General features: G+C 36.3%; 29 protein-coding genes across 42 annotated transcripts; 15 read left to right on the top strand and 14 right to left on the bottom strand.

Moving 5' to 3' along the window:
* Positions 1–5845: 5845 nt before the first annotated feature.
* Positions 5846–11606, top strand: LOC9330553 (protein FLX-like 3). 4 transcript variants are annotated; one of them, XM_021012764.1, is made up of 8 exons: positions 5846–5926; positions 6071–6604; positions 6679–6824; positions 6909–6985; positions 7074–9333; positions 10365–10446; positions 10593–11002; positions 11107–11606. In XM_021012764.1, exons 2-5 carry the CDS (start codon positions 6081–6083, stop codon positions 7146–7148), a joined length of 822 nt encoding a protein of 273 aa, XP_020868423.1. In that variant the 5' UTR covers positions 5846–5926; positions 6071–6080; the 3' UTR covers positions 7149–9333; positions 10365–10446; positions 10593–11002; positions 11107–11606. The 4 variants fall into 4 exon arrangements, with proteins under 4 accessions (XP_020868423.1, XP_020868424.1, XP_002891818.1 ...); XM_021012765.1 differs by having other exon boundaries at positions 10593–10885; XM_002891772.2 differs by having other exon boundaries at positions 5848–5926; positions 7074–7227; positions 11107–11564.
* Positions 8421–10358, top strand: LOC110224928. Its single transcript, XM_021012767.1, is given in 8 exon segments — positions 8421–8527; positions 8701–8798; positions 9258–9333; positions 9612–9638; positions 9640–9686; positions 9846–9904; positions 9906–9938; positions 9940–10358. Coding segments are annotated over 8 exon segments (489 nt in total). The 3' UTR covers positions 9982–10358.
* On the bottom strand, positions 10450–13528 carry LOC9327881 (phospholipase D alpha 4). Its single transcript, XM_002894446.2, has 4 exons — positions 13071–13528; positions 11602–12983; positions 11133–11518; positions 10450–11016 (listed from the first exon to the last, which is right to left on the bottom strand). Exons 1-4 carry the CDS (start codon positions 13161–13163, stop codon positions 10589–10591), a joined length of 2289 nt encoding a protein of 762 aa, XP_002894492.1. The 5' UTR covers positions 13164–13528; the 3' UTR covers positions 10450–10588.
* A 1665-nt stretch (positions 13529–15193) lies between these two features.
* LOC9330555 (PRA1 family protein F2) lies at positions 15194–15951 on the top strand. The gene has a single exon (XM_002891773.2). The coding sequence runs from the start codon at positions 15277–15279 to the stop codon at positions 15844–15846; it is 570 nt and encodes a 189-aa protein (XP_002891819.1). The 5' UTR covers positions 15194–15276; the 3' UTR covers positions 15847–15951.
* A 32-nt stretch (positions 15952–15983) lies between these two features.
* Positions 15984–19848, bottom strand: LOC9327882 (inactive protein kinase SELMODRAFT_444075). 4 transcript variants are annotated; one of them, XM_021013620.1, is made up of 11 exons: positions 19597–19691; positions 19144–19364; positions 18643–18905; positions 18388–18542; positions 18194–18288; positions 17122–18113; positions 16874–17034; positions 16715–16791; positions 16489–16636; positions 16267–16416; positions 15984–16192 (listed from the first exon to the last, which is right to left on the bottom strand). In XM_021013620.1, the coding sequence occupies exons 3-11, from the start codon at positions 18815–18817 to the stop codon at positions 16127–16129; spliced, it is 2019 nt and encodes a 672-aa protein (XP_020869279.1). In that variant the 5' UTR covers positions 18818–18905; positions 19144–19364; positions 19597–19691; the 3' UTR covers positions 15984–16126. The 4 variants fall into 4 exon arrangements, with proteins under 4 accessions (XP_020869279.1, XP_020869280.1, XP_020869278.1 ...); XM_021013621.1 differs by having other exon boundaries at positions 17122–17674; positions 17753–18113; positions 18643–19364; XM_021013619.1 differs by lacking the exon at positions 19597–19691 and adding an exon at positions 19698–19848 and having other exon boundaries at positions 18643–19364.
* Positions 19849–21474: 1626 nt separating this feature from the next.
* On the top strand, positions 21475–22828 carry LOC9330556. Its single transcript, XM_002891774.2, has 3 exons — positions 21475–21735; positions 21824–21942; positions 22535–22828. Exons 1-3 carry the CDS (start codon positions 21581–21583, stop codon positions 22552–22554), a joined length of 294 nt encoding a protein of 97 aa, XP_002891820.1. The 5' UTR covers positions 21475–21580; the 3' UTR covers positions 22555–22828.
* LOC9327883 lies at positions 22820–23549 on the bottom strand. Its single transcript, XM_002894449.2, has one exon. The coding sequence runs from the start codon at positions 23186–23188 to the stop codon at positions 22928–22930; it is 261 nt and encodes an 86-aa protein (XP_002894495.1). The 5' UTR covers positions 23189–23549; the 3' UTR covers positions 22820–22927.
* A 1126-nt stretch (positions 23550–24675) lies between these two features.
* LOC9330557 (dirigent protein 20) lies at positions 24676–25543 on the bottom strand. The gene has a single exon (XM_002894450.2). The coding sequence runs from the start codon at positions 25429–25431 to the stop codon at positions 24868–24870; it is 564 nt and encodes a 187-aa protein (XP_002894496.1). The 5' UTR covers positions 25432–25543; the 3' UTR covers positions 24676–24867.
* Positions 25544–27000: 1457 nt separating this feature from the next.
* On the bottom strand, positions 27001–29480 carry LOC110224578. Its single transcript, XM_021010850.1, is given in 6 exon segments — positions 27001–28035; positions 28038–28172; positions 28223–28357; positions 28360–28395; positions 28874–28937; positions 28939–29480. Coding segments are annotated over 6 exon segments (489 nt in total). The 5' UTR covers positions 28978–29480; the 3' UTR covers positions 27001–27955.
* Positions 29481–30877: 1397 nt separating this feature from the next.
* LOC9327885 (transmembrane protein 45B) lies at positions 30878–32339 on the top strand. Its single transcript, XM_002891777.2, has one exon. It carries the CDS (start codon positions 31245–31247, stop codon positions 32181–32183), a length of 939 nt encoding a protein of 312 aa, XP_002891823.1. The 5' UTR covers positions 30878–31244; the 3' UTR covers positions 32184–32339.
* An 845-nt stretch (positions 32340–33184) lies between these two features.
* Positions 33185–34792, top strand: LOC9327886 (transmembrane protein 45B). Its single transcript, XM_002891778.2, has 2 exons — positions 33185–34052; positions 34290–34792. The coding sequence occupies exons 1-2, from the start codon at positions 33542–33544 to the stop codon at positions 34709–34711; spliced, it is 933 nt and encodes a 310-aa protein (XP_002891824.1). The 5' UTR covers positions 33185–33541; the 3' UTR covers positions 34712–34792.
* A 242-nt stretch (positions 34793–35034) lies between these two features.
* On the top strand, positions 35035–40687 carry LOC9327887 (E3 ubiquitin-protein ligase BRE1-like 2). 2 transcript variants are annotated; one of them, XM_021013168.1, is made up of 19 exons: positions 35035–35401; positions 35557–35718; positions 35842–35929; positions 36016–36246; positions 36322–36489; positions 36659–36849; positions 36944–37027; positions 37141–37260; positions 37347–37533; positions 37614–37774; positions 38231–38302; positions 38503–38579; positions 38663–38857; positions 38935–39007; positions 39119–39205; positions 39352–39489; positions 39575–39777; positions 39858–40020; positions 40193–40687. In XM_021013168.1, the coding sequence occupies exons 1-19, from the start codon at positions 35288–35290 to the stop codon at positions 40322–40324; spliced, it is 2646 nt and encodes an 881-aa protein (XP_020868827.1). In that variant the 5' UTR covers positions 35035–35287; the 3' UTR covers positions 40325–40687. The 2 variants fall into 2 exon arrangements, with proteins under 2 accessions (XP_020868827.1, XP_020868828.1); XM_021013169.1 differs by lacking the exon at positions 35035–35401 and having other exon boundaries at positions 35628–35718; positions 35804–35929.
* Positions 40688–47678: 6991 nt separating this feature from the next.
* LOC9327888 (protein YLS3) lies at positions 47679–49408 on the top strand. The gene is given in 4 exon segments (XM_002891780.2): positions 47679–48119; positions 48798–48902; positions 49039–49120; positions 49122–49408. Coding segments are annotated over 4 exon segments (555 nt in total). The 5' UTR covers positions 47679–47782; the 3' UTR covers positions 49153–49408.
* A 1795-nt stretch (positions 49409–51203) lies between these two features.
* On the top strand, positions 51204–51871 carry LOC9327889. Its single transcript, XM_021013080.1, has one exon. It carries the CDS (start codon positions 51219–51221, stop codon positions 51720–51722), a length of 504 nt encoding a protein of 167 aa, XP_020868739.1. The 5' UTR covers positions 51204–51218; the 3' UTR covers positions 51723–51871.
* On the bottom strand, positions 51844–54076 carry LOC9327890 (F-box/kelch-repeat protein At1g55270). The gene is made up of 2 exons (XM_002894451.2): positions 53787–54076; positions 51844–53474 (listed from the first exon to the last, which is right to left on the bottom strand). Exons 1-2 carry the CDS (start codon positions 53850–53852, stop codon positions 52236–52238), a joined length of 1305 nt encoding a protein of 434 aa, XP_002894497.1. The 5' UTR covers positions 53853–54076; the 3' UTR covers positions 51844–52235.
* A 2417-nt stretch (positions 54077–56493) lies between these two features.
* On the bottom strand, positions 56494–58236 carry LOC9330559. Its single transcript, XM_002894452.2, has 3 exons — positions 57903–58236; positions 57362–57718; positions 56494–57285 (listed from the first exon to the last, which is right to left on the bottom strand). The coding sequence occupies exons 1-3, from the start codon at positions 58225–58227 to the stop codon at positions 56609–56611; spliced, it is 1359 nt and encodes a 452-aa protein (XP_002894498.2). The 5' UTR covers positions 58228–58236; the 3' UTR covers positions 56494–56608.
* LOC9330560 (transcription initiation factor TFIID subunit 7) lies at positions 56494–60457 on the bottom strand. The gene is made up of 7 exons (XM_021013258.1): positions 60200–60457; positions 59661–59794; positions 59441–59560; positions 59157–59222; positions 57903–59067; positions 57362–57718; positions 56494–57285 (listed from the first exon to the last, which is right to left on the bottom strand). The coding sequence occupies exons 1-5, from the start codon at positions 60312–60314 to the stop codon at positions 58894–58896; spliced, it is 609 nt and encodes a 202-aa protein (XP_020868917.1). The 5' UTR covers positions 60315–60457; the 3' UTR covers positions 56494–57285; positions 57362–57718; positions 57903–58893.
* Positions 60458–60500: 43 nt separating this feature from the next.
* Positions 60501–63775, top strand: LOC9330561 (serine/arginine-rich SC35-like splicing factor SCL33). 5 transcript variants are annotated; one of them, XM_021011938.1, is made up of 7 exons: positions 60878–60934; positions 61432–61594; positions 61916–61993; positions 62440–62601; positions 62765–62935; positions 63027–63158; positions 63245–63770. In XM_021011938.1, the coding sequence occupies exons 5-7, from the start codon at positions 62796–62798 to the stop codon at positions 63582–63584; spliced, it is 612 nt and encodes a 203-aa protein (XP_020867597.1). In that variant the 5' UTR covers positions 60878–60934; positions 61432–61594; positions 61916–61993; positions 62440–62601; positions 62765–62795; the 3' UTR covers positions 63585–63770. The 5 variants fall into 5 exon arrangements, with proteins under 5 accessions (XP_020867596.1, XP_020867595.1, XP_002891828.1 ...); XM_021011939.1 differs by having other exon boundaries at positions 63030–63158; XM_021011937.1 differs by lacking the exon at positions 62440–62601 and having other exon boundaries at positions 60501–60934; positions 63030–63158; positions 63245–63775.
* An 86-nt stretch (positions 63776–63861) lies between these two features.
* Positions 63862–67744, top strand: LOC110224786 (probable acyl-activating enzyme 18, peroxisomal). The gene is made up of 15 exons (XM_021011935.1): positions 63862–63948; positions 64117–64611; positions 64718–64847; positions 64926–65176; positions 65269–65470; positions 65568–65608; positions 65697–65822; positions 65897–65973; positions 66048–66268; positions 66357–66451; positions 66526–66742; positions 66820–66945; positions 67039–67137; positions 67221–67430; positions 67522–67744. The coding sequence occupies exons 2-15, from the start codon at positions 64343–64345 to the stop codon at positions 67636–67638; spliced, it is 2181 nt and encodes a 726-aa protein (XP_020867594.1). The 5' UTR covers positions 63862–63948; positions 64117–64342; the 3' UTR covers positions 67639–67744.
* Positions 67745–68235: 491 nt separating this feature from the next.
* On the top strand, positions 68236–78200 carry LOC9327891 (mediator of RNA polymerase II transcription subunit 13). 2 transcript variants are annotated; one of them, XM_021010819.1, is made up of 23 exons: positions 68236–68510; positions 68602–68675; positions 68768–68907; positions 68988–69074; positions 69229–69316; positions 69386–69463; positions 69722–69799; positions 69885–69964; positions 70407–70485; positions 70595–70915; positions 71157–71216; positions 71436–71670; positions 71801–71849; positions 71930–72075; positions 72331–73680; positions 73951–74128; positions 74285–74402; positions 74603–74690; positions 74805–74883; positions 75025–75320; positions 75423–76512; positions 76659–77024; positions 77148–78200. In XM_021010819.1, the coding sequence occupies exons 1-23, from the start codon at positions 68487–68489 to the stop codon at positions 77762–77764; spliced, it is 5721 nt and encodes a 1906-aa protein (XP_020866478.1). In that variant the 5' UTR covers positions 68236–68486; the 3' UTR covers positions 77765–78200. The 2 variants fall into 2 exon arrangements, with proteins under 2 accessions (XP_020866478.1, XP_020866479.1); XM_021010820.1 differs by lacking the exons at positions 68236–68510; positions 68602–68675; positions 68768–68907; ... (2 more) ...; positions 69386–69463; positions 69722–69799 and having other exon boundaries at positions 70387–70485.
* Positions 78201–79264: 1064 nt separating this feature from the next.
* Positions 79265–79705, bottom strand: LOC9327892 (arabinogalactan peptide 21). Its single transcript, XM_002894454.2, has one exon. The coding sequence runs from the start codon at positions 79604–79606 to the stop codon at positions 79430–79432; it is 177 nt and encodes a 58-aa protein (XP_002894500.1). The 5' UTR covers positions 79607–79705; the 3' UTR covers positions 79265–79429.
* A 2888-nt stretch (positions 79706–82593) lies between these two features.
* Positions 82594–84484, top strand: LOC9330562. 2 transcript variants are annotated; one of them, XM_021015054.1, is made up of 6 exons: positions 82594–82873; positions 83054–83100; positions 83363–83609; positions 83698–83968; positions 84041–84118; positions 84208–84484. In XM_021015054.1, exons 3-6 carry the CDS (start codon positions 83392–83394, stop codon positions 84256–84258), a joined length of 618 nt encoding a protein of 205 aa, XP_020870713.1. In that variant the 5' UTR covers positions 82594–82873; positions 83054–83100; positions 83363–83391; the 3' UTR covers positions 84259–84484. The 2 variants fall into 2 exon arrangements, with proteins under 2 accessions (XP_020870713.1, XP_020870714.1); XM_021015055.1 differs by lacking the exon at positions 83054–83100 and having other exon boundaries at positions 82646–82873.
* Positions 84485–84613: 129 nt separating this feature from the next.
* On the bottom strand, positions 84614–95940 carry LOC9327893 (calpain-type cysteine protease DEK1). Its single transcript, XM_002894455.2, has 32 exons — positions 95497–95940; positions 95199–95338; positions 94796–95046; positions 94419–94601; positions 94100–94235; positions 93635–93765; positions 93426–93540; positions 92325–93333; positions 92065–92175; positions 91898–91956; positions 91607–91766; positions 91250–91523; positions 91007–91157; positions 90806–90914; positions 90554–90719; positions 90389–90459; positions 90222–90313; positions 89937–90099; positions 89764–89835; positions 89252–89629; positions 89063–89178; positions 88679–88976; positions 88270–88589; positions 87771–88122; positions 87340–87657; positions 87076–87180; positions 86834–86962; positions 86332–86712; positions 86110–86247; positions 85628–85864; positions 85099–85541; positions 84614–85009 (listed from the first exon to the last, which is right to left on the bottom strand). Exons 2-31 carry the CDS (start codon positions 95321–95323, stop codon positions 85236–85238), a joined length of 6456 nt encoding a protein of 2151 aa, XP_002894501.1. The 5' UTR covers positions 95324–95338; positions 95497–95940; the 3' UTR covers positions 84614–85009; positions 85099–85235.
* A 1091-nt stretch (positions 95941–97031) lies between these two features.
* LOC9330563 lies at positions 97032–99595 on the bottom strand. Its single transcript, XM_021013243.1, has 7 exons — positions 99139–99595; positions 98809–98895; positions 98461–98721; positions 98199–98363; positions 98038–98091; positions 97795–97941; positions 97032–97712 (listed from the first exon to the last, which is right to left on the bottom strand). Exons 1-7 carry the CDS (start codon positions 99313–99315, stop codon positions 97335–97337), a joined length of 1269 nt encoding a protein of 422 aa, XP_020868902.1. The 5' UTR covers positions 99316–99595; the 3' UTR covers positions 97032–97334.
* Positions 99596–106454: 6859 nt separating this feature from the next.
* Positions 106455–108896, top strand: LOC9330565 (protein NDH-DEPENDENT CYCLIC ELECTRON FLOW 5). The gene is made up of 3 exons (XM_002891785.2): positions 106455–107795; positions 107874–108514; positions 108599–108896. The coding sequence occupies exons 1-3, from the start codon at positions 107558–107560 to the stop codon at positions 108791–108793; spliced, it is 1074 nt and encodes a 357-aa protein (XP_002891831.1). The 5' UTR covers positions 106455–107557; the 3' UTR covers positions 108794–108896.
* LOC9330564 lies at positions 106504–107062 on the bottom strand. Its single transcript, XM_021014085.1, has one exon. The coding sequence runs from the start codon at positions 107037–107039 to the stop codon at positions 106653–106655; it is 387 nt and encodes a 128-aa protein (XP_020869744.1). The 5' UTR covers positions 107040–107062; the 3' UTR covers positions 106504–106652.
* A 669-nt stretch (positions 108897–109565) lies between the features above and the next one.
* Positions 109566–111832, bottom strand: LOC110225149. The gene is given in 2 exon segments (XM_021014083.1): positions 109566–111185; positions 111187–111832. Coding segments are annotated over 2 exon segments (1956 nt in total). The 5' UTR covers positions 111697–111832; the 3' UTR covers positions 109566–109739.
* An 11182-nt stretch (positions 111833–123014) lies between these two features.
* On the bottom strand, positions 123015–124729 carry LOC9330566 (putative methyltransferase DDB_G0268948). The gene is made up of 4 exons (XM_002894459.2): positions 124493–124729; positions 123494–124120; positions 123309–123402; positions 123015–123212 (listed from the first exon to the last, which is right to left on the bottom strand). Exons 1-4 carry the CDS (start codon positions 124640–124642, stop codon positions 123148–123150), a joined length of 936 nt encoding a protein of 311 aa, XP_002894505.1. The 5' UTR covers positions 124643–124729; the 3' UTR covers positions 123015–123147.
* A 5220-nt stretch (positions 124730–129949) lies between these two features.
* On the top strand, positions 129950–131036 carry LOC110225387. Its single transcript, XM_021015006.1, has one exon. It carries the CDS (start codon positions 129995–129997, stop codon positions 130934–130936), a length of 942 nt encoding a protein of 313 aa, XP_020870665.1. The 5' UTR covers positions 129950–129994; the 3' UTR covers positions 130937–131036.
* Positions 131037–134635: the final 3599 nt, after the last annotated feature.

Genomic DNA, 134635 nt, shown 5'->3' on the forward strand with positions numbered 1-134635 from the left:
AACGTTTTTACAATAGTTTGATTTCGGGTTTTTCATGGTTGGATGTGGATACTTTGAGGGTAAGAATATCAATGGTCAATTGTAATTTGGTTTCTCTAAGAAATAATCAAGGGAATGAAGGGCATAACCCGACGCACCATGGCACGGTGAAGAGATTAACAGGTGGACGCAACCCACTTAATCGAAAGGTTTATAATAAATGAAAGTTTTAAGTTGGAATTGTCAAGGGTTAGGAAATAAGGCAACAATTGGGTATCTTCGGGATTTGTGGAAGCAACATAGGCCGGATTTTTTATTTCTGTCGGAAACTAAACAATCCTCTTCTTTTATGGAAAAATTTGTAGGTCACTTTGGTTATAAAAATTTTAAAACGGTGGATCCTATTGGTTGTAGTGGCGGTTTAGCCCTTTTTTTTAATAATGATTATCATGTTTCGGTTTTATTTGCAAGTAATCGTGTGATCGATATTGAAGCAAACTATAAGGGTAAAGTAATTTATCTCACTTTTGTTTATGGAGACCCGGTTCCTAGTAAGCGGGAACAAGTGTGGGAGCGGTTAACTAGAACCGGTTTATCTCGGGATTCTCCGTGGTTTTTAATTGGTGATTTTAACGAATTAACTGGAAATCATGAAAAGCGAGGGGGTAAATTAAGACACGCGTCTTCTTTTATTCCGTTTAATCTAATGATTCAAAATTGTGGTCTTCTGGAATTTCCTTTTATTGGCGATTGGTTGTCTTGGCGGGGGTGGCGGGATAAAAAACCAATACGATGTCGTCTAGATCGGGCTCTAGCGAATGAAGATTGGCATGAATTATTCTGCAACACATTTGTAGAATATTTACAAATGGTAGCTTCTGACCATTCACCGGTCTTAGCTACGATTGCGGATAAGATGCCACGCGGGAAACATAGTTTCAGGTTTGACAAAAGGTGGATAGGGAAAGAAGGTTTACTGGAGACAATTGCAGATGGTTGGAATTTTGATTCTGAACCAGGCGACGGGAAATTTGTGGAAAAGTTGACTAATTGTCGGCGAGCTATTTCGCAATGGCGACGAGAGTTGACTCCCTATGGTCGGCAAACGATTGAAGATTTAAAATCGGAACTATATGCGGCGCAAAGAGACGATAGGCGGTCACGGGAAGAAATTACGGATTTAACATTACGGCTGAAGGAGGCCTATCGGGACGAGGAATTGTACTGGCACCAGAAAAGCAGAAGCTCTTTGATGCAATTAGGGGACAATAACTCAAAATATTTTCACGCTTTAACGAAGCAAAGACGGGCGAGGAATCGAATCACGGGTTTACATGATGAGAATGGGACATGGTTAACGGAAGATAAAGAGGTTCAAAATATAGCGGTTTCCTACTTTAAGACTTTATTCACTACAACAAAACCTGAGATTTTTGAGGATGCATTGGAAGAAGTACAAAGTCTGATCACGGATCAGAATAATGATTTTTTAATAGCCCCGGCAACAGAGGGTGAAGTGAGAGCAGCACTTTTTATGATGCACCCGGAGAAGGCACCGGGGCCAGATGGTATGACGGCTTTGTTTTTTCAGAAAGCATGGGCTACCATTAAAGTAGATCTTTTATGTTTGGTTAATTCTTTTTTCGAGGATGGGAATTTTGACAAACGGTTAAATACGACAAATATTTGTCTTATTCCAAAAACGGAAAGACCGACTCGGATGACGGAACTACGACCTATTAGTCTTTGCAATGTTGGTTACAAGATTTTATCAAAGATTCTTTGCCAAAGACTAAAGACAGTACTACCAAAACTGATCTCGGAAACACAATCAGCTTTTGTAGAAGGACGGTTAATTTCGGATAACATTCTTATTGCACAAGAGATGTTCCATGGGTTACGAACTAACCCATCATGTAAAGGAAAATTCATGGCAATTAAAACTGACATGAGTAAGGCTTATGATAGAGTGGAATGGATGTTCGTTGAAAAAGTTTTAACCAAACTGGGGTTTTGTGAAAAATGGATTAGTTGGATAATGTGGTGTATCAGTACTGTCCAATATAGGGTTCTTCTTAATGGACAACCTCGAGGACTAATAGTACCAGAGAGGGGTTTACGGCAAGGAGATCCGCTGTCTCCTTATCTATTTATTCTTTGTACTGAAGTATTAATTGCGAACATACGGAAAGCAGAACGGGATAAATTAATTACGGGTATCAAGGTGGCAACTGCAAGCCCATCGGTTTCTCACCTGCTTTTTGCGGATGATAGTCTATTTTTTTGTAAGGCTAACAAGGATCAGTGTGGGGTAATCTTGGGGATCTTAAAGCAATATGAAGCGGTCTCGGGACAACAAATAAATTATTCCAAATCTTCGATCCAGTTTGGGTATAAGGTAGATGACGGTGTGAAGGAAGATATCAAATCTACCTTAGGTATCTCTAATATTGGTGGTATGGGTTCATATCTTGGGTTGCCAGAAAGTCTCGGTGGTTCAAAAACAAAAATTTTCTCTTTTGTTAGAGACAGGTTACAGACAAGGATTAACGGATGGTCGGCAAAATTTTTATCAAAAGGTGGGAAAGAAGTGATGATTAAATCGGTAGCTGCGGCATTACCAACTTATGTTATGTCGTGCTTCAGACTACCGAAAACAATCACTTCTAAACTCACTAGTGCGGTTGCTAATTTCTGGTGGAGCTCGAATGGTGCCTCCAGAGGTATGCATTGGATGGCTTGGGATAAATTATGTATTAATAAATCGGAAGGAGGGATAGGATTTCGAAACGTCGATGATTTTAATTCGGCCTTACTTGCAAAACAGTTGTGGCGGTTGATCACGGTTCCGGATTCTCTCTTTGCGAGGGTTTTTAAAGGGCGGTATTACAGGAAATCCAATCCTTTGGAAAATATAAAGTCATATTCCCCATCGTATGGGTGGCGGAGTATATGCTCAGCTAGATCTCTGGTAAATAAAGGACTTATTAAAAGAGTCGGATCTAGGAATTCCATCTCAGTTTGGGAGGATCCGTGGATTCCAGCTCAATTCCCGAGACCAGCAAAAAGTAATGGATCTATTAATGACCCATCTTTAAAAGTTAACATGCTTATAGATAGTCGATCTAATTTTTGGGACATTGATCTCCTCAAAGCGGTCTTTGACCAGGAAGATGTCGAGTTAATAAGTGCCCTACCGGTGGGTGCGCCAACCAAGGAGGACACCTTGGGTTGGCATTTTACAAAATCCGGCAAATATTCAGTTAAGTCGGGGTATCATACCGCACGGTTGGATAAGTTGGAAACCAACTCATCTTTCATTGGGCCAGATTTCAATAAGCTAAAGGCTCATACTTGGAAAGTACAGTGTCCACCTAGGATACGTCATTTTTTATGGCAAATCTTAACGGGTTGTGTACCGGTTACAGAGAACTTACGAAAAAGAGGAATTGATTGTGACACTGGTTGTGCTAGATGTGGTGCACTAGAGGAAACAGTCAATCACACACTCTTTCAGTGCCATCCTGCAAGACAGGTTTGGGCACTTTCTCAGATTCCTACGGTTATGGGGACTTTTCCCACATATTCTATTTATGCAAACTTGGATCATTTATTTTGGAGAATACCATCGGAGTTTGATTCTATAGCTTTTCCTTGGATTATTTGGTATATTTGGAAAGCACGGAATGAAAAATTGTTTGAAAATGTGGATAACGATCCGTTAGAGGTTTTACGGTTAGCGGAAAGAGAGGCACAATTGTGGCACTCAGCTCAAGTGGAGCTTCATACTGAAACTCAGGCTTCAGTGGAATTTCCAAATCGGCCTCAAACGAGGGGGGTGTCCCTAGATTCGGATTTTACAGGATACCGTTGTTTTGTGGATGGATCCTGGAAAGACAGCGACAAGTTTTCCGGGATAGGGTGGTTTTGTACACCATCAAACGGTGAGCCATCAACAATGGGAGCTGCCAACCTCCGTAGAAGCCTATCTCCGCTACATGCCGAATTCGAGGCCCTCCTTTGGGCGATGAAGTGTATGATTGGTGCAGATAATCAAGAGGTAGCATTCCTTACAGACTGTTCTGACCTGGTGAAGATGGTGTCTTCCCCAACCGAATGGCCGGCCTTCTCAGTGTATCTGGAGGAATTTCAGAGCGACAAGGAAGAGTTCTCTACCTTCTCTTTATCTTTAATTTCTCGTTGTGCAAATGCAAAAGCGGATAATCTGGCACGAAAAATTCGTACGGAACCGCTTCATATCACTTATGTAAACAACATTCCACAAGAATGGCTCTTTTGAGTAATATTTAATTACAGATGACAAAAAAAAAAAAAAGAACAAATTATTATTTTCCAATTAGTTTTTTATATGATGATATCTATACTATTATCTAATTCACTACAAAAATAGAAAACTAATTTTGTGATACTACTTTAAAGTTTAAAATATCAAAGAAATGTAAATAACTTTTGTACAACACAAATCTTAAAACATAAAATCCCGCACGTAGGTGCGGGTCAGGATCTAGTAGAATTTATTTTGCAATCTTTTTGAAATTCAATTTTTATACTTATAATTAAATTATGATAGAAAGTGAAACCTTAAATGGTTATTCTGTTTTGAACTTTGTCCAACCCTTTTCAACAATTTCTTATTTTGCTTTTCTACTTTGATTTTCTAAGCTTTGTCTATTCCTCAAAACAAATCTTTAAGAGCAGCAACATCAAATTAATCCAGATGCTCATTTTTTTTTTTGTCATTTCATTGAATGATAATCAGAAGGATTTGAGTTATAAGATACAAATGCCGGAAGAAATTGTAGAAATCTTCGGAAGCTAAAGCTCAAAAGAGAGAAACATGAGAAAAAAAAATCTTCCAAAGTTAAATCCCAAAAGAGATAAACATAAGCCATGAGAAAAAAGAAAGAAATTTGCGGAAGCTAAAGCCCTAAAAAGAGAAACATAAGGACAAAAAAAAAATTGCAACAAAACAAAAATGAAAGGTAAGCTAATCCACAAAAATCAAAAATCAAAAGAGGAAAATCGCTCAATCCTGGCTCCTTAAGAGAAAGAAATAAAAAAGTAAAAAAAAAAAAACAATTAATACATAATTAATACTCCCTCCGTTTCGTTTTAGTTGTCGTTTTAGAACTTAAATTTTGTTTCGTAATAGTTGTCATTTTAGGTTTTCAATGCAAATGTTTGGTAAAAATTCCAGTATTATCCATATTAATTTAATGTTTTGGCCAATGAAAAAAATTATAAGATATATTAATAAAAGGTAAAACAAAAAATTTAATGTTTTTCTTAATTTGTGTGAGAAAACTTTAAACGACAACTAAAACGAAACGGAGGGAGTATAAAATTGGAGAAACATTTTCAAGAACTTCCATTATTGCTTTTGAGTTTGAGCACTTGTTGTTTAGGTGGATATGAGGATGCTTTCTCCTTATTGCTAGTATCAATTATTAGGATGTCGGGTGTTTTTTTGTATACTTCTAACGAAATTAGGATTTTAAAAATAAAACCTTAAAAGACTAATTTGTTTTGAGCTTTTTAGGTTTGATTTTCTCAGCTTTTTTTTTTCTCTCAAAACAAATCTTGAAGAGCTTCAACATCATCAAATCAAAACCAAATAGTCGAATACTACTGACAGAAGAGAAAGAAATACAGTGCATATTACAAAATTGCGTTTAATAAGGTTTGAGCATTTGGTGGTGTTTAGGCGAATTTTTTAAGCAACCGTCCAAATAATTGTTCCTAATTGACTTCACATGTACATACTGAGGATAGCCCATTTATTTAAATTTTTAAAGCCCATTTAAGGCCCAAACGGAGGACTCTCAACACGACGTCGTTTCCACGCAGACAACTTAAAGTTAACCTTGTTCATAGCAATTCAAGGTAGAAGACGATATCCGCTCTGTGTAGCAGAACAGAAGAAAAGGTTTTGACTCTTTTTTTTTTTCTTTGTCTATTTCACAATTTCATTATTTATTTGATTCCGTTTCAATTTTCAAATCTGTGAAATCGATCATGAATTGGGTATATATGTTGAATTTTGCTGTTTTTTGTTTTTGGGATTGAGAAGGTAATTCTGAATGTCTGGAAGAAACCGGATTCACCGAGACAGTTATCATGATCGGCGTGAATTACCTCCGGAGAGACCTTTTCTCCGAGGCCCTCCATTGTTACAACCTCCACCACCATCTTTGTTAGAAGATCTTCAGATTCAGGATGCTGAAATTAGAAGGCTTTTGAATGATAATCATAGACTAGCTGACGACCGAATGGTTCTGGAGCGAGAACTCGTTGCTGCTAAAGAAGAGCTTCACCGTATGAATCTGATGATTTCTGATCTTCGTGCTGAGCAAGATCTGCAGTCCATGGAGTTTAGTGAGAAAAGGCATAAACTTGAGGGGGATGTTCGCGCTATGGAGTCGTATAAGAAGGAGGCGTCGCAGTTGCGTGGTGAAGTTCAGAAGCTGAATGAGATTAAACGTGAATTAAGTGGAAATGTTCAGATGCTTAGGAAAGATTTGGCTAAATTGCAATCAGATAACAAGCAGATTCCGGGTATGAGAGCTGAGGTTAAAGACCTGCAGAAGGAGCTTATGCATGCTAGGTTAGTTAGGTATTTTAGTGCTAAACATCTGGTTTCGGTCGTAAATGCTGAAAGGAGTTTTTCTTTTTCTTTAGAGATGCAATTGACTATGAGAAGAAGGAAAAGTTTGAGCTTATGGAGCAGCGGCAGACAATGGAAAAGAACATGGTTTCTATGGCCCGTGAAGTTGAAAAGCTACGAGCAGAACTTGCTACTGTTGATAGTAGGCCTTGGGGTTTTGGTATGATCCTAGATTTTTTTTTGGAAACATTTTGTATTTTCATTCAGCCGCTAACTGCTTTGTTGTGATATGTTATGCGTCCAGGTGGATCGTATGGGATGAATTTCAACAATATGGATGGCACTTTCCGTGGTTCTTATGGTGAAAACGATAGTTATTTGGTAAAGTCATGCTTACATTCTGGTGTAATTTGATCTATATTGTGGACTTGTACTTTGACACGTCTGCATTCTTTTTCTTGTTTCTTAGGGATCTTCGGAAAGGAGTCAATATTACAGCCATGGGTCTGGCTCGCAGAAGAAACCTCGTTTGGATCGTCATTGAAATCTATTAATGATTTGTGGAAAAAGAATGAGGTGACGTCTAAATAGCCCACTTCTCAAAATCCTCTGGTTGTTTGTGGGTATGCATCTACTCTAAATCTAAATGTTAGTTCTTCTGCTTTCTCAATAAAGCGTAATAGTTGTGTAACTTAGATGGCTTTTTATTCTTTTCTTTTTTAGCCAAACCTAGATGGCTGATCTATTTCCTTCTTATTTCAATAATTTGACGATTTGGTTCTTCTTGCTTGCTATTAGTTGTGTTCTATTATCCTTCTTATTCTTATGCTCGTATTTGTTACACCCTGGTTTTGATTATTTGTAAAAGATAATCCCTCGGATAGATACCCCAGAGGACTCTAAGTGCCAGTAAGTTTGAGAAATCATACTGGCACTAATAAGAGGAAAGGATACTCTCCTTTTGCTTCCATCCCAGACTCCTTCCTTCTCATTATTTGAATTTATAAAGATCTGCCGAGCCAACACCTTTTAAAGGGGTTATAGGCTTTAGAAACTTGGTCTAAAAGAGATTTGAGCGAAAGTTGTTTACTGTGGCCATATTTTGGAGGAACTCTCAAGCTGCAATTGCTTGTTGCTAGAAGCAAAAAGAGGTAGCAGTACCACAGACCACTGTTTTTGTGTAGCAGTGTTATGTTTGTTTCGGCTATATTTAAAGGCTATAGGAGAAGCTCAATTAAGAAGAAGTGGAAACACTGGAATGACTTCCATTTCTGGATTGTGTCAGGAGGCAGCGTTTTTTCATTGAATTTTCTCGAGCTTGCTTATTCAAGTTCAGGTTTGTAGTGTCAATGCTGATTCAATTGGTAAAGGGAATGAGGCACAATACACTATTGGAGGAACAGAGACATATTGATCCTCTATGGCCATCTGACCATAGTGAGTAGCTTCTCAGAACTCATTTTGGGATTCACCAGTGACGCCCTGCTGGGATCTGGCTAACAGACTTCCATCGGCAGCAGCTAAGAAAAGGCTTTGAGGGTCATATGGATTAATATGAGCGGGATATTTCATTTCAAAAAACCTTCAACAGGGATTATTTGAGCAGTGTTTGAGTGATCAGCATCTTAGCTGTGACTGCAATAGGACTGAATCTAGGTGCTGTGAGTGATTTTGGACTTGGTCAGGGTCTGGAGTTTCATGACCGTTACTCCTCACGTGCAATCATCTAATGGATTCGAAGAATTTACTCCTTGTTTCCACCATCAAACTCATCTTGTGCCATTAGGCGAACCACTAATTTTCACGGTTGGAACCCATGGATGGACGCTGGTCAGGAGCTGATGCATAGCTAGCAGTAGCAGGTGAATGGGCTGAATCTCTATTCCACAGATTGAATATCGATCCTAAAGAACATAAAATGAGGTCAGAAGTTAGAAGGCCGGGTGAAGATTCCAACTCATTGAGGACAGATGGATCAATAGAAGACAAATCAAAGCGACTTTTCATGGAGTTACTTCATCAAAACACATAGTAATCAGTCTACAGAGTAATCTGAATGTCTCAACAGCTTTTGAGACTTCTGCATTCTCTGATAGACGGGCCAACAGGTTGCCGCGAGCTGGGAATTATCTGCGAAGATCTGAGCTGGGATCATTGAACCATAATAATTCCTTGCTTTCTGCAAATATTGAAGGTGGGCAGACAGCTTATAACTATTCTATTAGAACATCGTTGATGGAGTGCGCAGAATTGCTCGATACTAGTTTGAAACGTCTAGAGTAGATACTCTGATGCAGAATTTTATATCTTAGTTTTGGAGCTTTCACGATGAGCAGAAGAGAAACTCTTCGTTCAGGTGCAGTTTAGCAAATAAGATAGGATTTTACGGTGGTGCATCCTTGATATGTCTTGTTTGAGGTCCTAGGAGTTGCTTGGAGAGATGAACAGTATGTCTCTGAAGGGGCACAAGCTGCATTCGTAAGTGGAATTTGTCAGCAAGGAAGCATTTAGCAGCAACTTTCTTAAGAAGAAATCTATAGTTTCAGAGTACCTTCTCTGTCTCCTTTGAGTTAGTTTGCCTCCAGAGAAAGGAATTTTTCCATACATGAAGAGATTGCCAATGTTCTTGTTGACTATGTTGATACTACATCCATTTTTCGGGTATGCACTTTCTAAAGGATGTTGATGTGCCTTACGGAAAACGATCTTTCTACCGAGTCTGGAGACAGGTATAGCATCTTTCTAACAAAACTTTCCATATGTGGAAGTTTTTATTTTTTATCTGGTTGTATCCTCTAGAGGTTAGCTATCGTTTTCTTTTTGGCATATAGATCTTCATTTATGTCTGTGGTTTTTGCATATAGATACTTAGCTAAACACAGTTTCATCTTCTTCCTAATCTAGGTCCGCATCATTAGTTTTGCCACTTAGACCTTGGATTCTCTGTAGAGCTTGCGACACTGGAGGTTGAAGAGGATTTGTGAGACTTGTCTAGATTTCACATTAGTATCTATAGAAAGAAGATAATGTTGATGATGCTGGACTGATGGAGAAGTAGCTGTTCTTGAAGAGGGTTCACTACGTTGGTTTCTGGAGTAGCACGGAAGCAAAGTTCTTTAGAATTGATGGAAAGGATTATCTTACCCATGGTTAATTAAGGCAAAGGTTTTATAGAAATACATAGAATTAGCTCACTTTATCCTGGAGTTGACTGCGACTAGCCTATTTCTGTGGTTTTAAGTTTTAAGGCTTTAAATTGATCTGAAATTAGGTGTATGTTTTACCAGGATGAAAGGTTGTAGTCGATATAAATCTAGAGGTACTTAGTTTACTTCCCCTCTTACTTTTCTGAAGACTCTGAGAACTTTGCAGCTTAAGAGTGAGTTATAAACGACTTACATTTTCAGAAATGTTTACCCTCATTTGGAACTGTAATCTCTGAGGAAGAACAGAGTTGTTACTCCAGATATGGAATTGGTACCGTGCTGCAAATATGCAAGTTTCCAGTAGTGTGAATCTTCTTGGAACAGTACACGATGCGAAAAAAGAGAGATTTGTTATTTAGCCATTAGATGAGTTTGGACGCAAATAGGAAAAGATTCTTCTGCAAGCTCCATACCGGTTCACCTTTTAGACATTAGATGTAGAGATCCAGTCTGCTAAGTCACGTAGCATTGTATGCTTTGCATTAACGTTAGCTATTAAAAGCTGCTCATTTCATGGTCTATACAGGTTTTGATTATTCTTCTCCTTGTTACAGGCGACAAAGCTTGAAAAAACCATTCATCTACAAGTTGGAACCGACAGAGGGACACGAATGGTTATAATTATAACAAAAACCAGTATGTGTGTTAATCACTAAATACACCCTCTCATAATTAAACATTTATATGCACGTATCATCATAATCAACAGGCTGAATGTTATTTATTCATATGTATTGCAAGTTATGATCTAAGAATGATTCTGATTCGGACATTTTTTTCAGGTGGTTAGAACAGGAGGAAACATCTTGGACCTTTTTCCTTTGACCAAGGTCTTGGTATCAGGAAAGAAACCGTCGCCGACTTCCTCAACTGCACCATCTCTTGTCACACTAATCGGATAGGCGACTAAATGGATACCGAGCATGTCCACGACCTTGTCTCCGCTGTAAATCTCCCACATTTGCTCTCCTATTGTCCGTAACCCTCGGACACATTCAAGACTCTCTGGCTCTGACGATGATAAGTCATCTGCCGTGATCTGGCCACCGGTATGCTCATACCAGAGCGATAACCGGTAAGCTCGGATTTCCTTGGTGTTGTTTGTATTGGTTTGGTAGCAACCTATTGCAATCTCGGTGTCCCGACAACCATCCATTGATCTCTGGTTTATATTGGCCGATCCTATCAAAATGTATGTGTCGTCCACTACAAACATATGACAATCTCTGTGATTTGAATCTTAAGTGCTTATAATTTGTGGAAGGTTAACAAATCTTCAATATTTTTTCATTTCAGATTGTGAATTGCGGATTGTTTGTTACCTATCATGAGCTTGGAGTGGACATAGACCATGAATCTCCGATTCCTCTGCGCATTCCAATAATGCGTTTTCTGATGGGGCGACGAAACTGCTTCAAACTCTCCGTCTCTCTTCTCTTCTCTGTTTGCAAGACAGAAGAAGTTTAGGTAATCCCTAGGATGCGACTTGTCTCCAACTTCCCATATCGCCTCTCCAATGATCTGATACATCATTGACATCGTCTCTCTCGTCCAATGAAGTATCTCTTCAACCGTTTCACTCTCTGGTGGCCCTTCCGGCCACATCGGTATCACTATATACACTGCAAATCTCTCCCTTGTGCGTATCTTAGCAGCAATCTTTAACGCTATTTCGACAGGTATCAAGTTTGTGCATCCGCTGCAGATTCTATATATCAAAAAACGAAATACTAAATCAGATCAGAATCTCGCAATGGATATTTAATAGTTTCGATTAAAAAAAATCCGTACTTATCGTTCTTGCTCCCCCAGTGATCACAGCTTCCCATGAAATACTGATTCTCAATGTAGATAAACCTCTCAGCCTTTCGAATTGCCGTGACGTAGCCATCATGTACACTCTTCTCTACCGGCAAACCTCTTGGCATCTCTGTTGCCGATATGTGATCTATTGATCTCAGAACTTGAACATTCCATTTCCGGTTATTTTCCTCCGTAGGTCCGGTTAGGTTTACTAAGTTTCTGATCCCTGAAGTGTTAACCAACACCGAAGGGTTACACTGTTTCGTCCATCTCTGTTCGAAGTTCTTTAGAACATCCCAAGCCGCTCCTCCGACCACAGACACATGGCAATCGTGCCATGGCTCTCTTGGTCCGCCTTTACTTAGCTTAGCTCCGGCTACACTTGTCTGGTAAAAATCAGCCTCTGTTCCGAGTGTACGAAACAGTGTATGCTCCTCCGTGTCATACCGACCATCGCAAAGATCAAACCCGCCTAGGAAGCTCATAATCTCTCGCTCCTTAGTGCTTGAGTTTGCCACACGTGTATCTAATGTTATTGTCTTTTGGTGGTGCGCAAACGCTGTAGGGAGCTTTTTGTGCGATCTTGGACACAGTCTACAAACAACATTTGTGTTTCTGAAGTAAGCAAGAGCTGTTTCGACGTTTGTTCGCATTACACCTTTGTTCTTGATTATCGGTAAAGATGTCTCGTCGTTCCACAACATTACTCTCACCGCTACACCTTCCTCTGATTTCCGTTTCAGAAGCTCGCCAATCGTTACTCCAACTGCATGTGGAATCTCAGTTTCTTCGTCGCGTACAAGAACAAGATTAGGGTTTAGTGCCCATCCTGCGATGTAAACCAAGTGCCTAGCACTTTCGATCCCTTTGTAAACATCTTCCCATAGATTCCTTGCATTAAAAGGAACATCATGAACCCTGGGATCAAACGTGGCCTTGTGGTGTGCATCTTGATACAGTATGACTCTGCAATTCGATCTTTGAGGGAAGCTTGCGTTCCTAATACCTTGAAAAGAATCTCCTTCAAGCGCTTTGCACCATCCCGGTTCAAGATAAGCCGGTCTGAACCACATCAAACACTTAAGCTTCAAGTTACGTTTCGTTGACCCATTGTCTGCAATTAGAGGGAAGAACCCGTTGATAACTGCTGAATCAGATGTCAAGATCTGTTCTGCAGAGATCCGGACTCTTCCGAGAACAGAACATCGAGTCTTGAGCGTGATGGTGATGGTCGTGTCAGAAACCGGGTGAGCGCAGAGGATCTGAAAAGTCTGATTCCAGACACGGTCGTATTCTGAGCTTGTTTTAGCAACTTTCTTCTTGTTTATCTTGATGGTCACGTAAGCTGCTTTTGGCTTTGTACATATACACTGTAAAAATGATAACAATAGTTCATGAGAATGAACACAACGATAATATCATCAGAGTCATTAATCCATCATATGTTACAGACTTACATTGAAAGGAAATGGAGGAGAAAATGGTGTTGCATCGAAGATTGTAATCTCAAGTGTTCCATGGAAGAACTTCTTCTGTTCTTCAAGCTCCATATTCTCTTTTATTCAAAATGTATCTTAAGAGTTGAGAGAAAAATTTCTGCGAATCTCAAATATGTGCTTGAAGCTGGTCGATAACATTATGCACAAGGTTGTGTCCATCATATATATATTTGTAAATGTTTTTGGTAAAACTTGTAGGATTCTCCATGGACAATCTTAAAGAAAACATTCAACCATGTATATGACAAAAATATGAAGGTGAAGTGTCTTTGACTACAAATCAAGCCTTCGTCTTTGGTTTCAACACTAGAAATTTTAAAAAGCAATGTGTTAATTTTTATTAAAACAAACGTTTGGGACTAAAATGGAGAAACCATGAAAATATCTGGTGGTCTTTGTAAATATTTGTAGGATAAGCCACGTGCAGCAATAAAGCGATGCCAGAGAAACCACTCGGTCGCTGTTTTTTTTTTATGAACGAATAGTGAATTAAAAAAAAAAACTAATCGTTCTTGTTAATAAAATTATGCTGTTTACAAGTAATTAATTAGATTTTTTTTTATTAATTAGATTATATTTTGAAATGACAGAGAATATATGTCGTACATTTTCCTAAGAAAGTTTCTCTATTGTGGATAAAATTTGTAACTCTGAACCTCTTTCTCTCTCTTCTCTCTCTACATCTTTTAGAGAGAAAAAGCAGGTTCAGAGTTTACTTTCCGGCAACGACCGGTTTTATCAGCGGCGTTTGGTCGGCTTATCGTCCGGCATCGCTGGCTTTCTCAGCGGCGTTGGTTGGCTCATCTTCTGGCATCGTCTGTCACTTGTGGCGGCGTTGGCTGGCTTAGCTTCCGGCATCGACCGGCTACTTTTAGCGGCGTTGGCTGGCTTATCTCCCGAGAGCAAGATACTCTCGTTCTTGTCTCGTCGGGCCTTTCCCGACGTCTTTGGCCGGGTTTCTCTCTGGTTTCTTGGCCGGATTTAAGTTCCGTTTAGTGTCCGATTATTAGGATTTTAAATTACCTTTTTCTTCTTGATTGCTTATGTCTATATCTCCTCCATCGTTTGTATAATTCTCTGGTCCTCCTTTCTTTAAAGGGCTTAATCCCTTCTTCAAGCCTATTTGTTTCATCTTTTAAGAGAGGATTTGAGTTACAGATTGAAGTTTCATCGATGGTTGTTTGGTATTGATGTTCTAAGTAACTGAGTTGATTTGGGGATTTTCTTTTCTAATACTATCGGATCGGTTTGGTTTTTTTTCTTTACTTTCCAGATCTGAGCCTTTTCTATTTCGATGAGAAGATTGTAGATTATTGAAGATGAAGTTCCTTCTTGGAGTCCTGATATGAACCTGTTGAATTGAAAATTCTGGTGTGGTTAGGAGCTCCATGAAGTCGGAAAAAAGCAGCCGGCGATGAACGGCGAACAACAGTTCTTCTTCTTCACACGTGTCATGTGCTTTGGTCCTTTATCGACTCGTGTTTTCTACGCTGGATGTCAACCTCCTCTACTCTTCTCGATTAGTTTTTCCTAATTGGGCTTGGTTTGGGCTTTTTGTTAGTTTATATTTTGTGTTTGTTATGTTTGATTCATAAAGCATGCTCGGTGACTCCGAGTTAAAAGTTCGGGAAGTTCGGGACTAGATTGCACTCATGGCTCCGCCGGGTCGCGCGTTAAGTGTAAAGGTTCCTGGGACGAGGGTTAAGTGAGAGATTCAATTTTTCCCTTCTTGGCTTTGATGTTTGATGTTAACTTTTGTAATGGCTCCGTTTTGGCTCAATAAAAATTAACACACTTATGACAAAAAAAAAAAAAGTTTCTCTATTATGCTGACTGTTAAACACATACGATTTTTATATTTCTCAAATAAAATTTACATAATATTAGGTAAATAATTATAATTCCACTTGAAAATACCAATATTACCACAACAAATTAGTGCTAAAACAAAGAAAAAATCGTGTAATATTTGGAATTTATAAATTATATATAGAATTTATTACAGTATACAAGCATTCATGTATTTATTGGTCACCCTTATGTAAACAACTTTTATCCATGTGACATTTTATGAGCACCATTCCATAGGGACACTGAGCAATTTATATATAACAAAAAGGAAAAAAGAAGAAAATTAGCTTCGTTTCTCTCTTCTCTCTCCGAAATGACGAACTACAACGCGATTCCGACGTCGTCTCATCCATCACCGGCGATAGATCTCGAATACATCTCACGCGCCAAACACCGTATAAAATCCGGTCTGGCCACGCGCCGGCCATGGAAATCGATGTTCGATTTCGAATCAATGACTCTCCCACACGGTTTCTTCGACGCGATCTCGAGAATCAAAACGAATCTCGGCTATTTCAGAGCTAATTACGCCATCGGAGTTCTCTTCATCCTCTTCCTAAGCCTTCTCTATCACCCAACGTCGTTAATCGTGTTATCAATCTTGGTCGTCTTCTGGATCTTTCTCTATTTCCTCCGTGACGAGCCTCTTGTGGTTTTCGGTTATCAGATTGATGATCGGACGGTTCTCATTGGTTTATCGGTTTTCACGGTTGTGATGCTTTTGTTGACTCACGCTACGTCGAATATTCTGGGATCTTTGTTAACCGCCGCCGTGTTGGTTCTGATTCATGCGGCGGTTAGAAGAAGTGATAATTTGTTTCTTGATGAAGAAGCTGCGGCGGTTTCTGAATCTTCAGGGCTTATGTCATACCCTTCGTCATAATTACCAAATTTGTTGTGCTTGTTTTTTGTTTGTTACTGATCATTTTGGTGTGATTTGAGAAAACTTGAGTATATGTTTTGTTGGTTAATTTACTCTTTATTACTACATGATTATCAAACCCAAAAGTTTATAACTACAAACACTAATCACTTTTGGATAAAGCCACTAGAAACCATAATTGTCAATTAAGAGAGGACTTTGATTACACAAAATCCTTGTATTGATCCTACAAAAAGAAAGTGATCAATCTCTGCATTAGTTATGACCTCTGAGACCTTTCTCAATCTCCGTTAAACCTGCCTGAGATTTCATTCATTACCATATCTCCTTCCAATAAACGCAACACCTTCAACAAAATAGACCAAAGTTTATTGACTTAAAACATGTTTCATGTTTCAAGAATGGTGATCTTTTCTTTACCTGAGACATACGAGGACGCAAATGTGGGTCTCTACGTATACACAATGAAGCTGTATGAATCATACAAATGACTTCGGTTTCTGAATATCGCTTCTCGAGCCTCGGATCAACCAATTCCTCAACTGCATACTCTTCTAATAAAGACCTTGCCTGCTCACAAAAACAAAATGAGACTCAAAATGAGCTAAGAAACCTTAAAAACGAAGAAACGTTTTGATTTACCCATTCAGTTAAACATTGTTGTCCCTTTGGTCTGTAGATATCCATTGCTTTACGACCCGTGATTAGTTCAACCAATACAACCCCGAATGAGTAAACATCAGCTTTCTCTGTGATTTGTCCACTTTGAGTATATTCTGGAGCTAAATACCTAAAGAAACACAGAAAGTAGTTGAGAAAATTGTACTCTATAGTTAGAGAATGGTGATTTAGTTCTATAATTTGTTACCCGAAAGTTCCTATCACACGCGTGTCTACACCGAGCTCTCCATCAGGCTGCCATCGCGCTAAACCAAAATCTCCAACCTGAAAGAGAAACAAAAACAGAATCAAACTAGTGTAGACACCAAAAAAATGCGTAAACTGTTGTTGAAGAACATATAAATACCAGTGGTTCATAATCATGAGTTATTAGTATATTGTTAGGCCTCATGTCTCTATGAACAATGCAACCCACTCTACACTCTTCATGAAGATACCGAAGACCACGAGCCGCTCCAACCGCTATTTTTTGCCTTGCAGACCATCCCAAAGTGTCTTTATGGCGACCTGAATAGACATTTCATGGAAGTTAGTCAGTCAACTCTAGTTAAGAGTTTCTTAGGTTAACCAACTTGAATTTTACATGAGATTTACCGTATAGATGAGAGTCTAATGATCCATTGCATATGTATTCATAGACCAAGAGTCTTCTGGTATCTTCGATGCAGAAACCGATTAACATAACTACGTTTCGATGCTGAGCACAGCTCAAAACTTCTACTTCAGAGCAAAACTCTACATCTCCTTGTGTACTAGCCAGTTTGTGTTGCTTTACTGCTACAATCTGGCCTTCAGGTAATACACCTCTATGAACAGATCCAAATCCACCTTCTGCCAAGAAATTAGCTCGAGAAAACCCATTTGTTGCAAGCTCTAACTCTTTGTAGGAGAAAAACCTCGGCGGTTTTCCAAATACAGGCGCTTTGTGCTGACAGATAGAACATAGAGGAGGAGAAACAGGAGGAGCATTTCGTGATAAGGAAATTGTTTCTCTTAAGGTTCCACTAAACTCCTCCAAGTCATTCCTTTTACTTGACATTGCTGATTCTTCTCCTTCATCAACCTTAGAAATTTTCTCAAGAAAAGCCTTTTTAGATGATACTTGAGCAGCCTTATCATCAGTTTTCCACAGACTCTCCTCGGATTCCTGCAATGAGAGGCGATGAGTGCCAAGATATTCTGATATCCATGGCTGGAATCTCATACTAGTGGAAGGTAGTGATACATTTTCGCTCTCTGAATCAGAATCAGATTCATTCTCTTTGATGGCCAAAGTTTCATCCTTTTTCACTTCAGCTGTGAAAAAAGGTGATGATGCTCCGAGGTCAGAGCTAGAAACTGATGAAGTCCCAACTTCTGTTCCTGTGAATGATGTCTCAACCTCAGGACTGCTCATTGGAGTTGATGTAACAACCGCTTTAACAGAATCTAACAACTTGTTTTTGTTTTTTTCAGATGCTAATACTGGTTGCTTCGTTGGTGACCCGACCAAGTTCAAGCGCAGAAATTTTGCCTGAGAACGCTTCATTGCCACAATGTTACATTGTAGCTCATCTATGCACCGTTTCTTTTCATGCTCAAGGTGCCTGTAAAAGAATCATTCAACCACACAAGGAGAGTAAAAACTAAAGAACTGAAGAATGAACTCAGATTATTATTTACTTACTTATCCAGAACTACCCAATTTGCTTGTGATTTCTTGGCCTCAGCCGCAACAGCTCCACATGGTGATCCAGAAACAATCTTGATCCTGACATTAACCTTTCAAATAACACACAAAAGAAACAAGCATGAGAAGAACTTTTGATGTTTCAGAATATCATTATTTTGATGATGGCCTAATTAATACTATATAATAACCTTGTTTGGATCATAGACATCATGAAGCTGGAGAATCATTTGGGAACAAGTATCAGTGAGATCACTCTTTATCTCAGGAATTGCATCAGAATGCAGTTTCCGATGACCAGTAGCACAATCTCCAGCGAACCTCGGGAAAGTCCATAGCTTTCGGCCTAACAATTTCATCATAAAAAAACAAACAAACAAGGATAATGAATAAAACAGACCAAAGTAAGTAATCTTCATGATTTAGTAGCAAAGAAGAAAAAGTACCAGCATTATGAGAAGTGACAACAACAATCAGAGTAATGCAATCTCCAGGATGAACAATATGAGTCAAAGCCCAAACCAATGCTGTCTTTGAAATCTCCCTAGATGCTTTAACAGCAACAAGAACCTTCTCAGTCCCATTAGAACCTGATCTCTTCTCCTGTTTCTCTCTGCTCATTTAAGACTGTTGCAAGAACAATTCTCTAGACTCCTCTTGATTTCTAGATGATCCTTAGAGATAATGTAGCTTCCAGGAGAGATAGATTCTGTAGATATGATTGCATTATTATGGCAAGTTGGAAATCAAGACAAAATCAGACCAAACACAGAATGCTTGGTTTTGCACATGCATACAAAACTGATAGACATGACAAGACCTCTCACTCTCACTCACTGAATCACATAAACTTCAAAACACAAAATACAAAACCCTGAACAAAAAAATCCCACTTTTGAGATTCCCAACCAGCTTTTGGAGTAAATCTAATCAAAAAATCCTTGTACCCTTTCAATAAGAACTGAAACTTTAGGCTGAAAATCTCCCAAAGATCCAAAGAGATGCTAATCCTCTCAATCCAATCACTCAAATGTCAAATCTATCCTCTCTTTTTTTTTCAAATCACTGAGTCAAAGTAAACCCTTTCAACAAAAGAAAAGGCAACACAATTCAAATGTCTCTGCTTTGATCTGCTTTCATCAGAATCTACCAATCTTCAAAATCACACCTACAAAAAGAGAATGAGATAAATGAGTTTTTGAAACGGAAACTGCCAAAATAAGTAGTAGTACCCTTTAGACTAGATTTGCAGTAAGAATCTAGCAATGGAAAGAGATTGATACATTAAATTAAATCGTTACTAAAATAAACAAAAAAATACTAGTATTATATTATCATCAATCATGTGTACAACTGCATCGCAAGGACATTATTCAAATAAATATTCTGAAATTTCTCACCAAGATAAGCACTCATATATTTCACCGCCATGAAAATGAGCAAGAGATAAGGAAGAAGGACACAAGTGAAACAGAACGTTTAGTAATTTGTATCATCTTACATAATAACATGAAGCATAGATATGGCTATGTTTTGTCTGAATTGGAAGTTTTCAGCTTTAAACATCAAAAGCACGTTTATAGAGATAGAAACAAGACAGTGTATAAAATCTAGAGAAGAAGCAGCATAAATGCTGACTCAGATACAAACAAGCAGAAAAGCGCGAAAATGTTATAAAAAGCAGCTTTGTAGTGTTCTTGATTTTGTCAACACTGTGATCCAAAAACCCTTAAATCACTCTCTGTATATTAGTAATAAGTTAACATGAACGATCCAATGAGTTCTGTAATAATAATAAACTAATAATACAAATTTATCTTTCTAATTAAAAATAGTTAATCTTGTATCTTCTCATTCTCAATGTTTCTTTGTTTCATGAGGAGTAGTTAAGTGATTAAACCTCTTTTTAGTGCTAATCAAATAACAATATCAGACTGATAACAGAAATAATGTATGATAAGAGCATAGGCAGTGGTATAAGTTGGAAGATACATCTTTAGGCAAATTAAATTAGTAAAATAAGGTTAGAAATTTAATGAAGAGAGAGAAAAAGACTCCGAGAAATTATTTTTTTTTCTTGCTTTCTCACAACTAGCCAATCACAGCCTGCCATGTAATCTCACACCCAAGCCAAATAAGTTGTAAGTTAACATCCGGATACCAACTATTTGAATATATATATTTTTTTTTAATCCTCACACCCGCATAGAAAATACTCCACTGCGTTTGCTCTAACAATATCATCAACCTTTAAATAGTTCAAATTTGTGTATCTTGTTTTTTTTTTTTTTTTTGTGTATCTAGTCTTGTGTGCGTGATTGATAGAGTTTTAGACCTGTCACCATCACAAGGACCATAATACGCTGCGTTTCTCCGACCAGTCAATCACACACACTACGATTGTTAAATATTTACGGCTGTTATCAGTAGTCTCGTCTTGTCACACTTCTTGAGATGCTAAAATTAATGGAATTTAATAATTTTAACGTAAAATCATTTAGAAAAATATAAAATCTTAACAAAAATTAATTAATCGAGTAGATACATAATTAACGTTTTAGTGGCGGCTGTCCGCTTTGGGCGATGTGCTTTACTGCTATGTACGCGACAACGATTAAATTAATGTCTGGTGCTAATCACCCGTTATTATTTCAAATTTCTAAGTAAAAGACAAAAATTTAAGTTTTGCAAGGGTTACAAAACCATGTACTAATTTATAATTAGAGCGATTAGTTTAGTGTATGTGTGTGTGGCATGTTTAGTTCAGAGTATATTAGGGATCAAAGTTGACAAGTTTTATGTGTTCACCATTCAAGGCGGTTCATTGTCTCGGACTCTCGGACCTTGTTTTGTCTTATTTAAAAATTTCAATAGTATCCTTGTTTTGCTAAACACGGTTTAAACAATTAAGAACACATTTAGAAAACAAGTTATAAAATTCTCAGATGTGTTATCTTCATGGGCTCAAAAATTAACTTATGGGCTGAAAATTTAAATTATGGGCTTACTTGATGCAAACTTGGTTCTGTGTGTTTAGCCTCATTTAGTCAATTAGGCTTCAATGGCTTTGTAACATTTCTTTTTTTCTTATATGAGAATGTAAAATTTATTCATTTTAAGAAAGTCGTTTTTATAAATGCATAGAAAGACTTTAGTTATTATTCTAGCTCTTAGAAGATAATAAGAATTCAGTTCTCATAATTTGCAATTAATAATAAATCTAGACGACAAAAAAAAATAATAATAATAAGAACGACGACGTTTTAATTAGTCTCCCCCTTATTGGATAATCCAGCCATCTGTTTGACCCGACCCGTTAAAATCCCCAGAAACACCCTTAAACCCTAAATCGTCCGATCTCATCTCTTTGACTTGAATGTTCCAATGGCGTCTTCTTCTAAAATCTGCAGATTATCATCAAAGATTCATTCTTTAACCCAGAAGCTTAGCAAGACGAATGTTCACGCTTCCTCCTTACCCTCTCCCATTAAATCTTCATCTCCATCCTCAGCAACCACTCGTATCAATCAATCTTTTAGGTCAGTGTCTCTCAGCAAATGAGTAAGCTTTCGGAAATCAGCTGCGATTATGATGTGAATTGCTTCTGATGGGATGGTTAAAAAACAGATTACCAGTGGAGCTAAGTAGCTGTCTATCGATGTTGCCACTACACAGTGCTATAGCATCTGCCAGATTGATATCAAGTTTGTCTGTTGAGTCTAAGAGCTGGACTTTAGTTCCTCAAGGTCACTCTTTTTCCTCTCTTCATATCATTTGTTTGTTTTGAGATGGAAGTTTGAAGAGGACTTGTTACATACCAAGAAGATTCACATTATTATGTTGTTTCTCGGTATTGATTCCTCGTGTCGTGTGCCATTTTTAGACTTTTTGTGGTGCCAATGACTGTTATCATACTCGCTGATATCCCTTCTTGATAGAGAAAGTATGTTTTAGCTAATTAACTTGGCAGTGATATAGGAGCTTGGTAGACTTTTGTTTGCTTTTTTGCTTACTGTTATCGCCTTTTCAATCGGTTTGTAAATTTGATGGATACCTTCTTGATCGATGTGTTCTCTATATCAAGGATAATTCTTGCCTACTTTTACATTCTTGGATTGTTGTTACTTGTGATTGAAATTCTTGTCTTTGTTGGCTTATAGTATACTTGTATTAGCAGCTTTGGTTATATTTAATACATTGGCGTATTCATCATGTTTAGTACTTGATCTGTGACTCAGGCATTGGTCTTTTATCTTATGGAATTCTTATATTTGATATGGACTTGTTGCTTAGCTTTATGCATTTTAAAGTTACCCTTTTTTTTATCTGAAACTGCAGGTATTTCGATGCCTTTATGACAACAAGCTTGGGGTAGGATAAAGACATGAAATGTAAACAAAAACTCGGGTTGTATCGTTCTTGTCATCTCTTATCAAATCCGAAAGGTCCTGAATTTAGAACAGGTCCTAAAACTCACTGCTTAAATTCTTTCATTTTCGAGTTGTCTTTTTGCGTTGTTATAACTTATAAGCAACTGAGTGATCAGTGTAATGTTGCTGGCTAGATTACAGTTGTCAATGTAGTGTCTGATCTTAACCATATGAGTCATAGATCATCAGACCCTTCTTTAAATTGACATGATCCATACATTGTGAAAAGTAAACTTCGAAGATTTTTCTGTGGATAACTCAAGTTTCTGAAAATACAAACCAATGTTCTTGGTAATAGAAATCAATTGAGATTTGAGGAGAGGAGAAAGGAAGCTTCTTCTTCTGCTACTTCTTCTTCGTCAGCTCGAGAGACATCATCGGAGGTTAAAGCGAATAAATGCGAAATGGAACGAGAGAGTTTGAAACCAAAAGATCTCTTCTTCGCCTTCATCTTGATCTTGGAGGAGAATATGTCGGAAGAAGTGAAGATTATCAGAAACGCTAGAGCTTGGATTATCACAAAAATAGCAGCATTTGTCAATATGTCGGTCCAAGGAGCCATTTGAGTTTTTTTTTTTTCTTTTCTTTTAAATGCTTTAGCCGTTTTGCAAATTCACAATGAAGAAAAGAAGAGTAGATCAGTTGTTTTAAAGGTTTTTTGCCCATAATTAATAATAAATTGAGTGTACGTTTTCCCAATTACATAAAACAAGCCTTTGGTCTTTGCTTTTTAGGATAAACGTAGTACGTGTTAATGTGTTATAATGATTTAGACGAATAAATTTGTGTTTTTCTCTTAAAACATGAGAAATAAATTTGCTTTATGGTAAGAAAAGATGGAGGATAGAGGAGGAAAAGGAGAAAAGACGCATGTTTCTTGCAATGTAAAAGTCTTTCCAATAATCAACAAACTCTATTCGAAGATATTTTTTTTTTTTTGCTATTCGAAGATATTTAATCGGTAGCAAATAATACTATTGAGCTTAATGTAACCTAAAATAAAGTGGTCGCATAATTTTTATTATTTTCTTAGAACAATGCAAATTTGTAAGAAGTTGAGAAGTTGTGTTAGAAACGTCATTACGTCAACGTATGAGAGGTTGTTCATCGGAAAACAACGTGTACGCAGGATTGCAAGTCAAAGATGGTTCGGCCACTGTCCACTAGGTAGCAAACTTAACTCGGTTTAACTTAATGTTTAATTAATATGAATCTCTTAGCGTCAATGCACAATTTAACTTAATGTTTAATTTCATTAACCGAGCATTTGAACTCGGTTTTCTCTTGGTCTAGTAACCCGACCAAGCGAGACCCACTCCACTAGTCAAGATTGTTACTTATCGTTGGATAGTATGGTCGTACTACTTTGAGTTTGGGCAGGCCTTCACGTGGCAGAACGATCAAACATGCATCAGTCATCAAGTTACCTTAAACTGTGTGTTCGGTCTTTGACCACTATTAGAGCAAAGTACGTATAACATCCATACTCTTGAGAGTTCCAAGATTTTTATAATAATTCAGATTTTTATATGTGGTTTCATTCTTACTTCTCTTAAGTTGTTAAAGTTATCATGTGTCCTTCTTTCTTTTTTTTTTGTCTAAACTTATAATGGTCCTTAAAATTGTGGTGCCGACCACGTAAGAGCACCCTCAATGGTGGTGATAGATCTAATTTGAGTTTCTAAAAACTAAATTATTAATATTTTTATAAAATTAAATTATTGAATTAAATTTTAGTTTTTAAAACAAGATAAATCACTCATAGAAAGACAAGTACCTTCAAAAGTTTCTTATGAGATTCTAAAAATCCTTAATTAATAAACTATTTCTAGAGTTTCTTACTTCTTTCTCCTATTTTTCTATTTTTTTGAATATTTTTATACTAAGAAACCCATCAAAAGTCTTCCATTGGGGTTGCTCTAAGAATGTCGGTCCAAAAACATAAACAACCCTTTAACAAACCAAACATAAACAACACATCTAAAATGAAATATATTATCAAATCTTTCAAACCACCAAATTATTTTCAAAATCTCCTCATAAGAAAAATAAAAAAAACTAGATAATTATTATAAATTATAAACTACAAACACTTCCCACACAACGTCCACCACACACACCATAGAACCAAATACAAAAAAAAAAGAACTAAGAAAACTCAATAGATTGAAATCCCGTTTTATTCATTATTTATTGCGTAGTCAAATTAAATATAGAAAAACGACAAAAATATTTTTAACCTCAATAATGCAACACGTAACAACTATACTCAACAGTAGCATCACCGTTCTTGAGATTAATCCACTTTGTCCTAGCCTCAACATAGCCTCTAGCAAATCGGAAAAGCCCACTTCCTCCGACGATCGGCATTTCTCTGACTTCTGACATCGCCGTGTTCCTACCAAGAATCGCGATCGTACTTCCGTTATATTTCCCTGTCTTAAAAGCAAAGTTCATCGCCATCAGAAAACCCAACTCCTTTTGTGCCGCTCCGGCGTAAAACCCTTGAGCCTGACCTAACACCGTGGAGTTCATCGGAACTTTGGCCGTCAAAGCGTTGTCGATCATGGAGATGGCTCCAAAGTATGAAGTGTTTGTAACCGGTGGTTGGATCATGATGGAGGTTGGGTTCGGACCGCTTAAGATGTCGTGCCAATAGACTTTGAAATGGGTAAGTTTCTCCTTTTTGTGGAGACCAAGAAGTTTCCGGTCCATGGTTCTAAAGAAGTCTTCGCCATCTCCGGCAGAAGAAACCACGGCGAGGAGGAGGATTTGGACGGCGAGGAAGAAAATGAGCTTAGCCATGTGTTTTGTTGTGGCTTTGGTAACTATGGATGGTTTGTTTATATAAAAGGTGTAGAGAACAAGAAGGTGTGTGATGTTATTAATATAGATGTCGAGTTTTGGACATCTTTCTAGAAAGAAAGATTTTATTACTACTATTTAATTGTGGATTCGTTTATATTTTATTTTTGTGAAGTAGTTAAAGAACATTGACTAGGGAATGGACGAGATTTTTTGTTTTATTTTACAAAAATTTAATTTAAATATGTGTGGGAGGTTGATGTGTATTTCCATGTGTGATGCGTGTGAAGTACTATCATAATCATTGCGTCATCGAGTCGTATGATTTACGGTGAAGTCATTCATACTCACAACTTGTTTTTTCTTTCTTTCATAACAGAAACTGAAAAATAATCATTTTTCAGTTTAATAGCTTTTCTTGAGATTGTGCCCATTATTCTTTGTAAATTAAGCATATTTTGAGAAATTTTGAATCATTATGGTGGTGGACGAGTCCATTAGTAAATTCAAAATGTTGTATCTTTTACTTTTCTGTAGTCGGTATCATAATGGCTGCCATTTTCTATCAAGTATTTATCACGCTTTTGCTTTATTCGCTTTCTCTTGTTTTTTTCGGAATTTTTTTTTCTTTTCATTCCAGTCTCTTTTTGTATAGTGTATGCAACGAAAATGTAACATAAAGACTTTTTTCAACCAATTACGAACCCTTTTATACGTAATTTGACATGTCTTTAAATTAACTATTAGCAAGAAAGCTAATGAATTTGTCGTAGTTTACCTACCAACTTACCAACTACAGTGTATGTATATGTTTATTTGTTAATAGTGCTAGTGTTCTTGACTTTTGGGGCGTGGCCTGACTTCACCAGAAAAGCCCATTGTTCGTGGACCCAGTCTTCCACTTTCCCTTGTCGTGCTCCATTCCGTACGTTCAAACAAAGACTATTTATGATTTTCATTCTTTTTTGTATATATTAGTCCATAAAATTGAAAACGGTAGGTTCTACATTTTGTCACGTTTGCGGGATTAATGTAAAATTACATTTATTAAAGCGAATGGAATATGTTAGAGAGACCTCTTTAATGTCTCTTTTCGTGAAATCAACGTAAGAAAAAAACACTTATTTTATATGATATTATCATTGATAGAGAGATTCGAAACATTATCACCGCAAGACATAAAGCGCAAGCGTTACCGCAACCTAATGCAACTTTGGTTAACTTGATCTCACTCTTTTGTGATTTCCAAATCTTTTGTCTCCTTGTTTTATTTTTTTTTGTCAAGGATTCAAATCCAAACTTTTGTAAAGCCAAAACTTTTTATTTTATATGATATCAACATTTATAGAAAAAAAAAAAACTAATTAGAGACTATTTCTTAGCAACATCAAAAAACACTTAAGGGATCAATCCACATAGAGGATCTGATTTTAGATTGAACTTTTTATTTTTATGATACAAGCTGTCATTTTTATGAAATTTTTTTACCAACCTCAAATATACGTTTGATATCAAAGTTACAATTTTTTTTCTTTCTAGAATGACTAAGTGATCTAGACCTAGGTTCGCAGATCCTCTAAGACTAGAGACCAGAATACTTTTTACGGTGTCCTTCCAAATTATAAATTATTTTTTAATTGCTAACGAATGATGAAAACGCAACTATAGTTCAACAAGCTGGGATTGTTGTAAGTTTAATGTTGACTTTTAAGAATTAGTCTAGAAGCATTGACTTTTGAGGTATAGAACTATAGATGTTGTAATTTATTTTAAAAAATCATAAACAGTTCACACTAAATGTAGACAGTTGAGTAGCTGTATGTTTTGGACCGGTTACACAAATCATATTTTTAACACAATTTTGCAAAGGTGATTTCCAAACGAATATTAATTATATAATATACGAGTTATTTTTGAGATTCTTATACAAAATATTTTTGTTCTCTTTTTCATAGTTAAGATCTTAGGTAGATTTAGAGTTTATGGTCTATTGGAAACACAGGAAATCGACTGAAATCGAATAGTAAAATGACTAACTTAGACCCAATGATCTAGATGTGATTACAAAATAACCAAGAAGGAATATATGGAAGATTGTTGATTATTCTTTAAATCGGAATATCTGAAAAATGACTCTGAATGCTAAAACATTATATATGGAAAGTTCGGAACTTCAACGTTTATTTTTTAAAAAAAAATCCGAAGAAAATAATGAAAACCCTAAGAAAAAAAATCATTTAAGATTGTCACTGTCTCCTGAGTTGTTGACATAGACCTTTGATCTACTTTTAAATTTGATTTGCCATAAAACATGTTGCTCACTTCTTTTGGCTAGACATTTAGTTGGACGTGTAAAATAAATCATGTTGCTCACTTTTGTTATCTTAACGTCGTACGAATAATTTAAATCATTCATATAAGAAAGATTCTAAGTTTCTAACAAAGTTGTAATATTTTATCAACAACAAGAAAAATAAACTTTCTCTATATGACCCTTGTGGACATTTTTAAGTACTCATTGATCTCAACTCTTACTAATTCCAACCAATTCATCAATAGTTCTTGTGATCACAATCAAAGTCCCTAAATCTCTCTTAAGAAACATGGAATCACCTGCGGGACATCTTGGAAGTGGTATAGGTTTATTGGCAGTTGGTGTATGGCATTTATTCAACAACATAAAACTCTTTTGTCTCAACCCAAATACTTATTCTTCATCACCATGGTTCCCATCTCACAAGCTCAGATACTTAGAGCTTTACTTTATCATGATCAGCCTATCAATCATCACAGTTCGACAACTCTTCACTGGACCCAAAAGACACAATCCCTTTGACCCTGATGGAACCATCCCGTCGAGCCATCTCCGTAGCGTTGAACATTCCATCCTCTTTATATCTTTCATAGTCTATGCCGTTTTTGCAATACTCTTCGATCGAGTACGGCCTAGAGCAGCCGCAACCGCTAAGGCATTTGTTGATACAAGAATATGAGCACACAAGCAATTTCACGAGGTTTGGCAACGTGCCTAATCCTCAATAACTTTCAATAGAAATTGTTTAGATAATCTTACACCAAGCTTTGCCTAAATGGAATTACTCGACACTAAGACACCCCTTAGTTCGACACCAATAAATTTCTAATGAACTTGAGACACTTAGATTAACACCTAATCTAAGAATCACTCTCTTTCTTTCAAAAGCTTAACCTCTCTGGTTTTTCTCTCCTTGACGGCTTAACTAAACCTAACGTGACGTCTCTCTTTTTATTCACAAGAGATCACGTTTACACCACATAATAAATGTAAAATATCCTTATTCATAAACTAATGAATATTCTCTTTGATTTGAAGCTATCTCCACGTCATCTTCATTCCTTGCTGGAATCTTTTTGTGTCCAGACATTCCTGTGTAACACAGCTGCGTCCTGTTCCACTCTGTACCTTCAGCATTGACGTTTCTTGCTTTAGCAGCTGCATTCGCGCAGCAATTGTTCGTCTTCCATTTTCACTCTACCGACCACGAGGGCGTTGAGGGACAATACCATTTGCTCTACCAACTTGTTATCTTCGTTTCTCTAATCACCACTCTCATGGGTATTGCCATGCCCAAGAGTTTTTTGGTGAGCTTCGTGAGATCATCAAGCATAGCCTGTCAAGGAGCATGGTTAATAGTCATGGGTTTCATGCTTTTTACACCAAGTTTGCTCCCTAAGGGTTGCTTTTTCTACGTAGAGAAAAAACACCAACTGATTAGTTGTTCTAGTGAAGAGGCTCTTCATAGGGCCAAGTCACTGATCAACATCGAATTCAGCTTGTTATTGGTTGTATTTACAATCTTTATCATGACATTTTATGTGGTTCTTGATGGTGTTTACGGTGAAAAAGCTGAGTACTACTCGATTCTAACCACCAAAGACGACCAAGTAAAAGAGGAGCATAAGAACAGCAAAATATTGAATCGTTGAAGAAGATAAGTTATCCATGTTTTGTTCAAATGTGTAAACCCTATAGTCATCAAGACAAAATGTGAGATGTTAATCTTTGAAATTTCCAGACTTATTCCAACCTGTATCTTCTTTACCCTATGCATTCTTTTACGATTGATGTGAAATGTTACTATTTGAAAGTTCGGACCTATTCAACATGTACCATTTAATTAACCTTTTATTAATATTGTAAATTTGTAATGATAATTTAACATCTAAAAAAAAAAAGTTTAATGGTATATATACTAGTGATGTCAATGTGTTACGACAACACGTGTTTGAACAACCATAACCATATTGCATGTTTTTGACAAAAAGAATAAAATTATGAAAAAAAAATCATTTAAAAATGTCTCCATATTTTGGGCATGGACATTTAATTTAGTGGATGATAGATAGTGATGGCCACTTCTGTGCGCTTAAATGCCGGCCAAAGAAAATCACTGAGTACTACTCTCTCCGTTCTTATATAAATGATATTTTAAGTTTTTGTTTTTGTTTTTAAATAAATGATGTTTTCAGTTTTCAATACAATATTAATTATTCCCTCCGTTTCAGTTTAGTTGTCGTTTTAAGATTTAAATTTTGTTTCATAATAGTTGTCGTTTTAGGTTTTCAATGCAAATGTTTGGTGAAGATTCCAGTTTTATCCCTACTGTTTTAATGTTTTGGCCAATGAAATTTTTTATAAAATATATTAATAAAGGGTAAAACAAAAAATTAAATGATTTTCTTAATTTGTGTGAAAAAACCTTAAACGACAACTAAAACGAAACGGATGGAGTAGTTTTTTATTAGTTTTGATGATTTATATTATGTAAATTATTTTTCTATTGGTTGATTAGATAATAAATGATGTTTTTGTTTAGAAATAAACAAAAATTAAATGATTTCTTAATCTGTGTACACTCTCCTAAAACATCTAATATAAAAGAACGGAGGGAGTAGAGATTAAAAAAAAAAAATCTTTTTGGGTTTAGTGGTTAAATATATTCCAAAAAAATTAACTGTACGTAAATGATTTTTTTTTTTTTTCGTCACGTAAAGGATTGTTTTGACGATGTGTTTAATATTACATGTGTGATAATATGTGTGACGTACGTCTGACGTTTAAAAATAAAAAATAAATAAAATATGTGACGTGTATACAACTATAAGACCGGGGATGTGCCTTTAGTCAAGTAGACTTAATCACTTGACTCCGCATTTTCCACCGGAGTTCGACTCCACTCAGTCGCGTTACCCCGCATAGTAGGGATTGGCTATGGATCGGGTCTTGTCGATCCAAAGATGTCAAAAAAAAAAATACAACTATAAGACCATAGCCTTAATTTTCTAATGAAAATATAAAAAAAATAATTTGTTTAAAGTTTTTATTCAATCAGAATTAAGTCTCCAACTGTGTATTATTCCCAGAGCTAGAAGAAATATTCATATCAAGCGAGCACGAGGGAAATTTTCAAGCTGTTACTTGATTTTTTTATAAATAAGTTAATATCACAGTCAATAATATTTTCTATAAACAATTTTTTTTCAATATATAATCTTATCGATCTCTGAATTGAATAATCATCATTTGGTTAAAAGACTCAAAGCCAAACACAAACTCCGTACTCCCCAAGCCAATTCGTCAGCCCTTACTTCATCAAAGTCAATGACTTGTAGAAATTTCAAAACGAATACTCTAGACGACCCCTTTTCAAATTTAGTTCTTCACTAGCTCTTATTAAACCCATAAGAGCTCTAATCATGATCATCAAATCCCTAAATCCCCCTTTCCCTCTCTATAGGCACAAAAACTAAAGAATAAGGCATAAAGCCACAACATGGGAACACTTGTGGGACATGTTGCACCAGGTTTTGCCTTCTTTACACTTGGTCTATGGCACTTATTTAACAACATAAAACTCTTTTGTCTCCACCCAAACACCTTTACTTCATCACCATGGTTTCCAACTTCCAAGCTTAGATATTTAGAGCTCTACTTAATCATGTTATCTTCATCAGCCTCCATAGCTATGGAGCTCTTCATTGGACCCAAGAGACATCAACCCTTTGACTCTGATGGTACCATCCCTTCAAACCACCTCCACAACTTTGAACACTCCTCTATCTCCATGTCCTTCTTAGTATACGCGGTTTTCGCAGTAGTTCTTGATCAAGCAAGGAGTATATCAACTCATGTTTCGCATGGACTGACTATACTCGTCGCATCTTCTGCCTTTGCTCAACAGCTCTTCCTCTTCAATCTTCACTCTGCTGACCACATGGGCATTGAAGGACAATACCATAAGCTCCTCCAGCTCATTATCTTCGTTTCTCTTCTCACCAGTCTAATCGGAATAGCTTTGCCCAAAAGTTTCTTGGTAAGCTTTGTCAGGTCATCAAGCATAACTTTTCAAGGAGTGTGGTTCGTAGTGATGGGTTACATGCTTTGGACACCTAGATTGATTCCCAAGGGATGTTTTCTTCATGAAGAAGAAGGACACCAAGTGATTAAATGTTCCAGCGATAAAGCTTTACACAGGGCCAAGTCGCTAGTCAACATCGAGTTTAGTTGGTTTTTTGTTGGAATCACAATCTTTGTCATGTCGCTTTACTTGATCCTGAGTGGACTTTACGGTGAAAATGCCGAGTACTCAATTCTTATCACTAAAGACAAAAGTGAAGAAAGTGGTGAAGAGCAACAAGACATAGAGTCGCTAAAGAAAAGTAATCCAAGTTTTGTCCAGATAGGTAAACTCCTTGGAAGTGAAGACGTGTAAAGGTAATAGATTATTCGGTTGTTTTTCATTTTGACATTGCAACTTGTACAAAATATAAGATCGATTAGAAGTAAAAAATGTTTGATTGTATAATACTGTATAAACTTAATATGATAAGAAGTAAGGGCTGGGCAAAATATTCGTTTGATCCGTTTCGATTCGGTATTCGATTTGATTTGATTCGAAAAATCCGAATATCCGTAAGATTTTGGACCAAAGCAAATAGGAAAATGTAGTATTCGTAAAACGCGAAGCAAATAACAAATATTGCTTTTTTAAAAATTGAATATCCGCTTCGATCCGTATCTTTTGATATATATTAGAATATATAGTTATGTCTATATATATATATATATCATAAATAGTTTGTGTATTATTGTTACCTTATGTTTTTATGTTAAGATGTTTGTTTTATCATTTTTCTTTAATGTTATGTTTTGATCAATGACATCTTAATCTATCGGGTTTTGGTTTTTGGAATTAGTGTGATAACATTTTGTTGACCGGTGATAACAACAACAGTTATGTTTGATATTTGGAATTTATTTTGACAGCATGTTAAATAAAAACTTTAAATATCTGATATGGTTATATAGTTTACAGATTTTTTTAATATTTATATTTATCAAAGCGGATATCCGCAAATATCAAAAAAATCTGGATATTCAAATTTCCGGATATCCGGAAATTTTCGAATCAAAGCAAATCACAAAATCAGGTATTCGGTTAAAACGAATCGAATAACAAATATCACAATTTTTCCGGATATCCGGTTCGTGCCCAGGCCTAATAAGAACAAGCGTCAGCAAAATGTAGATCAATTTTTTTTTTTTAAATGTAAATTAATTTCTTTATACACATATACGGAAATGCATCCTCATGAAATCTCCTCATAAACATCACATCTGTTATTCAACGTCCGCTGAATAAGTTCATTGACTAGATGTTAAAAAAAAAATTCCTACGGAAAAAATCAAATAATGAATTCATAATCATGGACAAACTCATTAAAATTAAAATGAAAGTTTTAAATGAATTAAACTTATTTTATGACGCCTGATCTGTCTTTCTCATCATACTTCATGTGTACGCTCAAAGTAAACAAGCAAGATTACACGTGATTAGTGATGAATTTTTTGTGTGTGTCGCAAGTAATGAAAATATTTAATACAGGTTTATAGATACGTATACGTACACGTAAATGCATAATCCCTAAGCCAATATCCTCACCCTCAACTCTTATTAAACCCATCCACTAACCAATCATTGTCGTCACTTGTCCACAATCAAAATCCCTTAATTGTCTCTCTCTAAATAGAAACAAAAGATCATATTAAGACATAATACAAACCCACAACATGGGATCACTTGTGGGACATGTTATACCAGGCTTTGCCTTCTTAGCACTTGGCTTATGGCACTTATTCAACAACATAAAACTCTTCTGTCTCCATCCAAAGACATTCAATTCATCAACATGGTTCCCAATTTCAGAGCTCGGACACTTAGAGCTCTACTTAATCATGCTATCTTCATCAGCCTCCATATCCATGGAGCTCTTCATTGGACCTAGAAGACACAATCCCTTTGACTCTGATGGTACCATCCCATCGAACCACCTCCACAACTTCGAACATTCTTCCATCTCCATGTCTTTTTTAGTCTATGCCGTTTTGGCATTAGTCCTCGATAGAGCACGGCCTAGACCCGCCGCTTCTGAGGGGCTAACCATGCTAGCTGCAGCCGCTGCCTTCAGTCAACAGCTACTTCTCTTCCATTTTCATTCTACCGACCACATGGGCGTTGGGGGACAATACCATTTGATTCTACAAGTCGTTATCTTCGTCTCTCTCGTTACCACTATCCTGTGTATTGTTCTGATGACTCTAATATATCTTAAACTTATATATGTGTATATATATATCATAAATTAATATGATGTTGTTGCTTGTTGGTTTTGCCAAGTCTATAAAGGTCGGTCCAAAAAATCCTGAATTTTGAATTTATGTACTGTTCTAATTTTAGTTTATTTTCTAAAATCAAAATTTTGATTGATATTCATATGGAGTACGTACTAACTAATAACTACTTTCTTGACATCAAAAGGTATTTTCTTGCCGAAGAGTTTTCTGGTGAGCCTTGTGAGATCTTCAAGCATAGCCTTTCAAGGCGTGTGGCTCATTGTGATGGGTTGCATGCTTTACATACCGAGTTTGATCCCCAAGGGATGTTATATTCACGATGAAATAAGACACCTAATGGTTAAATGTTCTACCGAAGAAGCTCTTCACAGAGCTAAGTCGTTGGTCAACCTCGAATTCAGTATTTCAGTTGGCTATTTGTTACAAACATGTACAATATTTGTTGTCACACTATATTTGATTCTCGATCGTGTTTACGGTGAAAACGTAGAGTACTCTATTCTAATCACCAATTATCAAACAGAACAAGATGATGAAGAACAACAACATTTCGAATCAAGTTTTGTCCAAATGGGTAAACTCGTTGGACATAGGCAGAAAATGTGAGAAAGTTTCTAAAGTGGTGATGATTATTGTTATATGGATTGTTTTAATCAAATAATAAAGCAAAATGACCAGTACGTATTATTTTGGTGAGTTTGTGTTTTAGTGCCAAATAAATTCCCTTAACAATTCTATTATTTCAGCATATCTTATGCGTGACGTGTACTTTGTTTCTAATCCAAAAGGTACGCTAGTCACAAGTCATTACTTTGTTCATGCAAATCTATAATTTCTAATTTTATATCTTTTTAGATTAAAGGTTTTGTCTATAATTTCCACGACGACGTTGGGCTTTTATTGTATTTATATTCATGTAGTTTAGGCCCAATAAGCCTTTTATACACTAACGACGTCGTTTAAGGGTTTTCTCTATCTGTTAGATAAAAATAAAAAATCAGTCTTGACTAGAGAAATCTCGGCAGATTCTCCGACGATACCTCCTCCGCCTCTGGACGCCCGTAAAACTCAAATTAGCGATTCTCTGTCAACGAGACAAATATTGTGTTCAAAAAGTTTTCGACTTTTAGAGTTTCTGCCTGAACCAACGATCATCTTGATTTAGGGTTTTCCTTGTATTAAATGGAGAATCAGGAATCGGACGAGCCGATGCAGAAGAAGCCTCATCTTTTAGACTCCGTTTCTCCGACTTCCATGGCCCGTAATTCTTCACCTTCTCACCCTATTGCTAAAAGTGTAAGCTTTTTCGACTGAGACTTCTCTCTTATCTGTTTAAAAGCCCGTTGATTGAATAGTTTGATAGTATCTTTCTTTTATGAAATTGACGTTTGGAATCTATGAATGATGCAAATAAGGACTATGCAAGAGTGAGTTTTTTTTTTTTCTTTCAGGTTGATGCCACTGTTCTACAGTTACAGAATCAGAAACTGGTTCAGCAGTTAGACCTTCAGAAGAAACACCTGTACGATGTTGAAACCAAGATCCAAGAATTGCAAATCAAACAAACGTCTTATGATGATGAACTTATCTCAGTTAACCAGCTTTGGAATCAGGTCTGCAATTACTTGGTTTTTAGGTTTTCATGTTCCTTTTCGGCTTTATAGAACGACTAATTGCATCCTTTGATGTTTAACTCAGAGGGTCTGTGGTTTTATTTGTGCATTTTGACGGTTTAGTTGGTAGATGATCTGATATTGCTTGGAGTTCGTGCTGGGGCTAATCAAGAGGCTCTAAAATACTTGGACATTGCAGATAAACAGCGAGGTATTAATAAGAGTTATCTCTCAGTTCTTCAAGTATTATAGCCGCTTAGATTTGCTTAACAGTTTATCTATGTTGATGTAATTTAGGTTCAGTTCCACCATGCGCTGCTGATGAAATGTTTCTGTGTAGACTTCTGCAAGTTGATTCCTTAGATACTAGTAATAGTGATGAGGTAGTAGGAAAGGTTGAAGAAGCTCTTGCTTTGCGTCATTCCTCTACAATGGAATTGATGGGACTCTTTGAGAACACCATTGCTACACAGAGGGCGAAAGCTGAAAGTATTTCTCAAAATTTACATGCTGTGAAATCGGCAGAAGGTTGGTTGGTGTGCCAATTATCGATTCATTTTAATTTAACGGCTATAGACAATTCACATACCTTTTTTTTTTCAGATGCCACCATCCAGTTATCTAGCATTAATGATTTGATGAAAGAGGAGGCCAAAAACTTGCGTGAGATGATTGATACTTTACATGTGAGGCACAAAGAACACACCGAGCAGATTCATGCATACATAAGCAGCCATTCGACAGATCAATCCGAGCTTAAACACCTCAAAGGTTGTATATTTCATGATTCTAGACAATATGAGAAAATCAGCTGTTTGTTTCTATAAGCGTAGCACATTTTCCATTTTGCACACTATAACCGGGATGTAAGAATTTAAGTATTAGCATGGTGACATTTCATAATTGCTCTCTGAGTATTGAGTATCTTTGGTTATTAAAGGTCAATTGGAAGAGATCAAGGCTGAGCTTGAAGAAAATAGAAGAAAATTGATAACTCTGAAAATGCAGAAGGATGCTGCATGTGAAGGTCATGTAACATCACCAGCAATAGCAAATGGAAGCCTTTCTCCTGAGAAGCCTATAGATAAAACGAAGTTGCGTGAATTGAAGGACTCCATTGATGAAATAAAGGTAACTACATCGTTAATAGTGTGGTTCATGTTTTAATTTTTGTTTTTTCTTCCAAACGTGTAAGCTTAGCACGTGTATTGAATAATTATTCTAGATAATGGCAGAAGGTCGTCTGTCTGAGCTTCAAGCTGCACAAGAGTATAATCTTTCCTTGTCAAGACAATGTCAAGATATTGAGGTATATATATATATATATATATATATATATATATATATAGAATTTAGGGGAAAAGATTTTTCTTAGAGCAATAGTTGCAGTTGACAATGATATGTTTTGCTTAATGGATGTAGAATGAACTAACGGATGACCAGCATATATACTCGTCTAGACTGTATAGTTTGATCAATGATCGAATTCATCACTGGAATGCTGAACTGGACCGGTACAAAATTCTGACTGAGGCCATTCAGGTCAGCTTCTTATTCAATTTGCCGGTGTTTCTCTCCCACATAAGTGAGTAATTTTTTCGTCTATCATTATCTAACCTCTGCTTCAGGCTGAAAGGTCCTTTGTAATGAGACGGGAGAAGGAACTAAATCTAAGGGCAGAATCCCTAGAGGCAGCCAACCATAAGTCTACCACTGTTGGTTCTAGAATTGAAGTTCTGGAAAAGAAGCTGCAGAGTTGTATAGTTGAAAAGAATGGATTAGAGCTTGAAACGGAAGAAGCTATTCAAGATTCTGGTGATTTTCAATCCATTTCAGTACTCATTGCCTTTTTAACGCTTTATACCTGCTCTTAAAATATATCTTCCATGTTTCAGAACGGCAAGATATTAAAAGTGAGTTTATTGCAATGGCATCAACCTTATCTAAAGAGATGGAAATGATGGAAGCACAGTTGAAACGGTGGAAGGACACTGCACATGATGCTCTTTACCTGCGTGAACAAGCTCAATCGCTGAGAGTTTCGTTAAGTAACAAGGTTTGAACGCAACCACAGCTTTAAAGATTATATTCGGTATAATATTTCTCTGTTTTTCCTAAATGCCATCAAATTTGTTTTATTTTGTTGTTGTTTCGATGGACTATTTGGTCACTGCGTGAATTACTAGTAAGGAGCAGGTTACTCAATTAATAGTGTGACATAGGCTGTTATTTTGAGGATTTGATTGCCAATAAGATGAGGAGAAGTGATAAGATTTTGTTGAATTTCAGCTATTCTATGTTGACCGGTTTTGTGCTTTTCTTGTCAATGCAAAGACTTTGACTATTTTACAACTTTTATATGCACAATTAACTCAGTATTTTTTTGAAGTACAAATGTGGAATCTCCCTCCTTTGTATATACAACTTCTTTGCTTCTACTATATTTTTCCTTTGTATTGGACTAATTTAGTAGACTGCTCCCTGAAATATTGATTTTCTCATGCTAACAAAGGCAGACGAACAGAAGGGTTTAGAGGATAAATGTGCTAAACAGATGGCGGAAATTAAATCTCTCAAGGCTCTAGTAAGTTTTCAAAATGTCCCTAAAACCATCCACTACAATTTTTTTTTGTGTGGTAATTACAATGTTCTTTTGCTCTATTTACATACCTCTCTCCAACCGTTCCTAGGCACTTTATTTTCGCCATCTTTTAGGAATTCATGGATACTGAAACTCCAGAAAATTTATCAGTAAGAGTCTGAATGTCAATTGTAATATCGCAGATTGAGAAACTTCTGAAAGAAAAATTAGAGCTGCAAAATCTAGCAAGCATCTGTACGCGTGAGTGTAATGATGAAAGGTATGTGAGTATGTGACCATTTGAGTGTATTTAAGTTCTCTAAATTTTGCTGAAATCATGAGATTTGAGCTTTCCAATTTCAGAGGACTGGCAGAAATCAAGGAATCACAACGGAAAGCCCAAGCTCAGGCTGAAGAGCTGAAAAACGTTTTGGATGAACACTTTCTTGAATTGAGAGTGAAAGCGGCTCATGAGACTGAAACTGCTTGCCAAGAAAGGCTTGCAACCGCGAAGGCTGAAATTGCTGAATTGAGGACTCAGTTAGATCTTTCTGAGAGGTATGCTCTCTCATGTTACCACATCCAAGGTCATTCATTATATTCTTTTCAGTATTATATTGTTTTCTCATTTGCAGGGAGGTTTTGGAACTTAAGGAGGGTATTAAAGTTAAAGAGGAGGAGGCAGAGGCATCCATTGCTGAAATGGAGGTACAATCATCCTTCTGCTCGTTCTTCCTCATTTTGATGTTCTTAAGGAGTGTATTAAAAATCCAAAAGTTGAAAATGCTCATGTGTCTCATCCATACTTTGCTTCTCTAGACTATTGGTCAAGCCTATGAAGACATGCAGACACAGAACCAACATTTGTTGCAGCAGGTGGCTGAGCGGGACGATTATAATATCAAGGTAAGTTTTAGTGTTAATAGGACACTTTGATACTGAGATTTGGATTATTTTTTTTTCATCTTTTCTCAATTCCAATCTTTGACTTTAACTATATCTAGCCTTTGAACACATTAGTTGTAGATTTCTTATTTGATCTATGATTTCAGCTTGTTTCCGAGAGTGTCAAGACAAAGCATGCTTACAACACTCACTTATCTGAGAAGCAAGTTATGGAAAAGCAGCTACAACAGGTTAATGCATCCGTAGAGAATTTTAAAGCAAGGATTGCACATAGTGAGGAACAGGTTAGAGGAGATTTCTTGTGTAATTGTTGTAACTCTCTAAAACTGCTCTCATCAGTGTCTTTTACTAATGCTCTTATGTTCGCAGATGAGAGGCTGTTTTTCTGAGGCTTATAAATTGATTCAAGAAGATCGTCACCTCGCTATCAGCCTCGAAACCACCAAGTGGGAAGTAGCTGATGCTGACAAGGAATTCAGATGGCTCAAGTCTGCTGTTTCTTCATCCGAAAAGGAATATGAACAGATCAGTAGGAGGACAAACGACATCAAACTGGAATTGGATGATGAAAGGTGGACCTAAAAACAGATCTCTTGTTTGAACTCAATTACTATATTATGACAGATTGATATAGATTCAATCTATGGAACAGGAGGGAGAAGAAGAAGCTTGAGGAAGAGCTGATGGAGTTGAACAAGGAGCTTGGAGAGTTGGGTTCTGAGAGTGTAGAAGCTGCCATAGTGAGACTCCAGGAAGAAGTTAAGAATTGCAAAAACATCCTCAAATGTGGCGTTTGTTTTGATCGGCCTAAAGAGGTAACAATGCTCATAACAATCCTATATCTCACAGTCAAGGCAGACATAATGATTTGATAATCCTTTCTCATCACTGTCATAATCAATATCAATAGTCAATTATCATGCATCATAAAAAATCATTTTTCAGCGCATATCAACAACCGCTTTTTGTTTGAAACAATATTTTCAGGTGGTAATTGTGAAATGTTATCATCTCTTCTGCCAGCAATGCATCCAACGTAGCTTAGAGATCCGACACCGGAAATGTCCAGGCTGCGGTACCGCCTTTGGTCAGAACGACGTCCGACTTGTCAAAATGTAACTTAAAACATGCACATGGTGTTGGTACATAACAAACTTAATTAAGGTCCACACAATCTCATCTTCCTTCCCATCCTTCAATAACATTGTAAGATTGGTAGTTAGATATGTCATATATGTATCGGTTATAACACCGAATCTCTGGGTTTTTTTCCAGCTAAGAGGATGATGAGAAATTAGGTGGGTTCTTTATGGAGAAAGTGTAGGTTTTAGGTATGTGACAGTCGTGTTTGTGTTACCTCCATTTATGCCTTGGTTTTATGACATAGGGACCGACAAAGACATCACAAATGGACGGAGCTAGTTAAATTTTGTAATGAAACTATTCTGTAATTGGATTAGTAAAGTGATGTTTTGTGAGATAGCTATTGTTAGGTAGAGATAATGTCTTATATAAAGATCAAAGATACATAGACCTAATGAACCGGTAACATTTAAGGCTCTTAATGCACGTGAAGATGACATAACCAGATAACCTCTTATCTACCATAATCATTTTTGTAGTGAATCTCCTTTTGATTAAGAAATGTTGATACGACTACGTCACTGGTTTAGTACACTTAGTACTGTAGGAAAGGCTTCAATTTTCAATCTGCGAAATATCATTCAAAATTGAAAAGATTGCACTTGTTTTTCAAAAAATAACACATTCATTGAACGAGAAAAATGTTGGTGTGTTATTCCCCACTTGATTAAATTTGTTTGCCAAATAATTAGAAACCATTAAAGGTTTGACCGTGGCTTGTAGAGAGAAACTAGTGCCAACCCTTCAAACCTGAAAGTGTTCTTGTGTAGAGCAACTAATATCACCGGTGTGTTTTAACTTAGGTTAGTGTTTGTATGTTAGTTATAATATATAATATCTAAAGAAATTTTTAGAAGTATTAACAATGCATGGTATGGTAGAAAGAAACATATAGTTTACATGTTCAATGTAACTATGAAAACCTTTTAACAAAAAAAATAAAATTATGTATAGTGTATTTTCTCAATATCTACGGATAGTGGTAACTAAAAATACTTTTACGGCATATAGCTTTTAATTAGGGGTAATTGATTGTTTGTTATGCGTGTAGATATTTTTAGAAACTTAGCTTAATAAAATCAAACTTGTATGTATGCATCTCGAGAGGAATCTGATGAGAACACGACCAACAAAAAATAAAAAATACATTCATTTGGTTTCCCTATTGGCTATTTAATTTGTTCCCATCTTCCATACGTGTTTGAATTTCGTCAGACCTCGAAGCTTACGTACATCAAACAAATGAAACTAGTAATAAATAAAAGGGCAAAAACAAAACTTCGTAAAAAGTCTACGTAATTATAGATAAAACTTCATATTTAGATTTGTTAATAAATTTCTTGAATCAGTAGATGGAAAGATTAATTAGTCTTCATCTTTTAATCTACCCTCAAATGTACCATTTACGTATGTACCCAAAAAAAAAGTGATCTAAATCAACCAAATTTTCATGCTCTTTATCTTATAGTCAAATAGGGAAATAGGTACCTATCGTTTTCCATCGGCTGTTATGTAGTCTATGAAGAATAACAGCTCAGTCCGGTTTGGGCTGCATCAACCGGTCTGCAGGTTCTTGGTTTATTTCGGTTTTGTTTATATCTTATTTTGACGCTTTCGTTGTTGAATAAGTCAGCTCCTTAGTCGGAGAAAGACTCGGGACGTTAGTCCAGTAGCTTAAGTTTCGTAGCTTCTGTTTTGCTTCCTTGTAAGGTCTATTTAAGACCAATCTGAATTTCATTAATGGATTGAGTTTTCAGTCTCTGTTTTTCGCAAAACTCTGTTTATTTCTTGAGTGAGATTTGATAAAAGCAAAAAGTGGTATCAGAGCTTGTCACGAGCTTGGTACAAGAGAGAGAGAAACACCATGAGTGATAAAGAGTCAGTCATCATACCAAAATTCGATGGTGACTATGAGCATTGGGCAATGCTCATGGAGAATCTGATAAGATCAAAGGAGTGGTGGGATATAATCGAAACGGGAATCCCAAGGACGGAGAGAAACGTGATCCTCACCGGAGCACAGAGGACGGAGCTGGCGGAGAAGACGGTGAAGGATCACAAAGTGAAGAATTATCTGTTTGCCTCAATCGATAAGACAATCCTCAAGACAATCCTGCAGAAGGAGACATCGAAGGATCTGTGGGAGTCCATGAAGAGGAAATATCAAGGGAATGATCGTGTTCAAAGCGCACAACTGCAGAGGTTGCGCAGGAGCTTTGAGGTTCTTGAGATGAAGGTGGGAGAGACAATCACTGGCTATTTCTCCAGAGTGATGGAAGTCACTAATGATATGCGGAATTTAGGAGAAGACATGCCGGATTCTAAGGTGGTAGAGAAAATTCTTAGAACATTGGTCGAAAAATTCACATATGTGGTATGTGCAATTGAAGAGTCCAACGACATCAAGGTGATGACAGTGGACGGACTACAAAGTTCTCTAATGGTGCATGAGCAGAATTTGAGCAGACATGATGTAGAGGAGAGAGTCTTGAAGGCCGAAACTCAATGGAGGCCAGATGGAGGAAGAGGTAGAGGAGGAAGTCCAAACCGTGGTAGAGGAAGAGGAAGTTACCAAGGAAGAGGACGTGGGTTTGTGAGCAGAGACACGGTGGAGTGTTTCAAATGCCACAAGATGGGACATTACAAGGCCGAATGTCCAAGCTGGGAGAAGGAGGCGAATTACATAGAGATGGAAGAGGACCTGCTTCTCATGGCTCATGTAGAACAGATCGGTGAAGAAGAAAAACAACAAATCTGGTTTCTAGATTCAGGGTGCAGTAATCACATGTGTGGTACGAAGGAGTGGTTTATCGAGTTAGACGGCAATTTTAAACAGAATGTGAAGTTGGGAGATGATCGAAGAATGACTGTAGAAGGAAGAGGAAAACTACGACTTGAGATAGATGGGAGAACTCAAGTGATCTCTGATGTGTACTTTGTGCCAGGGTTGAAGAATAACCTTTTTAGTGTGGGTCAACTTCAACAAAAAGGGTTGAGATTCATCATTGAGAGCGATGTGTGTGAAGTGTGGCACAAGTCAGAGAAGAGAATGGTGATGCACTCAACGATGACAAAGAATCGCATGTTCGTAATTTTTGCGATAGTCAAAAAGGTGAAAGAGACAGAAGAGACGCGATGTCTGCAAGTGATTGAAAAATCTGACAACCTATGGCACAAGAGATTTGGTCATCTCAATCACCAAGGCTTGAGATCGTTAGCTGAAAAGGATATGGTAAAAGGCCTGCCCAAATTTGCTCATGGAGATGAAGATATCACATGCGAGGTATGCTTAAAGGGAAAGCAAATCAGAGAGTCGATTCCGAAGGAGAGTATGTGGAGATCGACGCAGGTGCTGCAGCTTGTTCACACGGACATATGTGGACCGATTAATCCTACGTCAACCAGCGGGAAAAGGTACATACTTAATTTCATAGATGATTTCAGTCAGAAGTGTTGGACGTATTTGTTGTCGGAGAAGTCAGAAACATTTCAGTTCTTCAAAGAGTTTAAGGCTGAAGTCGAAAGAGAATCTGGGAATAAGTTGGTCTGCTTGCGGTCAGATAGAGGAGGAGAATACAACTCAAGGGAGTTTGAAGAGTACTGCAAAGAATTTGGGATCAAGAGACAACTCACAGCAGCATATACGCCACAACAAAACGGAGTCGCAGAGAGAAAGAATCAAAGTGTGATGAACATGACGCGGTGTATGTTGTTGGAGAGGTCGGTGCCAAGGAAGTTTTGGCCAGAAGCTGTGCAGTATGCGGTGTACATACTGAACCGGAGTCCATCAAAGGCTCTAAATGATGTAACCCCAGAGGAGAAGTGGAGTAACTGGAAACCATCAGTAGAGCATTTGAGAATTTTTGGGAGCTTAGCGTACGCCCTTGTCCCATACCAGAGAAGAATCAAACTTGATGAGAGAAGCATCAAGTGTGTGATGTTTGGCATAAGCAAAGAATCCAAAGCCTACCGTCTCTATGATCCTGCTACCGGTAAAGTATTAATTAGCAGAGACGTTCACTTTGACGAAAACAAAGGATGGGAATGGGAAGATAAGTTGCTGGAGCAAGAGCTCACTTGGAATGATTCCGATAATGAACCTACTAGGGAAGAAGGTCTAGAAATCGATCACAATAATCAACATGATCAAGAGGAATTAGAGGAAGAAGAAGAAGAAGAAGCTGTAGAAGAAACAGCTCATCAAATCCCTCTGGTAGTTGAAACAGGAGGCGGTAGACAGATACAACAACCGGTCTGGATGAAAGATTATGTTGTTGGAAACGCAAAGATACTCATCGCAGAAGAAGAAGAGGATGAAATGCTTGTGTTATTCATCGGACCAGATGATCCGGACTACTTTGAAAATGCAGTTCAAATGGAGGTATGGAAGAAGGCTATGGAAGCTGAGATAACCGCAATAGAGGAGAATAACACGTGGGAGTTAGTTGAGCTGCCAGAAGAAGCAAAAGTAATTGGGTTGAAGTGGATCTTCAAAACGAAATTCAATGAGAGAGGAGAAATTGACAAGTTTAAAGCAAGATTGGTCGCAAAGGGTTACCACCAGAGATATGGAATTGACTTCGATGAGGTGTTTGCACCAGTAGCTAAGTGGGATACGATCAGGTTGATTCTTGCCTTAGCAGCTGAAAAGGAATGGAGAGTCTTCCAACTTGATGTAAAAAGTGCCTTTTTACATGGAGACCTGAAGGAAGATGTGTTCGTTGAACAACCAAAGGGATTCGAAGTAGAAGCAGAATCCAACAAAGTGTACAAGCTGAAAAAGGCCTTATACGGTCTAAAACAAGCACCGAGAGCTTGGTATAGCCGTATAGAAGGGTACTTTGGCAAAGAAGGGTTCGAAAAATGCTACTGTGAGCATACACTGTTCGTGAAAAAGGAGAGAGGTGATGTCTTGGTGGTAAGTGTGTATGTGGATGATCTCATATATACAGGAAGCTCGATGGAGATGATAGAGGGGTTTAAGAAATCGATGATGGAAGAGTTCTCTATGACTGATCTAGGGAAGATGAAATACTTCTTGGGAGTTGAGGTAATACAAGACGAAAAGGGTATCTTCATCAACCAAAGGAAATATGCTGCAGAAATCATTAAGAAGTATGGTATGGAGGGAAGCAATTCAGTCAAGAATCCGATTGTGCCCGGGCATAAGCTAACAAAGGCAGGAGTCGGTGATCTTGTAGATCCAACTGAGTTCAAACAACTCATTGGGAGTTTGAGGTACTTAACTACCACACGACCAGACCTGATTTTCTCTGTGAATCTTGTTAGCAGGTACATAGAAAGCCCAACTGAGCAACACATGTTGGCAGTGAAGAAAATTTTGAGATATATTCAGGGAACACAAGGGCTCGGGATTCAATACAAACGTGGAGGAACAACGGAGTTGACTGGCTTTGTTGACAGTGATTACGCCGGTGATGTTGATGACAGAAAAAGCACTTCCGGGTTTGTTTTCATGTTAGGAGGAGGAGCAATTGCTTGGGCATCGAAGAAGCAACCAATCGTGACACTATCAACAACGGAGGCTGAGTTTGTGTCTGCTGCTTATGGTGCTTGTCAAGCAATGTGGATCAGAAATGTTTTAGAGGAGATTGGTTTCAGACAAGAAGAAGGTACACTCATGTTCTGTGATAACAGTTCCACCATAAAGCTGTCAAGGAATCCTGTTTTGCACGGAAGAAGCAAACACATTCATGTGAGGTACCATTTTCTAAGAGAACTGGTGAAAGAAGGAACTCTTAGGCTCAACTACTGCACAACCAAAGATCAAATTGCAGACATCATGACCAAGGCTGTGAAGCGTGAGGTGTTCGAAGAGCTTCGGGGAAGAATGGGAGTAAGAATCAGAGAAGTGTAAACTGAAAAGGAGATGGTTTTCAGTTTAAGGGAGGGAATGAAGAATAACAGCTCAGTCCGGTTTGGGCCTGCATCAACCGGTCTGTAGGTTCTTGGTTTATTTCGGTTTTGTTTATCTCTTATTTTGACGCTTTCGTTGTTGAATAAGTCAGCTCCTTAGTCGGAAAAAGACTCAGGACGTTAGTCCAGTAGCTTAAGTTTCGTAGCTTCTGTTTTGCTTCCTTGTAAGGTCTATTTAAGAACAATCTGAATTTTATTAATGGATTGAGTTTTCAGTCTCTGTTTTCGCAAAACTCTGTTTATTTCTTGAGTGAGATTTGATAAAAGCAACCGTCTATAGGAAAGTAACTTACCTATTGGCCAAAATAGAAACTTAGCTAGGATTTTAGCTCCATGAAAAATGTAGTTTTATAGTTCAGTCGGTAAAAACAAAAATTCGTTTCAGTTTTACAAAATCTGCATGCAAGAATAGCACCAAGCTTGATATTATACAAAACTAGAGCCAGAAAAGGACAATAATTCGAATGGCTTAAATTAAAAATCACAATCACATGCATTTCAAATTGCAGAGTTCCTAGGGCTCGACCACCATTAATTGCTCTCATAAATTTTGGGCTTATCATTTAGCCACCTACCTTCAAAAATTATGATTATATCATGCAGACGTATGGTTCAAAAAATGGAATAATATGATTGAAATAACACCAAAACAATATGGTGAAATTAATTATTGAATAATTGATATAATAGAAACGTTGCGATGTGACACCACCTTCAATCTCTATCAATATGTTTATATGAAGATCTCTATCCAATTATTGAGGATCCAAAATAATTATTCAATAAATTGTAGATTTGGTATTTAGAAAAAGTACCAAATTAGTTGGTCTAGTTGGTTTTTAAGTCCTCGACAGATTTAAAGATTCTACCCTTGATCTTTTCAAATATTTATTGACCCACATGTACTGTGGACTGTCTACTTTTAGAAATTCACAATATTTCATAAATTTTACTATCAAACTATAACCGGTAAAAAAAACTAGTTTGCAAAAAAGTCATAATATGGACAAACTATTTCTTTGGCTGGAAAAAAAATACCTACCATTTAACACTAACAATCAAAAGACTGTCTATTTTCAGGAAAATTAAAAAGACAAAATACCTTTAAGGTTTAAACCCCAAAAACCTCGAAACCCGCTAATAAAATCAGTTATGTCCAATTTATATGCGCTAACGTTTTTGTTGTTTTCATTTTCTCACCAATGATCTGGCTGATTCCTTTGAAAAAATTGTAAACCATCATTAACACTCATATATATATATATATATACACACGTTCAAAAATTATTATCTTGGGCAATAAATATATTTTTTGAAAAAAGGCTTTCTAAATCTTGGGCAATAAATGATCCCATCATCCAACCAATTACGTCGACAGTCACATAGCCATATATATGATCATACAAAGAGACTAAAGGACACGTTTCTATCTAGCAAACATTGTATTATCAACACAAACATATATAGAAATCTAGAGAGAGCACAACACATCGAACCATGGAGCACTCAACAAGAAGCCTATTCATAACCATCGTGATAACCTCCATGTTGCTAGGGATTGGAAACTCTGATCTGGCTCAAGACAGAGAGGAGTGTACGAACCAGCTCATAGAACTCTCGACGTGTATTCCGTACGTTGGAGGAGACGCCAAGGCTCCAACAAAAGATTGTTGTGCAGGGTTTGGCCAAGTTATAAGAAAGAGTGAGAAGTGTGTTTGCATATTGGTCAGAGACAAAGATGATCCTCAACTTGGTATCAAGATTAATGCATCCCTAGCCGCTCATCTTCCCTCTGCTTGTCATATAACGGCTCCTAACATCACCGACTGTATTTGTAAGTCTTTATCTATCTCTTGTTATATGTAGACATATAGAATCTTATTCTTAAAGTTTATTTGTTGTTTTAAAGTTTTCTGAGACTCATTTTTTATTAGTGTGTATAATAAGGATATATATATATATATTGATTTTTTTTTTTTTAGTTTTGAGTTTTGAAAGTCGATTTTTTGGAGATTACATACTAGGTATAATCCATGGTACAATGTACGGTTTTATAATAAATATGTTGAAGCATTCTACATTTTAGCTGTTATACTATTTAAATGACAGAAGTTTATAATATGTATAATGTAGTTTTTTTTTTTTTTTTTTTTGGTTAATGATCATGATGTATTCTTATTTATGAAGCTTTTTTGTTATAGTATGTACAATATACTTCTTCTTTTTTAGTTTTAGTTTTTATCTAATTTTGTTATCACATATTAGGTAAACCATGTGGTACAGTGTACAGTTTTATGATTTAGATTATGAAGTATATATTCTTCATTTCAGTTGTTATACCATATGGAAATTAATTTCTTACAACAACAACAATAATTTTCAAATTCAATTGATTTGATAAATTAATGATATGTATTTTTCTTACAACCTACAAAATTTTTAATTAATTACTGTGAAATTTTAAATTGAGTTAGTTAACTATTTTTTTTTTTTTTTTGATTAATTGGAAAAGCGATTCTGCATATACCTCGAAACTCAACATTGGCTAAAGAGTTTGAGAGCTTAGGAAGGATTGAAGACAATTACAACTCCACATCTACTTCACAAATTCATAAAGGTAATTAACTTTAGTTATTCATTTGTTTAATTAACCATTAATCTATAATCCCATGATAATATATAATTAGATGTATAATTAATTACTGGAGTATTAAAACTACTGATTTTATAATTTCTTTATATGATATATATAGATGGGGCAGGAGGAGGAAAAGCTGAATCAGTGAAGAGTAATGGATGGAAGAAGAAGAAGAGTTGGTTGGGTGTTGAGCTTTTAATATTTGCTAGTTTCTCTCATCTTCTTTTAATTACTTCCTCTATTTAATGTTCCTTTGCTTGATTACATGCATGTGTATGCATATGTATGCATGTAATGAGTCACAAAATTGTAATCGAAGCGTACAATTTAATTCGTTGTTGCCAACTGATCTTGTACGCCATGGATTATCGACTTACTATGTTTTTTTTTTGTTTTTATTGTTGTATTTTATAGAATTAGTGATGAAAATGTAATGTTCTCATTTGGATCTTACTTAGCTTTTAGTTTAATTTGTTATGTTTTAACCCACAATGTTCTAAGACGTTACAAATATAGCCAGTCAAGATCAATGTATATGTTCGTATTTTTATCAACAATGTTGTTTATAAGAAACTGAAACCATTATTTTCTTGATAAAACTGAAACCATGGCCGGCGGCCGCAGATGGAGGACAAACTTGGGTAATACGGAAAATGAAAGTTTGCGAGAGCCGCCGCTATAGGTAAAAGAACTTTGAGTTTCAAACTGCAGTTAAGTTATGAACAAAAAAAAAAACTCCGGTTTAGTTCATATTTGCTTGGAAATAAGGAAGAGTGAACCGAGTGGTATAAAACTCATCAGTGACATGGTGTTAATTCGTTTTCTCTCTAAATCCGATTTCACTTCTATTTGTCTTGTCTAATTGATGCTATGTTTTAGGCTCATTAAACATTTTGTGAATAAACTACCCGACGGTGAAATTCGCTTAAACAAATTATTGCGGTGATAAAATCCGGATCACCACTGATTAACAGAAAAAAGAAGAAGGAAAAAGTATATATTTATCGTCAAGTTTATCCTCTTTCTCTACTCTAAAGTATATTACATAAAGTAGCATAAACAAATCTTAAATTTAGTATCATAAATTCATGATTGTAAATTCTCAAAACTCGGCAACCAATTGTGACTCGAAATTAAATTACTACTTATTAGACTATTAGTGTGTGAACATTTTTCTCGAAGAAAATTGTTCACAAATCAAACTTTAATGCTTAAAATGATTAAAGAGTTACCATATTTTCGATAGAAATACAAAGAATATCACAAGCCATGTAAGCCACTTTTTCATAGCATTCAAAGTTATCTTTCCAATATTTCAGTAGATCCTAATTTAAAATAAAAATCATGTTTAACGACGGTTTCATCTTTGTAACATAAAAACGTTGAAACTCCACGACCACAAAAAAAAAAAAAAAAAAGTGTTACATAACATAACTGTAAATTTGTAAAAACTCTAAAATCAAATAATACTTTTTTTGTTTACCTTTGATAGAAAGCCAAGTTGATCGTTAATCGACGATAACATATGAATATAAAAATCTGAATTTGAAAATCAATTAATCAAGTAGAAGAAATCGATACAATTTATAAAGCTTCTTCTCTACTCTCGTTTTCTCTAATAAACCTTTATCTTCAAACCCTTATTAAGTCCCATACATATGTATCATAGAAATGTGTCACGGGTCAGACCTGCACATATCTGAAAATAGTCAAAATACAACAATCGAATTATGGTTGGAAGACATTAAACCACGATGAAAGATAAGAGAGATTTGGAGGTATAATCCATTGTGCCCTCGAAAGCGGGTCAAGACGACAACGAATGAAATTCTTGATTCAAAAAATGATGGAGTTCGTAGGTCATTTGTAGCTTGATGAATCCTGATGTTTCTTTCTTTTCATACGAGATAAATTGAGGCTTGATATGCTAATTTGAGGATGAGAGCAAAATTTTAAATCTAAAAAGGAACTCCATCTTCGAATGGCACACGAGGTAAAAAAAGACCAAACCTCATCAGCGTATTCACACTCAAAGAATAAGTTTTTAGTATATCAAGTCCCTCTAGTAAGTTTTTTAGTAGCAAGAGTACTAAATTTAGATACAAAGTTCTTCTGGGTCTTTCTAATCGGGCCAACAATAGTTTCGACAACAGGCCCAATATCGAAGGAAATTAAATACTGTGAATGTCGTACACGTGGCAAGTCAAATCTTACAATTGTTTTTGCAATTCCCAATTTACCCTCAACGTTTCTGTTATATTACGCCTCTCCTTTCTCTCAAAGTGTCAGCCACCAATGGCTTCTTTGCTTACACTCTTCTGTCTCTCTCTCTTATCTCTCTCCTCCTCCTCCTCCCTAAATCTCCGCCGTCCAATCTTCCCTCAATCCATCGGTCTCGATCTCGACCGTCCATCTCTCGCCGCCGATGACATCCACGATCTTCTCCCACGCTACGGATTCCCGAAAGGTCTCCTTCCCAATAACGTCAAATCGTACACTCTCTCCGACGACGGCGATTTCACCGTTGACCTAATTTCTAATTGCTACGTCAAGTTCTCCGATCAACTCGTTTTCTACGGCAAGAATATTGCCGGAAAACTCAGTTACGGATCTGTTATAGACGTCCATGGAATCCAAGCTAAAGAGGCTTTCCTTTGGTTACCAATCACCGCCATGGAATCTGATCCAAGCTCTGCCACGGTTGTCTTCTCCGTTGGATTCGTATCCAAGACTTTACCGGTGTCCATGTTCGAAAATGTTCCTTCTTGCTCAAGAAACCTAAATCTTCAAGATTCTTGAATCCGCCTTAAGCGATTTCAAGATTCTCAAATCAAACGATTCATTCCTACTTTTATGTTGGTTTTGTATTTCAGAAGTGTATTCAAATTGGACACTCAAATCGGATTCAAAAATGCAAATATTTTGCCCTAATCAGATTATGTTATATTGCCAGAAGATCTATCAGACGAAAGATTTAAGATTTACAAATCACAGAAAAGAAAATGTCAACAAAACGCTATAACAAATTGCCAAAACCATTAAAGAGATTCCTATAAATACTAACACAGATTTTAACACCAGAAGAAATGGTGAACCCACCTCACTGTCTTGCTCTCTCTTCGTCTCTCATGTGATCTGTTAAGACCGGACATGAGTTCTTGTCAATAGTCACTGTGAAGACGATTCTCATTAGTATTGCTCTGGAACAGGTCTTGAGCCAGATTTTGCTTTTTCCTCCTCTTCTTGGAAGCTCAAGGTGGTTGGTTTCTTCTGAACAATTTAACTCCATTGTTGAGTTTCAGAAATTTTCTGTCAGGCTTGAAGCACTTGGCAATGCACAATATGGCTCTTCAAAGCTCTCCCTGCAATACTCGACCATATATTACTGAGAATGCTCTTGGACTGTCCTTTTACGGCAATGTTTTCCCACAGTCGAGGGTTGTTTTTGTCAGGATTCGAGACATCAACCAGACTCATGCTCATGTTGTTCCGGATTATACAAAGCTTATTGTGTAGAGGAACAAGAGCTGCAGCTTCAAGCGACTTTGAGCTTCCCAAATGAGCTTTACTGTCCATGAATTTGTTCCATGAATCCGTGGATTCATCAAATACCCTGAGTTTGCATCCGTCCCTACAATCCAATCCGTAAAGACGACCGTTTAGAGAAGTACATGGATTACGCCAACCAGCAACCATCCCATCACTAACCGGGCTCCATGAATTAACTTCTGGGTCATAAGCTTCACTCATGACTAGTTGGTGAGACCCAAGACCCTTGAGAAACCACTTTTTATCATAAACCACACCAATAAGAGGCACCATTGCTGTGCTCATATCAGCAATAAAACTCCATCTGTTCTTGTTTGGATCATAAACCTCAGCTGAGCGGAGTGTCCTTTGAATTCCTTCACACTCCCCACCCGCTACATATAAACAATTGTTTATGACACAACAACCAAAGAAATGCCGCTTCCTAAGCATATCGGGTGCCCTGTGCCACTTATTCGTCCTTGCATTGTAGAAAATGACTCTCCTCATTGATCCTCTTAGAGGATCCTTACCTCCAAACAAATAAAGATGACAACCGCTTAAAACAGCACAACCAAACCCAACAGCCTCTGAATATTCCCTTGGAACAGGTGGAAGCGGCTGCCAAAGCTGGGAGATAGGATCAAACGTATTCCAAGAGATCTTCCCGTCGCGATCTCTTTTAAAAACATAAACCCATTCTTCAGACATCCCAAGTAACTTCCTCTGAGAGTAAAAGAAGTTCCCAGAAGCAAGCCTATACCATCTCTTACACACTAGCCTGAGTTTTCTATGTTCTGCACGCGGAACACGAATGAGGCAAGCGACAGCCAGATCGTCCGGGAGGCCGGGCAGAAGCGGAGGTTGAATCCTCGTCCTCTCCCTCTTAGAATTCTTACGCCTATGAGCATTAGGATTGATATCAGGTTGAATACAAAGCTTTGAACCAGGAACAAACTTCCTTGCTTCTACAACAGTCTTAAGACCAGAATCTACTCTACAATAGCAAGAAACAGAATCCACCTGCAAGATTCCGATCTCAGAAAATCAAAAAGAGAGGTCCACAATAATTAAACAAAGATGCATTTTTGCAATTTAGGGCAGAAAAAATAGTCAGAAACAGTTACGGAACAAGAGTCAAAAACTACCAAATTTGGAGAATTTAGCTAGGGTTACTGAAAAAGGAAACAAATTGAAGAAATTAAAAGCAAAATCATGTCAAAAGTCTAAACATTTCCCAGAAAACTCGTGATGGGTTATTATTATCTTCGATTTTTTTGATAGCGAAACCTAACAATGGAATCGAGAAACGAAGAAAAGGTAAGAAGAAGTTACCAATGGAGCTTGAAGACGAAAACCCCTAGAACCATTTGGGGATTGTCGTTGAGAAGATAGATCCATCTTCAAAACTTGAAGCTCATAAGAGAAACAGAAAAAAAAAACAACAGATCGAGAATTCTCAAACTTGAAACTTTATCTGATCAAAAACCCAGAAACCAAATGGTCCAATCTCTCAGTGTAGTCGGAGATTAGACGAAAACGTGAACCACCTTCCACTTCGCTCTCTCTACACGGAAAATGGGACTGGTAGGTCTCTCTCTCTCTCTCTCTCTTCTCGGGAAACAGAAGTAAAAGCTTTGTTATTAATAATAATACTAGTGTTTTTTTTTTTTTTTTTGTAATTACAGAATCTAGTGTTTATTAATGAATGATTAAAAATACTCATTTTACTATGGACCTTGAAATTAATGGAGCTAGTAAATAGTCAAAAAGGTGTAAGATTTGTTTTTTCTTTAGTCAACCATATGGAAGATTAACTGGAAAAACATAAATCTTAATTTGTAAAACACATTAAATTAATCTAAATATATCTATTTTCCGATTATATATGGTTTTAGTTAAATTATAAAGTCAGTTATGTAACTTAAAGATTGTGAATGATAATTTACAGGTGGAGTGGCTCTTTTGAGCTCTAAAAAAAAAAAAAAAAAAAGAATGATAATTTACCGGTGGAAAGAAACATTGATTATTTCCATGTCAATATGCGCTAACTTTTTGTTGAAAAGTGGAGAACTAAAGTTTTTAGATTTGGTATTTCAAACCACACATCTATCATTCATTCAACTTTTTATTATGAAAATTCATACTACTATTAAACGTCAAAATTGTGTGTTTAATGCTTAATTGTTCTAAGAAGTTTTAAAATGGACAAGCAACTAAAACCGTTGTTTGAATATCCTTTGACAAAAGAAAAAAAAAAAAAAACTAAAACCGTTGTACTTATAATTAATGGGCGGAATCTGTCTTATTTAAAATATAGATTGTTTGGACAACAGATTACGCTAATTGATGCCTTACGAATGGTATATTTGGACTATATAGTATCTACCAAATTTTTTAATTAAATTTTCATTTAAATACATTTAATTATACGTCAATTTTTCAACCACTTCATCAAACGATTTTAAAAGAAGGGGACGATTTTGTCGTATGGAATGAATGGGACACGGAATATTTAGAATACATATACCAAAATTTTCAAATATTAGATGTATAGCAGTAGAATACATACAAAAACGATATGTCTATCCATAATAATAATTGAGGAGTACAAGGATATTTATCAAAATGTTCCCTTTTCTCTTTAAGACGGCAACGAATTAAGAGCCAAACATAAGTTAAAAATCACAGTTTTATGTATTCAATATTTAGATGAATCATAGTTGTTTGTGCAATTCTTTTTGTTATTTGTATTTGTTTGATATATATTTTGAATTGATAAGTATAGATTACTGCGGAGTAGACACAGGGAGAAAACAGTCGAAGTGAACGTCCTCAAAGAAGAGCTCACACTGGTGGTATCATGAAATAGGAGATTTTCGAGTTCATAAAGATCTTAGAGATCACATTTTATTGATACTTAGCTAATAACTACAAGTTATCCCAACAGTAATTTAGTGATTTTACTTTGGGTAAACTAGAGACTAATATGCTACTTGATCGACAAAAATCGTTCAAACTTGATAGTATATTATCTTTGATATAAATTTTCGAGTTAACATTACATGTATATATTAAAAAAATGTTTAGAATATTTGAGATTATAGATTATGTGCATGCAAACAGACACACAAACATACGGACAATATATCATTGATATAAAAAATGTCACACAGTACAATACATCTAATATAAGTATATTAGTATGGTTAACCTAACAAAAATGGCATCGTTATTCACATTTAGCTCATCCTTTTCAACCAAACCTTACGTAGAGTAGAAACAATATTAGTGTGTTATTTCTAGATACTTAACTATTATTTTGAGAATTCTGACCAAATCAAAAACAAAAAAGAAGTAACAATAGGTTTGATATTCATAAAAATAGAAAGGTAGATGATGAGTGTCAAGCACAATTATATGCATGTCAATGGACCAATGATGGCAACAGGCAAGAGTTACGACTTAAGAGATGATTTTTCAACACCACTTTAAATATTATTATACAAATGCATAAAAGTAAATTTGACCATAATTTCATAAACATAATGGTAGTTAGTAGTTATGATATAAAAGTGTCTATCTTAAATTCAGAAATTAAAACCTTACCCATGATAAATTTTCTACCCCTAATTTTACTTTTAATTATAGTCATGGCTTGCCCAATTAATTCTTTGACAATGACATCCCACTAAACCCTAAAGAAAACAAATTGATTTGGTATGCCATACACTTTCATAAGTCCTTGATATTATGCATTCTTCAGAAATGTTAAAAAAAAACATTGGGTCAAAGTCAATGATAATACATAGAATTGTGTAAGAATTAAACTATGTTTTGGTGAATTTATACCAACCTATAATGTAATGAAAAACAAAATATTCCAAGATAGAAACACAAACTAACCTTCAAAATCTGCAGTTATATAAATAAATCCATAATGACTAAAAAGATATAAATTTAGTAAATATTGATACATGATTTTGAATGAGTAAATGATGATCAATGGACTACCCAATGGATATATGTATGTACATTGATATGATCTATAAAAATTGATATCTATTTTATTTTTATGTGATGTCTCTATTCTTCTTACATAGTTGTTATATACAACGAAGTCATGTACAAACACAGATCACTGGTTCTCGTAAGAGTTAAGAACCATCCTTCAAGGGCTTAAACGCAGCCAAAACAACGGCTACTTTGCATACGAGAAACCCCAAAGTACCCACCACTATCTCTTTTGGTGTGACTGCAAATGCAGTGAGATCTCCTCCAATGTGACCTCTCACGGCTAAAACAGTCAATCCTATGGCCAGTGCAAGGCTCCAAACCGGAATATTGAGTCCACTGAGTATTTTATTGGAGTTTTCTGATGAAGAAGATCCCGGTGCTTGCAATTCATCGACTGATCTCTGTAAGAGCAGCAAGTAGAAAAATCCCATTGTTCCACCGAAGAAGAAAGCAATGGCGGAGTTTTCACCAAGTGAGAAGGAAAAGACCAAACTTCCAAGAAGGGTGAGAATCGCATCATAGAGAAGCAGAGAGCGTTTCAAGTTTGCGTATTCTTCCATGCTTTCCTCATTGGAAACCGTTGTACGGTCAAGATCCACAGCTGTAAACGAAGAGATTTGATCGGAGTCGGCGAGTTCAGTAATACGGGTAGGTCTGAGTTCCACCATTGATAGGTAACTGCTCTCTCCAAGCAAGATTTCATCAACTTCAAAATCATATCGGTAACAGAAAGTTTCTGCATCGGTTTCTCCAAGAGAAAGTCCTTCACCGCGAGGATTAACCACCCGCAAGCTCACTCTTCCAATTCTCCATTGACCTAAATATGAAAAGCTAAGTCTCTATAATCACAAAATTTATGTACTAAAACAAGTTCTATGTCAAAAGAAACTAACCAGACTCAAGACCAATCCAAAAAGCTCTGATTTTGTCGAGTTTCGGTCCTTCAAATGTGAATTCATCAACAGAGCCTCTCTGAAACCTGAAACTTTCACCATTTTCCACAACCTCTGGATCCAAAGATGACAAATTCGCAGGTATTGTCTGTAATACCGAATCGCCCTTTGCGTCTATCAAGCATATAAGAACTCTAGCATTCATATCACTAATCCCTGAACCAAACAAATTACTTGTCTCTAGCTTAACCTTATAAAGAGATCGAGTTTCGCTCACAGTGAAAGATGGATTCCCTCTACAAACTTTCACTTCTTCTGCTGATAACAAACGCAAAGGTGTTGCATAACTCTGGAAATCTGAAAACAGAACCCAAAGGTAACATCTTGAACATTCTAATTAGTGGATTTGACATAAACTCCAATGATCATTCAAACCCATCACAACCCAATTGAGAGAGCAGCAGAAGAATTGAAAGTTTTGAATTTGATCACGGGGGAAATTTTACAACAGAGTCGATGAAGAATTAGAATTGGGCGTTACCTTGATAATCAGATGACTTGGAGCAAATTACACCGAATCGAAAACGATGAATTCGAGAGGAAAGTTTTCTTCTTTTACGAAATTGATTTGATGGGTTTTTCGTCAACCTTGCGAAAGATACGGGCTTGAGACAAATTGATTCAGTCGCCATTGCTGTTGCAACAAGAGAAATGCCACACGGCACAAAGAAGAAGAGAATGCAGAGAACCTTAAAAGGGGCATTCCATTGCATAGTGATGTCAATGTGAAACAAAACTTCTGACCCAGAGAGAGTCTCTTTGAATGTAGAGATACAGATACTACTTACTACCTCCGGCCTCCGCATTTGAACCAAACCGAACTCGTAAATCTTGTAAAGCCTATATATAACGGAGAAACCGAAATCATTGAAAGAAACCAAAAACTTTTAAAGCTTAATTACACCAAAGTGTGAGTAGCTGATTTCATGTTTTCAAGAACTTCCATTGAAAGAAACCCCATTCTTCTGCAGCATCACATACGGCCTCCGAGACACTCCTCATCTGAATTCGACATTTCTGATCACGGGTATGGATTCGTCTGTCTCATTGTTTACTTGAAAAGTTTATCAGTCTCTCTTCGAATGGCTGAATATATTGGTCGGGAACCTTTAATGCCTTTTAACTTTGTGCACAACGAAGTCGGTGACATGATCTCAGGTTAAGAATTGGGTAGCGAGTGTTACATTAAAGGATGTTTTCTTAAGGAGGAAGCAAAACTTTTTAATGAAGGCGACGGCCGATGATGATTGAGATTCCAGCTTTTGATAGGTTTACCATCAACAGTGTATTGTTCTTGTTCTTTAAGTCTAGGTTTTTCTTTTATCAGTACTTTGAACACAACAACTTTTCCATTGAAAAAGGTTGAAGAAGACATCATCAAACCATGGAGACATAATTATCCATGATTTTCTAAGACAGGACTTGCTCAAACTCTTAAGTTTCTGTAAGAAAAATCTCTTTATGTAATAAACTCACATTGAATCATCAGAATCTTCTGATTCACTTCTCTCTGGCTCAACTCCTGCTGGATTACTAGTGCCTGTCTCAGGAGCTTCAGGCTTTTCAGCAGGTGTAGGTGAAGACGAGACTTTCTTATTTTCATTACTAGCATTCTCATTCGCGGCTGCTTCCTCTTGCTCATTTACCTACACAAAAAAAAGTTCAAATAAATGAAGTTACTAAATCCGAAGAGCAAATATAGACACATCATGTGTTAGAGTTGAAGTAATCTTACATTTTCTACCGTTCCGCCACTCAAGATATTCAACAAGTCTCTCTCAACCCGCTGTACAAGCTCCGGCTGCAACATTTTGGCAATCAATATGTTAATAGAAAGAACTTGGGAGTTCCAAAATATAAAGTTTCATCACAAACAGCTACATGTATCAAGATTCAATCAGAACTTTCAATCTTTGATAACCAGAAGTTTCCCCCATTCTTTATTTTTTCCTGGCTCATCATAATCACAAGTATTAGTGAAACCATCTTGATGGATTGATAGTAACAAATGAAAATTACATTAAGGTCAGGCTCTCGACGAAATCTTCTCTTTCGAGCATCCTTCATTGGAGGAGTTAAACCATGTCTGTATTCAACTGTATTAGGCGCGGGATCACCCGGCTCCCTAACCATAATCATCTGTGTAACAAATCAAAACATTTATATTACTTTTTAGTCAAAATTTACAGAGCTTAACGCATATAATAAGCAAAATATGGATCAAGTAAATTGATTTTACCTGCCCAATATCAGCAGTTTTGACTAATGCACAATCATCATAAGTTTTCCAAGACTCAACAACTGCAGGAAGATCAAGCAGAGAAGCCGGGAACTCGTCGTTTCCAATCATAAACGTCCCGTTTCTCCCGTCCTCTGCAAATTCAATTCACACAAACATTAAATATCAAGTTTGCTCCAGAGACAATGCAAATGGATTTCTAGACAAACTTTATTCAAGAAATGCAACAAGAATGTTTTTGGCTTCTCTGACAAAACATACAATTCACAATTTTAAGTTGCTCCCGGAGACAATGCAAAACACAAACTTTAGTCCTTAATCAGATTCAAGAATGTATTTCAGGCAAAACATCATTCAAGAACCAAACTTTCAGTACTGAGAATCAAAATCTCAAACCTAGAAACAATTTATAGCCAAATATCATTGATTGCAAAAGGATAATTCCCGAGTAAAGGACAAAAATTTAAGAAAAAGGAAGAAACTTTGGGGGATTAACCCTCTATAATGTGCAAAAAGAGAAACCCTTTAAAATTGGTTACCTGAGAAACACAAATCCAAAGGGATTTCGTCGGAAGTAGAAGCCTCGTCGCTCAAAAGCCGATCAATTCGTTCTGAAACAGACGGTGGAACCCTAAGTATGAACTGTTCTTCCATTAAAGATATCACCGGCTTGACTTGAATTCTTCCTGATCTTCGCAAATTGGATTATGCAGATTGTCGTAAGTCGAAAAGAGACGAGACGAGAATCTATCGAACTGATGAAACACGAATGCTTTGTTATGTAATGTAAGAAATTTTACAAGTTTAGAAGAGAGAGAGAGAGAAAGATAATGATATAATAACCTTCTAGAAGAATCCTTTTTTGTTATTTATTATTTTTATTTCTCTCCCGATAGGTTTCAATATTTATATTTTGACCAAAATAGTTATAAAAGGTACAAACAGCACCCAGTTGTTGGTGAAAAATCACCAATTGATTTTTAAATTTTTAACTCTTAGATATATGACCATTTTGATCTTCACCGAGTAGAATAACAACCAAAAGGAAGATAATTTAATTACCAGAAATTGGAATGGACCATCTAACTAATATTGGAAAACTTTTAAGGCGGAAATAATACTTTGAAAGAATTTGAGGTGTTAAATGTAAAAAGTAAATAATATAAAGGAACCCTAATAATAAATAAGAGTGGTCGTTCATTGCTTACTTCCATCTTCTCCAATTCTTGCAGCATCGCTTCTCCGACGTTTATCACCACCGAATTCGTTCACCGGTAAGTCTTTTCCCTGATATTTTACTCTTCTTCCTAATCGTATATACTCCTATCTTCGTCTTTGTATCCGACTTCGATTCCTTCAATTGTACACGGCTTCGTTGCCCGTTGATTTTTGAGTCCGGTGAAAGATTCCGTGACGGAAACGCTGTAGATTGAAATAAAGTCGGCACTTTGGTCGGTTTTCTTGTAGGATTGAAATAAAGTTGTGATCTTTTGTGCCTATTCACATATCACGTTTCTTTGCTCCTATTTGAAATCAAATTTGAAACTGAGCATATTCGATCTCTATCTGAATTGTATGCGATCTTGTTTTGATATAATTTAGTTTTTTTCAATTCGAAAAATATGATCTTTCTAGATTGAATGCTTCTTTGAAGTTCTCTTAGACGCTGGTGTTATAGCTTTTGTTGTGTCTGTGGTCTCTTCTTTCTTAAATATCCAACCTTTTCTTGTGTGTTTTCTAATCTAGTTTGTGTTGACTGACTGATATATAGAGAGGTTGAAGCTTGGCTCAATGAGGGGAAGGAGCTACACTCCGTCACCACCAAGGGGTTATGGGAGGAGGGGTCGAAGCCCAAGCCCTAGAGGCCGCTATGGAGGTCGTAGCAGGGACCTCCCAACCAGTCTTTTGGTTCGCAATCTACGCCATGATTGCAGGTACGTACTTTGACTTCTCAATAATTTCCTTCAGCCATTGTCTTCCCGTTTAGGATGATATTAGTGTTTGCACACCTCTTAAGCTTCAAGACATGACACCTCTTAGCACATTTAGGCATCATGTTCTCATATTTGTACTGTGAAGGCTTTCGAATGTTGATATATGTCCTCAGACCTATCTTGATAATGATGTAAATTCCTACATGTTTGGGGTTCATGTAAACCATAGTACTTCGTAGTTGACATTGACGCCAATCTATCTTCATTTCCTGGCTTTTAGCAAATTGTAATTCTCTTCTTACCTCTTATCCTTTTCTTCAGGCAAGAAGATCTCAGGAAGTCATTTGAGCAGTTTGGCCCGGTCAAGGACATATACCTACCAAGGGATTATTATACCGGGTGAGCATGTTTTGTAAATAGAACATTTAACACTTGATTTTTACTTATGTTCTGATTAGAGAATATCTCTATTTTTTCATCTTCTTTCTTGAATCTTTGTTTACTACGTTTATCCCCCTTTCCTTTTTCTTTCTTTCATCTCTGTGTGTCTCCTCATGATACTAGGGCCTTATTAGAATCTTCTTAAATGCGCTGGTTTCATAAATCAAATTTAGGCTCCATATTTTTTTCATAATTTTCTGTGATATGAACCATCACTTGTGGTCTTAAACCACTAGTTTTTAGTGTCTTTCAAAGAAAGAAAGAAGGTGGATTAGTCGTTTTGAATTTAGTACCTGTTGAGACCTCATACATTTTAGTCCCTTAAGGAGAAGGATACAATGATGATATGTTCCATGTCTGAACACACTATGAGTGAGTTAATTGAAGTTGTTGAGGTTTAGCAGTGAATCTAAAGAATTGAAGACTTCAAAGAAGTAATTAGAGATCTTATGAAGATGTTGTATATGGTAGTGAAGAATTGAAGTGAAGTTGAGTTTGTATTCAATTTGAAGATGAATCAAGTCTTCAAGAAGTCATCTTTATACTGAAACTTGCAAGGCTAGCAGGCAAGTGCTTGCTTTTTTCATGTTTACTGATGTCTTCTGTTGCAGGGGATCATATAGCCAGTTGTCCTTCAACAGGATTGTTGTAAAGTGGTACATCTTCCTCGTCATTTTGTATGTTTGGTTTCTAGTCTGAGACCTGTTTTGTTCTACATTTTAAATGCAGAGATCCGCGAGGGTTTGGTTTTGTTCAATTTATGGACCCTGCTGATGCTGCTGACGCAAAACATCACATGGATGGTTATCTTCTTCTTGGCCGTGAGTTGACTGTCGTGTTTGCAGAAGAGAACAGGAAGAAACCGACCGAAATGAGAGCAAGGGAGCGTGGTGGAGGAAGGTGCATGGAGCTTTCTCTTTTTGAACTTTTTTGTTTATCGTCAAATATCAAAAATTCAATATTTAACATCTTTTTTTGTTCGTAGGAGCAGCAGATTTCGGGATAGAAGGCGTACTCCTCCTCGTTACTACTCTCGCTCTCGTTCTCCTCCCCGTCGACGTGATAGATCTCGGTCACGGAGCGGTGACTATTATTCTCCTCCCCCTAGAAGACATCACCCAAGGTTTCTAAATGTTTCTGTCTGAGCTCAATTACAAATTTCTCCACCCGATTGAGGCTTGTATGCTCACTAACTGTCTATTGTCACAGGTCTATCTCACCCAGGGAAGAGCGATATGATGGGAGGAGGTCATACTCGCGCTCACCTGCCTCTAATGGCTCAAGGGGTCGCAGTTTAACTCCGGCCAGAGGTAATAGCCGCAACTTAAGTCCCAGCCCTAAAAGAAGCATAAGCCGTAGCCCAAGAAGAAGCAGGAGCCCGAGCCTGAAGAGAAATAGGAGTCTTAGCCCGAGAAGAAGCATAAGCCGTAGCCCTAGAAGAAGCAGGAGCCCGAGGAGAAGCAGAAGCTACACTCCTGAACCCGCCAGAAGCAGGAGCCAGAGCCCGCATGGGGGGCAGTATGAAGAAGACCGCTCGCCAAGCCAGTGATTTGCTAGTCTTGTCTAGATTATGGTTGTGTGGTGTACCCTTATCCTAAGACAAAGTTTAGAACTAAAAGGATGAGAAATTTTATGTAGGGTGGAATTTGGCTTTTTATGTTTTGGTCTATGGAGTGGAGCATGGTACTGTTAGTATTGACTATTGAGTTCTTTAAGATATAATCTCAGGTTATTATAAAAGTTGCAACGTTGCTCAGGAAAAGAGGAAGCTTTTTAGATTACTTGCAAGTTACAAGTATAACAGCTCTAGTTTATTGTTTCCGTCATGTCAGCCAAAGCAATATTTTTAAGAGATCCATCGATCTCATCAATAAGCCACGTTTTGGATATGGTGCATTGAAGCCATCTTTTCGGTAATATCTACCATTGGATTGCTAACCTTAATGGTCCTTCTGATTAAATATCCTCGTTCTCTAGACCTAGAAGAATTTGTTGGCTTGAGTCAGAATCTTGAGTTCTTATGCTAGTGGAATCAAGAATTTGGAGCTTTAGTAGAATTTAACAATTTTCAATTCTTGCAGCCAAGATGGGTAAAATTGGTTTCTTTGATGAATCAAGAACTCAGCAGAGCCAAAGAGTATGGTCCGATGTTTACTGAGGAGTTAAACCTTTACTGTTTTATAGCAAAACAAAACAAAAGATGAGAATTTTCTTGTCCACATAATCTACCTACCAGTCTACCACCATTGACAGGCTTTAAACTTTAAAGCATCACAAAGACGATAACTTGCATATGTATAGAGAGAGATGTGGAAGAGCATAGGAGAATTGAGTTGCGATGACTATGTCAAAGCTGGATTGACTTTGGAAGACGCTAAGGGATTTGACAAATTGGTGAGGGATGTGATTTCAACGGCTATAGAGACTGATCCAAGAGATCAATGGAAGGCTTTGGTGGATGAGAGTTCGCTTAAGCCATGGCATCCTCATCCCCTGCATCAGCTTCTCTACTACTCTGTCTACTCAAACTGGGACTCATCTGCTCTTGGCCCTCCTCTCTATTGGTTTCCTTCTCCGTACGTGTCATGAACTTGTTCAAAATTCTGAAATATATCTGTAAGATACAGCTGATTGTCTGAAATCCTTAGTGTCTTGTCTTTTTTCTTCTTTGTGTGTGTTTAGATCTCAGTCAAAATCAACAAATTTGGGGAAGCTGATGGAAACTCACGGGTCAAGACTTCTTGGTCCTACATACAAGAACCCTCTTGAAAGTTTTGAACTTTTCCGGAGATTCTCAGTTGAACACCCTGAAGTAAGCATTGACGTTGAACGTTGAAAAAAAGAATCTTTGCGGCAGCTCTGGTTTGGTCTAATTTAATATCATTGTCAGGTTTATTGGTCAATTGTTATCGATGAGCTTTCACTTGTGTTTCATACTCCTCCGAGGTGTATCCTTGACAAATCAAAACCTGGAGGGACTTGGCTCCCTGATGCTGTTCTTAATATCGCTGAGTGTTGTCTGATGCCTTCAAGTCATCTCAAAAAGGAGGATGATAGTATGGCTGTTGTATGGCGTAATGAAGGCTTTGATGATTCTCCAGTCAATCAAATGACATTAAAACAACTCCGCGAACAAGTAATGTATGTCACATGAAAGTCTCTTATCAATCATTCTGTTGTGTGATCTCATTTTAAAGCTATCAATGGTGGTTTTGATACATTTACTTGAAAAGGTTGGTGGCAAATGCGATAGGTGGAAGTTTTGAGAAGGGTGACACGATTGCAATCGATATGCCAATGACAGTTGATGCAGTGATTATATATTTCGCAATCATATTGGCCGGTTGCATTGTTGTCTCCATCGCAGACAGCTTTGCAGCTAAAGAAATTGCAACACGGTTGAAAATTTCTAAAGCAAAAGGCATATTCACTCAGGTTTGTGCACTGACGAACCTTATCAACAGCCTGACTCACATCTTTTCGCCTTGTATCTATCCCGTACAATGTCAGATATCTCTTATTGCGTTTTCAGGATTACATACTCAGAGGAGGTCGAAGATTTCCTTTATACAGGTGACAAAATTGGTCTTGCTGTGGCTGTTTTTGCAACTTAATGAACCAACAACATAAATATATCTAAACTTATCTTTCTTTCCTCTAGTCGGGTGGTTGAAGCTGCTCCATCTAAGGTCATTGTCCTCCCAGCTTCAGGTAAATTGCGTGTTCAGTTAAGAGAACAGGATATATCATGGATGGACTTTCTTTCCAATGCGAAAACCCATCTTAGGTAAATTGTTTACATCTCTACATTTTCAATCACTCGAAGAGTGTAGATGAGACATGCTCCAATTTGGCTTGCAGTGGAGAGAACTATTATCGTCCGATTCATCTACCTGTAGCCTCTGTGATTAACATTCTCTTCTCATCTGGAACTACAGGTACAAATAATGTGATCAAATTGTAATAGATTTGTTTAGATGCATCTATTAATTAGTTATTTTTTCTTAAACAGGTGAACCGAAAGCTATACCGTGGACACAGCTCTCGCCAATTCGTAGTGCTTGTGATGGATGGGCTCATCTTGATGTCCAAGTGGGTAACACATATTGTTGGCCTACAAATCTTGGATGGGTAATGGGACCAACTCTTATATTCTCCTGCTTTCTAACCGGTGCAACACTTGCTCTCTATCAAGGGTCTCCTCTTGGACGCGGTTTTGGAAAGTTTGTTCAGGCAAGACAGAAATCTCCATTGTTACCTCCTTTTCAATCGTGGTAATATTAGATAAAGCCGCACTTATTTGTGCTTGATATTACTCCAGGATGCTGGAGTTATGGTTCTTGGTACTGTTCCGAGCTTGGTGAAAACTTGGAAGAGGACAAACTGTATGGAAGGGCTTAATTGGACAAAGATTAAGTAAGGAGCAACAAACCTCGGTTTTTTGGGCTTATACGAGAAAATTTAACTTAGAAGGTGTTGTGCTTTGTTAGGTATTTCGCCACTACAGGAGAAGCTTCCAATGTTGATGATGTTCTCTGGCTTTCTTCTAAAGCTTATTACAAACCTGTGATCGAATGCTGTGGAGGCACGGAACTCGCTTCTTCATACATCATAGGAAGCCCGCTTCAACCGCAGGCTTTTGGAGCGTTTAGCACACCATCCATGACAACTAGAATCATCATTTTCGATGAAAATGGCGTCCCATATGTGATAAACTGAAACTTTAGACATTTGGGGTGTTATCTAAGAATATCCAGAGATTGATTAAGACTGGTTTTTTGCAGCCGGATGATCAACCATGTACTGGAGAAGTCGGTTTGCTCCCCCAGCACCTTGGGGCCACGGATAGACTTCTGAACGCAAACCACGACGAGGTTTACTTCAAGGGAATGCCAATGTACAAGGACACAGTGAGTAGTAAGACAGATGTTCAAAGTTAAACCATATTTGCACACCGAGATCACTTAATTTGTTCCTCTGTTCTGTTCCGTTCCGTTCTGCAGAGACTTAGAAGACACGGTGACATCGTGAAGCGAACCATAGGAGGATATTACAATGTTCAAGGCAGAGCTGATGATACCATGAACCTTGGAGGCATTAAGGTATTACACTGTACTGTATGTATTTCAACACAGCTTCGAGTGTTTTATAAGTTTTCATCTCTTGTATCTCTGTTATAACGCAGACGAGTTCTATTGAGATTGAATGGGTGTGTGATCAAGCTGATGAGTGCATCTCTGAGACAGCTGCAGTCAGCTTAACACCACCTAACGGTGGTCCAGAGTTGCTGGTCATATTCGCCGTCTTGAAAGAAGGGTTCAAGAAACAGAGTGAGGAAGAGCTAAAGATGAAATTTTCAAGAACCATTCAAAAAGATCTTAATCCTCTCTTCAAGGTAATTAATATCTTTTTCGCAAAAAATTCAAAGTTACGCGCGAAAAGAGTTTTTGTCTGCTTAAAAAATGGATTTTGCAAAAAACTTGCAGGTGAGTTTTGTGAAGATTGTGCCAGAGTTTCCAAGAACAGCTTCTAACAAGTTACTGAGAAGAGTCTTGAGAGATCAGATGAAGCAAGAACTAGTATCATTTCGGAGTCGAATATAAATAATTAAAGCCTTGATCTTTAAGTTTAATTATAATGAAATCAATTAGTAAGTGTCGTCATTGTTTAAATAAAAATAAAAATCTGCTGAGAAGTTGTTGATCTACACATGATTGAGTATTGCTCGAGCCAAATAATAAACTAATAAAGAATTGATTAAATCAAATCTACAAGAGCCTAATTCACGTTTACATAACTAAACACTTTGTTAAATCAAAATTTTCATATCATAATCTTAATCAACCTGAAACAATTGTTTTTGTTTAAATATGTAAAATATTTCGAACGATACATCCCATAAGGCTCGAGACAAACAAATACATATTTCTTCAAAAATCTATGGAACCTAAAGACATTGTTGGCGGTGTAGCTATATCGTACGTGATATACAAAATCTAGGAAATATAGCATTGGTTGGTTGGTTCATTTGATTGATGCAAGTCATGGGAACTCGAAAGAATAAGATCTTACCAACATTACTTGATATCATGGAAAATTCAAAAACACTTTTATGGTAGGAGAAATTTTTTTTGAAGTGAAAAATAATGATTTGGGCCTGACTAATTGGGCCAGACAAAAAAAGAATTAGTAAGAGCGGAAAAAAAAAAAGAACCCTAACTAAAGAGCGCGTTTGGATCTGGTTTTATGAAACCACGAGAGATTTCGTGTTGAGATGAATTTTTCTATGTATTGAAGATTTTTGATCAAAAGAAACCTCGCAACAACATCAAAGGAGAGAAGATCGAGCTAGAAATTGACAACGTCTTCCAATCCCGAACGCTTCAAGACGATGATTTTGGGATAATTTGTAGAAAAAAAGGATTGAACTTGTTGTATCTATCCCCAAGTTATGTGGACTAATGTTTTCAGAATTGTAAGTCTTCTTCTATCATCTTTTTTTTTCCTAATGTGTGAGTGAGAATTGGTTTTGAGAATTGACTAATTCGTAATACATGATTTTACAGGGTGGTCTACATAATGTTTCTTGGTTTCAGTTACTTCCGAGTGAAACTGAGCTGAATCCTGGTTCTGATAGAAGGTTAAAGCTTTAAGCTTTTTCAATGGGTAGTTTTAGTGTTTACTTAATGAAAGTGTACTAATTAGTCTGGTCACTCTGGAGTTTTTGTTCAGTTCAAGAGCTGAGCAGAATGATGTTGCAACATATCTTGTGCTTTCCTCTCATCTACGGTTGCAGAAGGAAGGGTTTCTTACCACTTGGACCAATTCTTTTGTTGGACCTTGGGATCCATCTCAAGGTTTATATAACCCTGGTAATACTAAATCGCAATCTGGTACTTAAATTTTGTAACTTTATAGTTGTATCTGAAAATCATTCCTTGTTGCTGCTCAGATGAAAAGATTAAGCTTTGGCTTTTTCTACCTGGGCGTCATTCATCAATCACTGATAAAGCTCAGGCTGCTGTGTCAAAGCTTAGAGGTATATTTTCCTTATGATTTATTCATCTTTTTTCGCCTCAATATATTCAAACATATTGTCTCTATACTGATTATGACTGTTTAGTGAACATGCCTGTTGTCTATGCTTATCTTGGTATACATGTCCTTACTTTTCTTTTTTCTCCTATTGAAAGTTGTTGCGTCAGGAATTTGGGTAGCACCTGGGGACTCTGAAGAGATATCAGTTGCCTTTTCACAGTCTTTACGTAATTGCATTGAAAGGTTAGATTTTTATTATCTTCAGACATAATGGATTAGAGTATCATATTAACTTGTTTGATATTGCGACAGAGCATTATCTGGACTTTCCTACATGAGATTTGGAGATGTGTTTTCAAAATTCAGCCCTCAAAGCGAAGAATATTTGAGGTATCTGCAACCTCTTACCATCTAAGCTAGACCATGTGTTATAATCGCTGAGTTTGTTTATTTACCTGTTACCTTTTAGCTAATATATCTTCTTCTTTTTTTCTCTCTGGCTTTTCGATTATATCTCATCACATAGCTTTCATTAAATATGGGTCTGTGAGACCTTAGTTTCCTGCGTGTAATTGTTAAAATCGAAAGAAGTCTATGATTAGGTCTGTGGCTCATCTCCTGGCTAATGCTATGTGGATATTTATGCAGGAGGGGACAGCCTACTGTTGAATTCATCTTTGCTGCTACCGAAGAGGCAGTTTTTGTCCATGTCATTATATCTGCCAAGTCTGTAAAGCTTTTTGTTATACATGTTCCAAGTTATGGTTTAGTGCTTCACATAGAAACTAACTGTACTTTTTTATGCACAAAGGAATGTCCGCACACTTTCAAGTGGCGATGCTGAAAGAATGTTAAGGAGTTCTTTGAAAAACTCCAGTTATAGGCTTCCAGGTTAGTCATGTTTCCATCATCATTTGGAATGATATATTCTCCTACTTGTCTACGATTTTGATGGAACTAGTTCTAGATGTTAGTTGACCTCTTCCTGCTGTGTACTGTTGTAATACTGTATAGATTGAGAGCATGAGACTTTGAACTCAATTTTCAATGCATCCACTCCAAAAAAAGCTAGTGTAGTCTACTGCTACTTTTACCTAATTTCATCGAGCAAAGACTTAGCATCTCATTCTTTTGCATGTCACAAGAGCTTTTCTGTAATGTTTGGGGTTGGCCAAGAGTGGGGATAATAGATTATGCTACATGTAATTCTATAAAGCCAAACTTCTTGAATTGATACCTGAAATGATATCCGCCTTCTACACATGCTTCTTGAAAGATGAGAGCTTTTTATTTGATAGAAACACTTCTCACAGGCTTATGTTATTCCCACCAGTGATTGTTTCTCCTCATGGAATGCGGGGCAGCCTCACTGGATTCTGTCCCAATGACTTTGTCAAGCAAGTCTACTTCAGGTACAATTCATACCTTTGCTTTCCAATGTCCAAGTCAACATTTTTGTGAAGTGCATAGCCGTTAATCTGATGAATCCAATTTCTCAACTAATATTTTTTTCTCACACAGTTCTGGAAACTTAAGGACTTCGAGTGGATATGTTGGTCGTGGGTCCCGTCTGATAAACGGCAATCATTGCTACGTGGAAGTTACACTTGGTTGCTGCCAAAATAAAAATGACAATAAAAATGACAACACAAGTCAAGCTAATTCGAACTTTGCAGTTAACTTGCCCCATAATCAGTGTCCTGAACCTTCAGTTGGGAGTAAAGATCACCGTAAAGGACAACCAGATCTTTTATCAGTTTGTGAAAAAAAGTTCATTTATCCAGCTGAGGCAGTGCTTGTGCCAATCTTACAGTCGGCATTTGCTAAATTTTCTTTGAAAAGGTAAATTGACTTGGTGAGGAGGTTATTTAGAATTCATTGAGTACTTAATGGTAAGATCCAGATTGGCTATACTGAAATTAATTTAGTTTCTGTTGAATTTCATGTATGTATTAAGAAAAATTGACTGTGTGATCATAGTGAAAGGGTTATTAGGAATTGTCTCAGACCCATGTTAAAAAGATGTAATACTTATGATCTTTCCTCAGCTTGGAGCTGATGCAAGGTGAAATCATACTTGCAGATTTTGGCTTCAAAACTGGATAGGCCCGTCACTAGCAGGCTCATCGTTATTTATGCACTGGTGAGTCTTTTTCTTCTATCTCGTCTACATTTAAACCTCAAAAGAAATCCACAAAACAGTGGTCTGGAAATGCCCTAACTGTTCTGAGAAACCGAATGTTTTGTAATCTTCATTATTTGAAGCTCCGTAGGAGTGAGAGCTGTGGCATTTCCGAGTTTTGTTTCAATTATATGCGTAACTGTCCATGATCCCTGAATATGTGAACTTGATTTTATGCAGGGCTGGTGATTTTGACTTCCTTGGAGCGTCTGAAAATAAGAGTGATGGGTTTTATGAAAAGAATGATTACAATAGCAGTGGTAGTAGCCGTAATAGCAGCATTAGTTCAACAAGTAGCGCTTCCAGCGGGAGTGGCTGGAGGATGACGTCAAGAACTGGTGACCTTGACGCTGATGCAGATTCTTTGACGTGTAGGCAATCTGGTCTTACTTCTAATGATGATCGCCCAAAAATGGTATGACTTTTATCTATGGAAAGGGTGGAGTTTGCATGATACTGATGAGGAAACTGAATTGTCGATTGTAGCACTAACATGCTCAATACAATAAATCAACATCATATAAGTAACTTAACATTCTTTGCAGGGTTCCAAGCGACCGCGAACAGGGATGGCAGAGTCATTCGGTCAAGTAGGTACTGTCACTGATGCACCTATTCAAGAAGCATACAAGTCAGGATTCGTTTCCACTAAAACTAATAAGCTGGTGTTCCAGGCATTGAAAATGATCAAGTTGGTTGGGATTGGGATGCTGACGATGATGATGATGACAGAGAAGTTGGCATGGATATAAAGGCCCTTCTTTCAGAGTTTGGAGACTTTGGTGACTTCTTTGAGAACGATGCTTTGCCTTTCGGGGAGGTAATTCTCGTCTTCTGGATGTTACCTATCATAATATTAATCAAGAAACTTTTATCTGCATTCCATATACTGGTGATTGATATGTAGGTCCTGCATAAGCTCAGATATCTAGACTGTTTCTCAGAGATGTTTGGGAGGAAGGGTCGTCTGCTTCCCTTTCCCCATTCCTGCCATGCCTCTTATTGTGTTTCGGTCATATTGCCTTTGGTGTCAATTCTTATATAATATAACACCTTATGTATTATGTTTGTGTAGCCACCGGGAACTGCAGAGTCGCATGCGCTCATTTTCCCTCCAGATTCTGCTGATGTAGGTTCCAGTCCAGTGGATATGATGGATGTATCAGACCAAATCGTTTTGCCTGTCGGGTTTTCCTCTTTTGAGAGCTTTAATCCTGTTCCCCCTATCATTGATGAGTGCCTTATTAAAAGTCAAGAAGTTCTCAACAGCAGTATCACTTCAGTTCCTTCATATCAAATGTCGATCTCTTCCACTAGTGAGTTCGATCATTTAATGAAAGCAGAGGCGATGATGACCTTCGCTCCTGAGTATGGAGCTGTAGAAGCACCTATGAGCGAGATTTCCTCGACGTATTTCAAAAGCCCATATCTTCCCAAATCTCATAAAGTGGAGAGTTCAAATTCAAGAACGAGTAATTATGTTTATGGAGCCACACCACCTACCACTGATTCTGATGGAGCGGGCAATAAGATTTTGTTTGGATCAAAATCATGCATTGGTAACAATGATGGCAGAACTTTGTTTCATTCGAGGGAGCATTACACTCAAGTAGAGGGTAGAAAGGACCAACATGATAAGCTACCTACTGTTATCAGTGACAACAATAGTACAAAGGAGGGTGTCTCTCATTCAAAACACTCAAAACATAGTGCTGCGAATGCTGTTAAGGTCGTGCAGGGGAAAAAGACTGATGGTATATCTGCTGTTGTTAGAACCTTATTATCTTCGAAGACCTTGCTGGCAACAGACGTGGGAAACGTTATGTTCCAAGCTTTCATGTGTAGGATGCGGCACACTTCTTCAAAGCACAGTTCACCTGTTAGTCTGACTAGGCTTAGCGGAAACTTTTTCCTGAACCAGCTGCCAAATGAGCCTAGTACTCTGACAGACAACATATCTGCAAGGAACGAGATATATAAGAAAGATATACCTACCAGAATAGCTGGAGATTTTGACGGAGGAATGTTGGATAGCCACATGAGTGCACCAGTTGGTGTATGGCGGACTGTTTCAGTCCCAAAAACAGCAAAACCTGCTAGTTCGCCAAATATTGAAGCAGGGTCATCCTTGCCCCATAGTTCATTTAGCGAAGACAGCTTACTTTCTTATGGTCAAAGGCAACCTCTGCATGAGCTCCTAGATGGAATATCGCTACTTGTACAGCAAGCTACCTCTTTTGTTGATTTAGCTCTGGATTCAGATTGTGGAGATGGACCTTATGGCTGGCTTGCATTGGAAGAGTTATGGAGACGGGAATTGTCGTGTGGACCCTCTGCTGGCCATGCAGGTTGTGGGGGAACTTTGGCTTCCTGCCATTCTCTGGACATTGCTGGTGTCAAGCTAGTTGATCCACTCTCTACTGAGGTAAGCTTTGAAAATGGTGTCAGATGCATGGAAATGAGGCTATCCAATGTCTTTGACATTCTTAATTGTTAGTTTGGGCTAGAAATATTAAGTGGTCACAGATTTGCCGTATAAAAGTTTGAGCTTTGACCAAAAAAAAAAAAAAAATGTTTGAACTTGTTGATATTTCTCTTGCTACTACGTCTTTTCTTTTCTGGTCGACTGTAGGTTATACACAATGATACATTCTGTCAGTTTAAACTTGATTATGGAGCTTTCTTTTTATTCCAGGTTTTCCCTTCGTCTGTCATTACTCTACTGCAATCTGACATCAAAACAGCTCTGAAATCTGCATTTGGTCAGTCAGATGGTCCATTATCTGTGACAGATTGGTGCAAGGGCCGAAATCAATCGGGGGATGGAGGATCTATTTCTGAGGGATCTACTGCTGAGTCAGCCCTGAGTGAAGGTAGATCGCTTATTCTGATTATTTCTCAGTCTCACGCTTGCTTTTCATCTCCTTGAACTCTACTGTTTCCACTGTGGTTTTAATTGATATCTTAGAGTGAATGGTGTCAAAATCTCTGATGGTGCTATTATTAATAATATCTTGGCAAACAAGCAGTGTCAAATGCAATAGATGGTGGGAAAGGAGAGGAGACGGCTCAGAGCCTAGACATATACAGTTCAGAATTACTCCGACCGACACTGTTTGTTCTTCCATCACCTGCTATACTTGTCGGGTATGTATAGAGATGTCTGTCTGTTATATTAGCTGTCTTCCTTAAAAAAAGAATTTGGTCTTGATCAAGATGCCCTTGTGGTCGGGTTATTTCATGAAGTATTCATGATTTGCTTTTTAGGATATCTTAGAATTTGATTACAGGCTGTATTGCTGGAGATTTAGAGCTCTCGTTATGTATGCATCTTTTTCCTGTGACAGGTACCAAGATGACTGGCTTAAGATATCTACAAACTCCTTGCCACATTGGGAAAAGGCCCCGTTTGAGCCATATGCTCTGCCAAAAAGTGTGAGTTTTTAGGATATTTTTTTGAGAGATATGCTTTTGTCTTCCTGCAAATTAGGCCTAGTGATAATCTTCTTCATTAAGATAACTGATGTTGTTCTTTGCTACCTTTCGCAGATTAACTATACTGTTGTATGCCCGGATATTGATCCTTTAACTTGTGCTGCTGCTGATTTCTTCCAGCAACTTGGAACTGGTGAGTCAACGAGTTTATCTATTGTGAAAGAGGTTATGCTCAAACATGATAGGAACTGGTTTCTGTTAAAAAATGTTTCTAGTGGAACAAAGTTCTGATATTGTCTCATCATTTTCTTCTAATGTACCTTTTGTTGCATAGTGTATGAAACGTGCAGGCTGGGAACCCATTTGCCACAGAGCCTGGGAAATCAAATGGATACGGACGCTGGAAGATTATCCTCATCTGGATTTGTTCTGCTTGATTGCCCTCAATCAATGAAGATTGAAAGCAATAACACATCGCTTCTGGGATCTCTCAGCGATTATTTTCTATCATTGTCAAATGGGTGGAATGTGAATAGCTATCTGAAGTCTTTATCAAAAGCGCTGAAAGGTCTAAAGCTTGGATCTTCCCTTTACACAAACCAGAAAGAAGGATCAGGAAGTCCTTGTATGGTAAGTATGAGTTAGAAAATACATATGTTAAGTGAGATAAGTATTTATATGACTTCTACCAAGTGTAGCTGTTGTTACTTGTTGACTCGACTTTTCTTATAGGTAGTGTACATAGTGTGTCCATTTCCTGATCCTTCAGCAGTTTTAAGGACGATCGTCGAATCGTCTATAGCACTTGGATCAGTAATACAGTCAGATAGAGAGAGGAGATCAATACTCAACAGTCAGGTTGCAAGGGCGTTTGGTAGTTCTACTGCTGTTGACGAAGCATCAATATCTCACATTCCAGTGCTTTCAGGGTTTAGTGTCCCCAAATTAGTTCTACAAGTGGTGTCGGTTGATTCTATTTTCCGGATAACAAGTCCAAGCTTTAATGAGCTGGTCATTCTCAAGGATACTGCTTTTTCTGTATACAATAAAGCTCGGAGAATTTCACGAGGAATGCCTAATGATGCAATTTTCTCATCATCTTTATCAAGCAGATCCTCTTCAGCGTTGACATCGATGAGCTCTATTTCAGGAATCTGGAAAGACTGCGGTGGTTCTCGAATGACAGGTTCTACACATCCAAGAGATGGTGACATTGATGTTAGCTTGAGAACGAGTGGTTGGGATACCTCTACTTCCTGGCAAATACCAAGATCTGGAGGACTAAGTTGCGACCCAAGCAGAAATGGAGATTTTTACCTTAATGATGAAATTTTCTATTTATTTGAACCACTTTTCATTCTTTCCGAGCCTGGTTCTGTGGAGCGTGGTGTTTCACCTACTTTCGGCAGCTTGGGTTCTGAGTCTTCCAAGCCAATACCCGAGGATGGTGGCAGAGGTTCTGGACCTGGCATGAATTCAATGGAAGGTATAACATCGGGATCAAGCTCCCAGGGGGATGCATCCCAGCTTGAAGGAAAGGCTATTCCAAGTTTACATTGCTGCTACGGTTGGACAGAGGACTGGAGATGGCTTGTAAGCATCTGGACGGATGCCAGGGGTGAATTGCTTGACACACATATCTTTCCCTTTGGTGGAATTAGCAGTAGACAGGATACAAAAGGGCTGCAGTGTCTTTTTGTTCAAGTTCTGCAGCAGGGATGTCAAATACTACAGGCGTGTTCCTCCCCTGACAATGGATCTTTCAAACCCAGGGATTTTGTCATTACACGCATTGGGAATTTCTTCGAGCTTGAATACCAAGGTAAATTAGCTTATTTTACCCTTAGATTCTGTTCTTAATCTGATATTTCATCTCGCTCTTATTCAATTGCGCTTGGGAATATAATTCTCTAGTATTGCATGGTACATAACCCTGCTATTGTTGTCTGCTTGCGACTGATATAACAGAGTGGCAAAAGGCTATTTACTCAGCTGGAGGTCCTGAGATTAAAAAGTGGCCTATTCAACTGCGACGTTCTGCGCCTTCTGGCATAGCCACCAACAGCAACGGATCTTCCTTGCAACAGCAGGATCTGAGTCTGATTCAAGAGAGAGCCTCATCAACTAGCACACTCTACAGCTCTCATTCAAAACCATCCACCTTTGTGAAAGGCAGTATTGGGCAATCTGCTGGAAGAAAGCAGATAATGGGTGGGCAAACCATATCTGGTACTCCAAGAGGATTGTTTCAGTGGGTTCACAGCATCAGTTTTGCTTCTGTTTCACTTGATCACTCCCTACATTTTGTTCTTCCAGCTGAGTTGGTGTCTGCTGGTCAGTTTTCTTATTTGTTTTCTTTTGTTCCCCGCATTTCGCTCATATGTGTGATCAATTATAAATTTTCATAAGATATGGAGCAAGACACTGACTTGCATGGTTATATGCACAATTATGCAGGAGGTGGCCAGAATAGTACTGGTATGAGTTCTGTTAACTACATTGAAGGTTTCACTCCTGTCAAGTCTCTTGGGTCTACCGCTTTCTCTTACATGATGATACCATCACCCAACATGCGCTTTCTTCACCCAAGTCCTCTTCAGCTTCCTACATGTTTAACTGCCGAGTCACCTCCACTTGCTCACCTCCTTCAGAGCAAAGGCTGTGCAATCCCCTTGTCTACTGGATTTGTTGTTTCAAAAGCTGTGCCTTCCATGAGAAAAGACTCAAGAATAAACATGAAAGAAGAATGGCCATCAGTTCTTTCTGTAAGTCTCATAGACTATTATGGTGGTTATGACAATGCTCATGACAGAATTCTTCAGGGAATCATGAAGCAGGGAGGAGGGACCAAAGAAACTAGAGATTTTGAGGTTGAAAGCCATCTTATCCTTGAGTCAATTGCGGCAGAACTCCATGCTCTATCATGGATGACTGTTAGTCCAGCATATCTGGACAGGCGGACGGCATTGCCGTTTCACTGTGATATGGTTCTGAGATTGAGACGTCTGCTTCACTTTGCAGACAAAGAACTAAGACAGGAGTTTAAAACAATGCAAAAGAATGCAGATCACTAAAGTTCTCTATCAGAAGATTAGACCAATCTTTCTGCAAACTTCATCCTGCACCTCCGGAGTAGTCTTGTCATATTTAAGGCGCGTAGGTATCTCGGGTTATTTCACCAGTGATATATATGTTACAACGAAGTAGGAAGAAATGGTGTAGATGTAGTAGATGTAGTCGAGGTTTTGATTTGGTGCTTATGAAATCTGTAAAAATTAGCATTTAAGGCTTGCTCTACTGGTTCTGATTCACTTAGGTGCATAGGTTAGTTTCTTTATAACCCTTGTATTTGTAATTCAACATTATTTATCATCCCACTGTAAATTTAGCAAGATAATTCATATGGGTTTCTCAGGGCTGACTTATGTTCTTGTAAAATTCTGGTACCTTAAGCTGAACATCATGTTTCTCTCTTGATCAGTCATATAATGGATCCTGACTGTTGTATGAGTTGTGCAGCTGAAAATTCTGACAATAGAGTCAGATTTTCAGAGTCTCTCTTTGTCTGCCCCGGGACCATCTTGATGCTATCTGTTAGCTTACAGATTGCAACTTCCTAAGGTGTTGCCCCCGTTTCTCATCTGGTAAGCTACTTAACTTATCTCTAGATTTTGCTATAACAGAACTGGTATAATCAGTGTCTTTATCCATTGAACTTGTGATTTTCAGGACACATAAGAAGAAATGGAGAGCAAGTAAATGGACGATAAAAGCAGCGGCCATTTACAAAGGCGTATTCTCTCTCTTTCTCTCTTTCCAGGCGAAGCAGGAGCACTTAAATGCTATGGTATGGTCCCATTCTTACTGCCAGCCACTTTCTTCTATGCATCACATGGCTTAAACAGATTCTCTGTCTAAATCGTCCCACGTACCCAATCTTACCCTTAAGTTTATTCTATTATATATAAAAGACAAAGTAAGGTTTGGTTAGATGAGATAAAGTATTGGAAGCTTATTGGATGGGTGGTTTGGTATGAAAAGTTGCCTATGAATGTTTTTACACTTATGTCTTGTTATTGGAACTTGCTCACAATCAAATGCTTTGTATTTAGGATTAACCTTATAGGTATTGGCACTCATATTTGTGATTTAGATTATGTTTTAGCCCTAAAGTCAACAGCATTGATCAGTTTGCACAAGAGAATGTTTATTCTGGTTTCTATCTCGAGTTACATATATGATTATTGCAATTTTATGTGATGTCATTTATTGTGGGGATATCTTTTCTGAGGTGAGTCACATACTCACATGGGAACTTATGTTGCCTCAAGGCACCATAACGACATCATGATAATCATGATGACGATGTCACATCATAGTTGCCCCCACACAACCATCTAAATACAGCTCATCACGTCATTGATTCCATCGACCCTTAAGACAAAGTATTATCATCTCTTATTGATCCTTGTGTCAACCCAAATCCCTGAAATCTGATATTCTTGTAACTTCCAAGACAGGTTATGTAGTGCCTTTTAATGGATTACGATAACAAGGGCCATAAGCACACCAAGTGTTAAAAATAAACGATCTCATAAACTGTCTGATGAATTGATGATACACATAGATACATAGAGAAACGGATGGTTACATTAGGAATGCAACATTCTAAACAATAGAATCAAATCACACAAACTCATTAACAAATACAATTAAATAATAGAGAATAAAAAGAATGATCAAAAGATGAAACCAGATGCCAAAGCAACAACAGATGCAAACAATGCTGGTACAAACATAGCAGCATCAGAAGTTGGGCTTGGAGCTGGAGCTTCCACGGTGGCAGCTGCCGCAGCTGAAAAAGCCACCGCAACAACCATAACAAACATCATCATCTTCATCTTCATTGCCTCCATTACTTCTCCTTTGATGTCTTGAAATAAGAATTTTTTTAAGAGAAAGATTTTGTTATTCTTGTTTGGATTTGTGTGTGTTGTGATGATAATAGTTGTGGGGATGGTATTGTCTATTTATACAACAATTGTATGACATTTTACAGCTGGCAAATTGGCTGTCTCTTGGCCCAAACCACATTCTTCTTTTTCTCAACCACTGTCCTTTTTTTCTTTCCAACCTCACAAAAATATTTAATAATATTTTTTACTAATTTTTTCTTTTGATTGTAATAAATTTTGTATTTGTGTCTTTACATGAGTTGTTCAAAGGATAAGAAGTTACATCTACCTTTGTTAGTGTATTTAAAAAGGTTGTATTCTCCTTATTTTAAGATTAGCTATTACTTAGTGCTATTAATAACCAAACTCTAGATGAGATTTAGATGAGCCAAGTAATAAAGTTAGTTTTTTCTTATATTTGGAGATTAGCTTTTACAAGTAAAGAATAACCAAACTCTACATAAAAGGGATTATTGTTGATTTTGCCATTTTTTATAGAAATCTTTTGAAATTGCCATTTTTAATAAAATCTTACGGATATGCCATTTTTTAATATTTAAAAATGTACGTATTTCGGTTTTTTTTGGTAAAAATACGTAGTTTATACAAAATACTAAACCCTAAGAACAACCACAACCGACTAAACCCAAACATAACGAATAAAACGCATGTTAAATCATATTTTCGTAGCCTGAAAAAGGACAAAATCCATAAACTATTCAAAAAAGGGCAAAATCCACAAATGCCATCCAAAAAAATGGCAAATCCATAATTGATTCCTACATAAAATTTACAAAAGCAAAGTACAATAAAACTTCTATAAATTAATAAATTATTTCCAGTCTTGGGTTAATTTTTATCAATTAATACTTTTATAAATTAATAAAATATCTTAGTCACAACATTATTAATATATAGAGGTTTTACTTAGTTTGCAAGCAAATTTGCTAAGCGTTAATTCAATAAACGTATTTTTTATTAATTAAACAATAAACATATTATATACATAACTATTTTCATCAAAACTATATTTTAGAATACTCCTTTCCTTTTATCTAAATTTTTTTTAAGAGACAATCATTTTCTGATTGCATTAAAGGGTCAATTAGCGGTTTTAGTGTTTCCTTGAAATTAGTGATGTTAATACCAACATTCACACCAAACTATGAAAATGACCAACTACCCCAATTACAAAAGAAAAGAATTAGTATATCAGTTGAATACTTTTAAAAGTCGTATACAAAAAAATCAAACTGACCAAAGAAGAAGATAACAAAATAAAATAGCTGGAAAAGCTTACAAATACCAAACATACAATGATGCATAATCATATGCTGATATGCATGAGGCTGGACTGCTTTTGTAGACCCTAACAACATAACATACGAAGTCTTTGTTTGTTACTCTTGTTTTCGAATTTTGAAGTTAAAATGAGTAATCCACTCTCTTTTATTTTGATTTTTTTCATAAGTACTATTCACTAACTATATTTAATTATCCTTCCGGTTTCGTGTTTTTAAGGAATTAGAACTAACCGTTTGAGTTTTAAATCACAAAGGCCGCAACGAGATTTGAAAATAAAAGTGTAAACTTTTCCGACCAAAGCATAATAATGAGTTCCAAGTTGGAACTTTAAAATCTAGTGGACCGTTGGTGAGATTCAAATCTAGTTACTTTTGTTCAAAAATATGTTTTGAAAACTCAGTTTGCCTCCTTTTTATTGCTTATTATGAAGTTATAGACAAACACATATAAACCTTTTTTAAGAATAAATTATTGTAAGATAAATAAATGTGACTGACCAGAAAAGAGAACAACACATAGCCGTTTGGAATTTCAGAAATATATGCATAGAGCCACGATTACATTTTTTTTTTTTTTTTGGTTTTAATGTGAAGAGAGCCACAATTACATTTAAGAACTTTAACAACAAAAATACATTTAAGAAAAAAGTTGTTATATATGTACTGGTGACTACTGGACTAATGCAGTTGTCTTTTACAATACGATATACATAAATATAATATAGACTTGTACATATTTAAGTTTCAAGTTCTTTATTATCTCTCTCAGGTTAAAAGTATTGTTTTTCTATTTATTTAGAAAGAAAAAAAAGAAGAACTACGATACTTTTACTCTATGCTAGGCTTAAGAGTGATTGAAATCTAGACACGATTTACAGATGTCTGCAGTTATGTGTGAAGGGTATACTGTCAGTTTCAGATCAAATATTTGAAACTCATTGGGCTTGATTGCAAGCTAGCACTCCCAATGTCTATATATTCATATTTGAAAAGAGAAGATTACATTTATTATAAAAATAAATATATCAAAAATAGAGATAATAATCCAAGAAAAATATGTTTTCTTTTTCTTTCTCGAATATATAAAATATTACGTTGTTATTCGAGGGATTGAAGAAAAAAATAAAAATAAAGCTATAACTATATAAATGATGAAATTGGAAAATTTAAAAAATTCTGTGAAAAGCCTCACTACCAAAGCCCAGCCCTATATAAGCCCAAGTTTGGATATAAGTTTTTGAAAAGGGTTTAAATCTAATCACACACGCAGCTCTCGAGCGTGATATTCACCGCCCTGTAAAAGCCAAAGGCGATTTTGGTTAGATCTGTGAAATCAGATGTCATTGGCGCGTGGGACAAAATCTTTTTAGTGTCTTCTTAACGCAAAATCTTATTTTGGATCTTCTCGCCAGACATATGGCATGGTGTTTATTATCCGCTGAAACCGTACTAACGTGTACTCGACAAAATAATACACGTGTCATAATATGATTTGTTGATATCCCATAACGAGTTCTCTTTATCAAAAACACAACAGGCTTAGGCTTTTTAACTTCTAGAAGCCCATCTCACCGTCCATTTCGTATCTGACGGTTGTTATCAATCACATTATTTTTCTCATTATTAAATTAAAATGAGCAACAAAAAAAAAAAAAAAAAAAAGGTGAGCGTCGCAGTAAAGACCGCAGTTTATATTTCTTTTGTGTGTGTGTGTTTAAAGAAGATAGATAAACAGTGTTTCGATCTTCTGGTCTCATCGAGATATTAAAAAAATCCAGAAAACAAATCCTGAATTATTATTTTGTGGAGTTTGAATCTCTCTATCTTTCGAGAGAAACAACTTTTTTTTTTTTTTTTCCTCACCATTTTACCTAATAATTCATCCAAGTTTCTTCTGTCTTTGGTTTCATCAAGTTTCACTCTTGTAAGTGTTTATACTCTTGTTTCTGTATTTATTTGACTGTCGAGGTATATACAATGGTGTGTTTGTGTTCTATGTAAATATTGAAGAATCGATTCTGCAGTAAACACTATCTGATTTATAGATTTTAGTCTCTTTTTCTGGTTTTTTTTTATACTGTTTTTGGATATTGCTGCTTTGTAGGGTGATTCTGGAAGCTAAGTCGCTGAGTTTAAGTTGCAGATCTTGAGGTTAGTGAGTCTTGTTTCAACCAATTAGTTCTGATTTGTCTTTTTTTGTTTTGTTATCTGTGGTTTATTTCAATTAGTTGTTAGAAATCAGAAACTTGTATGATTGTAAACAGGATTGTAAACAGAATTTTTTTCCCCTTTTGTGTGCATTTAATCTATAAAAAAAGCAAGAACTTTCTTAGTGATTGTTCTAGATTTGTTTGGTCTATTTCTGGAAGAGTTTTCAATGTCTGAGTTTATGTTTCTTTGTTGGTTTTGTAAGGTTAAGAGAGAGAGGATTAGTGTTGTGTAATGGAGGAAGTAAAGGGACAAAGAGGGAGTGGAACCACAGAGGCAGATTTTGTGTTGCAATGGGGAGAAAGAAAAAGAGTTAGATGTATGAAAGTTAAGAAAGATCAAAGCCTTACAAATGGCAAATCAACTGATTGCTTGACTAAACGTAAACTCATTTCGCGTGCTGTCTCTTCTGAGAGAGGCTCGCCTTCTCGACATCTTAACCGTCCTAACAAGTAAGTTCGATTAGGGACAAAAGGGATGAAATGGTTTGTTTGTGAGTGTTTTTTTATGTAAAACATTGTTATGTTTATGTGGTGATAGGATCACAGATTCTCTAGTCAATGTACGGAGATCGTTTGTGGCGTCGCCTGAGAAGGAAGATAGGTATTACACAACTAGGGGTTCGATGGGTATAGATGAGAGTGGAAAAATTATTAAGGAACCTGTGAAAGAAACCAAGAAGCATGTGTGGCCAAAGTTGTTTATAACTTTGTCAAATAAAGAGAAGGAAGAAGATTTCTTGGCTATGAAAGGTTGCAAGCTTCCTCAAAGACCTAAGAAACGAGCCAAATTGGTTCAGAAGACATTGCTTGTGAGTCTCTTTGAAAACTTACCATTTGTATTCTTCATAACCACTTTTATCTCATGATTATGTATAATGCAGCTGGTGAGTCCAGGAGCTTGGTTATCAGATCTGTGCAAAGAGAGATATGAAGTAAGAGAGAAGAAGACTTCAAAGAAGGTATAAGATTTTTCTCTTTCTCGTTTCTTTGTGGATGTTAGTGTTTATGTACTAGCAAAGAGGTGTGATACATTCATATTTTCATGTAGAGACCAAGAGGATTGAAGGCAATGGGGAGCATGGAAAGCGACTCGGAGTGAAGAACCATCGAAGAAAAAGAACTTAAAAGAAATATTCAAGATTTTGGTGAGGGGCAGAAAGGATGTATTTCGCTTTTTCATTACATTTTGAGATGCCTCTCTTCATTTCTACAGGTTAAAAATGAGGCACTTGTATTTTTGATGATGTTTTGCTTTCAAAGCTAATCTATCTTCTTAATCTGTCTCTTTTCTCACATTTTGCTTGTTTTACTTGTTGATCTGCACATAGACAAATCGTGTACACAACAACGATTCATGATGAGTTCTAGAATCTCCATTTAGACATGGATGAGCGAGTGTAATGAGAACTCCAAACCCAGATTAAGAGATAGAGAAACAGTGAAAGAGAACGAGAGAGGTAGAGAGTGCTTATATATTAGAGTGGAAACGAAATCTGCACACAGATTAGTGTCTGGATATTACAACACACCAACCAAAACTGCAGCTACCACTACCGAGTACCAAACATTTACCTAACAAGTCACAAGTCTCCTATTTCTCTCCTTGTTTATGAAGTAGTTATTCTACATTTAATAAATCTGTACTTGTCGCAATACCTACAAATGTACATTTGATGCATGTCTCAAGATTGAGATGGAATGCCGGTTAGCCATGCCTGAAAAGCGCTTTCTCCAGTGCAAGTTATCCTCTCAGCAGTTAGCTTCGTGGTTCAAATCAGGACAATAAATAAAACATTTCATCCCGAGACTTCAAAGATTCACCAGATGATGGCCAGCTATCAGATCAGACGCTGTTAAGGAGAGAGTTAAGTACGAATGAGGAATAGTGAGTGGGAGGATCAGAAAAAAGCAATCCTTGCAGAAAGTTCAAGAAATTTACCTTCTCTAATGTTGCTGATCGTGGGCAAACAAAGTCTTAACATTGAGACATAAGCCGTCTGGTTCCATAAACAACACAAGCACTTGGATGATTTCATGGCATGCCGGTTGATGTGAGACCATCTGACTATACGGGCACTACAAAGCTTCAAGAACAATGGATGCTTTTGTAAAGACTGAAAGGACAAAAGGTGCTTCTTCCCCAGGGTGTATAGTGGTTGGGACAATAGTATAACCCTTAGGATCAGGGTCAAGAACCATTTCGCATGATATCTCCCGGGAATTCACATAGTCTGTTCCACCAACAGATTCATGAAGAAATATGTTGTAAGCAGCACGACGTCCACGAGTTTTAAGAATCCTCATTCCGATATAGAACAACTGTGAATCATGGCTTGATTGGTAGTTACGAAATCCAGGAGTTGTTCTTGAGAAACCTACGCCCTGTAAGTAACATTGGGAGAATGAGCTGAGGATAGTTACATAAGAATTATATATAGAAAAAGTTTCCATCAAGAAATAGCACGTGCCTGAGTTAAGGTGATGAACACATGAATTGGCAAAGATGCATCAGAACCAGTTGCCCTCAGCCTGAATTGTGGATTTTGATGCCATGAGCTATAATCTTGGCAGCCACCGGCACTATACCCTCGCCATTGGCCATGTACAGAGTAGCGCATCTCACGGGGGTAAACCCGACAAACATATATTGATCTGAAATGAATCTGGAAATCTTGCCAGGACATCCAGAATATACCTTCTTTTGACTGTTTAACAGAATGCACAGGATCAGTACGCAATATACTTTACTTGAACAAACCATAGCATAATTACATATATTTACACGCAACTATGTGTTTGTGAGCACTATGTTTTGTCCATGTATGTCCCCTTGTTAACAGTAAAGCAAAATCTTTTACCAGTTTCTGAAGCTAGGCCCCCTAATCAGGCTAAAAGAATTCAAGGAACAAAAGAAATGAGCCGTAGAGAAGTGAAGGGCAAGAGAAACTACCTGTGGAATATGCTTCAGCTTGTGCTTCATCCTATCAGTCCACTCTGGGGATGTGTCTGACCAGGGACCATTCCACTCAACTTCATTAGCCCATGGATTTCGGATCTGAACAAGTCTGTGCCCATCGACCTCTCTCACCTGAAGAAAGACAGTAAGTAAATATGTTAAATTGTGTTCTCCTACTCAGTATATCACAAATGCAACCAAAGTACCAGGGAATACCTGTAAGACGGAGTAAGCATGCCCTTGCACAATGCCACTGGAAGATACATGAACATCAGATCCTGATGGACTTCCAGCACCAAGTAAGAACCCTTCTTGTTTAAAGCGTAACAATTGAGACCATAATCTGCCACTTGCAAGATCAATTTGTGCTTGAGCACTCCGCAAGTCAATCTCCTCACCAGCTCCTCCAGTTAGGTCAACAAGAGCATCCTGAACCAGTCCCCCCTCCAGTGCCTCATAAGAACCATGGAGCTTGGCATATGCTTTCTCCACTATGGAGACCCAGAGTTCATTGAGCTTTTTGCTAGTAGCAAAAGCTGGTTTACCAGGTGATTCACATGGTATCCAGTCATCGATCACAACAGGAACCCACTCACCCTGCAAGGGGAAAGCAATCAAACTTGAAACCTCTGATTGTACATAAATCATAGAAGAACCTGCACGAATCTACAATCAAGAGAACAAAGCAGTGCCGTGAAAGAATGTTTGAGACAGGAACCTGAATACAAAAACGAACAGTGTAGATCCCTTCCTCGTTGTATTCAGGAGTAATGATCACTTCAGATATTCGTGAAACCTCTGTCAAAACTGCAACGGCGCTTAAGAACCAACAATCCCCCAAACGCCCCTATAGAACAAGTTAACCCAATCGCAAGAATAAATCTCTGGGATCATTTTGAATGACATGCATACAAGACAGTCACGAAAAAGTAAATGAACAGAAAAAGTAATTGATCAAACCTGGCAAACATCTGAAGGATTTGCATCCCCGGAGAACAGGCAGGGACGGGAATCACTACCGTTCTCTTTTACAATGGAGTCAGGTCTCATCCATTCAGAAACAACCTGAAATTATGACACTTAAAAGGTTAGAGTGCCCATCAAGTTGTTAACTTTACTTGATCTATGTGAAGGCAGATTTTGTGTCCAGATATATAATCACTTAAAGGAGTGAGGATATTTAACTAAAAACAGAAGAAAGGAGAAAAATTTAACAATCCATACCTGCAATTTTGAAGGGGGATTTTGTGTATCCACAAATAAAGAGCGATCATTTGGAGGAAATTCCTGGTCAGTAAATTGCTTATCACCTCGTGCAGAGAGAGCTTCTTTGACAGCCAACTCAACTGAACGCATTCTTTGATTCATATCTTCTTGTGTCTCCATCCTGGGTTTCCTGTGTCTCCTAGCAAAGGAATCGACACTCATTACAAAATCCCGACCTGATCTTCTTTTCCTCCCACTGGAAAATTGTCCATCCCAATCTACGTCATCCCTATCATAGAGATCAACATCGGCAGGATCACTATCCCAACCATCAACCTGGTAAAAAGAGAAAAAGGAATCAACAAAAATTAGTATGGGTTTTAACATTATACCTCCACAAACATCGGACTGAAAAAAATATGTCAACATTCAACAGAAGGAAAACATACTCTAGGGGGTGAATCCGTCCACTGCCAATTGTCATCAGACAAATCAATCATGTCTAAGTCAGCCATGCCAATCACCGCATGCAAAGAAGCGGCCTCGTCTTCACTTAAACATTTCCCCCAAAGGAAAACATCCATAATATGCATCTTTGATTCGACTCCATCACTATCTGATCTCCCGAATGCATCAACATCTATAGGTGGCCTAACACCTAACCAAACTTCAGCTCCTTGTTCCCAAATGGCACTACCAATACTTAGGGGTAACCCAGTCTGGTAGCCATCAAACCCACCATCTACGTAACAAGTAGCTTCCCCCGCATCAGCATCAATTGTGATTGTCACTGTATGCCACCTGTGATTGAAACCACAAATATAAATATGACAGAAATCCATGATAAAATCAGAAACTTTCGCCAAACCAGATCATGAGAAATATGAATCACAAAAATCCTCTAAATAAATTCTGCAATATGGAAACTGCTGGGAAAAAGAGTTAGACCTTCCATCAGTTATGCTGGTTGCACCAATATACCACTCTCTAGCCACGGTTGTCTGCCTCTCACCTTTTGTTATCAACCTAAGCCCAACTTGGCCAGCCTCAATTCCTTGCTCAGAACCAGCAACCAGAATCTCCCAACAGACTTTCTTTTGAAATTCAGTGCCAAAAAGGCATACAGGTCCAGACTCGGATTGGATCATTGCTGTAACGGAAATGCTAATCTTCTGACTTTGACAGACACTTGAGTCCATTTGGCCGCAATGTTTACCACTTATCATAGGTTCATCATCAAGAACACAAACTGCCCCAGATATTCCAGTCTAGTAATAACTTTTCTTAGTTAATTCTCCAGCAATCGGAATCATAAGAAAGTACACTTGCAATATATAAAAATAAGTTTAGTTCTAACCTGTTGTGCGCGACGTTCTAGTTGAGCAGTGCGTATCCTACGTGCAATACCCGAGACTCTCTCTCTTGCAAAGGAATCCTCAAGGACAGAATCACCCCCAACAGCACGTATTGCAGCTGCCATGGCTGCTGCCTCCCTGCTACCAGCATTAGGAATAGATGGAATAAGGGAAGCTTCAATTTCCTTCCATTTGCGTTCTTCCTTCTCCAAAAGAGCTTTCCTTCTTTCTTTGCCTCTCCCTTCTTCTTCACGTCTCTGCATAAGGCTTTCCTCTTCCATCTCTTTCTCTCTCAGATAACTAAAGTTTACAACACAAAAGAAAATGATAGGCAACAATGTAAGTGTTCAGCTTCATCAAACCACATAATTATAAGAAATTTGTACCTCTCTTGAATAATTTCAAATTGTCTTCTATCCTCTGGCTTCCATTTACTGATTTTTCTGGCACTTAAGTCCGAGAACCCAATGCTATCTAAGAAAAGCCGCAACCGTACCTCATCCTACAACATCGTGATAATCCCGTCTTAGACATACATAGAGAAGAATATATGAAAATTTAGAATCAGGATTCACCTGAACTCTCTCCGCCTTAGCTGTCAAACCTAACAATAGTAGTAAATAACCACCAAACTTGTCCCACATATACACCCATTCTGTATCAATTGCCTCTTCCAGCGCCAAAACTCTTGCATGGGCACACATGTCTCTTCTGTAATCTACATTTGTAGGTGGTTCATGACGGAATCCTTTCCTGCATTGCATTTTGTAGAAGATTGATCCAGCAACTCTTTCTTCGTTCCTGAGACGATCCCTTAATTTCATGACATCATCTCTAGGAAGCACAAAATTCCCTGCTTTATCACGCATTGCAGAGGGGTCCCCAACCAGAAGAGCTGCAGAGCTGGCGGACCTTTGGGGAGCTGAATACGTGCCGGATAGAGCATTTCTTGTCTGTAATTAATAAGTTGCAAAGGCGGAATAAATCATACATCCCATGGAGCTCCATATTACGTGAATGTGTTGAAATAAGGCCAATAATAGAATATCAATATAATTTTCAAGAGACACATCAGAGTGTAACTTACTTTCGTGGCAGATCGAGAGATAGCTTGCACTATAGTATCCTTGCTAAGAAAACGTACAGCAACCTCCATCATCTGAAGACCATCAGAAGGAATTAGCGAAGTGATTCAAATGAATCACTAACCAATAATCTTTATTTTAAGGAACAAATAAATCAAACGACAAGAAAACTAACCTCAAGAGTCAAACACGGGCGAGAAACAGCAAACCCAAAGGCTACTACAAGGGTGATAGCTGATACAGCAGCACCAGCGAACGGAGGATATATTATCAGACTAGCAACAACACCCCAGCCTTCTGTTGCCAAAGCAATTCCATACAGGACAAGAAATGCAGCACTGGAGAAATCCCAATGCAATCAATACAAAAGCATATGAGAGTAGATCAGCATAATCCTTTATGGTCATTATTTCAGATCAGCAGATGCAATACTGTTAGGGGTACTCAAGTGGCTACATACCTGACATTCTTTCCACAATCAGCATGAGCATCGTAGACATATACTGGTAGTACCCTTGGAGAATATACCACAATTGGTGGGGATAGAAGAACCTAAAAGAAAAAAAAAATAGTAAATACTCCGGCTGAATACAGAAACAGAAAAAGCCACAGTTCTGTTGAACTCACAGCTAATGCTCTTCCAGCCAAAAGAGACAGGAATGTAAAATAACCAACAGATGCTCCAGCAAATGCTTTATCTGCAAACAAAAAACACATGTATGAAATTGCTGTATCACTAGAGTAGGTCTCACCTCTACGAAGAGTCTAAAATAAGATATGAGCAATCCTCACCTTGATGCCATCCGAGAAGGAATGCGGCCAAGCCCAAAAGAAGGGCAAGAAAGCAGACAAAGGATGTCTGTTTCCTGGTCAAATAGAAATTGTTTGACGCCCAAAGATGGATTACACCAATTGCTACCACCATAATGAAAAGAACTAAGAGAAAAGACACGCCTATCTGTTATTATTGAAACACAACGCTGCATCAGATGGAGAAAATTCAGCCAAAAACTTTGAGAATTGTGTAAGCAACTTTGCACTTACCGTCCATGGTTTGACTGCAATAACAGCTGCTATCGCACCAAAAAGAAGAAGAAGACCTATTGAAAAAAAAACATATACACCTCGAGATAATATCCAACAATCGTCCTTCCTGTAAAGAACAACCACAAAACATTAAAAAAGACGATCTCATTGAAACTGAGAGTAAGATTTAATAGGCAATGTGAAAAAACAGTCATTCACCATTTAACCATCCCACAGCATAGTGAAAGCAGCGCCGGAATGCATGCAAGTGGAAGCAAGGCCGCAAGGAAATCACCCTTTGTGGGCAACTGATCATCTCTAGATTTCACAACTTCCAAATATGATGTTCCACAAAATGCCACGAGAACAACTAGAAAGTAGACGGAAAGGCATATAAGGATTACTTAGAGAAGGAAACAAATCGCAACCAAATGTGAGCAAACTAACAGAAACACAAATTACCTGAGAATATCATGAGACAGACAGCAGAAGAGTGGGAAAACCTATAAGTTGCAAACCATGAAACTATTGGCAGAATGGCGGTAACTACTAAAGCAATTCCAGATGACATTGCCCAACCAAGGTATACAGAAGATGTATATGGTGACGTGACGTTGTTTTCTCTGGCACTAAACAGCTTATACTTTAAATCATCCAAAGGTTTAGCAGATATAATTGCGCCAAGAGCAATTACAGATCCCGCAAACAACACAACACAAATCCAAAGAATAAACCCCTAAAATGGAAAGAAAGTTTAGTTAGAGATATTTAATTGACAAAGAGAGATACTTGCAACTAGGTCAGGGAAAATACACATACCTTTATCCTGGGAGATCGTAAATCTCTTGCCTGGTCACCACATGATAACTGTGGTACCCAAAATTGGTACCCATTATGCATCCATATGGGAACAGCAATAGACAGGCATGCTGCCATGAGGGGCACAGTCAAGGATATTCCCAGAAGTACTGACGATTTACTGCAAAATTGAAGCATGCATGATGTTTGTAGTGAGAACATAAAAATGTGACCATGTGAGAAAAGTTGGTAGCAGTCCAATGAATGACATAATCCTGTGACCATTGTGCGAAAAGTTGGCAGTAGTCATACCTCAAGAACGAGAGTGACAATCCAACTGAAGTGCTCAGAAGCCAGGCAACAAAGCCATACTGAAAACAAAGAAACATAACATAATTTAGAACAATTAAAACATCACACGGTATCTGCATTGTCCACAAGTACTAACGAACATACTAAACCAAAGAGACGAGCCATACCTTGCGAGATTTTGATGTCAAGGCCATTTCCTCAACTTGAAGAGACCGAAGAAAAGCCATTATTGAACAGACAACAGGTGACAATAGCAGCACAGAGAAACCAAATTCGAACTACAATTATATAACAAGTGAGTTAGCAAAGGTACAAATAACCTTCATTTAAATTACAAGGATCAATTTGAGTAAATTGGCAGTAATTTGCAGCCAAAACAAGACCCAAAAAATTTCCACAGAGACAAGAATCAGAGGGTGGAACTCACCTGTTGATGACTAGAATTTATAATCGTGATGGTCTTCGGGCGAAAAATGGCCACAATGATTGTTTCAAGGATAAAGACAAGACTAAAGAGGCCCCATGCTCTCTCTGGTGTGCCCGCTACATGGTGCAGAAGAAGTCTAGACAACTTAAGCCACTTCTCTAGTCCACGGAGTCTCAATTCTTCGGATAAAGAAATCTGATTTGGCAAAGTATTGTCAACACTGTTTGAGTCAATGATTGTAATATCAGTATTGTCGCGGTGATCTCTATCTGCATCCAAACTACTCCTCTGAAGTAGTGCCAATATAGTTGGATCCAAGTTTTTTTCCTTCAGCATTACAGCAAAGTTAGGGTCCAACCCCTTGTCTTGCAGCAAACTAGTGAGTTCAAGATCACCTTCTTTTGCTTTCTTTTTAAGTATCGAGGCTATCCTAGGATCGTTTAACTGGTCCTGGAAAGCAAGAGCCAAATTCAAATCCAAAAGCTGCTGGTTTGCAGAATTCGATGTGCTAGACTCGTAACCTTGGCTATCTAGACCACTGCTAGAGCAAACAACAAGAGTGTTATTCTGATCAGAAACTTTATCCAGAAAATAAGACGTTCCTGCTTCGGGCTCTTGGACCACAGAACGACATGAACTACTACGTAAACCTAAGCTTGGTCTTCCACTTTCTACGCTTTTGTCACTATTGATTCCCTCCTGAGAGCTGCCTGTTCGAGTTAGATTGTCAGCCGTGCAAGATTCTGCGGTACGATTAGCTTCATTAGTACAACCAGCATGGCCAACATCGATACTACTACTTCTTTTCATACTTGAGCCACAACCATCTGAAGAACTTGAAGAACTATTCTGCTCCTTTCTCCGAAAACCTTCTCTCAAGCGGATCACTGTGCTCTGTAAGGCATCTCTTCTTGCAGCTGATGGGTCTGTTATTGATAGATGCCGGGAAACAGCAGCACCTGATAGAACTGATGCTACGAAAATGTAACTAATACAATGCCCTAGGTACCTGCAACAACAGAAAGGATAATAACTTACATGCCATGAAGGGGACAAATTTGATCTATAGATAAGTAACAAGCTTTTAGCACAGAAACAAACCAGTAGTGTATGCCAAAACATATTAGGAAAAGACGAGATGTGCCAGCAACAAAAAGTGCCAGAACACGATTTTGAAGAAGCTTAAACCCATACAAGCATGCCCCAATATTCCAGTCTACAAGAAAATATTAAGCATGAAGATGAGTTGAGGAATAATCAAATAGCCTGCTTCTGCTCCAAATATATGTAAATTATTTGTATCTTTTTACCAAGAACAATAACTGCAGCTGATGTAATTCCTCCAAGCCAACGTGATTCCCTAGCTGTGAGGCCATATAGGACTGAGTAGGCAAGGAGAACTACGAGTGAGCCCAGGTAGAGGAGGCCAAGATGTGAAGCCCTACAAATATGCAAGAAAAAAAAATGTTTGTAAATTATCTTCAAGGGACAATACAGGTAGGCAAAAATTGCAGCTGATTGATAAAAAATATGAATGAGAGAACATTTCGGCGCTCAGTAATAAACAAATCATAACACCATCCACACCACCTCTATTGGGAAAAAAAAGCTAGAGAGAAACGGCAAAATTACTAGCCCTGAATCCTGTTCAGATTTAGGTTGGTTCCAAATATTCAATAGTTTGTTGATTGCAAAATTCAGGAACAATCATTAAATAAGGGGCCTGCAATGCCAAAAATTAATGAATTTTTAGGTAGAGAGCAACAAGAACTTACCTGCTGGTTTGCCGGGGATATAATTCATTGGGATCAGGAGGTTCTGGCAAACAAGCCACAGGACCCACTTCTATACAATCTGAATAAGCAAATTTATATGCCTTCCTTACATATTCATCCACATCTAACCCATTTCCTGCGGTGAACAATTTCAACAATTTAGATCGAGGTTGGAAGTCAAAACATATACATGTTAATCGACATGGAAGATTTTCTTTGAGCTATTACAAAGAATTGAATAGAATGATAAAGTTGAAAACACCGCAATTGCATGTTGATTAAGGACTGCGAAGCCATGTAAGGATTGGGTAAACTTTACCATTAAAGACCATGCGGCAGATAAACAGCATGTTAATTGCCAACGCGATTGCTGATACACCGAAAAAGAAACCAGAAGGAGAATATTGCTGAGATGCATGCGCACCAGCCGTAACATAGACAGCACAAAGTTCATACGCACAGAGTAAGGCAACACCAAGAAGGAGAAGTAAAGCGACAGCTCCTGTTTGGTCAAAGGAGAATGTAAGAAAGAAGTTCAAGAACATTCACAATAAGTATTGATGAGTCACGTATGTTCTGCTTTTTTCCCATTCCTACATCAGATACTTCATACACTACCACTATGTGCCACAACTATTATCAATCATCAGAAGAATGTTGCGAAACTAAGTCAAAAAGAGTTGATTATAAACATACTTGAGCTTTGCCACTGGGTCCTCCACCAAAGCATGATTGAGTAGAATGCCAGTAAAAGGGCTGTTCCAGCCATTATTACCGCAAGCCCAATGATATCTCGATCCAATATCGAAATCAACCAGGAACCCCATCCTATCAAGATTGCAATAGGGGATACTACCACAATCCAAGCAAAAAGAGATAGAACACCACATAGTGCATCAAGCTGAGGACCTTGCAATACTTTTGGCCATTTTCTAGCAAAGATCCAGCTGCAAAAATAGAACACATTCCAAAATCATTCACACAACTATGGTTCTATGTCAAAAAACTACTCATGTAAAGCAACTCTATCAAGCGCCATCTATGAAAAAACAACACATAGAGCTGCCAAAACATATGATTATGGATGGAACTTATTTACCTATAGAGCCGCCATGGCCGCCAATTAACAGCCCAAAGTATCCAAAACGAACCCAAACCGAAAACCGTGAAAAGGGTACCCGAAATTACACAAGCAAGTAAGACTCCTCGCTCATCCCCTTCCATAGCTTCTTCTCCCACCTACAAAGGCATGCAACTCAGAAATCAAAATTCCAACACAGGGAAGCTAAAACCCCAAGCTTGCGCACAAATCATCAAATCCGCAGCTTAAATTCAACCAAGAACACAAAAACCAAACCTCAATTTCGCAAAACGCAGCTTAAATATAGAAACCTTACCTACTTGACCGAAATGAGCTTACTGTGCAGTGGCATCGAAGCAGAAGGGATCGCTTAAAAATCGAAACTTTAGCAGCCCTCAAGCAAAATGAGACATCTTGGGTACAGATTTGGTTCACTAGGGTTTTAAAATCAGAGGAATCAAGCAGTAAAGTAAGAGAAAGCAAGAAACCTAAGCTAGGGCTCACACTCTTAAGAGCTTGTGAAACACAAATTAGCTTCCTTTTAGGGTTTTTTCTTGCTTCTGCTTTCTGTAAAATGTTGAAACTTTTTGAATAAATCTCAGAGAATTTTGTTTCTCAGGTTTTGGGAAATGGATAGAGAGAGAGAAAGAAGGTAAGATTAAAACCCTACCCTTCGAATGTGTGAACCCGTAACTAAAAAAAAAGCTACTACCTTTTTTCTCACTCTCTCTCTTCCTCAAAGAGACGCCGTATTGTAGAGAGAGAAAAAAGTTTTTGTGGAATAAAAAAAATTAATTTAATAATAAAATAAATAAAGATATGGTACTGTCCGAACAAACGCTACACGCGCGTGTGAAAATCACGCACCAATGAAATACCAAGTGATGGAAACGCTCATTGGTCAGTGAGAATGGAATGATTTAGATACGGATTTAGCTAAATTAAGATTTGTCAAAAAAGACTTACATCTGTTTTTAATTGTTTTTTATTACCTGAATTTATGTGTTCTCTAATTACACAGAATATATTTTTGAAAATTTTAAATTAGTCAGAAAATGTTGAATGACAAAATTGTGATTTGTGTGATTAAAGAAAGAAAGATAGAAGAAGACAAGAATGATAAAATAGTACCTAATCCATGAGTAAATAGTATAATTACTAAACATGTTTGAGTAAGTCAATTCAGGTTATAGGCTCAAAGCTCATAACCAGGAAAAAGAAGTGGAAGACCAATGTCTCTGTCACAAAATTTAAATCATTCAACTATATAATATATAATACAAATTACAATTTTTTTTAATGCTTTTCTTGTTTCTAATATTCTTTAATCCCAATTTTAAGCCGATTAAGTCAAACATAGTCTACTGAACCTGCAAGACCATATTGATTTTCAAAAGGCAGATCTGGAATATTAAAAGGAGAAATTTTAATATTTAATCTTTTACTTAAGAAAATAGCATATTTAAAATCTTTTTGTAATTTATGATGAAAAATACATAAGTAGGTTATGGGAAAAGTTTTGTTGTAATTCAGTATTTGTGTACTTATAAAGTTATAAGTTCATAATTGTATACTTGGAACTTTATTGTGAAAAAAGTGGGGGAAAAAAGTAAAATATGATTCACCCATTTGCAAAAGATGATCATCCAAAGAGACAGTTCATGAATCAGTCATCACCAAATGCAATCCAGATCACTTTTACTCTCTCTCTAAATGTGAAATCAAATTTACCAAAAGGTGATGAGAAAACAAAAAATAAAATCTCTAATGGTCAAAAAAGGGGAATTAGAGAGTAGGTTTCATGAAGATTCAGGCAAAAGCTAATTTTAGTTTCCTGAAATTATTTGTTAATAAGAGTGAGAAAGAGAGATTCATTCACTTGATTAAACAAATCACAATACAAAAGGAGACAAAGTAAAATTACACTAAGGGCCAAAGTTTCTGAGTTTTCAAAGAAACTTAAGCCACACCTTTCTTCTTCCCCACCTACTTACATGGAGAAAAAGACACCAAACTTTTACCATTACATAACTTTAACCATCCCTAAAACTACCCAAGAAGGCGGATTTGAGTGAGTGTGTGTAGAAACAAACATGGTGAATTCACAAGACAAGAGATCTCGAGAGTCGAGCCGGTAACTACTTGGTGTCTAGTTTATGGACACTTCTGGTTTTTACCAGGACCTCCATAGTAAAAGTAATGGCCCCAATCATCATTGCTTCCGGTTTGAACATCATAACAGTTAGACTGTTCAGTGAATGTTCCAAGTCCTTTAGGTGCCTTGAGGTTGTTTGACCCATCAACTACCTGAATGTTCCTGAAGTAACTTGCTTTGCTAAAGCCTTCTTCTGGAAATCGACCACTGCCCATCTGCGTTGAAGTGTGCTGGCCATCTGATTGCGAGTTCACGACTTCTCCTCCCCATTCAATCATTGATGCACTCTCAGTTAAGTAGGAGAAGAGAAAAGATGGCCAATAGCCCAAAACATAGCCGTTCCCAAATTGCATCCACCAGTGTCCCTCTTTAGGATCCTGTGACAAAGTTAAACAGACCATTTCAGCTTTTCTTATCTTTTGGATTGCGTTAAACTTATCTCTTCATGGCTTAACATACCTTCCAGATCAGAATACTGATATCGTACTGCGAATTACGATATCCAGAGACCGGGGAAATGCTTGCTCCCATTGCTATGTCGCTGTTGACTTGAATAAAACCCGAGCAGAGAAGGTTGTAGCAACCGGTAGCTTGATATGCATCACTCTGCAAATAATATGGTGAGGTTAGATAAAAGCGAAAAATGTAAGCAGAAACAGAAGCATATGAAGAACTTAATTAGGTGAGATTTCAGAATCTTACAGTCCAGTAAGTGAAGAGTCTTGTGTTATTGTCACCATACAGATCCGGGCTCACCTGTAGTAAAAGCAACAAGAATCAATATACGAAACATAAAAGAAGAATCACACACAAATCTTATTTACATATCTTATATGTTTATCGATGAGATAACATTGTAGTACCTGCCAACCAGCTTCGATGCTGTTAAGATCTTGTCCGAATGAGCCACCAAGAAGCCATATCTGTGACAAACTGAACTCATTCTGCTGCTGTATCTTTGGCTCCCACACGTTGATAGTTGCCTTAGCTCCATAGTACTTATCCCCTTCCACATAAGCTATGGCATGCTACAATTCAAGAAACCAAAACAAAGAACACATCTCAGATCCAGAAACGAACAAAAATAAAACTTTTCACAATTTCACAGCCACACTTGACTCTCACCTGGTGACCACTTTGGTTAATAAGGTCAGGTTCTGCAGATTTAGGCAAAGGGACACTTGTACGCTTCTTCTTGCCATATCTTTTAACAGAACTTGCTCTCAAAACATCATCTTCCTTTGTCCTCCTCACGGGAATGGTTCCTTCAGTACATTTACCATATCGATGCCACAACTGAGGGATATGCATTTCTTTCTCATTTGATTTAGGAGCAGACACTTTGTTGTCATCAAAAAGTCCTTGAGGATGGTAATTAGGCTTCATCTAAAGAAACCAAAGTAAATAAAAACATTAGCACTTAGAACATAAAACACAAAGCCAGATCTAAATCACTTTCTTTAGTGTCTAGACCTGAATCTTGTGATCTTTGAGGAACGGATGATCAAAAGCTGGTTGCTTTGAGATTGGAACACAGTCAATAATATCACCATCTGGACTCTGTTCAACCACAAAGAAACATAACATTTCAAGTCAGAAACTTTCAATTATGACCATAACTTTTTTATGAAAATCTTGAGACAAAGTTTATTAATTGTTCAATAGAACAAATAAAATAAAAGTAAAATTAGGAGAGAGAAATAAGGAAATCATGAGATTATGATAATGTTCTAAAGATCCTTCATTTGTCTATCAAAAACCAATCCAAATAGAAAACACCAAAACACTAAAAAAAAGATTTACCTGAATGCTTTTGACAGCAGGTTTGTTCAACCTGTTCAAATGTTTCTTCACTTCAAACTTCTGCTTTGATACGCCGGACCTAGCAGCGTATGATAGCGAGAAAAACCCCCAAAGAAATAAACACACTAAGAAACCTCTAGCTAACTTCACCGTGCTAAGATGCACCACTCCTCCCATTGTCACCCAAAAACACACTCTTTTTGTCCCACTGAAGAAGCTTCAAAAACCCCCAAAAGAAGAAAAGAGAAGAAGAAGAAGAAGAGCTCACACAGGAGAATGAATGATTAATGTTTTGAAGGTGGGTCTGGTTTAGTTCTCGCAACAATCCAACCACACAGATCAAATTCCAAACTCTCCTCTCTCTTTCACCTCTCTAGACTTACACAGAAGAAAGCTTTCACTTTCTCTCTCTTATCACTTCACTTTCCCACTCTCCATATCTATTTTTAATTACTTTTTAACCCTTCTCTCTTTAGAATTATTTCCAATTTATTAAAATAACTCCTTTATGGCGAATATTGCTCCTTTTCAAAATCATTTTCTTTTATTATTTTAGACCTTTTTCTAAAAAATTTGATACATGAATATGTAATTACAATTTAATTTATACATTAGATAATGAAAATGACTGGAACCAAATTTTCTTTATAATGTAGTTTGCATAGGACCCAAAATATTGATTGGAAATTAACATAATAGTAATAATTTGAGATTGTAAATGGTAAGAAAATAAAGGAATCATCTGATGGAAAGTTGAAGAAAATAGTTTAAAATTTTAAAGAGGGACAATGGGTCTAAATGGTAACCGAGGAATCTGGCTGAATTCAGCTGAATTGCTGAATTTTGCTGAATTTTTAGTGATTTTCAGCTGAATCTGGCTGAATTTTTATATTTTTAAATGATAACTGCTGAATCTAGCTGAATTTTTTTGTGATTTTTGATACCATCTGTCAGAATAATTAAGACTTTAACTGAAAATATCATCAAATAATTATGAATATTAATAGAGTACCAAAGAAGATATCTAAATAAAATAAATAAAATCATCAAATGGTCTAATTAATTGTTATACTAATAAATAAATACTAAATTATCTAAACTTATTACAAATATAAATAATTTTTGAACTATTAAAAAAATGTAAATAATTAATGAAAGAAGTTTTGTCAAAGCATTATTGGAAGATTAATTTTAAAAATTAACATGATAATATAATAAGATTATATAATTGTGTTTTTTTTATTGTTATCTAGTAGTTTAATCAATAATATGACCTGAAAAATTAAAAAACTTATTAAAAAATCTATTTTAAATAATAATTTAGCATAGGTGTGAGTTGTTTTTATGAAATTTTTTAAATTATTTTAAATTATCTAAAAATTAATAAAATTATCCAAAATCATCTATAGTTATCCGAACATGAATTCGCTTCTTGCCTATTTTATTAGTGGTTTTATGTATTTGAATTATTCATATATCGCATCTCTATAATCTGATTTATTTTAAAATATAAATTTGATGTGTAATTTTTGATAATCCAAAATATATTAATTCGATGTGTGTACACGTTATTATCCAAATTTTTACCAGAAATGAGTGTATCTACATATCTGTTGGTATTAAAAAAACTGTTGAATCTGGCTGAATTCAGCTGAATTTAGTTTTATGCAAATGATAACTGCGGAATTGCTAAATCGGACTGAATCCAGCTGAATGTTTTTTTGATGTTACCATTTAGACTCAATGTGAAATGGTCAGAAGGAGCAGAGCCAGCTTGGCGTTTAATCCACGGTTATGTAATTCTTTAAAATAGAGAATTCAAATTTCAATGTTATCATCACTTATCACTAAGACAAAGATTCTTTTATGCTCTCTAATCCTGGTCGCATGTTGCTCTGCATCAATTTGTTTTTCTATTCATTAATTTGTTTTACACGACCCATATTATTAAGTTATTAATCTCCTCAGTTTTCGTCAACGGTAAAAGGTGATTAACCGTAAAACAATGTTAAAAGTAAGAAAAAAGTAGATCAATAATACTATAGAAACACCACACGGTTTTTTAATATAATGAGAACAAAAATTGTACTGCCAAAGGAGAGTTTTTGTTTTATTATTGGTTAAAATGTTTTTATTGGACGACTGGTCAAAGGAACGTCCATAAATTGTTTTTTTAACTTGCATGCCCATGATTATGGTAAATGCGAATTTTATAGTACAAATTTACGTCAAAAACACATACTACCAATAAATTATGAAATTTATGAATCATGAATGGTTTCAGCTTGTGTACGAAGGAAATCTAATAAATAGAGATGGAAATTTACAAGATTGATAAATGAAGAAATGTCCATAAATATCTAAGACATTAGTATCGTGCAAAAAAAGAACTTTTGAGAAAAAAGGGAAAATTAGAAATAAAGGATATCTACTTAAAAATTTGTCTATATACACCTTTTTTGTGAGATTGTCAATTTGGACAATTTTACCCCTACACCCTAATTTAAATATTTTTTAAAAAAAATAATCATAAAAACAGGTAGATATATAAGAGTAGAGGTGATTTGAAGTCAACTTTTTGATATTTGGTTAAAAAAAGTTTATATTTTGATAGAAAAAGTTTCGTCTAATTTTGTTAGAACTCGTTTTCTAGAGTTCTGCGAAAGTTAGAGTATGTATTCTACATTTTTGTACATGTTCTACATATTTTAGACTAGTTTTTTGTTCTAAAAATTTTAGAAGTCAGAAATCATATATCTAAAATATTTAGAACATGTATTCTACGCTTTGCTCTATGTTCTAAATCTTTTTGAATAGCCGTTCTACTAATTACTATATCTTCTACCATCGTCAGAAATTGTAATCTTCTTTTAGAATGTAAATTCTACGATACTATAGATTTTGTTTTCTGAAATTTTTAGAACTCTCTAAATATAGAAAGTAAATCTTCAGAAAAGGAAACTAAATATTTATTGTAGATTACGTTTTAAATGGATATTAATTGTTTAGATTACGATCTACATAATTTAGAAATCGTTTTCTACGTTTTTAGAAAAAAAGTTAAAACCAAAAACGTTTCTAAACCCTAAGCCAAGCCACCACTTTCGATTTTTTGCTACTCCCTGCGTTTTCTTTCGAATTCTCTCTTTTTTCTTCAACGTTTTGTGCCTTATCATCATCTAACTTTCAACTAAAAAAATAAAAATAAACAAGTGTGTGCACATGGAAGACACCACCACATTTTTTTTTTATATTTTTGATAAGATAAATATTTCCAAAGCATCAATCAAATAAGAAGGCATCATCATAGTCAAAAAAAAAAAAAAAAAGTGAAAGGAGTTTTTCTATTTAGTAGAGACCACTTTAACAAGAAGAGGGACACTTGCTTAATCCTACTTAGTAGTCTCCTTAGCTCTTTAGTAGCCCTTTGGTTCACTGTGGCAACGTGTTGTTCACATAGAGTATGAAGAATACTATCATGTTCAAGTCAACCTATATGATTGAACACAAACCAATGTTCTTTAGAGATACTAGCGATCAAAACAATTGATTGTTTATTATGTCAAAACGAGAATGAGAAAGTTTACATTGTCGAAGAGGTTAATCTTTTTTAAAAAAAAAAAATCGGAAGCTCAAATTGATATCTAAGAAGATTGAATATTTGAACAACATAATTCCTTTTAGATTTCTATTTAATTTTTGTAAATAGATTAGGAAGTTTTATTTTTAAAATTAATTCAAAATTAATTTTGAGAGATTATGAGGGTAAAGTTGGGTTTTGATTTTTAAAAAACTTATTTGACAAATCTACAAGAAAATGGGATATATGGACAATTTTTTAAGGAGATATCTTTTTTTTCCAATTTTCCCGAAAAAAAATTCATATAAGGATATTATGGTAATTTTTCGAAGTCTATGAGAATCTACCGTTTGTTTAGATTCATTCATGTTTAACGCTGTTAAGTAGCGTCAGCTCCGACTCACACTGCCACTAACCAGAAAAAGCTTACGAGTAGAGATTCACACGTGTTGTAACCAAAGGCCACACGTGCGCGAGAAGAGGCATCACTCACCGTACGCGTATGTCACGCCCGTGAGAGTGAGCCCATGACTAACGCACGGATCACGGAGAGGGGTAAAATCGGAATTATGTTTAAAAATAGCCAACGGTCAAAAAGATAATTATGGGAATCCGATGCCTAGAAAGATAATTATGCAATTTCTATGTACCCGCCGGCTTTGTTTCCGAAAGGATTTCGATCTTTGTCGGCTTTGTATAACTCAATCGCATTCTATCAATGAAATCCTTTAGACAAAAAAAAAAAAAAAGGGAATCCGATGCCAAGAAAGATAATTGCAATAGTAAAGTTAAGTCTTCATATGCAACAAAAAAAAAAAAAGACATTAGCCTCATGAACCAAGGTCTATGTTTCTTATGCAATTTCCATTAATATTATCTCGTAACACTAATAATCGGATCTTGATTTTACTAATGACCCATAAATCTAGACGAATGCTATAAAAAGAGTGATTGATTTATTGTCGGTGATTGGTTTCTTTAGTGATTCACCATATGCAATGGTTAGAGTCTTGAGACAATACATTGAATTATAAAAGATGAAGAAAACAAATGAAAAAAAGAAGAGGTGTATAATATAGTGGATGATCTGGACAAAGTTCCATTAGTAAGCCACCCAAAACTTGTCTTTTTCATTTATTTTTTTAAAGGTCTATCAATTTATACAATTGTACATTTCTTTTATGCTTTAGCTTCTGCCCACTTGAGCGTGAGTCCAAAAACAGGAGTGAGCAAATGTCATCGATAATTGCTGCAAGATCACGAAATCACAAACACGTATGTTTTTATTCTTATACGTATTTGTGTTTATAATACATATTTATGCATATCACATGGTGCATTTTCATGCTATGAGAATATTGGTTTCCACATGTTCACAACTATCATTTTTCTACTTGAATAAAAGACTACAAAAATCCTACATTTTTTTTTTTTTTTTTGAGCAAAACAAAAATCCTACATTGGTCCGAAATAAATTGTTGTTAGTGTTATGAAATAAAAAAGGAAAAAACAATATTTAAACCGTATTTTTGTATTTAAATCATATATTAATTTTATGCTTTAGGCCTCTCAAAACTAATCCGGTCGTGAGAAGTATTTGAAATCAATTCTTATCAACCGAAGATGTTGAATTCTTCAAATTTTCTATTTTTAACTAATGAAATCCTTTTATTGAATGCCGTCAAACCATTAGTTTTCTTTTCTCTTTTATATTTTTTGGTGGAATATGATGAAAGAAGCAGAAGATGATGAAATGCAAAAGATTTGATTAATACATGCACAAGAAAGGAGGTGGAACCACAAGCTTTTCTACCATGTATATATATTTTTATAGCTCTCCATTATTGTGTTCATAATGCAAGCTTAGATGCTCTTTTTCGGTAAAATATTTTTCGGTATTATCGAACTTTAGATTCCTCTTGTATGTTATGGGTCGAGCATTGTGTCTATTTGTAGTTCAATCTTTTTTTTTTTTTGTGTTATGTAACATTTCCGAATCTTAATCAATTTTAATTCAGTGAAAAAAAAAAAGATGAGAAGTGTTTTTGGTTGTACTTTTTATACCAAGCAAAATTTGTTTTGTTGGTGTATATGTGATGTATTTCTACATGTATAGACAGAGTGGAGAGATGTATATGTGACATGATTGGACATGATCATGTGAATGGAAGGAAGTGTTTGTCTTCATGGAAAAGCTGTTGAGACATGTGACTCTCTTTTTGTTGTTTCTTCTTCTTTATCCTGGTGAATCACAGACACTAATGCAATAACAAAAATGAAACTTTTGAATCCAATTTTGACTTGTAACTATCTTTGACGCAAAATGTCAAGCATGTGTTCAATCTTTTATTGTTTCACACTAAAAGTCATGCACTGTGATTATACACTTATATTTATATGGAAAGTAATGTATCCATTAGAAAATCAGATTAGGCCAAAATACTTCTCACAGACTTCAAAATATATTTAAAATTGACCAAGAAGTAGGGCAGAGACCCAAAAGAAATTAAATACTCCTTCCGTTTTCGAATAGTTGTCGTTTTAACTATATGCACACAAATTAAGAAACTATTAATGTTGTCATTTTTTCAATATAAAAATATCATTAATTATCTACCTAAACATAATTTAACCAATAATAAATCAAGTTGCATAATAAAAATAAATATAAAAAATAAAAAAGCAATAAATTTTGCATCGAAAACTGAAAACGACAACTAATTAAAAACAAAAATTTTTTTCTAAAACGACAACTATTCGAAAACGGAGGGAGTATTGAGAAATGAAAAAGGCCAGCCAATATGGGTCATATTTGGACCAACAATTAATTTGAACACTCATTTTAAATATTGTTGACAGGACCAGAGTCTTCTAAATGAATTGACTCCTACCGGCCCATATAGAAAATAATCACTGCCCTGGGGAGACGGATTATTCGATTTTCTGTGTGTTATAAACTAATGGAAAGTCTTAACAATGCTCTAAGCAGGAATCAACTGTATTTCTTTCTAGATTGAAACCAATTGATATGGGAGTCAAGCAGATTCTGTCATGAGGAAACAAGAAAACGTGCAGACCATTAAGTGGATCACTTGAGATGCAACAAGGGACATGAGGAGTTGAGAAAAAGCAGACAATATAAGTTGGTGTTCAAAGAAATGTTTATGTTGACCTATCCGGCTATCCAAAACACAACAAGTTCCTGTTTCTCAAGATTTCCAATCTGAGAAAACTTGGTTATTGGATTCATGATCCTAAAATCTCAGTGTCTAAAACAATCAGTTTATGTAGGGTCTTATTTAGGAAATGATAATTACACACTTAACATTTTTTAAAAAATTTCTCAAAAGATGAAGTTTCCTTACTTTGATTCATGGTTTACAAAGATGAGGATAGATCATCAATCAAATGGGTCAAAAGCTCAACTCAAGCTGTCTTGAAGTAAAAAGAAGGTGCATACCATGTTCCCATGTAAAGAAGAGATAGATTTATGATTCTTTTTGAAGATTGTTTTCCCTTGTTAACAAATACAAGACTACTTCTTGTTGACAAATCGATGACTTGGTAATTGGATTCATGATCCTAATCTCAGTGTCTAAAACAATCAGTTTCTGGTCTTATTAGGAAATGAGAAATCTAACACTAATTGTTATTGTAACTTTTTTTCACACAAAAATCAGTCTATCAAGAGCTTTCTATGAGATGATCACAAATATCATGGCAAGAACACAACCACTGCATAATATCATCAACCTAAACACACAACATAAGATTGAAACACAAAGAGGCGAATTCAATGGAAATTCTATTAAATTGTATTTTTAATATTCAGGAGTAATAATTTACAGTGTCTCAATAACAAGAAATAAGATTGTAACTCTCAATAAACAGGGGATCACCTAAACCCCAAAAAACAGAAAAAAAACAAAAAGTGTCAATCTGAATGAGAGTAATGATCATAATAGTTATCATCAAACGATGAAATAGATCGATCATCATCATCATCATCAGAATAATAATCACGATGATTATAAAGATTATTATGATCAAAAGCAAGTCGATCATCATCATCAGCATCCGAAGAAGAAGAAGCAGATAAAGTTTCGTAGGTGTAGGAGTAGAAAGAATCAGAAGAAGGTAAACACATGAAAGTCCATAAACAGAGAACGAAACGACTCAATTGATGCATCGGGAAGCAAACAGCTATGTCAAGAAGCTGCTCTGTGTTGATCCTCTGCGACGATGGAACCCTCCAAATCAATTGCCACGTGTCGGTGGAGACTTCAGCCACCGCCATAACCGTCGCACTGTTGAACACCATTACCAAGAATCTCTCTCTCTCTCTCTCTCTCAAGCTGCGTTGAATTGGCGATGGCTTTTTTTTTGGTTGGTTACGATTTTGACTTTCTTCTCGGAACCGTTTCGTGACTTTGTTGTTGTTGTTTTTTCTGCAAGTTGACCGTTTTTTTTTTTTGTACAACAACCAACTAGGATCAGAAATATATGTTTTGTTTACTCAATTTGGACCCCAAAGTTACGATCGTTTTAAGGGAATCATTCGAAAGTTGGAACCTTAGAGCTTAAAAAAACAAAACCCAGTTTTGATTTTACAATTTAAAGCCCAAAGTTAAAACCTTTAGACAAGAACTAGATAGTGGTTTTGTAAGTTTAAGGTTTGTGTCCTATATCTTATAGGCCCAAACCATTACTTGTGACTACAGAGAGATGGAGCCACTGAAATAGCAAACGGTCATTTGAAGATAAGGCCATGTTTTGTGAGTGTTGTCTTCTTCTTCTTTCTCTATGGCTAAAGTCTGAAACGTTTTCAGAGCCGTAACAATGGCTTTGCTTCATTCCGTGAATGTTTCACGTAGCACTTTTCCTTTGAGTAGATCTTCAAAGATTGTTTTGAGCTCATCTTTTGCTTCTTTGCCACTTCAGTTTCATAGAAACTTCAAGAGATTAGAATCCTCTGTTCCACCATCAGCTTCTGCAGCAGCTTCACCGGCATTTCCTATCGACGTTGAGTATCTCCGGCAAGAGTTCTCCGGCCATGGAGCCACTTTCGAAGATATAGGTAAATATTTCTTCAATTTCAGTCTTTGAAGTTAAATGAGTTGTTTTTCTAAAGCTTAACACTATGATAATGGGGCAGGTGAGACATGTATTGCTAAACTAAAACTGGACAATGGGAGTTCAGCGAATGTGATGTTGACACGTGGGATGATAACCTCCTACAAAGTCAGAGTGTGGCACGGAGGCAAAGTGGAGCTTCTTCACACATGGGTCGAACAAGAGGAGGAAGAAGAAGATGTAGTGATACGAGGAGGTGTTTCAACTGCATTTAATTCATCAGATTCTGATGATATTAATGAATGGAGACTCCATGGGATCAGTGGAGATTCAAAGGATTGTGTTCAAATGGAGCTAAGAAGAAGTGACAAGAAGATCAAAGAGATTGAATTAAAACAGATTATAAGTCTGAGAGAAGAAACACTGAGCATTGAGCTTTTTGTGACAAACAAAGGCATTTCACCAATTAGACTTGAGGGTTGTTCACTTGTAAGTTATTTGACAGTGAGTACACCAGAAGCTACATATGCAGTTGGGCTAGAAGGTTCAGATTTTGTGGAAACGACACCGTTTCTTCCTCGTTTCAGAGTAGTTCAAGGAGAGGATGAAGAAGAAAAAACAACCGGGTTTGGTGGGGAAGAAGAGAGCAACTACAAACAGTTGAACGAAGAGATGAGTAGGATTTACACATTTGCTCCAAAGAGCTTCACTGTCATTGATAGGGTAATAATACATACATACACACTAACTGTCAACAGAAATTTGTTTGTGGATGATTAATGAAGTCGGTTACTTATGTTTTCGTAGGGACGAAGGAACTCGGTGATAGTGGGAAGAGAAGGGTTTGAAGAAGTGTACATGTACAGTCCTGGTTCAAGACTTGAAAGTTACACAAAGTCTGCTTATGTATGTATTGGACCATCTTCGTTGCTAAATCCAATCTCTTTGGAACCTGCTTGTGTATGGAGAGGTGTGCTGCATCTACATAATCCTAATTCATAAGTTTTTTTTTTTCTTTCTATAATAATATATTGATTTACTGAAAGTCATCAACACAACTCTTTTCCAACGATAAATTCATAAACAACAACAATTGCACCTCGTATTCTATTTTTGCAAACTGTCTTAAGTTTCTATTTTGATTTCATCAAGTACAAGTCTGAATTATGCAAACCTATGCAATCTTATTTCTGGAAGATTATTTTAAACTAAAAATAAACTTTAACATAAGTACAAAACATATTTCATAGATTAAACTTTCAAGATATAAAATTACACGAAATTGAAATGCTTTTTCAGTGGATCATGCAGATTCAGACTCAGACGTCGTATCTCTGTTTTCAGGCCTTCTAAGTTTAGACTTCCAATATGAGCCCAAATATACGTTCGAACATTTAAGAGTACAAAAACTTTCGTATTCACCTCTCCTCTTGAATACCAATGTTTGTGTACAACGAAAATTGCAATAAGAGCAAAGCAGCCGAGAGTTACCATCATTGCGAGCAATTTCAAGTTGATCATCAGGACTTACAGATGAAACGAAGGTGAAGTTGGGCTTCATGAAGATATCTTCCCCCAGTAAACAGGTGACATGGAGAGTGATCCTACAAGAGTCACATGTATAAAACCATGTCCGTGGATCTAATTTTGATTCACATTTCTCACACCAATATTGGCCATTTGTAGTATCTTCTTCACCGTAGCAAAGAGTGAGTGGATGCCTATCGTGTTTGTAGTGTGCCTCAGTAGGCAAAAGGCTGAATACAAGGCTGAATTATGCAATCTTATTTCTGGAAGATTATATTAAACTAAAAAAAACTTTAATACAAAACATGTTTCATAGATTAAACTCTCAAGATATAAAATTACACGAAATTGAAAGGCTTTTTCAGTGGATCATGCAGATTCAGACTCAGACGTTGTTTCTCTGTCTTCAGGCCTTCTAAGTTTATGAGTCCAAAGAATCTCCCAAACAAGTAAGAGTACAAAAACTTTCGTATTCACCTCTCCTCTTGAATACCAATGTTTGTGCACAACGCAAATTGCAATAAGAGCAAAGCAGCCGAGAGTTACCATCATTGCGAGCAATTTCAAATTGATCATCATCAACTGAAACGAAGTTGGGCTTCATGTAGATATCTTCCCCCAGTAAACATGTGACGTGGAGAGTGATCTTACAAGAGTCACATGTATAAAACCATCTCCATGGATGTAATTTTGATTCACATTTCTCACACCAATATTGGCCATTTGTAGTATCTTCTTCACCGTAGCAAAGAGTGAGTGGATGCCTATCGTGTTTGTAGTGTGCCTCAGTAGGCAAAGTGGCACATCTAATACCCAAAAAGGAATTGCATTCAATGCATTCCAGAAAATAGGATGAACACTCAGCAGAATCACACCCTATGCAAGTACCTGTGGTCAAGTTGAAGAAGAGATCGTGTGGATGACAACAATGAATTAGAGGATCTGGAAGGGAAGCGCACCTGACGTCTAGTAGAAATTCTTCACAACCTTTTTCATGGCATCTGTAGAGGAAACCACAACCATATCGGAAGCAACCATCACAATTGAATAAGGTTTTGGTAATAGGCATATTCGGGTCCGTGTAGGTGTCAACAGTAGGGAAGACGTGGAGGGTAAGTGGGTGTTTATGTAGTGGGTTGTATATTTTGCGAGGAAGAGATGCACATGCTTCGTCGAGTACAAAATCACACTCCACACAACCATAAAATCGCTGAGAAATCATTACTGGAAGGGTGCATGCCTCACAAAACTTGTCTTTCTCGGTAATGGTTTTCTTTACATGGAGCTTCATATAATGCTCATGATGACTGAAATGTTGAATTGTCTCCTCATCAATCTTCAGGAATGGCGGTTCGATATACTCCTCGGGTTCTTCAGGCACTCCATCAAGATCTATTCCATCCCACACGTCTCTCCATGTTGCACATTTCGAATGGATAGCATATTGGCATCCCTTATCACAAGAGTATTGCCCGCAGTTGACGTCAACAGTTTGGCGACAAACTCCACAAGAGAAATCACCAGGTTGAAGGGAGGAAGTGAGAGAGAGACGATGTGGGTGTCGGGTGATCTTAATGACACGAGGTAGATAGATACATGATCTGTGGACCATAAGGCTGCAAGGTAGACAAGCGTAAACGAGATCGTCGGTGTCTTTGTTTAGAAGAAAGCCACAAACATCGCATGGCCAATGGATTCGCATAAGGAAGAGGGTGAGGGTGTGCTCATGACATTTCAAGTGTGAGATAGTGGTAGGTGGTGGTCTCATCGAGCAAGTCAAGTTAAGATTGAACTTGCAGATAGAACAATGATAATATAGCTTTTCTAAAGGAGAAGCACAACATTTGCATTTCAGGTGATTTCCATATATAGGACAAAGAGGCACCATCATTATAAGCGACAGCATAAACATCGCCACCGCCATTTCCATCCCCATTATCGTCATCATCCTCTTCATTAGCAACAGCATCATCACCATCGTCTTCATGATCATAGTCAACAACTTCGTTTATCAATTCTTCGGAAGATTCCTCTGAAGCGGAGCTGTCCTTCCAATTTTGGTGTATGATAGAAGCATTAAATTCAGGATCTAAGGCGGTGAAGGTGAGGGGGTGAGAGGGATGAAAAGCGCTTCTGATCTCCGGCAGAAAGATGTGACAACCTCTGTGAAATTCCAAATTGCAAGTAGCACAGTAGTAATAGTATTTACTGCGCTTCAAGTGTTTGCCTTTGCACGTAAAGCAGATAGAAAGTGGAGGATGAGTTGGTCGTCGCCGTCGGCAAAGCTTGTGGGGCTGAGCCGGATCAGACAGACGACATGGAGGTTTAGTTCTAGTTAAATAAGGAGGTGGCATAAAATAAAGAGGGTGTGGTTCCATATCGGGTTTCTTTGGAATGAAAGAAGAAGCAAATCGGAGAGTGAAAATCAGGTTTTAGCTCATACATCTGTCTGCTCCCAAATATGTCCTTTTATAACATCTGCCCAGAGTTAAAGATCAGTTCCAATGTATAAAGTCAACTATTCAAGTCTCTTGTTCTCTCTCTCTCTTAATCCAGCTGTAGTGTATAAAAAAAACTAGTTCAGGCTTCCAGCCAGATAACCCAAGCACGATTATGAATCATAATTCAAGGAACTTTAGAAATTATAAATGATTAATTATTATTTAACTTTGTTAAGCCAGAAGAATTACAAGCATTTGTAAGCTACTATATCTAATTAGTCAACTAGCGGTTAATAAGACTAACTCTCCTTTAAAAGTTTTTTTTTTTTTTAATTACTTTTCTAATAGAAGGGGACAATCTATTTCCAGCTGTGCAGTTATTTAAGAACATGTTGCTTTTTTTAGTAAATCAAAGACCAAAGACCAACGCCTCCAAATAAGAAAAACCAGTGTTCAAGAAAGCGCTAGGCGCTAAACGGGCGGTCGCAGAGAGCCTAGCGCCTAGAACGCTTAATCGGAGTCTAGGCGAATTTTAGGCGTTTTAGGCGTTTTATATAATAAAAATATATAAAATATATAATATTTAGTTTATGTTTACAATTGTTGGTTAAAATGAAATTATTATTTAAGATGTTTTAAAATAAAAGTAAAGAATATAACACAATCTTATAATTGTAATATTATTTTGTCTATGTGTCATTTTTATTGAATAAATGATTGTTAAAATAAAAAACTGTACTAAAAAACGTAACTTATTGGGTTCAAAGAAGCCCATTAGAGACTCAATTAGCTCACGTGGGTAGTAATCGCATATACACATTGTCATCTTCTTCGAAGATTAGGGTTTGTGTGCGGCGGCCATTAGAATTATGGTTTTTCCAGGAAAAAGTTCGTGACTCAGTCCAATTTTTCATAAAAGAAACGTTAAAACTTAAACGCCTAGACCGCCGAATCCGATTTAAAGCCGCTGAATCCGCCAAATCTCCAGCTCCGCCCAATATCAACGCCTATAGCCAAATCCAATCGGCTCCCCTCCGCCGAGCGCTTAGGCGACGCCTAATGAAAATAAATGTGCGCTTTTGTTTAATTTTTGTTTGAGTCTTTTGACTAAGTCTTTGACTAAGTCTTTGCTGAATAAGTCATCCGTGAGATTAGGATATCAGGCAAGTAGTTGCAGTTGTTGAGTTTGTTTCGGTCTTTTGGTTGTAAGGTCTTTATAAGACCAGATTTGTTTCAGAAATAAAGAAAGTGTAACATTCAACAATCATCTCTGTTTTGTTACTTCTCTGTTTTGTCATTCAACAAATAACAAGTGGTATCAGAGCTTGTAATCCAACCTGTTACAAGTTCAAGTGTGCGAGAGAGAAAAAGAGAGATGAGTGACAAAGATTCATTGTTGAGTATACCGAAATTTGATGGAGATTATGAGCATTGGGCAATGCTCATGGAGAATCTTCTACGATCCAAGGAGTGGTGGGATCTAGTGGAAACCGGAATCTCAAGACCGGAGACGAACGTGATACTAACCGGAGCTCAGAGAACGGAGCGGGCAGAAATGAATCTCAAAGATCTAAGAGTGAAAAACTACCTGTTTGCATCGATAGACAAGACAATCCTCAAGACCATCGCTAAGAAGGAAACAGCGAAGGATATATGGGACTCCATGAAAACAAAATACCAAGGAAATCTGAGAGTGCAGAGCGCACAGCTACAGAGGTTGAGAAGAAACTTTGAGGTGTTGGAGATGAAGGAAGGAGACACAATTACTGACTACTTCTCAAAGGTCATGGTGGTAGCAAACGATATGCGCAACCTAGGGGAAGATATGCCAGATGCAAAGGTAGTAGAAAAAATATTACGGACGTTGGTGGAAAAGTTCACCTATATTGTGTGTGCCATTGAAGAATCCAAAGATATCAAGAACCTCACTATAGATGAGTTGCAGAGTTCATTGCTGGTACATGAGCAAAATCTGAGCAAGCATGTAAGAGAAGAACATGCGTTGAAAATAGAAGATCAAAGAAATCTGTATGGAGGTAGAGGCCGCGGAGGTTACCAAGGTCGGGGACGAGGTGGTCGAGGTCGTGCCAGTACAAGCTTCAACAAGGACCTTGTTGAGTGTTATAAGTGTCACAAGATGGGGCACTTCAAAAATGAATGTCCAAGCTGGGAGAAATCAGCCAACTACGTAGAACTTGATGAAGAAATGCTGCTTATGACACACGTCAACATGAACAAATCTGAAGAAGAAGTCATGTGGTTCTTGGACTCCGGTTGCAGAAACCATATGTGTGGGACAAAGGAGTGGTTTACTGAGCTTGACAACACTTTTCGTCAAAATGTCAAACTTGGGGATGATAGAAGAATGGTGGTGGAAGGAAAGGGAAACCTACGCCTACAAATCAACGGCATGATTCAGGTGATTACATCCGTTTATTTTGTTCCGGGTCTGAAGAACAATTTGTTTAGTGTAAGACAATTACAACAAATGGGATTAAGGATTATTATAGAGGATGATGTGTGTGAAGTGTGGTATAAGCAACAAAGAAGGTTAGCTATGCACTCGACGATGACAAGTAATAGAATGTTTGTGATTCTGGCTGTGGTGAAAAAGTCAACGGAGATGATATGAGACAAATGCTTGCAAGTGACGCTAGAAGGAACAGAGGAGATGTGGCACAAGAGATTTGGACATCTCAATCACAAAGGAATACAAGAGCTTGTTGAGAAGGAAATGGTCACGGGTCTACCAAAAATCAATATTGATGGGGCGGTGTGTGAGATATGCATGAAAGGAAAGCAGAACCGAACAAATATACCTAAGCAAAGCACATGGAGGGCAAGTCATGGTCTTGAACTGGTGCATAGTGACATATGTGGACCAATCACACCTATTTCAGAGAGTGGGAAAAGGTACATGATCAACTTTATAGATGATTTCAGTCGAAAATGTTGGACATATTTCTTAGCAGAAAAATCAGAGGCATTGAAAACCTTCAAGGAATTCAAGGCTGCAGCAGAGAGAGGGCTTGGAGAATTGTTGGTCTGTTTGAGGACAGACAGAGGAGGGGAGTATAACTCCAATGCATTCCAAGAGTATTGTGCAGTAAATGGAATCAAGAGACAACTTACAGCTGCATATACTCCGCAACAAAACGGTGTAGCTGAGAGAAAGAATAGAAGTGTCATGAACATGACAAGATGCATGTTGTTGGGAATGTCTGTGCCTCAGAGATTTTGGCCTGAAGCTGTTCAATATGCGGTTCACATATTAAACCGGAGCCCATCAACAAGTCTGGAAAATATTACACCGTCCGAGAAATGGAGCAAACACAAACCCTCGGTGGAGCATTTCAGGGTGTTTGGGTGCGTGGCATTTGCACTAGTGCCGTATGAGAAAAGGCTGAAACTAGATGAGAAAAGCACAAAGTGTGTGATGTTTGGAGTAAGCAAAGAGTCAAAGGCGTATCGTCTCTATGATCCAGTTACAAAAAAGATTATTATCAGCAAAGATGTGAAGTTTGATGAGAAAAAAGAATGGAATTGGGAAGAAAATGTGGAGGATAATAATCTTTCGTGGGGAGAAAGGATTAGTGAGTCCGAAGAAGAAGAACAAGAAGGTCTGGCAAGAGAAGGAAACAATGATAACAATGATACAGAAAATACTGTGGCAACAAATTCACAAGAAGTCGAAACTGAAACACAAGAAGAAGAAGTTGCAACAAGTAGAGGGAACCAGAGTAGAGTCCCCACACGTGCCGGATCGGGAAGAGTAGTGCAAACTCCGGTGTGGATGAAAGACTTTGTGTGTGAAGGAATGAGGACAGTGATAGAGGAGGATGGTGAGGATGCAGTTGCTATGTTCATTGCAGAAGAAGATCCAAATAAATTTGAGGAAGCCGTGCAACATGAAAAATGGAGAAAAACAATGGTAGCAGAGATCGAATCCATTGAAGAAAACAATACGTGGGAAATGGTGGAATTACCCGCAGGAGCAAAAGTGATAGGAGTGAAGTGGATATTTAAAACAAAGTTCAATGAGAAGGGAGAAATCGACAAGTTTAAGGCAAGATTAGTCGCGAAAGGTTATCATCAAACTCATGGAGTGGATTTTTATGAAGTATTTGCACCTGTGGCTAGGTGGGATACAATCAGACTAATCATTGGTTTATCGGCACAAAAGGGCTGGAATATCTTTCAGTTAGACGTGAAGAGTGCCTTCTTACATGGGGAGCTTAAGGAGGACGTATATGTTGCACAACCTGAAGGTTTCGAAGTAAGAGAGGCAGCTGGTAAGGTTTACAAACTGAGAAAAGCCTTGTATGGCTTGAAGCAGGCGCCTAGAGCATGGTACAGTCGAATTGAAGGTTATTTCTTGAAGGAGGGGTTCAAAAAATGCTACTGTGAACATACTTTGTTCGTAAAAACAGATGGTGAGAGCATACTGATCGTGAGCCTCTATGTTGATGATCTCATTTATACGGGAAACTCAGAGAAAATGCTAGAAGAATTCAAGACGTCAATGAAAAATGAGTTTTCAATGACAGATCTAGGGAAGATGAAGTATTTTTTAGGAGTGGAAGTTACTCAAGATGAGCTGGGAATTTTCATCTGCCAAAAGAAGTATGCTGAAGATATTTTGAGGAGATTTGGAATGGAAGACTGCAACATGGTGAAAAACCCGATGGTTCCAGGCCAAAAGATGACTAAGGAGGGGGCTGGACCAGCTGTAGACTCAACGTTCTTCAAACAAATAGTTGGGAGCCTGAGATATCTGACAGCAACACGACCAGATTTGATGTTTTCTGTGAATCTTGTTAGCAGATATATGGAAAGTCCAACAGAGCAGCATCTGATGGCTGTGAAGAGAATACTAAGGTATGTACAAGGAACTACTGGGTTGGGAATTCAATATGTACGTGGAGAGGGAGACGAACTGATTGGATTTGCAGACAGTGACTATGCGGGTGACATTGATGATAGAAAAAGTACTTCCGGGTATGTCTTTATGTTTGGAGGTGGAGCTATATCTTGGGTATCAAAGAAGCAGCCAATTGTTACATTATCAACAACGGAAGCAGAGTTTGTGGCAGCAGCTAATGGAGCGTGTCAGGCAGTGTGGTTGAGGAATGTACTTGAAGAGATTAACTTTGCTCAAAGGAAAGGAACGGTTCTGTTTTGTGACAATAGCTCTACCATTAAACTTTCAAAAAATCCAGTTCTTCATGGAAGGAGCAAACACATCCATGTGAGGTATCATTTCCTACGTGATCTTGTGAATGATGGAACAATCAGTTTGGAGTATTGTTCTACACATGTGCAGTTGTCAGATCTCATGACCAAAGCAGTGAAATTGGAAGTCTTTGAGAAGCTCAGGAGAAGTATGGGAGTTTGTTCTAAAGTAGATTAAACTGGAAGAAGAGGAGTTCCAGTTTAGGGGAGGAATTGAAAATAAATGTGCGCTTTTGTTTAATTTTTGTTTGAGTCTTTTGACTAAGTCTTTGACTAAGTCTTTGCTGAATAAGTCATCCGTGAGATTAGGATATCAGTCAAGTAGTTGCAGTTGTTGAGTTTGTTTCGGTCTTTTGGTTGTAAGGTCTTTATAAGACCAGATTTGTTTCAGAAATAAAGAAAGCGTAACATTCAGCAATCATCTCTGTTTTGTTACTTCTCTGTTTTGTCATTCAACAAATAACACCTAAGCGGCCGCCTAGGACGCTTTCTTGAACACTGAGAAAAACAAAGAGTCAAAGACTAACACTTAAATAAAACAAAGACCAAAACTTTTCTTTCTATGTTTATACTATAAACTAAACAATATTAGAATTAGCCTAAGTCCATATGGATTCTTAAGAGATTCTAATCACAATATTATAATCTTAACAATATTAGATTTACCGTTTGTAAATCTTTTAGAACCCTTGTAAACCCTTTAAAAACACTTCTATATCCTTTTAAAATCCTTGTAAACCCTAAAATATTCGGGATCAAGTTTCTCGGCAGGAAAATTTTGTCGAGAATTGTTTTTGCGGGAAATTTTTTGGGATTTTTTTTGGCGGAAAATTTGTCAGAATTTTTTTTGCGGAAAAATTATTGTCTGGAAAATTCAATGTTTCATTTTCTTGACTTAATTATTTTTCAAATAAAAATTAGAAGATGGCATAAATGAAAATGGGTTAGAAGAGGGGGTATTTTTTAAAAAAAGTATCAATGAAAGGGCATTTCTAACAATTAAATTTGATAGTAAAACATATTCAAAATAACTAAATTTGGTAAATTACATATATATATATATATATATATATATATATATATATAGGGAGACTCACAAAAATGCCTCTTTTTCAATACCCCTTTTCAAAAATGCCCCATTTGGCTGTCCATTTTTAAAAATACCCTTTTTTATGACTAAATTACCATTCTTTTAATAAAAGATATCACAAATATATAAGGAAAACATGAGAATGTGCACACATCAAAATTACAAATTTGGCGGGAAAAATTTACAAGGTATTTTAAAGGTTTTTGCAGGGTATTTATAAAGTTTTACAATGTATTTTAAAAGGTTTTACAACGTATTTGTAAGGTATTTATAAGATATTATAAGATTTTACAAGCTATTTTATAAGGTTTTACAAGTTATAAGGTTTTACAAGTTTTTTATAAGGTTTTACAAGTTATTTATAACTTGTAAAACCCTATAAGTACCTTGTAAAACCTTTTAAAATACATTGTAAAACCTTACAAAACACTTAAATTTTTCCCGCCAAAAAAATTGCGGAATCACTTTTCCCAAAAAAAAAAAATTTTGCGGGAAAATTGCGGGATCACGTTTCCCGCCAAAAATTTGCCGGATCACTTTTCCCGCCAAAAAATATTTTGTATTTTGTGGACCTAATTTTGTTTCAAATAAGGGTAAAATGGTCATTAAAAATTAAAAGAGGACAAACTTAAAAATGGACTCTCAAAGGGGGCATTTTTGAAAAGGGGTATTGAAAAAGGGGCATTTTTAAACAATTTCTCATATATATATTTTTATGTTTGTTTGACAAATTATTTTTTAAAAATAAAGATAAATAGGATTTTCATATTTGGAATCTAGGGTGTTTGGTAATAAGAATAGTAGAATTAAAAGAAAAAAATAAAATTGTTGAGAAAAATTGTGGCTTGCCACATAATTGGAATCTAAGGAATTTGTAATACCTAATAAGAGTAGTAGAATTAAAAATAAAAATAAAAATATTATTGAGAAAATTGTGGACTTGTCACATAAGCACCAAAAATCCTCTTTTAATATATAGATGATGATTTTATATTATTATTTAGTATATACTAAATATTAAAATATCCACTAACATAAACACCAAATAAATATATTTTAAAGGTATACTCCATAAAATGGCACACTACAAGAATCTACTATAGATGATTACATATGTACACTACACTCAAATGATGTACCATTTGATCCCTAATATACGAGACCACGACAAACAATTTCACTTATGTTCGGAGATCTCCATCGAACTTACCTCCAATAATCAACGATAATTCACAATCTCTATAACTTAAATCCTAGATTCGATTCAGAAGCACTAAAATTTTGGTCACTTGTTAGATCAAAAGGCTGTTCTAACCATAGGTTTGAGTTTAGAGTGGTTTTGATATAGCCAAAAAGTTTCAACAGATGAGTGAATGACCCAGATTTTGGTTGACCATATGCTAGAATTCATCATGTCTTGACTATTACAAAGTTTTGAGCCATACAAATTGGGCTTAATCTATAGAAGATTAAACACAAGTTTTCTAAAGAATCTCTCTCTTTATTATTGCTTAGAAACTCTCTCAAAACTAAACAATGTTTTGTATCTCCTCCTAGGGTTACAACTCAACCCTAGAGCTTTATTTATAGGTAGCACAACTTTGCTAATCCTATTACAATCTACATATACATTTTTATAGAGTTTTTTTGCATTAATTCATTTGGATCCGGGTTTTACCCGGGTTTAACTCTATCCGGATCTTGGATAAGGAATTTTAGGAATGTTGTCTTAATTTCAAACTGATAAATGAAGCCATGTTGTCTTTAATTCATCTACTTATTCCGTTTAATGTTTCTTTAATTACAAAGAAGTTACCTATTTTAATGGTAAATAATCTTTCATATTAATGACCCTAATAAATAGCCAATTTTAATGGAAAATCGTTTTTCATATTTATGCTCATAATAAATGTCCAGATTTTAACAATAAATATATTATGAAATTATAAAGAAAAATGTATTTATTTTTAACAGTATATATATATATATATTATGTTAATATATATATATATATATTATGTTAATAAATTTGTGTAAATACTCCAATAATAAGCTACGTCATTTTTCTTTTACAATAACAGATTAAATATAGGCAATTCCCCATTTAAATTGTAATAAATTTAAAATCAAAATAACAATTAATATATACATTCATAAGGAAATCATAATAAAATATGTTTATTTGAAGATTATATATCCTAATCTTCACATAATCCGTAATTATGTTTTTGATATATTTGAATATCTAATATTAAATTTCTAAAGGATTCTCAAAATATTTTTTATAATAAATATTGTTTTTACGAATAATATTTTGTTTTGTTATAAAAAGTAATATTTGTTATTTTTCTAAATTATTTTTGTAATTAAATTACATAAATATTAATAATAATTTGTCTACACCATCAAATGAAAATAGTTAGTTATATAATCTTTTATTTAATATTACGTAATATATATATATATATATATTTATATTTTGGTAATATTTTATGATGTGGGTGAACAAATTATTTTCGTATTTATGTAAACAAAACAATAAAATCTAAATTAGTTTAAAATTTGAGATACTATAATCCCAAAAATAAAACTAATTGGAAACTAATCGCAACAATCATTCTACATAAATGGCATATTCTTTACAACATTACTAAATCGCATTTACTGCATTATTCGTTTCCAATTATGATTACAAATCTTTGATTAATTTAATGGTATTAAACTCATATCTACATATACATTTTTACAGGGTTTTTTTGCTTTTAATCATTTGGATCAGGGTTTTACCAGGTTTAAACCTATTCAGATCTAGAATAAGAGATTTAAGGAATATTGTAATAAAAACGACATTTAAGACTAAATTAAACATACAATTCGTTTTAATCTTATTTCCTTAACTACTTCCCACATTAATTGGTTCTATTCCTTTTTATCAATAGTAGCATTAAAGATTTTCCGTTTACGAATCTTGCAAAAATCTCTGCTTAGTCTACGATTAGTTTCTAAAATAAAATCTCCGAGATATTTGATAGCATTTAATTAATACCAAATTATCATTTAATTCTACATATCTCTAACCAAAAAAACGTCATTAATATAGATAATTACACATATATTTATGTTTCCTTATTCCTTAACTTCTTCCCATATTAATAGGCTATATTACTCTTTATCTCGAGATGATTTTCGAATATTTATGCCATCTTAACTAATTACATCCATACCATATATCATCTATATTCTCTTTATATTATGCAATAAAATATTTTTAAAATATAATTATGGCTAATTAAATTGTTTCCATTATATGGTTCTCTTCTCTAATTGAATCCATAATTCCCGCCCAAGAAAATCTCAACGATGATACCATAATTATATACTTTTCGATATTTTTCTTAACATTTGATTTTAAGAAACAAAGTTATGACTCTAATTATTTTTTTAATTCGGTTTAATGTGATTTCCTAAACTAATTACCACATTAATCGGCTATATTCCTTTTAAATGGTTGCTTAGCTTTTTTTTAAGATTCTCTGCAAAACCAAATCATTTACAATCTTTTTCAAATAAATTTTGTTATATAACGATTTCCTAATCTTTCCTTAAACATATCATAAACTTTCGTTGTATATAATATCTTTGATTTTCTACTTTCTCTCCAAGATATTATCAAACTACCTTAACAATAAACTTAGATGCCTACCTACCCTATAAATACCACACTTTTACTCGACTAGAAGACTCATCAAACAAATACCTCTTCTTACCCATTCCAATCTTTATTTGTTATATGAACTTTCATTTTTCTGATTCATGAATTTAATAAACATTTGATGTCTTGCGCAGATAATCCTATACAAGATGAGCAACCCATTGATGATTGCCATTATCAAGAGCATATGCTTTAAATTTACGTCAGATTCTTTCATATGGTTAGTTTTTTTTATTCACCCTATTTTTTCTAGGTAAATCTTCATGTTTAATGATAATCTTAATATATATATATATATATATATATATATATATATATAAGATAACTACAGTTTGATAGCATTGATTTTTAAAAAACTTAAAAGAAAAAATAAAAAACGAAAATACAAACTATAAAAAAGTCTAACTTTATTAAACGTTTTAATTATTTATAATATTATAACTTTTATGAAGTTTCAAATATTATAAATATTTGAATTTTATAAGAATTTATAAGTAGTTTAAACATTATAAATATTTATAAAAGATATTAATACGAGACGGTATACTACGGGTGAAATCCTAGATATAACAATCAAAATACAATTATGAAGTTTGGGTCGTATTAAAACTTTTATGAAGTTTCAAATATTAGAAATATTTGAACTTTATAAAAAAAATTACAAAAATGATGTTTAATTTCACGGGACGGGGTTATATAGTGGGACGGATTTAGATCGATATTAATACGGGATGGTATATTACAGGTGAAATCCTAGAATTAGCGATCAAAATACAATTATACAATCTTAAACACTAAATAAAACACATACAACTTAAATTTTGATTTTTTAGTTATAAAATATTGACATGCGGTTTACCATATATCTATAGATCATTCTAAAAAAATCATTTTTTTATTTAGGGAAAATATAGATCCGCAGTGTACCGCGGGTTAATATCTAGTTAGGAAAATATAACTCCAAACCTAATTAAAACTTTCTAGAACTTTCTAGGCCTATCATATCTTTAACCTCCTTTATAAAGATGTCTTGGGCCTTAAGCTCACTTGATGATTACCCAACATAATCATTTCTTAAAACTCAAGAACTTTTGAGAACATGTATTTATTATGTGCATGCTCAGCCCAAAAAAAAAGAACACTTGTGAACATCTATTTATTATGTGTATGCTTTACTTCTAATTAATTTATCCCAAGTATTGAGTCATGAATGTTATTGTGTTGGGTGACTCTTAATGCTTCATATATAACTTAAATCGTATATCAATGACATAAATAAATACATGACAACATGTCAAATTAAAAAGATTTATTAAATAGATTCAGAAAACTGTTTCTTTGTCCACCAAAGGATCTAACTGTTCTTCCTTGCAGAATAGGCACAATAAGCCGCCACTCCAGCAAATGCAGCCGCGGTCACTGTAATTTAACAACACAACACAACCCAATTTGGTTAATTCAATTGACATTGTTTAATTTGGAGATAAAAAAATGGGAAGATTTCAGAAAACAAACCTGAGGCAATAACAGCCGAGTTGTTACTATCCTTTAGTGTCGCAACTACACAGTTCGATTCAAATCTCTTTCGATGCCGCTCTATATCTGAAGCCTGTATTATAGATAACGAATGATTCATTAGAATATATATGAAGTTTATAACCATAAAACCAAAGATGTTTATGTAAATTTTAATCATTTACCGAAAGTTTTCCAACAATCATATGAGCTTTGTAGAAAATATCTTTAACATCATCATCATCACCCCAAGCATCTTCAAACTTGGAGATCAAATCTTCAGTTACAAGCTCAACTCCTCGTTCTTTAGCTTTCATTGCGGGTTGCCACGATCTCAAGAAACCGATAAACCCTTTAAGCGATAGCTTATGAGGAATGTCAAGCATTATAGGCTTCCCTTCTGATCCCATCCCTATACTTTCAAACGGAAACGGCAACGTTTTGTAACCGTCGAAAGCAAGATTCATTACCGGAGTTCTAAACGGAAACGTGGAGTCCACGAGACGTTTCATGATGGAATCAACTTCAGGGGAGATGATTATATCGTTGTAGACAAAAACTGCGATTAATCCTCCTTCTTTGCGAAGAACACGTTTTGCTACGTTGTAGAATGGTGCGAGATCGAAGTAGTGAACGGCTTGTGCTGCTACGATTAGATCAACAGAGTTATCTCCGCCGACTAGAGCAACCATTTGGTCTTCAGACATTGTTGTTGGAGTGTGATGGTAACTGATTCTTTCGTGTTTTACTGCTCGTTTTAACTGTGCTTCGTTTATGTCGGTTGCAATAACTTTCTCGAAATACTCTGCAAGCTGCAATTAAACCATAGTCAATGTTGATTAACATTTTCGGTGAATAGTACAATGACAAATAACATTAAAAATTTTGAACCACACAAATTTTTTGTTAAATCATGTTCTCAAAATGTGAAAATGTTAATAATTGGTAAATCATTCATCACTAACATTAGATGTTAATTTTATCGATTAAGATCAAACTATGCTCTGATTAAATCATAAAATCGTTAGAAAGAAGCCATTGATCTTTCTTCTCTCCTCTCTACTAAAGCTAATAAATCCGTAATTTTGTTCTTCTAGGGATTAAACGACATCGTTTTAGAGATCTAAGTGAAGCAGAGTACATAAGAAAGTGGAAACTTTTGGGAAAAAGATGAAGAAGCTTACACCAATAGCTGCTTGCCCGTTGCCAGTACCAACATCCCAAGCTGATTTGTGCTGACCGGTTCGAGCAGCAAGTTTAGTGAACCAATCGATCGGATATCTCGGCCTTGCGTTTTGGTAAGCATCCGCTAACTTATCCGACAAGGCAGCCATTGTTTTCCTCTGTTTTCTTTTTTGCCTTGTGATATTGTTCTTGTTGTTTGATTGCTTTGTATCTCTAGCTGTATTAATTTATGAGAATTGAGTCACTCATGTGTTGTTGTTATATACAGTACTGATTGTGGTTTTTGCCGTAGATGAGAAGAATGAGACCAAGTCAAGTCAACTTTTACAAAGTCAGATCTGGCGACGAGTCTTCTCCTTACCCCAAGAGTTGGTCTCCTCTTCAATTTTCCAAATCATTTGAATTTATTTCTTTTCTTTCTACTCTCGTTGTATATAGTTGACTTTTCTTGAATCGCACTTGTTGTCACACAACTAACCTATCTGTACTGATATAATATCTTTTACGATCTTCCTAACACTTTTAACAAATAAATCCTGGACTTAAAACTTATTTACGATACAATACCATTAGCATTTAATGTTTTAACAAATTTATTTTCAAATCTAAATATTAATCGATTTTGTTATTTTGGTGGGCTTAGTATCCTCCTTTTCAACTAGAGGCTTTCAAAGTTCATTGAGAGGAGCGTCGTTTACCGGGGTTTTCCTTTTTCCGCCGGCGAGGTTTTGGGTTTTTTCCATTTTTGGTTGATTTCTGGTTTCAACTTTCCAAATTATTTGTGTTTTAACCTAGTTTCAAGGTTGCAAAGAAGCACCGCCGCACAAAGTTTTCAAGTTCTTGGCTGCGTTTGATAATTCTCTGCTTCAAGCTCTGTTTGGCTTGGTGTCTTTTACTCTTGACAAAGCTCTGCAAGCTATGACGATTGAGGAGAACAAACCCGTGAAATTGAAGAACCTACCGAAGTTCAGTTCGTGTGAGAGAAACGTTTGTAGCCTCATGGGAAGGTTAATGTGTCCTGAAAATCAAAAGATGTCAAGATTCATCCATGATATGCCTCGTCTTTGGCATGTCAATAACAGGGCTCGTGGTGTAGCTCTGTCGGAGGATACTTTTCAGTTTATATTTGATAATGAACATGATTTGGAGACTGTGCTCCATGGTGGAGCTTGGACTTATGAAGATTGGAGTATGGTACTCGAAAGATGGGTGGAGAAGCCACCAGAAGATTATCTGAGGATACTACCGCTGTGGATTCGTTTGAGGAACATTCCGGTTAACTATTACACGGTGGAAACTTTTGAAGAGATAGCGGAGAACATTGGTCAAGTGTTAACTGTTGCTTTTGATCCGCTTAAACCACAAAGTAAGGGTTTTGTGAGGGTGCAAATTCTATTTGATGTTAATAAACCATTGTGGAACGCAAATGAGGTGGAGTTACCTACTGGTGAAATGGTGTCCATTGGTGTGGAGTATGAACGTGTGAGAAAGCGTTGCTTTCAATGTCAGAGGCTTACCCATGACAGGTCTCGGTGTCCATTTAATCCTCAGAACCGGCACTCTTGTGCTATGGTGGAGGTTAAAACTGCCACTTTTGGCCCTGAAATCAAAATGACACAACTTGGTCCTGATGATCCTCTGTTTGGGGTTTTAACTAATGATGATGTGGGTATTGATGCTGCGACAGGAAGACCAAAAATCTCAAAAGAGGTTCTGGATGAGATGCGAAGTTACTTGTCGATGACAGACTCTACGGAGAAACAAGCACGTATTGATAGAGTGCGGAGATCTGTATGGGATTTAGAGGGTGACCCGCAAGGTCAGAAGACATTGCTGCATTTGGAACCAGCAACTACAGTTACAACTAATGTCAACAAAGGCAAGGGCTTGGTATTTGATTTTGACACTAAAAAGGTCCAATCCAAAAGTGCTGCAGGTGAAAAACTTTTAGCTTCTGCGATTCGTGCTGGTAATGCTATCACAAGATTCAGCCATTCGGAGTCTACACATGTTGAATCGAAGACTGTAACTCCTCATTTTTCTCCTTGTTCTACGGTGTTTCAAACTGGCGGGAATGCTAGTTCTTCCGGGACAAGTGAGACGATTAAGAAGTATCGTCGGAGACCAAGTCAGCACAAGAGAAAAGCGCAGGCTGCAAAAGAGACTAAGGATGCCCGGAAAGTGGAGTTGGTTTACAGAGAAAAAACAAGACAAGAGGGAGCAGAAGATGTGTCTTTGAAGAGAAAAGCGGAGGAGAATGGTTTGTCATCACCAAAGATTTCTAGGCGGTCTGAAAATGATTTAGCGGTGGTTCCGTATGAGGAACCGCCAAAGCAAGTATGAGCATACTCAGCTGGAATTGTCAGGGATTGAGGAGCTCGCTGACAATTCCTATTTTAAAGGAAATGAGACGTGTTCATTTCCCGGATATTTTGTTTCTCCTGGAGACGAAAAACTCCAGTAATCACGTGTTGGATGTTAAAAAATGGTTAGGTTATGATTCTTCTCATATAGTTGATCCTGAAGGTTTGAGTGGAGGATTAGCTATATTCTGGAAAGCTTCTTATGATGTTGAAATTCTTCACTCAGATAAGAGAATTATCGACACAAAAATCAAGTTTGGGTCCTTATGGTTTTTTGCTTCTTTTATTTATGGAGATCCAGCTTGTAATTTAAGACAAGATGTTTGGGATAAGTTAACAAGTATTGGTCTAACAAGGAATGAACCATGGTTTGTCGTTGGTGATTTAAATGAGATCTGGGACAATTCTGAAAAGCTTGGTGGTCCTGCCCGTGATGAATCTTCTTTTTTACCTTTCCGCAATATGGTTCGGGATTGTCGTCTCCGTGACATCTCATTCACGGGTAACAAGATTTCTTGGGCAGGTAAACGCAATGATATGTGGATCCAAATCAGATTAGATAGAGCTCTTGGCAATTCTGAATGGTTTCATCTTTTTCCGAGAGTTCAAGCTGAATATCTAGAGCGGGTAGGTTCGGATCATAGGCCCTTACTGACCAGGTTCGTCAATGAGAATCAAACACTTAGAGGTTGCTTCATGTTTGATAAACGGTGGACTGCTAAACCGGAAACTTTGGAGATTATTAGACACGGTTGGAACAGTGAAGGAATGGATGGTAACTCGAGTCTCTTTGATCGAATCGCAGCATGTCGGAAGTCTTTATCTCTTTGGAAACGTGGTTCTCAATCCAATTCTAAGACAAGAATTAAACAGTTGCGTGAACAACTTGAGGAAGAAGGTTGTAAACAATTTCCACGATTTGTTCTTCTTCAACAATGGAAAGGTGAATTGGATGCGGCGTATCGAGAAGAAGAGATTTATTGGAAGCAACGTAGTCATGAAAATTGGCTTAACGATGGAGATCGCAATACCAAATACTTTCATGGGAGTGTTCAAGGGAGACGAGCTCAGAACAAGATTTTTTCTTTAATTGATGATAATGGTGTGGAACAGTTTGCAGATGGTTCTAAAGGTAATATAGCGGTGGACTACTTTCAAAAGCTTTTTACCTCCTCGCAGCCATGTGATGCAACCTCTTTACTTGATGGTATGTCCCCTCGAGTCACTCCTTGTATGAATGCTGCCTTAACTAAACCCGTCACCAATGAGGAAATTAGACAAGCGGTTTTAGCTATCGGAAGTTGTAGTGCTCCTGGTGCGGATGGCATGACAGGATTATTTTTTCAGTCTTATTGGAGTGTTGTTGGTCAGCAAGTTTGTGAGGAAGTGAAAAAATTCTTTGAATCTGGTTCATTACCGAGTGAATGGAATTTCACACAAATTTGTCTCCTTCCTAAAAAACAAAATCCTAACAGAATGACTGATCTACGTCCGATTAGCTTGTGTTCCGTTTCGTATAAAATCATCTCTAAGATTTTATGTTCAAGGTTGAAGGTATGGCTGCCGGAGATTGTTTCTGATGCGCAAGGAGCCTTTGTCTCAGGTCGTTTAATCTCAGACAATGTTCTGTTGGCTCATGAGATGGTTCACGCATTACGCACTAATCCGGATTGTAATGAGGATTTTATGGCTATCAAAACCGACATGTCCAAGGCGTACGATCGCGTTGAATGGAATTTTTTGGAGGAGCTTTTTATTAGACTTGGTTTTGATAGGAAATGGGTAGATTGGCTCATGGTTTGTGTGAGAAGTGTTACGTACTCGGTCTTGTTGAATGGGAATTCCTATGGTTTTATCAAACAGGAGCGTGGAATAAGACAAGGTGACCCGCTTTCGCCTTTTATCTTTATTTTGTGTGCTGAGGCACTTGTCTATACCATGAAAAAGGCTGAAGTTGAAGGACGTATCACTGGTATTCGTTTAACTAGGAACTGCCCGTCCATTCAACACTTGTTGTTCGCTGACGATAGTCTTTTTCTTTGTCGGGCTACTTTTAAAGAAGGGGCTGAAATTCTCAAGTGTTTGAAACTATATGGTGATGCTTCCGGTCAAGAAATAAATCTTCAGAAATCGTCAATTATTTATGGCACCAAGATGGAGCCGATTATGAGACATTTGCTGGGACTGTTTCTTGGAATTTTCAAGGAAGGTGGTGATGGTATGTATCTAGGTCTTCCGGAATGTTTTAGTGGTTCTAAATGTGACTTGTTATCATACATTACAAAGAAGCTCAAAACCCGGCTGACTGGTTGGTTTGCAAAGACGTTGTCGTTAGGAGGGAAGGAAGTCCTTCTTAAATCTGTTGCCATGGCCTTACCAGTGTACGCCATGTCTTGTTTTAAATTAACAAAATATCAATGCCAACAGATTACGAGTGCAATGACAAGCTTTTGGTGGAACTCATGTGAAGAACATAAGAAGATGCATTGGGTGTCTTGGGAAAAGATGTGTAAAACAAGGAAAGAAGGTGGTTTAGGTTTTCGAGCTGTTGGTGATTTTAATCAAGCTTTACTCGCAAAACAGGCCTGGAGACTTCTTACAAAACCAAACTCTTTGTTGGCGCGGGTATATAAAGCACGTTATTATCACCGTAAGGATTTTATGGATGCTGTTGTTGGGGCTCGACCGTCTTATGCGTGGCGCAACATTATCCATGGTAGGGCTCTGCTTGGAAAAGGCCTCATAAAAACCATCGGGAATGGACAAACTACTAGTGTGTGGATTGACAAATGGATCTTTGATAACGTCACGGGTCGTCCTTTCAACAAACAGTCTCTTTTTTATTTAGATTTGCGGGTTTCAAACCTTATTACCCCCCAAGGCTCTTGGAACCACAATCTAATATCGGAACTGTTTTTTCCACCGGATGTTGTCAGAATTATGTCTTATCCTCCAAATGTGGCTGCAGCAGATAGCTATGTATGGGCTTATAACCGGTCTGGGTGTTACACGGTCAAGAGTGGTAATTGGTTATTGTCTCATTTACAAACTGATCCTACATCTTTATCTGCTCATGACAAGGAGACTCGTATACTTAAAGAGAAGATTTGGGCGATTAAGACTATTCCTAAGATCAAAATGTTTTTATGGAGAGCTTTATCTGGTGCTTTAGCAGTCTCGGTTTGTCTTCAGGCTCATGGTATGAATTCTGCTCTTCAATGTTCTCTTTGTCAAAATGATTTGGAATCCATCAGCCATGTTCTTTTTAATTGTTGGCCGGCGCGAGAAGTTTGGGAGATTGCCAACATTCCCTTACCTTCTCACGGGTTTACAGATTCAACTAATGACAATCTAGCATTTTTGTTGAAAGTTATGAGCAATGATAGTGTTTCACTCTCTATACGTATGGCGATTCCGTGGATCTTGTGGGGAATCTGGAAGCACCGCAATGAAGTTTTATATGCTGGGAAACAAGGTGATTTGAATGCATTGGTAGTTCATGCAATAGAAGAAGCGGAACTGTGGAATAAGTTAAAGGAGACACAACCGCAGCCTCCTCTTGGTACTGGTTTGAATGCTCGCCGTGAGACCAGATGGGTTAAACCTCCCATTAACTTTCTTAAGTGTAATCTTCATGTCTCTTGGTTAAATGAGTCTCATATGTGTGGTGGAGCTTGGATGGTAAGGAATCACCAAGGAGATGCAGTTTTCCATGCGCGAGAAATGTTTCTACCCGCTTCAAATCGTATCGCTGCGGAATTAAGAGGGATCCTTTGGGTTCTACATAGTCTTTCTGACTTGCATTTGGATAACATTGAAATATGGTCTGATTGTCATGCTGCAATTGACGCCATTATTGACCTATCAAATTGGCCAAGGTATCACTCCTTCCTTGACAAGATACATCGGCTAATATCAAGCTTTGGTAAAATTGTGTTTAAGGTGTCTTCTACAAAAGCTAATGCGATCGCAAGAGCTATTGCTGCGAGTGTCACAAGTGATGGACGGGGCCAATCTTATTTAGCTAGTGGCGGTCCGGCTTGGCTATTTTCACGTATTGAAGAGGAGAAAAGGAGATGACATAGTCTGGAAGTCTTTTATAATCATTTATACTCTGTTTTGTGGAGTTCTGTTTCTTATGTTGGCATGTTCTGTTTTTTACTTTGAATACGTTTCTTATTTTAATAAAACATATTAGACGGCAAAAAAAAAAATCGATTTTGTTACTAAAATTTAGGAAACTAAAAGAAAAAAAATTACAAAAATCATTTAAATCTTTCCAAATCTAAACAAAATATAGTACACACTAACAATCCTTTTAAGAGGATCAATTAGCATTAATCACCCTGATTTTCGTTTTAAATAATTTATTTTCAGTTAATAAAAAGAATGAAATCTCATATTACAATATATGCTTTAAATTTTTCATAAAAAATTAATTACGCCACAATTTTAAAAATTGAAACCCTAATTCTTTCCCAATCCCCTATAAATTAAAATTCATTTCTTAAGCTTCCCTTCATTAATCATTACGATAAATCGGCTCTCTACAGTCCTAATTCTTCATTAAAAACTAAAATTTATATATTTTCATATGTTTGATTATGTTTCTTTGAATGATTCATTAGGTCTTGCCAATCATGTTTGTTCAATACAATATCACTCTTCTTGAGAAGATCGAAATTGATTTTATTTTATTTTGAATCACTTTTTGGAGAGTATGATCTTCCTCTTATAGTAGTTCACAAGAGCAGAGGCACTGGTAGGTAGTGGGGTCAGCAGACCCCTACTAATTTTAAAAATTCCATTATATGTCTTTATATTAAATCTATTGAACCCAACTAAAAATATCTCTTGACCCCATTGACCCAATCATCAAAAACTAATTTACATCTACAAAAAGCCCATCCATATACATTTTTGCAATACTTTATGAAATAAATCCTCAAGTTGCAACTTATTTACAAAGAATGTCATTGACATTAATTATTATCAATTAATTAAGATTCTTAATTACTAGCATTACTTTATCTAATATATTTTCATCAATTCTAATCTATATATATAATTAGAGAGTTTTCTCTCCATCTAGGGTGTCCACATCATCATCCATGTCATCCTATTTTAATTTTTTGTGGGCTCCACATATATTATTTATTAAAACAAAAAATTAAAACTAAATTTCATTCACACACTTCATATTATTATCTTTCCTTAAATAAAAATAATAATTTACAAAAAATAAAATTAAATATTAATAGAAAACGAAAAAAATAAATATTTTAAACAAATATGAAAATTTTAAATAGATATTAAATAAGCATAAAATTAGCTATTATATCTTACAATAATATCACTTCCACAATAATAAAATATAACTAAAGAAGCTTATCATATATCTTAACGGATATATATAATTAGAGAGTTTTCTCTCCATCTAGGGTGTCCACATCATCATCCATGTCATCCTATTTTAATTTTTTGTGGGCTCCACATATATTATTTATTAAAACAAAAAATTAAAACTAAATTTCATTCACACACTTCATATTATTATCTTTCCTTAAATAAAAATAATAATTTACAAAAAATAAAATTAAATATAATAGAAAACGAAAAAAATAAATATTTTAAACAAATATGAAAATTTTAAATAGATATTAAATAAGCATAAAATTAGCTATTATATCTTACAATAATATCACTTCCACAATAATAAAATATAACTAAAGAAGCTTATCATATATCTTAACGGTACAATAATTATTTTTGAGATTTACAATTATTTAGTATAATAAAGAAAATAAGAGTTAAAAAAATACAAAATTTAAAGGTTCTTACTTAAACTAAAAAGTAATTCATTTCCGAAATAATATTCAATTAAAATTTAAGAATATATTTGTTAATATTAAAGTATCAATTCATAATACCGATTAAAATATAAGAAGAATTGTGTATGTGCTATTATTATTTATAATTATAATATAATATAAACAAGTAACATTTTCTAAATTGAAACAATGGTAGTTTTTAAACAAATGAATAGCTAAAAAAGAAAAATTAAATATTAATCAGTGTTTAGGAAATTAACATAGATTGAAAAAACTAGGCTGATTTAAAATAAAACAAAAAAAACTATTCTAGACATCACAAATAAAAATAAAATAATCTAATCAATAATAAAACTGTAAGAATAATATTTGAGAATGATATTTGGAACTTAGAGTAGTGATAGTAATGGTAGATCGAAGAGTTTTTAATTAGAAATAAAGATGATTTTGTTTTTGAAAAAAAAATTATTTTAAAATTAGAATAATTTTTTATGCGTTTGTAAGTTACACATTTTAGAAAAATCAAATTTAAGAATATTATCTAAAATCATAATATATGTCAACTTATATATGTGAAAAGAGAATTTTATATTTTCAAATGATCAAGATAAAAGTGCAAGATTTGACGTTGAAATCTGATGTACGTGGTTAGAAATGAGTTCATATACGAGATTTGTTCTCTATAAAACAATTTCACATGCACCAAAACATGGTTAAAGAAACTTCATGACAAATATCTGTCCAATATATTTTAACTTTCACTTAAATGAAGAAAACCATGAAACTCATTAAAAACTTGAATATTGAAATATAGTAAAGAGGAAATAGATATGGTCTGTTTTGGGAACCAATTTGTAGTCGAGTATATTGCATGTGATTCATTAGATAGTGAAAAAAAGTAGATGTCGAGAGACGACGAGTGAATCATTCAAGATAACAAGAGAAATGTAGTGAACAACTAATTATTTTCTAAGCTTTGGATTAAGAATGCAAATGCTTAAAATAAAATCTCTTCAAATTCGAATGATTATATTTATAATAAAAATACACATTAATAAAAAAAATTAAATTAAAATCCCGCGCAACGCGCGGGTATATAATCTAGTCTATATATATAATTAGAGAGTCTTCTCTCCATCTAAGGTGTCCACCTAAGCATCCACCTAAGCAATAATATTTATTTTACATTAAAATCAATTTAAAACATCCATTTAATGCATTTACTTGTAATTAATAGAAATAATAAATTTTAAATAAATAAAAAACGAATTATGTAAAATAAATAAAATGTTAAAATAATAAAATAATACTATAAAAATTTTATAAGTAAGACTAATATAATTCAACTTTTAAATGATAAAAATTAAATATGGTCAGTATTCAAAATTTTAAATGTGTTAATGAGTTTTAGGATGGAAGTAAATTTATGTAATTCTATATGTGAAACTTTAAACAAGAAAATAAAATTCAAAGTAAAATATTAGTTTCGAAGAACAATATACTACATATTTTTAGTTATTATTAAATTTTTACTTAAAGAAAAATAAAAAATTACTAAACTCAACTTAAATTTATAATTTAAGAAGAAAATATTGTAAGATGCAAACTTTATCTTGTGAAATTATAAAAAACAAATCTTGAAAATTTTAAAACCTTATCATCCATCTTTTAAAAAATAAATAATCAGTGATCACAGTATTCATGAGTTTTACAATAAAATATATTAAAAATAAATGTAAGCCATTAAAAAAAAGTGATATGTAATTTGTGTAGCATATTCTCAAGTGGAAGTACAACTTTATAACAGAATAAAAAAAACTAAGTTTGATATTTCATCAATGAAATATTGAAAAGATAGTTATGATATGTCTTGAAAATCAATTCACAGTCCAATATATATTATGTGTGAGTCAATAGAAGGTAAAAAGAAAGTAGATGTCGAGAGGCA

Source organism: Arabidopsis lyrata (assembly GCF_000004255.2).
Source record: "Arabidopsis lyrata subsp. lyrata unplaced genomic scaffold ARALYscaffold_1, whole genome shotgun sequence".
Lineage (NCBI taxonomy): Eukaryota > Viridiplantae > Streptophyta > Magnoliopsida > Brassicales > Brassicaceae > Arabidopsis > Arabidopsis lyrata.

Bases quoted from the DNA above. Each gene is read 5' to 3' on its own strand.
- LOC9330553 (XM_021012764.1), top strand. From the start codon at position 6,081: ATGTCTGGAAGAAACCGGATTCACCGAGACAGTTATCATGATCGGCGT. The intron at 6,605-6,678 runs GTTAGTTAGGTA...CTTTTTCTTTAG, and splicing joins AAGGAGCTTATGCATGCTAG to AGATGCAATTGACTATGAGA. The intron at 6,986-7,073 runs GTAAAGTCATGC...CTTGTTTCTTAG, and splicing joins GTGAAAACGATAGTTATTTG to GGATCTTCGGAAAGGAGTCA.
- LOC9327881 (XM_002894446.2), bottom strand. From the start codon at position 13,163: ATGGAGCTTGAAGAACAGAAGAAGTTCTTCCATGGAACACTTGAGATT. The intron at 12,984-13,070 runs GTAAGTCTGTAA...TCATTTTTACAG, and splicing joins CTCCTCCATTTCCTTTCAAT to TGTATATGTACAAAGCCAAA. The intron at 11,519-11,601 runs GTACGGATTTTT...TTTGATATATAG, and splicing joins TGGGGGAGCAAGAACGATAA to AATCTGCAGCGGATGCACAA.
- LOC9330555 (XM_002891773.2), top strand. From the start codon at position 15,277: ATGACGAACTACAACGCGATTCCGACGTCGTCTCATCCATCACCGGCG.
- LOC9327882 (XM_021013619.1), bottom strand. From the start codon at position 18,817: ATGAGCAGAGAGAAACAGGAGAAGAGATCAGGTTCTAATGGGACTGAG. The intron at 18,543-18,642 runs GTACTTTTTCTT...TGAAATTGTTAG, and splicing joins TGTCACTTCTCATAATGCTG to GCCGAAAGCTATGGACTTTC. The intron at 16,637-16,714 runs GTAACAAATTAT...GTGTTTCTTTAG, and splicing joins CGTGTGATAGGAACTTTCGG to GTATTTAGCTCCAGAATATA.
- LOC9330556 (XM_002891774.2), top strand. From the start codon at position 21,581: ATGGCGTCTTCTTCTAAAATCTGCAGATTATCATCAAAGATTCATTCT. The intron at 21,736-21,823 runs GTCAGTGTCTCT...GTTAAAAAACAG, and splicing joins CGTATCAATCAATCTTTTAG to ATTACCAGTGGAGCTAAGTA. The intron at 21,943-22,534 runs GTCACTCTTTTT...CTGAAACTGCAG, and splicing joins CTGGACTTTAGTTCCTCAAG to GTATTTCGATGCCTTTATGA.
- LOC9327883 (XM_002894449.2), bottom strand. From the start codon at position 23,188: ATGGCTCCTTGGACCGACATATTGACAAATGCTGCTATTTTTGTGATA.
- LOC9330557 (XM_002894450.2), bottom strand. From the start codon at position 25,431: ATGGCTAAGCTCATTTTCTTCCTCGCCGTCCAAATCCTCCTCCTCGCC.
- LOC9327885 (XM_002891777.2), top strand. From the start codon at position 31,245: ATGGGAACACTTGTGGGACATGTTGCACCAGGTTTTGCCTTCTTTACA.
- LOC9327886 (XM_002891778.2), top strand. From the start codon at position 33,542: ATGGGATCACTTGTGGGACATGTTATACCAGGCTTTGCCTTCTTAGCA. The intron at 34,053-34,289 runs GTATTGTTCTGA...TGACATCAAAAG, and splicing joins TCTCGTTACCACTATCCTGT to GTATTTTCTTGCCGAAGAGT.
- LOC9327887 (XM_021013168.1), top strand. From the start codon at position 35,288: ATGGAGAATCAGGAATCGGACGAGCCGATGCAGAAGAAGCCTCATCTT. The intron at 35,402-35,556 runs GTAAGCTTTTTC...TTTTTCTTTCAG, and splicing joins CTCACCCTATTGCTAAAAGT to GTTGATGCCACTGTTCTACA. The intron at 35,719-35,841 runs GTCTGCAATTAC...TTGACGGTTTAG, and splicing joins TTAACCAGCTTTGGAATCAG to TTGGTAGATGATCTGATATT.
- LOC9327889 (XM_021013080.1), top strand. From the start codon at position 51,219: ATGGCTTCTTTGCTTACACTCTTCTGTCTCTCTCTCTTATCTCTCTCC.
- LOC9327890 (XM_002894451.2), bottom strand. From the start codon at position 53,852: ATGGATCTATCTTCTCAACGACAATCCCCAAATGGTTCTAGGGGTTTT. The intron at 53,475-53,786 runs GTAACTTCTTCT...GGAATCTTGCAG, and splicing joins TTCGTCTTCAAGCTCCATTG to GTGGATTCTGTTTCTTGCTA.
- LOC9330559 (XM_002894452.2), bottom strand. From the start codon at position 58,227: ATGCGGAGGCCGGAGGTAGTAAGTAGTATCTGTATCTCTACATTCAAA. The intron at 57,719-57,902 runs GTAACGCCCAAT...TTCTGTTTTCAG, and splicing joins CAAGTCATCTGATTATCAAG to ATTTCCAGAGTTATGCAACA. The intron at 57,286-57,361 runs GTTAGTTTCTTT...TTTCATATTTAG, and splicing joins TTGGATTGGTCTTGAGTCTG to GTCAATGGAGAATTGGAAGA.
- LOC9330560 (XM_021013258.1), bottom strand. From the start codon at position 60,314: ATGGAAGAACAGTTCATACTTAGGGTTCCACCGTCTGTTTCAGAACGA. The intron at 59,561-59,660 runs GTAAAATCAATT...TTTGTTACACAG, and splicing joins AAACTGCTGATATTGGGCAG to ATGATTATGGTTAGGGAGCC. The intron at 59,223-59,440 runs GTAATTTTCATT...AAAATGTTGCAG, and splicing joins GTCGAGAGCCTGACCTTAAT to CCGGAGCTTGTACAGCGGGT.
- LOC9330561 (XM_002891782.2), top strand. From the start codon at position 61,452: ATGAGGGGAAGGAGCTACACTCCGTCACCACCAAGGGGTTATGGGAGG. The intron at 61,595-61,915 runs GTACGTACTTTG...CCTTTTCTTCAG, and splicing joins AATCTACGCCATGATTGCAG to GCAAGAAGATCTCAGGAAGT. The intron at 61,994-62,764 runs GTGAGCATGTTT...TTTTAAATGCAG, and splicing joins CCAAGGGATTATTATACCGG to AGATCCGCGAGGGTTTGGTT.
- LOC110224786 (XM_021011935.1), top strand. From the start codon at position 64,343: ATGTGGAAGAGCATAGGAGAATTGAGTTGCGATGACTATGTCAAAGCT. The intron at 65,609-65,696 runs GTGACAAAATTG...TCTTTCCTCTAG, and splicing joins CGAAGATTTCCTTTATACAG to TCGGGTGGTTGAAGCTGCTC. The intron at 66,269-66,356 runs GCAAGACAGAAA...ATATTACTCCAG, and splicing joins GTTTTGGAAAGTTTGTTCAG to GATGCTGGAGTTATGGTTCT.
- LOC9327891 (XM_021010819.1), top strand. From the start codon at position 68,487: ATGTGGACTAATGTTTTCAGAATT. The intron at 70,916-71,156 runs GTAAATTGACTT...TCATACTTGCAG, and splicing joins GCTAAATTTTCTTTGAAAAG to ATTTTGGCTTCAAAACTGGA. The intron at 71,217-71,435 runs GTGAGTCTTTTT...GATTTTATGCAG, and splicing joins TCATCGTTATTTATGCACTG to GGCTGGTGATTTTGACTTCC.
- LOC9327892 (XM_002894454.2), bottom strand. From the start codon at position 79,606: ATGGAGGCAATGAAGATGAAGATGATGATGTTTGTTATGGTTGTTGCG.
- LOC9330562 (XM_021015054.1), top strand. From the start codon at position 83,392: ATGGAGGAAGTAAAGGGACAAAGAGGGAGTGGAACCACAGAGGCAGAT. The intron at 83,610-83,697 runs GTAAGTTCGATT...ATGTGGTGATAG, and splicing joins CATCTTAACCGTCCTAACAA to GATCACAGATTCTCTAGTCA. The intron at 84,119-84,207 runs GTATAAGATTTT...ATTTTCATGTAG, and splicing joins AGAAGAAGACTTCAAAGAAG to AGACCAAGAGGATTGAAGGC.
- LOC9327893 (XM_002894455.2), bottom strand. From the start codon at position 95,323: ATGGAAGGGGATGAGCGAGGAGTCTTACTTGCTTGTGTAATTTCGGGT. The intron at 94,236-94,418 runs GTAAAGTTTACC...TGTTCACCGCAG, and splicing joins CTGCCGCATGGTCTTTAATG to GAAATGGGTTAGATGTGGAT. The intron at 90,100-90,221 runs GTATGTAGCCAC...GGATTTCTCCAG, and splicing joins GATTGTGGAAAGAATGTCAG to TGCTGCATTTCTTGTCCTGT.
- LOC9330563 (XM_021013243.1), bottom strand. From the start codon at position 99,315: ATGGGAGGAGTGGTGCATCTTAGCACGGTGAAGTTAGCTAGAGGTTTC. The intron at 98,896-99,138 runs GTAAATCTTTTT...GTGGTTGAACAG, and splicing joins CTGCTGTCAAAAGCATTCAG to AGTCCAGATGGTGATATTAT. The intron at 98,722-98,808 runs GTCTAGACACTA...TGGTTTCTTTAG, and splicing joins TCAAAGATCACAAGATTCAG to ATGAAGCCTAATTACCATCC.
- LOC9330564 (XM_021014085.1), bottom strand. From the start codon at position 107,039: ATGGTGTTCAACAGTGCGACGGTTATGGCGGTGGCTGAAGTCTCCACC.
- LOC9330565 (XM_002891785.2), top strand. From the start codon at position 107,558: ATGGCTTTGCTTCATTCCGTGAATGTTTCACGTAGCACTTTTCCTTTG. The intron at 107,796-107,873 runs GTAAATATTTCT...ATAATGGGGCAG, and splicing joins AGCCACTTTCGAAGATATAG to GTGAGACATGTATTGCTAAA. The intron at 108,515-108,598 runs GTAATAATACAT...ATGTTTTCGTAG, and splicing joins GCTTCACTGTCATTGATAGG to GGACGAAGGAACTCGGTGAT.
- LOC9330566 (XM_002894459.2), bottom strand. From the start codon at position 124,642: ATGGCTGCCTTGTCGGATAAGTTAGCGGATGCTTACCAAAACGCAAGG. The intron at 123,403-123,493 runs GTAAATGATTAA...TCTATAATACAG, and splicing joins TGATTGTTGGAAAACTTTCG to GCTTCAGATATAGAGCGGCA. The intron at 123,213-123,308 runs GTTTGTTTTCTG...GTTAAATTACAG, and splicing joins CTCGGCTGTTATTGCCTCAG to TGACCGCGGCTGCATTTGCT.
- LOC110225387 (XM_021015006.1), top strand. From the start codon at position 129,995: ATGTTTTTATGGAGAGCTTTATCTGGTGCTTTAGCAGTCTCGGTTTGT.